Source organism: Dreissena polymorpha, chromosome 8 (assembly GCF_020536995.1).
Source record: "Dreissena polymorpha isolate Duluth1 chromosome 8, UMN_Dpol_1.0, whole genome shotgun sequence".
NCBI classification, from domain to species: Eukaryota; Metazoa; Mollusca; class Bivalvia; order Myida; family Dreissenidae; genus Dreissena; species Dreissena polymorpha.
Genome location: NC_068362.1, coordinates 22,556,763 through 22,700,941, shown reverse-complemented (window position 1 = coordinate 22,700,941; position 144,179 = coordinate 22,556,763). Strand labels below are relative to the sequence as shown.

Below are 144,179 nucleotides of genomic sequence, written 5' to 3'. Positions count from 1 at the left end.
TTTTACTGTAACCACGGCTATATGTGTACTACATCATTCTATGTCATTTGTATCTGCGTTCCATATTGGTTCTCTGCTTTGTGCGTGAACTATATGGTTGAATAAGACTACGTAGAACCATCCAAACGTTCGCATCCGCTTTCGCTTTCTGAACTGTCAAAATGCCACCTAAACAAAAATTAAAGCCCTGTCAAGTTCAATTAACTTTGAAGGCAACATTTAAAATTGCCGAAAGTAATAACCATGTAGCATCATCCGAGAGCGTCAGCTTGGCAAGTACATCTACTATTTCGAACAAGTTTTTGCTTAAATGGCTCTATTAAAAGAATTGAACTCGGAACTCAGTGTTAATGTTATGTGTTTTTAGTTATATCAAACTCGAAACTCAGTGTTAATGTTATGTGTTTTTAGTTATAACAAGTTACTTTTAGAAATTAAAATGTTTATGAATCATTAAAAATTCGTTGATGTTTAAAGTTTTTGATTAATAATTTGAAAACGAAAAAAGTTCATTGTTGTTGGAAAAAGCTCATTATTTCAGCACATGTGCTCTTTAAAAACTCATTGGTCAAAATGAAAAATTATCACTGCTACCCACAACTCCTTTCGCGTTAGTACACATGTCAGTAGGACCGGTGTGTACACAATGCACAAATACCATGACAAGTATGGATCATGCGATCCTGATATTCTGCTGGAAGCAGTAGAGGAGGTAAAGACGGAAAAACTGTTCGTCGAGTGGCGCTACAATGTTGCATCCCCTATCAAACCTTAACAGATAGAATCAGTTGACGTGTTGATCATAACAAGTTCCTAAAGAAGACCAATTATACAAATGACGAGGAGTTAGGGCTTGTGGAACATGCGGAAAACAACGCAAGGCTTGGCTACGGTTTAAGAAATACAGACATGCCGAAGTTGGGTGGTGAATTGGCGCACCTTAAAGGAAAGCGCTATTCGGTCAAACCCCTCACAACTGCTGGCTGAAAAGATTCCTTATACGATGGGAATCAAAGATATCCACCCTCACACCATCAGCCAAACAATATCATCAACGTGAGTTCAATTTAAACTTAATAAAACTTCATAAAATCGTAATAGAACAGTACCAAGTCAGTAGTTAGCCCAAGTAGTGAAGACATCAAATACATGGGGATGCTTTCATTACTTCAGTGTTACAATCAATAAATATGATCAGATTTAACCAGTTCAATAAGAACCGATACTTATGATAAATATCTTCATATGTTGGTATCTTTCATAACTGCAGTGTAGAGAACCAATACAAACCTTGCGAAAGACCTGACGCGAGGTGCAAAATTCAGAATGTCTGAAACAGGGTGGTTAACGACCTCGACATTAAAGGATTATCTTGAAAACCATTTCTTAGAGAACATCAACAGGGGTGATGGCAATCAACCCGAAATCGTATTACTTGACGGACACATGACGCACACGTCAACCGAAATGATGAAATGGGCCCGAGAGAAAAATTTAATCTGTTCTGATTGCCAGCTCATACTTCTCATATCCTTCAACCACTTGACGTAGGTGTGGTTGGCCCATTAAAACGATTCCACGACAGTAAATATGCTTCGTTCATGCGGTGCCTCCAGAAAAGCCCATGCCATGCGAGTCATTCCGAGACTCGACACATCTTCAGAAGATACAAGCAGTACGGGCTGGCAGGCATGTAGTTGAAGAATCTCCCGGCAAAAACAGAGGCGCAAACCCCTATCACGGCGTCCAGATGCCAAAGGAAGATGTTAGAAAAAACAAAACCAAAACCTGGCTAAAAATTAATAACAAGCGCTGCATACATAGAAGAGGATGAGATATATGACGCGCAGAAAAAAAGCCAATGCAGTTAAATCTTAAAGCCAAATGTGATGTTTAAGCCCGAGACTGCAAGTGGCATTCAAGAATCGTACGCCCAAGGTATAAGTGGAGACGCCCGTGAGACCGAATGCGAAGCGGACGATTCCGAGAAATGTTGTGTGTGTGGAAAATATAGTCCAACAAATCTTGAAATGAGACCGCACATAATTATCGATAATTGGGGGCAGCGCGAAGAGTGTGGGCATTGCCTTATTCCATACAAAATTGGTTCTGAGAAGAGGAGACAGTTTCCTTTTCTCACACCGTTGTTAAAAGTAAAATGTTTTGCGCCGTTTATAAGTTGTGTATTCGTTAATTAATTGTTAAATCGTTGTTGCATTACGGAGCAGTAGTTGCTGGCAGTAGTGTATTTTGTGCAGTAATATCGTCAATATTATCGTCAATACCTCCTAGGTCATCATTTTGTGCTGTGTTCCGACCTCCAAGTGCTCGTCTGTTTATTCAGCACGAAAGAGCCCAGTGGGAAGAGTTCCCGGTTGTTAGAGATCCTATTTGAGACATCCATTGCGATTCTCTTTCACGACGTCCGAAACCAAAAGACTGCGAGTGTGAGGACGTCAATATGACTGAATCACTTAAGTGCGGGCCATGTCGAACATGCCGACGTAGGGCTGAGTTGATGGTGCCGGCTCAGAGCTGAAAGTCATGGATGGCCCACAAAACAACGCTTTTTCGCGAAGATAAGGCAATTAACAGGTTGTTAAAGCTGTATCGAGAGGCATGGCATCTCGGACTAAACGTTATAATTATATTTTCAGAGCAGGAAATATTCGAAAGGGACCAAGCCTTACCGATGATCTCATTGCCCGAGTATGAGTAGGAAGGGTAGTCTCATAGGACATGTTATGAAGCAACACATTCCGATAGACAGGGTACTTTGTGTGCATTTAGGTGCCAAGATAGGGCGACTCTCGACAAGCACGTGACGAGGTACGAGAGGCACGTTGCGGAAGAGCCAGTTGGGCCCTGTCAACTACGGAGCGATTCTTAGGAAGTCGGAAAACCCGATTTGTTTTTACCGAGGTTAACATTATACATTGCACAAACAACTCCGACCTGTTTGATGATCAGGGGGCCAAGATTCAAGAGGCTAAAGGGCTTCCGAGATGATCACTTGTGGGAAACAGAGACAGTGGGCAATATAGTGGTGCAACTACTTTCCCATTAGTGACGGCTCTTCGAGGTCACCAGCTGTCGTATGCGGTACTGACAAGTCCGGCTAATGCACCCTTACAGTCTACCCTCCAGCCGGTGCAAGTGCTTTCGCAAAATGCCCCGTTTGTCGAGCCACAGCTCGTCAGTGAGTACGCCCATTTTTGATGAGACGCCGTTCATAGGGCTGACAGACGAATTTGAGAGGTTCTTGGAAGATCCGTTCCGAGGAACGAAGCGTAGGACTCCGTCAAGCGAGTTCACAGGGCCATATCCGCTAAACAACTGTAAAATTACATGCTTTAAATTAACCCGAACGGAGCAAAAGGACGAGTTATGAAGTAGCTTGTTAAAATAACAATGTATTATGTATGGCCATGAATAAGATACTTTTGTATAATAAGTTTTTTTCAAAAAGAAACAAAACGCTTTGGCGATAAGTGTGACAAATGATTGAATAAAACAAAAGTGTAAAATTGTATTAATTGTACAAAGGCAAAATCATTTAAAATGCCTTATTTTCGTCTAGTTTTTTAACTCCTACCTAGATTCACATCTCACCTAGCATAAAAATCTTACTTCATCAATCTGGATGAGAAATGAACAAGTTTTTCAAAAAAGCATTTAAGGGCATTTAAATTTTTCAAAACTTACCCAAAATGACCAAATCCAGTTTCACTTTTAATTTCCAATAAATTTCATCTCGTAAAAAGTATACTTTTTACAAAAAAAATCCCAATCGGCAATCGTGAAAAAAAGGTTTTGTCATCGGCTGTTTTGCTTAAATCTTTTTAACAAAGCGTAGTTCGACCCGGTCTTGAACGGGTTTTAGATATTACCTCGATTTGGATGACGTCGACATTATTCGTGTGCCCGATATTCTCCGTGCTGTTCATCAACCGTGCTTTCGTTTGACAACTGATCACCTTTGTCACCTTACTACGATTATAAATAGGGCCAAACTGTCGTTTGGCTTCAGTTCCGTTTTGGCACTCATAGTGGAAAGGAATGAATAACGAGGTTAGATGACTAGATTTATCTTTTAGGATTAGATAATGAATAACATCAGATATGAAACTTGAGAAATGATTTTTATGTAAATAAAAACGATATTTAATTTATGCAGTATTTTATTTACTTTACTCAGTAGGATAATTTGTGATGTTGGCACCGTCTGACGGCCACCAGATGGACCGGCATTACATTGGCGTCAGCGTATTGGGATTAAGTTTATAGATAAATGACCCACAGAAACAAAATTTTAAAATTGATAAAATGTTGAAATGTGTAATTTCTGACGATGTCTAGTTTTTTTAAAACAAGCTACAGAATACTGAACAGTAGAATCTCCAAATAGAAATGAACTCAAAGCATTTTGTTGTTTATTTATTATGACAATGAAAATCAAAATCTTCTTCTATTGTGTCCGGTCATGCATGGTTGGATCGTTCCCGTCACGCATCATTGAATCGCTCTGAAATTAGATACAGAATTTATAGATATATTGCATCCATTTATCACGTTTTGCTCGAAGATTACACAAATTTGTTTGTTTTCCCTTTAAATTAATATTACAAGATGGAAACGAGATCACATAGAATAATACATAGTATTACATTGTGTGAAATTAGTGACAATAGAAATGTTGATAGTATTTAAAACATGTATCAGTCAGATGGTAATACAACTTTTCATAATATTGCTACAGCAGGAGTTAGTCAGAATCAGGGGGTGGATCGTACGCAAGTAACTGGCGTGGCGTAAGTGAGAAAAATAGTAACTGGTGTTCAAAATGGCGGTTAATGGGTGAATTGTGAATGTTTTCGTCGGAATTTTTGAAAGGTTTGTACATTTACCATATTTTTTCGACATTGTCCTTACGCGCAAGATGATCTACTGATATTCATTTAACCTCGGTATAAATCCTGAAGTTGCATTATTAATATTAAAAAAGTAATTGAATACTTTATACGCAAATGCCTCATTGTTTACGATTAACACTGTTAATTTTATGTGCATTTTGAAACCATATATAAGGATTTCTCAGCAGTTTTCATGGAAAGGTGGACTCAATAACCATTATAGTTTACCTTGTATAAGCACTAGGATGCTTCCAATAGGCAATCGCAATATATGCATCAAAATTTGAAAATTATACCCCATTTCAATAACTGGTGAGCACCGTACCCCCACTTTCAGTAACCGGTGTTTATTCAATAGTCAGAGTACACAGAAAAAAGAAAACCTAATAATATTTATTGTATGTGTTATTACAGATGGAATTGTCTAACGGAGATCAAATTCAATGGGAAGTGTGCGGTGTTGCATTATCATGTGCATACTCTTTAAAGCGGCGCATGCAGATTCATAGTGATTCCACATACGAGTGCGATTTTCCAGAGTGCGGAAAAACATTAAAATGTAAAAAAATCTCTGCAGCGTCACACCCGTTCCCACACCGATGGTCCAAAAGTCTTTAGTCAGTGTGGGAAGGAGTTCACAACAACGTATTGGCTTAACAAGCATGCAAATGAAATTCACCGAGGCAAAGCATCGAAGTATTCATGGACAGTGTGTGCGAAGCCATGTCAGTCAGGATACGCACTTCAACAACATTTGAGTTGACATTCGGATGAAAAAATACACCCGTGAAGTATGTTCGAAGTCATACAAAACCTCATCAATTCTGCGAATACACAAATGCAGCCCTCCGGACGATGGAAAAGGAAAGCATGCCTGTGTAACATGCACCAAAACATTTAAGACAATGAGGCTGTTGATACAGCACACGAGTAAGCACGATGCTCCCAAATTTTCTTGCCACATCTGTGGAAAAATGTTCAAATGGAAGCATTGCATGAAAAATCATATTAAGCAATGTTGTGTGGAAATTAATCAAGAGTAATTCTAACACCCTTTCTTGTAAAACTACAACGTTTGCCACTATTTCCCTGTTTTTTATTTCATTGTTTGAATTGCTTGTTTTTAAGTACAGTGCCATTTTTTGCTTAATTAAAAAAATTCTTATTCAAACCAAAAATCACAATATTTCCTTTAATTTAAGCTTTATCGTCGTTTTAATGTTAGTAATCAGGAAATCAACACTGACAGTCTTTTTGAAGTTATTTTTCTCGAATGTTTTGAAACTTATAGGCTTGCATCCGTACTTTTATAAATAGGGTAGGAAAAATAGATTTTAATAATTAAGTTATCACAGTTGATTTTTTAAAAGTTTTTTGTTTATAAGCTGTATGTTCTATATTACGAGTAGACATTCTGGAACTGAGTGTTTGTTTTTGTATACACTTAGTTGTTTTTGGTATTATTTCCCAATATGTACATTCCAATAATAAGCGATTTTGTAAATTTTTCACAATGACACATAGATAATCAAAAATATGTATACATTGTGTTCGGATTTCGGCATTTTCATTGTTAATATATTTAAAAATATTTTGTGGTGGAATTCACGGAAAGATTTTATATAGTATGGGTTTTGGTGCTAGTTAAGTTTCGTATAAGTGACATAAACCATACATTAATAACGTCATATACTTTTCTAGTCGTTTAAAGTTGGCATGGAGTCTGAGTGTGTTCACATTTTATTCCGAACCGCTGTGATTTTCATTACAAATAGTAATGTGATTTTATGTTTCATTATTATTACATTCGTAAATAGTAACACAGTATGTGTTAATACCGTGAGTCGTGTTCTGAGAAAACTGGGCATAATGCATGTGCGTAAAGTGTCCCAGATTAGCCTGTGCAGTCCGCACTGCTAATCTGGAACGACACTTTCCGCCTAAATTGAATTCTTCCTAAGAAGAGACTTTATTTAAAAGAAAAATGTCATAAAAGCGGAAAGTGTCGTCCCTGATAAGCCTGTGCGGACTGGATAGGCTAATCTGTGACGACACTTTACGCACAAGTATTATGTCGAGTTTTCTCAGAACGCGGCTCCCGTGTTTCTAGCCAATTTACATTTATTTGAATTTATTATGAATCATTATTTAATTGTTAATAAACGTAACAATAAAGTGCATTCTAGTATGTCTTATTTGTATGGAACACATCATGCGTATTATATGATACAGATTCGAGCATTCATGTAAAACGCAAACGTGAACAGTTTTACAAGCAATGCAATTTATTCGGGAAAAAACGTAAATATTTATAGTTCGCTGTACTTGTCCCGCCACAAAACGGGTAAAACAACTTTTACCGTGTCACACAAGTATTAGTTACTATAAATCTCATTCTGATCAAAATTCCGCGAACACTTTAAATAAGAAAACACGACCTCGTTGAATCTTGTTATTTGTCTAGTATGCACATTATCTGACAAAGCTTTTGCATGATTTCCGGGAGACAAATATTGTTCCCACATATCCGTTGCATAACTTATTCTTTGCTTATACAAAATCATTTAGTTATGATTAAAACAACATTGTTAATACGAATCCCTTTTTAATGTCAAAGTCACTTTAAATCAGCTATTATAAAAAAGAGCATTATTTGTTCTATTTAGAGTTCTTTTAAATCATTAGATGGAATGCCATGTCTTAAAGAAGGTAGTATTTTTGATTCATTAACGTTGAAGTGTTCCCGAATCGACTGAACGCCTTTCGGAATTCCACCGACGTTGCTTATCGTTCTCTTCTTTCCTTTGTGCGGAGCCCTTATGTCATGGTTGCTGAAACAGAAAGCTAAGTTGTGAGGAATGGGATTGTAACTGCACAAAGGCCCGTATTAACAAATGTTGAAAGGCTAAAATATAGACTCAGACTGAGATTTTCAATCAATTAATAAGCGATTTTAAATCATGCTTTAATAATGAATGAAAAGTGGTCTTTGTGTAAATCTCTTTATAGTAAATGTGATTTTTGTATGACACGAATTGTAGATAAAATGATAGTTCGATTCCTTTTTTAAGTCTGAGTCTATAATTCAGACGAAAACGTTCATGAATTCAAGCTTTGTTTTTATGTACATATACCAAGTGTGCTTTTTTTAAGAAACACCAGTTACTGAAAGTGGGGGTACTGTGCTCACCAGTTATTGAAATGGGGTTTAATTTTCAAATTTTGATGCATATATTGCGATTGCCTGTTGGAAGCATCCTGGTGGTCATACAAGGTAAACTATAATGGTTTTTGAGTCCACCTTTCCATAAAAACTGCTGAGAAACCCTTATATATGGCATAAAAATGCATATACAATGAACCGTGTCAATCGTTAACAATGAGAATCTTGTGCATAAAGTCTTCAATAACTTTTGTAATATTAATAATTCATCAATAGGATTTATACCGAGGTTAAATGGATATCAGTAGATCATCCTGCGCCAAAAACATTCACAATTCACCCATTAACCGCCATTTTGAACACCAGTTACTATTTTTCTCACTTACGCCACGCCAGTTACTTGCGTACGATCCACCCCTGCAGAATGATAGACAAATTTTGGATAGTTCGATAAATGAGCAAATTTTATCGAAATTGACAATGTTAGATACTTTGTGTAGTAGCATTGCACATATGGTTTCAAAACTTCTAAATTTGCAATCAAGAATACAACAAATTGAACAACCTGACAGAGAGATCTCATTTAAATTTGCTAGAAATGCATGCAACTCTGATGTTAGACACACACAGCCTGATCTACTATTTCGATGGGATCCACTTAATAATCAACATGAGCAATAATGTTTCTTCTCAGTGTGGCTCATATAACTTGGTTCAAGTACACAATACTGTCATGTCATCTTTCACCAACAGTAATACAAGTCATTTGAAATTGAAACCTCAAAAATACAGTGGTGATGACGATTTACGAGACTTCTTGACTCAGTTTCAATAAACAAGTGACATTAACAAAGGGTCATACACAGAGCAATCTTTGTATTTGGCTACTGTTTTAACAGGCAACGCAAGGTCACTGCTTTGTAAAATAACTGAATTGGAAAGGCGAGATTATCAAAGTATAGTTGGAAAGTTAAAAGCACGTTTTGGTAATATACACAAATCTTAAGTGTTTCGCACCCAGTTAAAATTAAGGGTTAGGAACAGCAAAGAAACCATTCCTGAATTAGTTCAATCAATAAGAAAAATTACAAGACAAGCTTGCCCAACGGCAAACATTGAAGTCATTGAAGCTTTAGCACACGACAGTTTTATTGACACTTTAGATAATACAGATATCAGACTAAGGCTAAGAGAAGTTAGCCTTAAAAGATATTTGAGGCTGAACAAATTGCTGTGAAAATGGAAGCTCATAGATTAGCGGACCGACAAAGAAACAGACCAGTCTTGAATGTACAAACAAGCCAAAATTCCGATCACACTAGGAAAAAAATAACACAAACCTCACCCCTAAGGCATAAACATCACAATCACAAACAGTATGACAGAAATTCAATTTCATGGGGAACCAAATCGATTCATGACAGGAATAGAAAATATGATCGTAATTCCAGAGACAATAGACCTCAGATTCAGCTTAGGAACAGTAACAGAATCCCAAATAAAAATCAGGGAAACGAAAAGTGGTCGAATTGGCGGAAAAACAGTTCGACAGCAAAACAAAACGATCCCAAAATTGCATTAAATAACTTGGGATCTGAACATGGCTACTTTCTTAGTACAAAGTTAGGTGACAATTGGATAGCCATGTTGGTAGATAGCGGTGCAAATGTTAGCATTCTTAGTCAACAGACAGAGAATTTATCATACTTTATTAAACCTAAGTTAGAACCAGTAAACATTTCTTTAAGAACTGTTACAGGAGAGTCAACTCCATTTTTAGGCAAAACTGAAGTTGAAATTTGCATTGGTAACCAAAAGGTTAAACACACATTTTTAATTGCTGATATCAAACAAGATGGAATCTTGGGTTTAGATTTCTTGACTAAAAATAAATGTGATTTGATGTTCAGTAAAGGTTACATTTTTTTTCATGTTGAAAGAATACCTTGTATTTGGAATAGTAACCAAGTTGAGGCAAATTGTTGTCGTATTGCTGTTTCTGAAACTGTTGTAGTTCAACCAGAGAGTGAAATTATTGTCTTTGGGAAACCATTATATAAGATTGATAGAAATAGTGTTGGGATGTTGGAAGTCGCTCAGAAATTTGCTGCGAATAGTTGATTAATGGTAGCACACGTCTTAGTTGATCCAACAGTTGGAAATATATATGCCACAACAAGAAGGAAGACTATATCCGGTTCGTCCAGACTACAGGCGCACGAGAAGCAGAAGCTGAAAAGATCGTCAATGACTTTATACTCAAGGTGCCTTCGCTAATTAGGGGAACCGAAGACGTAAGCCAGAAGAGGTCAGAAGATCCGCGAATTCAAAAATCCGTGAAAACAGTGAAAAGGCAGATCATGTAGGATCATTATCCAACGCGTTGGGTGGCTACGAGACCCACACATGCGTTTTCCGGCAAACGTTTACCGGAAGATCACCAAGTAGAAAACCAGGATAACTGGAAACGAGCAAAGAAGAGCAGCTTATCGCTTTCATCCAGTTCTTCAAGTGCTGCTTCCGTCTCTTCCTCCTCCTCAGACGATTTATCCATTTCTCTAAAAAGGAAAGAACCCTGTGTTGAGATTCAGGAACCGGAAAAGGTAAAGGATCAACCAAAATCAACTACACAAGAAATTGAAGTCGGCAGGCAAGGAAAAATTGAATTGATCGAAATAAATGTGGGAGGACAATTGTTGATTGCAACAAAACCAACAGTTGAAAACTTTAACATCAAGTATTCGAGCTTTATTGATCGTGACCCAACTTACTTTGCCATTATTCTCAACCATCTTCGTTTCCAAAAGCAAAAATGCCACATCTCGTTGGATGTTCTCCCCAACACAAGGCGAAAATTGGCCTGCATCAGCCTAGAAGCAAGATCTCAACCATTTTCGTTTCCAAAAGCAAAAATGCCACATCTCGTTGGATGTTCTCCCCAACACAAGGCGAGAATTGGCCTGCATCAGCCTAGAAGCAAGATTTTATGGGTTGAATTCCCTCGTAAAAATGTGCGAGGAAAAAAGGTCAAATTGGAAATTGAAATTAGTGTCAGTGGATGTTGAAAATGAAATTGACTTGATGGTCTTGAATTTAAAGGACATGTTTCCTTTTTTTAAAGTTAATGTTGAAGAATATTTATAATATTATTAATGTATCTATATAGTTATAATTCATCTGACACAGTCGCCGACAGTACTTCTTAAAATGTTATTCGCCTTAATGGTCACTTGTGTTTATGTTCACATGTTATGCATTTATTCATTATTATATTCATATCTAGTGAACTGTTTATGAAATTATTGCTTGCATACGGATAAAAATTCGTTGTAGGAATAAGTGAAAACGCTAGAAATGAATTACCTTTTAATTTATTTGATAATTGTGAATGAATGATGAGTTTAAATGTGTGATTGTGTTTGATTATGAATTTATGATAACGGTTCTTTCAAACAAAGAAATGTGTCCATTATTGGTTACATTGCATACAAAAAGCAGTCATATAATATATTGTTTACTTACTATTCGTAGTTGATGGTGATTGATAAAAAAACATCTTCAAATAGCCGGATTTCAATGGATAAGTTGCAGCTGAAAATGCTGTCGCCATTTTCTTTAAATTTGTAAAACGGAAATGCCGGAAACGGAAGTGAAAGTAGAGTTATTAACTCAAAGATGGAAAATTAAAGAAAAGTTTCGGTTACATACTACCATACAAATAGTACTTTCAACCTCCTAATTTGCGACCAATTCCTATAGAAGAGGGCAATGCTATGACTTATGTCAAAGCCTATTATTACTTTTAAATAGTCGGTTACGATGTACACTGAGTACGAATGTCAATGTCATGAATAAATCATTGTTTATTCATTAATTATTAAATGTCATACTATCATAATCAATATAATAATATATTGATAACTTATATGCACATTATTTATTAACTCATCATATTATAATGATAACCTTTGTCATAAATAATATTTTAGGTCCAAAGTATTTCGCGGTATTTCCTCTTTTCCGCCATCTTGTATGTTTATTATTATATGACGTCATTCATAGATTCGTTGAAGATTTGCTTAGTCATGTGACGTCATTCATTGAAACATGCGTATGACGTTACCTTACTACGCTTTTTTTAATAGGGCCAAACTGTCGTTTGGCTTCAGTTCCGTGTTGGCACTCATAGTGGAAAGAAATGGATAACGAAGTTAGATGACTAGATTTATCTTTTAGGATTAGATAATGAATGACATCAGATATGAAATTTAAGATGATTTTTATGTAAATAAAAACGATATTTAATTTATGCAGTCTTTTATTTACTTTACTCAGTAGGATAATTTGTGATGTTGGCATCGTCTGACGGCCACCAGACGGACCGGCATTACAGTACCTTTTACGGATACATTTGTACTTTTATATAAAGAAGGGAAAAATCGCTGCATACATAGAGAAAACAGAACAACGGAATCCCCTAAATTATATTTTGAAAGCAAAATATATCCATTTTGTGAAGCTTATTAAGTAAGTTTAATTGGGTTGAAGAGTTTGACAAAGAAAAAATACAAGACATGGCAAAAGAAAGACGTGCCACTGGTGGGTGACCAGCACCATCCAAACTAAATTCTTGTGAAGAAAAGGTTAAATCAAAAGTAAATTAATAGTCATATGCATATTTGGTTGCATGAGTATTAAACTGTTTTCATGAGAGGTTATATGTACAAATTATTTAAAAAATAATATATTATATGCGTGTATTTGTTTTTATATTGATCAATATATACACAATCGTACACTTTAGTCAGAAGATATACCATAGTATAGCAGATTGCATTTAAATAGAAAAACAGGCCATTGTTTTTCTAAATGAGATCTGTAGTGAACAAGGGAAGTATTGGCAGAGTAAGAACATTGTTTCAGCGTGAATAATATGATTATATCATGTATATTCATAGACTTCCTTTTGTTTAATTCAAATTCAGACACTGACAGTATTCCAAGCTGTTCGATGTCTGGTGTGAATGACCATGGAGACGTATTTCTTATGAACTCAATTGGTATGAAGTTATTGCTTTTCTGCCATAAGCCATTTATTTACAAATCACATAACAGTAACTTATTCAATATTTACAAGATCATGTTATGTACAAGTTTAAACAATAAGTAACTGAAATTGCAGTACTTGGACATAAAAGATATAAAGCACAGTTTATACTCGTGGTTTACATGTGTGTATGGTATTAATTTGCAAGTACATATGTTTTGAACAAACTAACATGATAATATAGCATGCGTTCACTTGAAAAAATACCTTTTATTTGCAACCTTTTTTCTTTTTATGCGAGATTATCATACATTTACTTTTCCAGCTTTGCCATTTGAAGAGTCAAATTCAAACGATGCAACAGAGGATGCTGAACAATGTTTGAATGTTTACATAAACAATCAATTATTTCAATCTTAATTCAATATAATATAAAATGTACTTTGCAATATGTATATTTGTATTAAAAAAATTTTAAGGACATCAACAAAAACATACCTTCATATAAAACAATTGCGGTTTTCTTATCAATTAAACTAGTAAGACAAATACTGTATTGATACTTTTTACAAGGCACCAAAGAGAATCAAAGCGCCGTAGGCGCTGAAGGCCTGGGGCTAGATTTAGGGTGCTTGGAAAGAAGTGTAGTGACTAAATTGAAGTAAATGTAAACGGATCCACGCTATTTTGCTGCCAGATACAGTGTACATGTATGCTGATGGTATGAAGTTGAAGGTTTAATTTGTTACTCGTGCTTAATATGTCTATCTAGTTTTAAACACTTCGACCTTTAAGCTAAGGTCATTCAATGGTCAAGGTCATCATAAAATTGGTCAGTGGGAAGGTCTTGTCCAAACGGGAGTAATGGACAAAAATAAAGTAAATCCAATCATGAACCACAAAGTTATGGTGAATGTTAAGTTATTGGGTGCTTTGACTTTTGAGTTCAAGGGCCAAGGTCATCAAGAAATATGTCCGTGGGAAGGTGTTGATCAAAGAAGAGTTGTGTACAGATATCAAGTGAAAAAATTATTCTGTAGTATGGAAGTTATGGCAAAAGTATAATTTTTCGGACAGACAGTTCAGAAACCATATGCCTGCCTTCGGGGCATAGAAACAATGTATGTATGAACAAGTTTAAATTAAATATTAGATTTATGGTTGTATTTTACAGACGAACATTTTCAAGAGATGAAGATGAAGATTCATAAGTAAGGCTAGGTTTCTTTAACTGAAGTGTTAATCGGATGTCAAGCTTCTCATTTATACTCTTGACAAGCAGTATCAAGTGTTGACAAGAGCACTGCCAACGGGTGCAGGACGCTGGAATACAAGTGCTTGACACAGACTAAATTTCAAATCCAAAAAGAGGAATAGTTTCCTCATGTCAATGGAAGTAGGTCATCACATAATCATTCTACAAGAGTGTTGAATTTCAAGTTGAAAACTTTTAATGATTGAGAAATTGAAGTCGGAAAAGGGGAATAACTTTTACAAAATGGTGAATAGTTGTCTTCTGTTGTCAGTAGATGAAGGTGTTGATATTCTACAAGTGCATAGACTTCGAAGATGAAAGCTTCGATAGTGTTTGAGAAATTGTAAGTCGGTAATAACAAGTAAAATATGAAGGATAAAGTTATGTGCTTTTGTCAGAAGTTGCATGTCATCATATAATATAAGTGTGCAGACTGTCGAGTTGAAAGGTTAGACAATGCTTGAGAAAATTAAGTCTTTTGTTGAGAATTTGTCAATATTTCTATGTAGTAAGTCAAAACAAGGGCAGATAATTCCATAAATATAGGTCACATGGTAACCAGCCTTGTCAGTATGGACTTAACAGGCGAAATTGAGCAAGTATTGTAAGTTTGAAGAGGATATCTTTGATAGTCTTTGCGGAAATTGACCTTTACAGACAACTAAACAAAAGCGGACGCCGACTACCTGGCTATGACAATAGCTCTTGTTTTGTTCTAAAAGTCGAGCTAAAAAGGGAGATATTTATTAAGTTATGTGTGATTGGTAGAGTATTTTCAGTCAATATAATGACAATGATGGCATTTTGAAAGGAAACTGCTAATGATAATGAAATGTTTGAAAATGGTTTTGAGATCAATCTGAAGGCAGGGCAAAGTTGCCAATACCATCGTAATAAATGAACAAGTACTGAATGCTGAGATCAATTTAATGAACACAATGTATCAACAACCGGTAGAACATGGAAGGTAATTGTTTTTAACATCAAAGCTTAATATAACTTGACAAAATGAACTATTTACTAATAATCTAGCTCTACAAAATGATTTCAAAATGTTTGAAACAAGAATGGTATCATGCAATTCTCGTCCTTTTGTGTGAGTATTAACATATGTACTGTAAATGTACAAGGGCTAAATAACAAAGACAAATGCACTAGAAGTTTCAAATGGTTAGACAAAAAAAGTAATATATGTCTTTTCTATACAGGAAAGTCACCTAAAACATACCTTAGCAAAACCATTGAAAAGTGGTTGGAACGGAGATATTTATCTTAGCGAACAACATACAAATAAACAAGGCATCGCTTGTCTGAGTAAAAGTCATACAAGAATAACAGTGGATTACTTGAACGAAATAATGACTGGCAGACAAGCAAGTATAGATATAAAAATACACGAAACACAATTAACATTAATGAACGTTTACGGTCCGAACATAGATGAATCCAAATTTTATAATAAATAACCAAGATAAGAACATTATAGTCGGAGAGGATTTCAATATTGTTCTTAACCCATTATTAGAGATAAAAGAAATGGAAATCTTTATACTCACTCCAAAAAAAGGAACATTTTGAATAACATAATTGAAAACTACAATTTGATAGACATATGGCATACAGTTAATCATAATGAAAGAAAATTCACCTGGCACTCAAACACAAAACCAGCAATATTTTGGAGATAAGATTTTTTTAATATGCGAGTCTATTTGCAACATTATCGACACATGCAACATAAAACCAGGATTTATGACTGATCACTCGATAGTTGAACTTTAACTGCATGAAATACAACCTGAAAGAGGCCCAAGGTACTTTAAAAGTAAATAACAGCTTCTGAAAAGATACACAATATCAAACACAAATATAACAGGTAATAACCAATACAGTTTAAGATAACAAAGATGCAAATCCAAACACCTTATGGGAAATAATTAAAGGCAAGATACTTAACACAACAATAAGATACACGTCATTTAAAACAAGAGGGCCGTTAGGCCCTAAGGCGCTCACCTGAGAGCAAAAGGAACTAGACTATTCTGGACAAATGCAAGCCGATTCATGAAGATTAGACCAAAAAGTGACTTTCAACATGTTTTTTTTATATTTGACCTAGTGACCTAGTTTTTAAGCTCATATGACCAAGTTTCAATCTTCGCTAAGATTTCATTGGGACAAAATAATGTTTTGACCAAGTTTCATGTAGATTGGCCAATAAATGAGGCTTATATAGCGTCAACAAGTTTTCACTAAAGCCATATAAGGACAACTGCCCCCCCCGGGCGGTAATATTTTTTAACGAATCATAACCATTTTCAAACTCAGCTGAGCTATTGTAAGAACAAATGTTCTGATCAAGTTTCATAAAGATTGTATAATTATTGTGACTTCTAGTGTTAACATTACTAAATAGCCATATAAAGAAGAATGCCACGCCTCCTTGCAGCCATGTTTTTAAACGGACCTGAACCATTTTCGATCTGAGCCCAGATATCATTAGTACAAATATTCTGACCAAGTTTCATAGGCATTGGACCACAAATGTGACTTCTAGCGTTATAACAAAGTTTTACTATAGCCATTTAAGGAAAACTGGCCTGCCCCCTGGCAGCCATGTTTTTCAACAGACCAGAACCATTTTCAAACTCATCCGAGATATGGTCTGAAGAAATGTTCTGACTAAGTTTCATGAAAATTGGACAATAAATGTGACTTCTAGAGTGTTAAAAAGGTTTACTATACACTAAAGCTTTATAAGGAACTGCCACGACCACTGGCGGCCATGTTTTTCATTCAACTGGAACCATTTTTGAACTCGTTTAAGATTTTATTGGGAAACATGTTCTGACGGACTAAAAATGTGACTTCTAGAGTGTTAACAAGGTTTTACTTAGCCATTTAAGGAAAAACTGCCACGCCACCTGGCAGCCATGTTTTTCAACCAACGGGAACCATATTCGAACTTGTCCAACATATCATTAGAACAAATGTTCTGACTAAGTTTCATGAAAATGGGACAATAAATTTGACTTCTACAGTGTGAACAAGTTTTACTATAGCCATAATAGGAAAACTGCCCCGCCCCCTGGTGGCCATGTTTTTCTTCCAACCGGAATCATTTTTGAACTTGTCAAAGATTTTATTGGGACACATGTTCCGACCAAGTTTCATGATGATTGGACAAACAATGTAACTTCTAGAGTCTTAACAAGGTTTTACAATAGCCATATTAGGAAAACTACCACGCCCCCTGGCACCCAGGTTTGTCAACAACAAGAAGCATTTTTGAACTCGTCCAAGATATTAATGGGACACATGTTCTGACCAAGTTTCATGAAGATTGGACAATAAATGTGAACTCTAAAGTGTTAACAAGGTAAATGTTGATGCTGCACGACAGACGACGCACAAAAGGCGATCACAAAAGCTCACCATGAGCACGTTGTGCTCAGGTAAGCTAAAAAAAAGAAACACACAAACTTGAAAATGAAGCCATAAAAGTCATTGAAGCACTTGAAAAACAGATGCATAAAAGAAACACAAATTATACCACCTCCATTGAAGAAGGAAATTCTTACAAAAAACATTATAATAGAAGGAATTTATCACACACACCTCAATGGCATAATACTTCGAGCACGGGCACAGCATGTTGAACACAATGAAAACAATACAAAATACTGTGCAAACATTTTTAAACGTAGAAGCAAACACAAAACTATACACAGACTAGTAGTTAATGGCAAAGACATAACAAATAAAAGTCGAATAATAGAAGAAGCCTATTTTTCGAAACACTATAAACGAAAGAATGTCGAAAATAACAACCTCTGTAAAATAACACATCATGCTTTAAAGGAAGAGGAATAACAAGTATGTGAAGGATTACAAACTGAATATGAATATTGTGCAAATAATAGAACAAGCCTATTCTTTGAAACACTCTATAAACGAAAGAATGTCGAAAATAACACCCTCTGTAAAAAACACATCATGCTTTAAATGAGGAGGAAAACGAAGTATGTGACGGATTACTAACTGAATATAAATGTGGACTAGCTCTTAAAGAAATGCAAAATAACAAAAGTTCGGGATCTGATAGCATCACTAACAAGTATTATAAAATATTTTGGAACGATATTTAAACACATTTAACTAATTAACTAAATTATTCATTTATTTAACAATGGAGGTCTTACCACGCGGAAAGCAAAGTGTTAATGATAATGAAATGTTTAAACAAGATGCGTTTTTGAAACACAAAGTCCCCCTATATGACGTTTGACCTTGAAGGATGACCTTGACCTTGACCCTTCACCACTCAAAATGTGCAGCTCCATGAGATACACATGCATTTCAAATATAAAATTGCTAGCTTCAATATTGCAGAAGTGACATTACATGAGCAATTTTGACCCATATATTTGACCTTGAAGGATGACCTTGACCTTGACCTTTCACCACTCAAAATGTGCAGCTCCATGAGATACACATGCATGCCAATTATCAAGTTGCTATCTTCAGTATTGCAAAAGTATTCATTAAATAAGCGATTTGGGCCACATATATTTGACCTCTGACCTTGAAGAATGACCTTGACCTTAACCTTTCACCACTCAAAATGTGCAGCTCCATGAGATACACATGCATGCCAAATATCAAGTTGCTATCTTCAATATTGCAAAAGTACTCATAAAATGAGCGATTTTGGCCACATATATTTGACCTCTGACCTTGAAGGATGACTTTGACCTTGACCTTTTACCACTCAAAATGTGCAGCTCCATGAGATACACATGCATGTCACATATCAAGTTGCTATCTTGAATATTGAAATACTGTAAAAGTGTACATTAAATTAGCGATTTTGACCCATATATTTGACCTTTGACCTTAAAGGATGACCTTGACCTTGAGTTTTCACCACTCAAAATGTACAGCTCCATGAGATACATATGCATGCCAAATATCAAGTTGCTATCTTCAATATTGCAAAAGTTATTGCAAATGTTAAAGTTGGCGCAAACAGACCAACATACCAACCAACCAACCAACAGACAGGGCAAAAACAATATGTCCCCCACTACTATAGTGGGGGACATAAAAATGGTATCGAGATCAATTTAAATGAAGGCAGGGCATAGTTACCAATACCATTGTAATAAATGAACAAGTACGTAGATCAATTTAATGAACAGAATGTATCAACAACCTGTAGGACATGGAAGGTTATTGTTTTTAACGTCAAAGCGTAATATAATTTTGCATAATTTAGTATTAACAAATAATCTAGCTCTACAAAATGATTTTAAAATGTTAGAAACAAGAAAAGTGGCATGTATTTCTCCTCCTTTGGTATGAATATTAACATATGTACTCTAAATGTAAAAGGGCTAAATAACAAAGACAAACACATTTAAATTTTCAAATGGTTAGACGAAAAAAAGTCTTTTACAGGAAAATCACATCACACGTACCTTCGCACAAACATTGAAAAGTGCATGGGACGGAGATATTTATCTTAGCGGACAACATACAAATAAACAAGGCATCACTTTACTGATCAAAAGTAATACAGGAATAACAGTGGATAACTTGAAAGAAATAATGATTTGCAGACAAGCAAGTATAGATATAACAAGCAAATTCGTTGAATTGATATCCCCCGCCAATATGCTGCTGGACACAAAAGTTTTATATTTGACACTCAAAAAAGCTTTTTTTCAAGATAAAAAGGGCCATAACTCCATTATTAACAGATAATGTACAATGCCATTTGGCGTGCATTCTTATCTTATCAATATATATACTCATTCTAAGTTTCGATGAAATCCGCCAAAGCACTTCCAAGATATGGCTGCCGACACGCTAACAAATGCATTTTTCAAGATACAAAGGGCCATAACTCCGTTATTAACAGATGGTGTACAATGCCATTTGGCGTGCATCATCCTCTTATCCATATATATACTCATACCAAGTTTCAATGAAAACCGCAAAAGCACTTCCAAGATATGGCTCCGGACACAAAAGTACCTATAGTAAAAAGCATTTTTTCAAGATACAAAGGGGCCATAACTCTGTTTTTAACAGATAGATGGTATACAATGCCATTTGGCGTGCATCATCCTCTTATGCATATATATACTCATACCAAGTTTCAATGAAAACCGCAAAAGCACTTCCAAGATATGGCTCCGGACACAAAAGTACCTATAGTAAAAAGCATTTTTTCAAGATACAAAGGGCCATAACTCTGTATTTAACAGATAGATGGTATACAATGCCATTTGGCGTGCATCATCCTCTTATGCATATATAGTTTCAATGAAATCCGCCGAAGCACTTCCAAGATATGGCTCCGGACACAAAAGTGCCTATAGTAAAAAGCATTTTTTCAAGATACAAAGGGCCATAACTCTGTTTTTAACAGATGGTGTACGATGCCATTTGGCGAACATCATCCTGTTATGCATATATATACACATACCAAGTTTCAATGAATCCGCCAAGGCACTTCCAAGATATGGCTCCAGACACAAAAGTGCCTATAGTAAAAAGCATTTTTTCAAGATACAAAGGGCCATAACTCTGTTTTTAACAGATGGTGTACAATGCCATTTGGCGTGCATCATCCTCTTATGCATATATATACTCATACGAAGTTTCAATGAAATCCGCCGAAGCACTTCCAAGATATGGCTCCGGACACAAAAGTACCGGACGGACGGACAGCTGGACGGACGGACAACGCCAAAACAATATCCCTCTGCCTCTGGCGGGGGATAAAAATACACGAAACACAATTAACATTAATAAACGTTTACGGCCTGAATATAGATGAATCCACATTTTATGAAACATTACATTCCAATAAAATAAATAACAAAGATAAAAACATTTTAGTTGGAGGTGATTTCAATATTGTTCTTAACGCATAATAAGAGATAAAATAATTGAAATCTTTATACTCACTCCAAAAATAGGAACATTTTGAATAACATAGTTGAAAACTACAATTCGATGGCATAATACTTTGTGCACGGGCACAGCATGTTTAACACAATGAAAACAAAACAAAATACTTTGCAAACAATGAAAAACTTACAAACGAACAAAAAACTATACAGAAACTAGTAGTTGATGGCAAAGACATTACAAATAGAAGTCAAATACTAGAAGAACGCATATTTTTTAAACGATCTATAAACAAAAATGTTGAAAATATTACCCTCTTAAGAAATACACATCATGCTTTAATTGAAGAGGAACACACAATAATTTGATGTGCCTGCACTTCCAGCTTGTTAAGTGAACAATCAATCGTGTTATCTCACATGATGACTCGAATAAACAGCCTCAGACAATGAAGAGGAGCAAAATTTAAGTGTACAATTTCGAGTATTGAAAGTCTCATTCTTTAATCAACCATAATCTAATCTAGAAGTAAAAGTGCACTTTTGCCTTTCATAGATAAACTTTCAAAATGACTTTTCGGCACTACAACAATGGATCATGTCAATTTTCTTGCTGATCACATGAATAAACTAACCATTTACAAGAATGGACAACTGTATGTCAGGTATTAAATATAACATGCTACCAAACAAATTTATTGACTGTGGATTGCAATCAACATCCTCAAATATGCACCAAGGCATTGATTATGTTACAAGTATTCTTATGGATCAAATAAGAGAAACCAGTAGCATACATGATGAATTAGAAGAATTTAAGTTAGGAGTTCCAGATTTAATCAATGGAAAGACATGTACTCAATGAATGATTTTCTGTTTGCAAGAAATGAATCAAGCTTGTTTGTAACTTTAAAACTTCTAATTTTATAACTGAAAGATCCTTTGCATTTATACAACGTCGAGTCTTTTCCTGTACCTATAAATGCTACATCTCATGCTCTGTAGATGAAACTCAAATATTAAATCTCCTTGCTTTCTTATTGATAACTAATGAGTGGCTAGACCCAATTAAACTGAATGTGTAGGGTTCAGCCTCAAGTATTGTAAAAATAATTTTGCCTAATTACTTCTTCATGTTGTATATTGGCAATCTCTGCAAATGACAAAATCAAGCAATTATATGCGTAATTTCAGGTATGTTAAAAATGCCATTATACCTAAGGCAAACACAACTATATTTGAAACACTATGAATACATGTATACATATCCAGGTGACATCAATTTAACAAAACCAACTTATTTCTTTGCCCATTAAAAGTTTTTAAGACTTGTTACTTGAAAAAGACTGTTTGTAAAACATGCATGTCACCCATATGGGCTGTCAGTTGTAGTGGCAGCCATTGTGTAAATACGTTTTTTGTCACTGTGATGGTGGTGGAGGTGGTGATGGTTTCATGATACAAGGCGTAAGCCTTCTTGAGTTATCATCCGGAAACCATGTTCATATTTCCAGTCAACCATTTTACTGCCTAATTTCACTGTGACCTTTGACCGAGTGACCTGAAAATCAATAAGAGTCATCTGCCAGTCATGATCAATGCCCCTGTGAAGTTTCATGATCCCAGGCGTAAGCGGTCTTGAGTTATCATCCGGAAACCATTTTCCTATTTCCAGTCAACCATTTTACTGTTTCAGGTCACTTTGACTTTTGACCTGAAAATCAGTAGGGGTCATCTGCTGGTCATGACCAATGTCCCTATTAAGTTTCATGATCCTAGGCGTAAGCATTCTGGAGTTATCATCCGGAAACCATTTTCCTATTTCCAGTCACTATGACCTTTACCTGTTACCATTGACCTCAAAATCAATAGGGGTCATCTGCCAGTCATGATCAATGTACCTATGAAGTTTCATGATCCTAGGCCTAGGCGTTCTTGAGTTATCATCAGACAATCATGTGGTGGACGGACCGACAGACCAACACACCAACATGTACGAAGCAATATCCCCCTTCTTCGAAGGGAGGCATAACTAGGAGAAGTAGGAGCTTGTTGTAAAAAGTATGAAAAAGTAGGAGATAAAAAAAAACACTAGGAAAAACAAGGAAAACTGGGAATGCTGAATAATGTCATGTATATGTATAACAGTTTACTGAAGTTTCACTGAAAGTACTTCCGATCCTTTTAATTGCAGCCTTAAGTTTGTTTTTCGCTCTGCAAAGAAAGATTCTGGATCCAAGTCTTCTTCAAGTTCTTGTGGAAGGGCAGCCATTTATAATTGTGAAGGAATTGCCCTCACAGAGTCATCATCGAGGAGAAGTTCTGTAACGTCATCTTGTACAGAAGCACCAATTACTGTAACCGTCACATGTACAGTTGGTTGTTCGACTTTCTGGAAAAATAAGGAAATACTTCATATGGCAATACAAACATAACCTTTCAAGGATAAGGCAGCATCAGACATTAACAAAACAATAGAAGATGTTTGTTTGTTTTAACGTCGCACCGACACGTTTAATGGCTATTTGGCGCCTTTTCCCGCTTGTCATGGTGGAGAAAGACCCAAGGTTCCCCTTCGAGCCTTTTTAATCATGAGCGGGAACCTGGGTGGAACCATCGACCTTCTGTAAGCCAGCTGAATGGCTTTGCCAATTGAAAAATTCAACTCCCAGAGCGAGGATGGAACCTACATCTGTGAGAGGCAAGTGATCTAAAGTCAGCCAAACAGTGGCGAACGCTTCTTAAATTGAATTAAATTAAATCGTGATAATCTTGCGAAGAATCAGATTAATTTTTCATTAAGAATATTAATTAATTTTTATGTCTTGACAGAGCAACTCGTGGATTTCTAAAAATTTTGGGGAAGGTACTGGATGAATCCTTTCAAATGGGAAGGAATGTGTTGTGAAATCTAGAATTTGGGGAAAACCTAAATAGAACATACTTTTACTCAGGAACAAGATACCTTTAGTAGGCCTTCAACATTGGCTTTTAAGGCAATTTGTCTGTCACTGGCATTAAACATATCAATGATCGAGTCTCTTACCTGGATTAGGGGAATTTCAGTAATTTAAATTGGGGGAAAAATATGTTTGAATTTGGGGAAAGCCTCCTTTTACGTGGCACTTACAAAATTCCTTGAATAAACTTGATAAAGGATCATTATAATGGTGCTACATACCAAGTTTGATGAACATCCATCGATAAAGGACGTTATAAAGATGCTACAGAAGTTCATGAGAGGAAGATTTTTAAAGCTTTTCTATTTTTAGCTCTAGCGGTCCCTAATAGGGGCCAAAGACTTTCATTTGAAAAGAGACAAACAAGACAGGCTTATGTGATTTATATGTTTAAGTCATATTCAGCTTATATTTAAGGCCTTTCTCCATAGATGTTAGTCTTAAATAATGAAGATAAACCATGTTTATCAAAGTTATAGTCAATAACAACAGGTGACTCTTAGCATTGACTTGACATAGACTAGAAAAGTCTCCATTGACACGGGAGCCCCCTTCACAGCTTATTACTTACATGATTAGCAAAAATCTTACAAGTCTTAAGTATCTCAAATTAAAAGCAACATAAATTAACCAAGGGCCATAAATGTTACATGGTGCGAATCTTCCAGTGTTTTTTTCTTCAATTTTGGGGGACGGGGGTCGGGTCCCCTGCGGGGGGGGGGGGGGAAATTCGCGCGAAAAGGGGAAAAGGAAGAAATTTCTATGCTTAGCTAGTAACAGTACAAAATTAAGTTTTAACACTATTATTCACCATACAGAGGGAGAAAAACATAATTTAAACTCTTTTATTCATAAACATGTTATGTTCATGTTCAAAGTTCAACATTTCTGGGCTTTTCAGCGAATTTATCAATTATTCTGGTGACCTCCTTTTCACCAAGTCTCTCCGTGTGCAGACAAAGTCTGATCAGGGACTCCAGTGTAGCTTCTCCAAGCCTGTTTCTCTGTGGCGTGCAAAGCAGGTTGAGCAAACTAAACAGTCTTTCAACACTCTGTTGACCGGACGTTTCTGGCGTTTCACTGCCGGTATTTGAAGAAGACTGACTTTTAAGTTGTACTTGTTTGAAAAGAATATCAATTTAAAACAGATTTGTCAATTTTTTCAGATGTCGTAAAGCGAAAGCCGTGATAGTGAACTACGTACGGCTTGCGGTAAAGGCTAAAATAAAGTAAACACGCGGATGCAGTTCAGGAAAATTGTAGTAAATTCGTAACGAAAGACGTATTTAAATGAGGTATTGATTAAAATTGAATAACACTTCCGAGAGGGGAATTTAAAAAATATTTAGAGGGAAAATATATACTCTAAAGACGGGAGAATGGGGCCGAATAACGCCGAATATTTCATCCAAAAAAAAACACTGTCTTTACATGATGAGCAACAAGCCTATTAAGTTTCGGGACTGTAGGAACAAACTCCTTTAAGCATAATTTTACTAAGTCAGGGGTTACAACTCTGATTTACCAATTGAAACAAAACTAAAAAAAACTCAGATGCACAACTTCACATAGTGAGCAATAATGCTAAGAAGTTTCAAGACAGTGACTGTAGGTCTTTTCTTTCTTGAAGTCTCAAGACTGTAGGTCTTATACTTTTATAGATAAGCGCACACTTTTTTTAAGTATAATTTTACTAAGTCGAGAGCCATAACTCTGCTTTAAGAAATTGAAATCAAATGGAAAACCGCGGGTGCACAAATTAACATGTTAAGCGATAATCTTATGAAGTTTCAAGGGTGAAGGTCTTATACTTGTGTAGATATGCATAACACAAACTTTTTTCAGACGCACGGAAGGACAGCAAACAGATGGACAAGGGCTTTTTTGTGGGGGAAGGGGCACAAAAATAGGCAACTTGTCATGGTGTTCTGCCCACCATTAGTGCATCTTAGCTAAATAATTTGAAAAATCCTTAAAGTATGCAGTCAAAATGTTTACTTACAGTAACTAACGTTGTGTAGGTAGAATTGAAGCTGGTTTCAGTTGTGTACTTTGTTTGGTAAGTGTGTATTGTCAAATCAGTGATTTTGACGTGATCCCCAGTTCTGACATCTTTGTTAGTGTTTCTCCACAAAGCCACTTTTACTATGTCCACCGTTTCATCCTGTATGTAAATTGATCTTATCTTTGTCGGAGTTTTCGACTTTCCTACCAGGATGTTGCGCTCTTCTTCATCCTGTATAACATGATTACATACATATTGAGTTATAGGCAAAATTACAACAGCTGTCAGTAATGGTGTGCATGACTTGAAGGAAATACAACATGCTGACCAATATTCCTGTTAAGTTGCATGTCTTTAGCTTAAGCATTTTGGAGGTTCACGCGACGCAGCATTTTGGGACAGACACACCTACAGACAAGTTTCATTAAGAATGGACAATAAATGTAGCCTCTAGAGTGTAAGCAAGGTAAATGTTGACGCTGCATGACACGACGGACAAATGGCGATCACAATAGCTCACCATGAGTATGTTGTGCTCAGATGAGCTAAAAATGGAGTGAAAAAGCGTAAGATTAGTCATTACGAGCTGTTTTTATGGCGAGTTAATCGTATAAGACCTAACGAAAAATTATGTTTATTTCCGGTTACCCGATCGATTGTCAGAGTTTACCCCTGACTGTAATTCTTTTATTAAAAAAATCGCGAGTAGACAACAACGATATTGTTTGACACAATTTGGTCCCTTTGTAGATCTCAAAAGGACTAAAGTTTAAAACACGCCGCTATCTTTGAAAATGGCCGTCTGCTCAAGCGTAGTGGCTTGACAAGAAGGCAGAGCTGCCATTATCTTACACCATTTTGGAATTCAGGGAAGGGAAAAAATTCAATGACGAGGCAGAGTCATGTTTATATCTAATACAACCTGACTTGTTTTAAAATGTTAATACATTTTAAAAATTATTTCAAATTATTGTAATTTAATTTTCGGTAGTTTTTTTATTATTTAATTATAAAAACCAATCGTTCCCTCGATGCGAAGTTTGACAGCTCTGCATTCATTTAAATGTAAATGTTTCCGTGTTTTATTAAATGCAATCGTAACCTCCAGTGTGAAACAGTACTTGATTATCACAAGAAGGTCAGTATCTGTAGTATCTTGATTTGTTTTGTGCGGTAACCTCCAGTGTGAAACAGTACTTGATTATCACAAGAAGGTCAGTATCTGTAATATCTGGATTTGTTTTGTGCGTAACTTTCATTTAAATTATTTGAAACATGTTGGTACAATACGAGTACAAACATCTAATAATTCCGAACATTTTCGAACCAAATATAAAAAAAATCCCAACCTACTGACCCTCATTGTTTTGAGCGTGTAACCGGAAACATACATGTTTTTTTTGTGTGTTAGGGATAAGGTAAATGTGCTAGTCACAAATGCATAAAATCACCATACAAAATATGGCAGATGACTATTTTGTAACCAAGTTTGACCAGGTTTAACATGTTGGTGCAAATTAATACAGTAAGCTACTATGTAATTTTTATGGAACACATTAGGGGACTTTAATGAAATGAGCGCCATCGCAATAATTAGACATGTTTTGCAACCAATTCCAAAGGTATTATAAGTACACTGTATTATGTGAATTTGGAATAAGACATCAAACTGGGAATGGACATTGTTTTGTTGATTTTCTAAAACAAAACTGTTCTTTTCATGAATTGAACTTATGTTTGTAATGATTTATTTAAACTTCAAGCTTAATAAGTAATAGGAAATTGCTTATTAAGCTTTTTGTTCATTTTAATTGTAGTTTTCAACTGTGTGTGGCATGGACTTAAAACATTGGTTCTACATTAACAATCACATAAATCAGTGAATTATCTACTTCGTTTCCATCTTATAAGTCTGTCTGCTATACAGGAGATAGTTAAAACTTGATGAATGAACGTCCTTACCGCATGTATTTCCATTTTCTTTAAGTTTAATTGATCATTGGAACATACAGTGTTGACAAAAAGTAATTAACCGTTCCTGGACCACCAATGTTGTTGATCATTGCTGAAAAGATAATAAATATGAAGCATTTTAATTTGAATAACCATAATACATAATTTATGTGATCACACAAAAAGTATATTATTTTCAGAATAGTAATTTTTGTATTTTGGACATAATATACTTTTTTGTTGTTTGTTTGAGGAAAACATCAATACTCGGTCATAAAATTCAAATATGCTGTCCTTGATTTCCATGCATTTACAACACAACTTTTTCCTTACATGGCACATTTTCTTTTTCAAAATGAAAGCAAATATGAGCCTGATTATGTGGTAAAAATCACTGACAGGGTGCACTTTTCCTACAAAATCTACTTTACTCCAATTATGAATAATGAAACTGTTATACTTGAAAAAAAAAGCAAAATCTATGTACCTTCCTGTTCCGAGCTTTGTGTTGATAGCAAAACAAGGCACTCCTTTCTTGAAAAGTTGAAGACTCACTCTTCTTTACGTGATGGGTTTTGCCGTACGATAACCCGTTCACATCACAGGCAGCAGTATCATAAATTCCCCCCCCCCCGGACCCTACCCCCCCCCCCCCCCGAGCTTACCCCAGGGGTTCCAAATTGTTAAATGTACACCTTTTGTGTATGGTTTGACTTTTCAACAACGAATATTGACAAAAATTCATAGTTTGAAAAAATAACCCTCGAATAGGTATTATATATACACAAGGTATGAAACGCACTATATGCCTATTGCTGAAAGATTGTGGAACATTGGACGTGACCTTTTTCATCGAAAACACACATGTTCCCATGCAGTTCCCGACAAAATGCAACTGGATTCGTTAAAAGACAGTTAAAGCAACGTGATTACACAACTAACCGATCTCCTGCTCGGCTAATAACTTTAATATTCAATTAAATTCGACTTTCTCGCTACATGTCTGTGTTTTGCTGTCCTATTTTGTCGATCGAATGCTCGGTTCTAAAACGCCATATCATTGGCCAACACAATGGGAACAACCAACCAGATGACGCGTTATAAAATTAAAATGGTGTACATGTGTAGATGAAACACCGAATGACATATATATAATACCTATACGAGGGTTATTTTTTCAAACTATGAATTTTTGTCAATATTAGTTGTTGAAAAGTCAAACCATACACAATAGGTGTACATTTAACAATCTGGAACCCCTGGGGTAAGCTCGGGGGGGGGGGTAAGGGTCCGGGGGGAGGGGCAAATTTATGATACTGCTGCCTGTGGTTAGTTTAAACCTATTTATTTTAGCTCGATTGCATCGAAAGCCTAAGGCTTATATAAACGCTCTCGAGTCCGTTTCCTGGGCCTAGAACCAGTAATTGGTGTCTTTGGGGATATCTAAAGAACGCTCTCACGGTGGGGATTGAACCGTGACCTCCCGGTCACTAGGCGGACACCATATCCATTACACCACGGCCTGTGGTTCACATGGCTACAGTCATCACACAAGCATAAATCCATTTTATCCCCTTTTACTTCTCACCAAAAATATAAAATGTTGTAAGTGACTAGGGTTCAAAACGTTATTCTTCACAGTGGTCAAAATTTTCAAGCGTTTGACATCGTATTTCCAGGAATCTTTTTTTTTCATAAATATCAACACTGCCATGCATTAGTTGACGTTTATCATTAACTCCAGTCTCATTAATATGAACAATAATAACACTTTTATTAATCTTTCTCTTTCAATATAACAAATTGCTTTTTCTTTAAACGACCAATCTGTCAGGTACAATGTCGGCCATATTTGTTGCCTTTGTATTAGGCGGATCCTACATTTAGTATTTCATAGCGTATTTATAGAATATTCGTAGTTATCTGCACATTCCCGGATAACGTTCGGATTGACGGATATGTACGAAAGAAGGAGATATTGCACGAAGGTTATTAGAGTGCTAATACCTTAAAAAAATGTACCAGAACAAATTCTTCTTACTGTCTCCGTAGACACTCGTATATTTTCGGCCTAGACCGTCAAGTGAGGAACTTATTCTCGCATGAATATGCAAACAATAATAAAAACTATGCCGTACCCAATGCTTAGGAATTTTGCTTTAATAATATTTTTTTACACGTTTTATGACACTGTCATGTTATATAGTGATGTTCTGTATTCAGAATAAGGGTTATTGAGAACTTCTTTGCAGGGACCTATTTGATTGTATAGGTCCCTCTTCTTTGATTGCGCATGAATGCCCGCCAAGTGGTAAATCGGACTTTTCCAAATTTATTCAATCGTGGTTGTTTTGGCAGCCAGCCAAGTCAGCTCACCTCAAAAATCGGTATGAGTATTATGGCCTAGGGGCTTCGCCCCAGGCCAAAAAGCGGTAGAAGTCTCGAGTGGACATAGTCCTGTTGAAAAGCCCGTTACTGGTAATCAGGGACACAAAAGGAAATATGAAAGCAAGTGTTTTGTACATTTACTTAAAAATAAAAATTAATTATTCAATTTCGAAATCAAAGATAAAATAAATTGGTAACATGTAAATGAATTTATTAAAAAATACATGTCAGCATTCATTTATGTCAACACAAAATATAAAACAATCTTGACATACCACAAATATTTCGAGATTTAATATTTATACTGTGAACCATATGTAACAAATATAAAAGAAATCATTGCTTATTTATTTGCAAGTAACAAAACACGTGTACTATTTACAGGTTCTGATGAATCATACAAGATGGAACTACTCATTATTGAGAAAAAACGCTAGAGGTGGAGAAGGCTAGAAATACAATTCTCTTGGACATTAGCAATAAATTAGAATCACTGGTTACACTGAAAAAACTTGAAATGTTGAGCGAAAACAAATTTTTAACAGAGCAGTAAATTCCCTGAATTTGTTTGAATGGGGAAAGAATATGAAGTTGAAGCTGGTGATCATGACATGCGGAAAAAAGAAAATAAATTTAAATTTTAATTTAGATTTTTTTTGAAAATATGCGTAAAATTAAGCAAATAATTGTGTGAGCAGTTGCTTTTAATGTCATCAAATTTGTTGCACAATGACACACATGATTTCTAATATATTCAAGTTTGCAATTATTTAAACAGTCTTATTAATTCTCGACTTCTGTTTTGAACATCTCTTTTTTCGGCTATGTGTACTGTCATGATCACCCGCCTAAACTTCTATGGCCTCTTGCAGTGGAAAATTTCGTGTGACACACAAATTGTGCAGCTGCATGCACGCCATGACCACTTCAGCAGACTTTTCTGGGGTGAATGGTAGACAACCAGCTGATTTATGGAGGCATCTGGAAAGAACAATTAATGTTGATTTACATTGTTTGCTTTCTGTTGTTTTATAGAGAAATATCAGTGAATTAAAACGATAATTTTCATTGTTTCACCAAAACTATTTTTGGCCCCCTTGTTACCCTAATTTAACCATGGCAACTTCTATACCATAAATGTTTATCACACGTGGATAAGCTTTACTTGAACATACATGTAAATTACTGAAATGTTCGGCTGCATTATATAGCCTTTAATCTGAATCTTAACAAGAGCTGTCAGAAGACGGCGCACTCGACTATTCGAGTGCTTGACAGTATAACGTCAGCCATCGTGGGAAAATTGTTCATATTCAATAAGTTCAAGGTAAAAAATCATATTCTAAGTGGAAGAGGACCATAATGGAAACATACTGATCGCTTATGTTTTAAAGAAGTTGTACTTAATAAACGATTCTGAGTTCAGGTATATTTTCTATTGAACATTTGAAAGAAAGTATTTGAAGTTTGAAACATTAGCCTTGATACTTTAGTAGTAAGGCCACTCCAAATTGATATGTTAGTCGTCGGATTTGCAACACCGATTTTTTCAAAATGGAAAAAAAAAAAAAAAAACGCTCGCACTATTTTTTGTGTCCTTCTGTAACCATAGCAAATGTTTTTGTTGTTTTAATTTGTGGAAAACAAACGCGATCTAGCAGAAACGATTTTGACGCTGAACACGAATGCCAAATATAGTGTTTCGTAGCCCTTTGAATCGATAAATGCAGACGCTTAACAATTCGATCGAGACGACAAGTACATGTTTCGTTGTCGTGACCGTTTTAACAAATTGCGGTGAAAAGTTGCTGCAGTCAACCCTTTAAAAAATAAACACATCTACGTTATGTGACTTATTTTAATGGGTTTGTTTACGTTCGAGCATGCAACTATCAGCAGATACCGTTGAAGCATGTTCAATTTTAAACAAGATCGGGAGACATGAAGTAAGATTTTTATGCCCCCTTTCGAAGAAAAGGGGGTATATTGCTTTGCACATGTCGGTCTGTCGGTCCGTCCACCAGGTGGTTTCCGGATGATAACTCAAGAACGCTTGGGCCTAGGATCATGAAACTTCATAGGTACTTTGATCATGACTCGCAGATGACCCCTATTGATTTTGAAGTCACTAGGTCAAGGTCACGGTGACCCGAAATAGTAAAACGGTTTCCGGATGAAAACTCAAGAACGCATACGCCTAGGATCATGAAACTTCATAGGTAGTGTGATCATGACTCGCAGATGACCCCTTTTGATTTTGAGGTCACTAGGTCAAAGGTCAAGGTCACGGTGACCCGAAATAGTAAAATGGTTTCCGGATAACTCAAAAACGCATACGCCTAGGATCATGAAACTTCATCGTGACATAGATCATGACTCGCAGATGGCCCCTTTTGATTTTGAGGTCACTAGGTCAAAGGTCAAGGTCACGGTGACCCTAAATAGTAAATGGTCTTCGGATGATAACTCAAGAACGCATATGCCTAGGATCATGAAACTCAATGGGTAGATTGATCATAAATCGCAGATGACCCCTATTGATTTTGGGGTCACTAGGTCAAAGGTCAAGGTGACCCGAAATAGTAAAATGGTTTTCGGATGATAACTCAAGAACGCATATGCCTAGGATCATGAAACTTCATGGGTAACCCTAACCCTAACCCTCTCCGTGGTTGATGCCTGGTGTAGCCACATAGCTTCCAGGTGCGGTGGCGATATGACAGAAGCCAAGGTCTCCGAGGAATTGATGAGGCTGAACCGCTTCATCGCCCTAGCAGGATTCAAGAAGGGCGGCTCCCTGGATAACGCTGTTCAATCGAAGGACCACCTGAGAATAGCCGACAGCTATTTTCAGAAGATGCACGCGCCTGGCACCGTTCGGAGCAACCTGGGATGAGCCACTAAATTCATCTTGTGGGCCAAGGACGAGCGGCTCGTGGATTCCGGCATCGCGGAGGAGGTAAACTCATATGTATACAGTACAGCATGGACCATAACTATGAAGTTTTGGGTGTAGCTTATATGCATTGCTTTATAACACAAACTATTTGATATGTACTTTTACAGGCCGTTCGCAAGCTGAAGGGCTGCAACACTTCGACAAAGAGAGCAGCTATTAGACGGGCGGTGGCGATAAGGGTCCAAGAGACGGCGGACATTCCGACCGAAATTGACCTCGATGGGCAACTGAGGTCTTCTCTGTACTTTTTAGAGGGATTCGCACGCAAGCCTGAAATGTTTTTCTCGCAAGTGAGAGGCTTGTTTATCATGGCCATGGCCATACCAAACGAGTCCCGCGCCGGGCAGTTCGTTGAACTCAGGGTATATATACTTCCTCGTCACACTTTTAACACATTCATACATTCATTCATTGATCACATTATGTGCATAGAAAAGTGGGCTTTGCATTGCTTTGCAGTTCAAGAACGTGGAACAGGCACAGCCCTTTCGTGGCGGCCTCCACTTCACTGTGACGAACGACTCTCACAAGACATTGAAGTATGGACACTACGCATTGGTCAAAGGTCAAGGTCACGCGACCCGTATTAGTTAAATGGTTTCCGGATGATAACTCAAGAACGCATACGCCTAGGATCATGAAACTGCATAGGTACATTGATCATGACTCGCAGATGACCCATATTGATTTTCAGGTCACTAGGTCAAAGGTCAAAAACAGTAAAATTGTTTCCGGATGAAAACTCAAGAACGCTTTTGCCTAGGATCATGACATTTATAGGTACATTTATCATGACTCGCAGATGACCCCTATTGATTTTCAGGTCACTAGGTCAAAGGTCAAGTTCACGGTGACAAAAAACGTATTCACACAATGGCTGCCACTACAACGGACAGCCCATATGGGGGGGGGGGGCATGCATGTTTTACAAACAGCCCTTGTTTAAATACTTTTTCTTCATTAAATGGGCATATGGACGGTATTCCCTATATGTAGGCAAATTTTTTATAGAACACAATTTTAAGCGATCAAAAAAATAAACATAAAAACATTAAATGCTGGTTCTTAAAGTTTCACAGGGACAATGTTTTATAATTTTTAAAATACATGGTTGACGGAAAATGTTTAACAGCTAGGTCCGTGTATTTCAGAAACATAAAATAAGTTATTTCAGAAAAATACAATACCGTACTAGCCATCAATATGCCCCTTTTAAAATAAGGTAGTGACAATGGATTATATGCATGGACTTTGTACGACTGTCTGTCATTATCATTTTGATGATTGTCCCTCTTCAAGTGCTATTGCAACATGGCATATCTTATCAAAGCATGCGACATGGTATACCTTTTCACAGCTTTCACAATTTAAAACTTCAAACAAATATAAGCCTCAGTAGGTAGACATGTGTCCCTCACTTCAATGATATGGTAACCCGTATATTTCGTGGTCAAAGGTAATAGGCAACTAACTCCTATAAATATGAGGTCGATATATATTTTTATATAAGAATTGATTTGAATGTAAAATACAGCTGTTTAAACCTGTATCTCTTGATAATGCAATTTTTTTCTTTCGAAATGTGATTTGTTAATGCTTTTTTTATTTTTCGCTCTTCGCTCGCTTGAGAATTGTCGTGTTTCAAAAAAAAAAGTATTTTGTTTCGCTCGCCTCTTCAACTTTTAAAAAAAAAATCCGTAGACCAATAGATCAATTTGGAGTGGCCTCAAGTGGATCTAAACACACAATTTAACAAAATATTCAAAGTTACTATGACAAAAAAGGAACATAATTCCGTTAAAAGGCCAACCAGTGATATGCAACTTGCCATGTACAGTCATCGTACGATAGTTAGCGAGTTTTCCAAGTCTGAAAGCAATAACTATGATTCTTAAGGGGTAAAATGGGCCAAAACACAAAACTTGAAGTGATATTATGGGCATCTATCAGTAGATAAGTGTCTATCGCAACCGTTGTTTATTTTTGGTGTTTTCACTTCATATACACTTATATTTGTTAATGCGGCATCGACATATCAAAACAATATCCCGAAAAGAGAAAAATAATGCATTTAAATATCAAGCGTACTTTCGTTTTGACAACTGACGACAGAAATAATTCGATTTACGATGTGAATCTAAATGTGGTTTTAGTGCAGATTCGTTCATACGACACAAGGACACTATTTTGTTTTACGGATCATTTCGGCTTAGAGGACTCACCAGTCACGAACAATATCGAATATAATTTATTTATTATAAACAACTGGAAGCAAGATGAGTTGCAGATAAATGGTCGGTTACCACATTTTAAATAACTCTTTTGATATTGAAATTATTTTAAGCTCAATTCAACAGTGAAAAATGACCATAATATCACTTTAAGCAAATGTTCAATTATCTCAGAATAAAAGGGACCATAATTCTGTCAAAATGCCAGTCAGAGTTACTTAACTTTGCATGCACAGTCCCCTTATGATAAAATGAACCTAAACAAAAAACTTAACAAATTTTCTAAGAATAAAAGGGGAACATAATTCTTTTAAAATGCGTGATACAACTGTCTGCTCTTGTTTATAGATTGGGGTCTTGTTGATAAAGAAGTATGCCAAAAATGAAAGCAATATGTCAAGAGACATCGACAATATTTGAGGTGGTACGCAAACTGTTTCACAGATTTATCGATACTATGCATATTATAAGTGGAAAAGAGCCATAACTATTACAAAATGCTTGTTACAGTTTTCTGCTTTTGTGTATAGATTTTGGGTCATGTTGGTAAAGAATTATGCAAAATATAAAAGCAACATGTCAAGGGACATTGAAAATATTTGAGGTGGAACGCAAACTTTTACATTGCAACGCTCACGCCCACACCGACGCCGGGGTGAGTAGGATAGCTCTCCTTTATATTTCATATATAATAGTCGAGCTAAAAATGGATGACATGGAACATTGGTAAATTCAATGTTATGTTGTCAGATATATTTGCAAATTGACAAATTATTTTAATGAAAATACACTCAATAATTCAAAAACATACCGACAAACTAAATAAATCAGACCGAATGAAAAATGAATTCCCGGATGTACCAATAGTTGCATACAGACGAGACAGAAATATTGGTGACATTTTAGTACGTACATGGAAAAACAAACAAAGAAACAAGAAACAGTCGGAGACGGGTGATGCTCCCGAAAGTTTTTTTTTGTCACAATATTGCCCTATATATTCAGATAAAAGGAAATGTCTTGAAGGCACAGTAGTTGGGGGGAGAAGAATTTTTTAATATATAAAATTTCAAAGGGCCATAACTCTGTCATCGGATGATCCGACCAGAACCCGCGGATTATATGCACATCTCCTTTTGGTAGTGAAGCTTCTCATGAAGTTTCATTGAGTTCCGGTCATTAGTTGCTGAGAAATAGCCCGGACAAGAATTGCACTATATGTACAGTTAATGGAAAATTTCAAAGGGCAATAACTCTGTGAAAAATCATCCGACCAGAACCCGCTGATAATATGCAAATCTCCTCTTGGTAGTGAAGCTTCCCATAAAGTTTAATTGAATTCCGGTCATTAGTTGCTGAGAAATAGCCCGGACAAGAATTGCACTATATGTACAGTTAATGGAAAATTTCAAAGGGAAATAACTCTGTAAAAAATCATCCGACCAGAACCCGCTGATAATATGAACATCTCCTCTTGGTAGTGAAGCTTCCCATAAAGTTTCATTAAATTCCGGTCATTAGTTGCTGAGAAATAGCCCGGACAAGTTTTGCACTATATGAACAGTTAATGGAAAATTTCAAAGGGCCATAACTCTGTGAAAAATCATCCGACCAGAACCCGCTGATAATATGCACATCTCCTCTTGGTAGTGAAGATTCCCATAAAGTTTCATTGAATTCCTGTCATTAGTTGCTGCGAAATAGAAATAGAGAAAACATTGTGCACGGACGGACACACGAACGGACGGACAGACGAAGCGGCGACTATATGCTCCACCATTTTTTATAGGGGAGCATAATAAACAAGCGATTTCAACAAATACCAAAATCATGCAAGACAAATTGAATAATCTGTAAAATGTTAAAAAGAGGTTTCCATAACAACCCAAATAAGTGAAATTCAAAATGAAGAAATAAAACAGAATTGGTATACGGTATATTTTGTACAAAATGCCAGAAGATGATATACATAGGAGAGACAAGCATTTAAGGAACGTGCCAAAGTACACGAGGCTGACATGCGGCTACGGAGAGATAACCCAATCTCAGAACATGTTAATGGTTCTGGCCTCGGGGGGCAGGACATGGGTATATCAGTGCTAACACAAATACGAGACAGTTCCCGTTATTTCAGAATTATTAAGGAATTGGAATTGGAAAGCGTATGTTCTACCAAAATATAAAGGCTCAGACAGAGAGGACTGTAATAACTATCATCCGATTCAATTTTTTTCATTTATATCCAAAATATTCGAAAGACATCTATCAAATGAATTAAAAACAATATTTCGTACAACAAATGTGTTGAACAAACATCAGTCAGGGTTTGAGAAAATCACTCTTGCCAAACAGCACTAATTTGACTCATTGATGAGTGGCTAAAATATGTAGATAATAGTAACCGTATTGGTTCTGTTTTTATTGACATGAAAAAAGCTTTTGATTTAGTTGATCATGAAATTCTGTTATACAAACTTAAACTTCATCACTTTTCGGATGGTACCTTGTCCCTTTTTCATTTTTATCTTAGTCAAAGACAACAATGCGTTACACTAGGGACTAGTTTTTCTACCCCTCTAACTATTAAGAGCGGTGTACCTCAAGGTTCTATTTTGGGTTAAAGTTGTAACTGTTTCTTTAAAGTGATATTATGGGCATTTTTCACAGTTGAATTGAGCTAAAATGAATTAACAGGTAAAGAGAGTTAGTTAAAATGTGGTAACTGACCAATTATCTGCAACTCATCTTGCTACCAGTTGTTTATAAAAATATATTTTATATTATATATTTTACCTAACCCACCCAGTCCTGGAAGCCGACATGATCCGTAAAACAAAATGGTGTCTTTGTGTCGTATATACGAATCTGCACTAAAATTAAATTTAGGTTCACATTGTACATGCGTGATCAGTTGTCAAACGAAAGTAAGGTTGATATTCAAATGCATTTCTTTTCTCTTTCCGGGATAGTGTTTAGTATGTTGATGCTGCATTAACAAATATAGGTGTATTTGAAGTGAAAACACCAAACATAAACAACGGTTGCGATGGACACCTATAAACTGTAAGATGCCCATAATATCACTTTAACAATAAATTATCATTTAAAATAAGTTTTATGATTTAGGTTTTAGCTTTTCGTATACATTTCCTGTTTAATTACTCAGGTTTTTGCTTCATTTTCACCAGTTAGGAACATTTTTATCTGTTATATATGGTTCAGTGTTAAAAAATGTCACTAACTATTAGTGGTAAAAGAATTGGTAATCAATAATAAAACTTAAGATATTTATTACAATTTCTTTTCAAATACGTATTTTTTACAGGAAACGAAATCCTCAGCTTGATATGCATCAGGACTTCCAAGAGGATCAGGTTCTTAGGCAGAGGATTCCTGCGATGAACTACATGGTTGGATTAGGCCGCATTCCAAGTAGTGCTGCCAGTGTGGAGAGGATCTCTAGCACCATGAATTCACTGTGCACATCATCTCGCAGCAGTATATATCAGTCGCTGTTGGGCTCACTCATGAGAATCTGCACCCATGAGACGGATTCTCTGTATCATGAACAATTGAACTCTATGGTTGATAAATGCAGCCATGAAAACAAAGGAAATAAGTTTGTGTCTGGAAAACTGTTGATCATGATGGTGTTTGAGTTGTAAGTTATTAAAGATGTTGAACTCTTTCATGTAGTTTTAAATCCCAATTTATTTTCCGAATTTCTTGAAAATGCCGATAAAATTCCCAATTCAAAATCATTGGCTATCTTCCCAAAAAGCTGAAAATAAGCCCTGCTCAACTCCCCCCCCCCCCGACTAGCTACTAATTGCAAACAAATTATTTGATCAGCGTTATGAAAGCATAACGTACGAAACAAAAAGTATCATCAAAGTGATCAAACAGTCTCAAAAAAAGGATTTCTGTCACTAGCGCAAAAAGTATATAAAGGGCTTTAACGGAAAGATGTCCTCCTTATTCAACTTGAATTTGATGAAAACGGACGCTGAATGGATAATGCCGCAAAATAATAGAGCTGTACTATATCGGGGATTTTATTATAACTGGCTTCACGGCACGTGTGATTGAAGCGATTCGTTGTACTGATAACACGGTTTTCGCCATAAAAGTCGTCCAGACAGTCATAAAAATGACGTCGTTTCCAGAAAAAATACTATCAAACCAAACTTTGAAAGCATCTGCTTTCAACGGTTTTATTAAAATGCATGAGTGCGCTATTGAAAAATGCAGATTCGTGATGATCATGGACTACATGCCAATAGACTTACCCACGTATGTGTCAAGCCGTAAAATACCGATGTCTAACAATGACCGCTGCAACATTTTTAGCCAAGTTGTCAACATTCTACTTAGCATGCAAAATGGTGTTGGGGTGCAACATATAGACGTATAAACGGAGATCGTGTTGATCGATCCTGAAACGAAAGAGGTTAAACTCTGTGATTCTGGACACTTAAGGCAAATAACACATTTGTGGACAATGTTGTGGACAATATCAACATAAATTGGAACACAAGTTTACTGGGCGCCAGAAACTGTTAAGGAAAGGAGGTTCTACAAAAAGAGCAGCATAGTATGGCAAGTTGGCATTCTCGCTTACGGCCTTTCGAAAGAAATTCCATGGGTGTTACGAAGACGGAAAACTATACGACTTTTGAACGTTAGTTGTGTGGCGATGCCTTGGAGTTAATTTATGTTTGCTTCGATTCAGACGTGCGCATTCATGTGGAAATCGATCAGCTAGTGTCTATTCGGTAGATTTAAAAAAAAGGAGCAACAACTCAATGATTTGAATGTGAGTTTGTGTTTGCAAATAAAAACATGTCACACAAACAATGCTCGTATTTGTTGGTTTACATTTATTTTTGTACAGTAATTGAACCAGGTATACAAACAACTAACACAAACGTCCATGCGCGATGAATTTTGATAGCCAAGAAGAGACCCTTTGAGTTGGAAGTTGTGAAGGCTTACTGCACATGCCCTGCAGGCTAAGTTTATAATTATTCAGGACTTTCATACATGTGAACAATGTTTCGGGAGTAGGTCAACCATATAAAGCGTCCACAGATCCATTTGCGTGTATAAGCATATTTGTCATAAACTTTGAGTGCGCAGACCAAGGATAATTGATTAGTAAAGTATTGTATTATAAACATTAAGCTATTTACCAGGCTCTGAATAAAAAACAACAATTCGAAAAACATTTCAAACATGTTTTATTTAAATTATTGTCAACTCATGCACTTTAGATTTCAATCAACTTTTATACAAATGACATAATTTATGTTTAACAAAATGTGTATCTCAATGTATTTAGAATATAATTTGCATCATAACAATAATATAATTACATAAAATACATAAAGCAATATTACTGAAAAAGACCAAATATTCCAAAATTTATAGAGTTAATGCAATCTGATGTATGTATGGAACATAATATAGTTTGTATAAGATCAATCATGTTATGAACTTGTATTTATTGATGACCACTTGCATGCATTTTGTTTGTATATATATTCATCATACATGTGTACTCATGGACTGTAATGTCTAATGTATCTTGAATAAACCATAATTACAATGATCCATCATCCCCAAATTTAATTTACCACAAATGCTTATTTTAACAGGTAAGACGCAATTAAACATATTAAATCAAATTACAATTTATGTTGGTTTGTTGGTAAAAACAACTGTTTTCTGAAATTGCCATCTACAATAATGTTTTTTGATTATATCATTTCTTGTACTGGAGATAAAACAAAATATTCTCCCTAACAGATTATTTTATAATCTCGCAGCGAACGAAAACAAATTCTCAAATAGTTTGCAATTTATTTGACAAGATCTTAATCCTTAATTTCAGATGTGGAGAAGGATGCACCCAGATTGCTGGCCTGCTGTTTGCGCTTGAAGGAGACCACATTCGGATAATCTTTACGATTAAGCCTGTACATCAAAACCTTTCCAAGGGAATCAGCTAAGCGAAAAAAAAAAAAAACAAGGCCAGACACTAATATAAAATTCAAACGTGTGAGGTATGAAGATTCTTTGACCTTAAAAAAAAAGAAAAAGGCTAAATACAATGTAGATAGCATCTCATTTAGAGACACTTTGTGTGAAAAGCTTGGAAATAACTCCATACCTACATTATTTGATATTTTGCTAACAGCTGAAGACCATTATTGTGATGTAGAAAGTAACTCAACATATCAAATTTTGAAGAGGTTAAAACAATGAATTCTTTACAAATCGTACTGATATATTGATTTATTAAGTACTTTGAAAAGTTAAAATTTGTCCTTTTGCACCAATATGATAGATGAAATCGAATCTACGACAAAAGGTCAACAGGAAAACATATAATGGACTTAATTTTGCCAGGAAAATGAAATTTCCTGCTCCTTGTTTCATGATGAAGGCATTAAAAAGGACACAACTAAATCAGAAACTATAGTTAAAAAATTATTTGGTGAGAACAAATCTTTTAAAAACAATGCTGTTGCATGGGGAAGGAAACATGAAATAATTGCAAACATGATACATAAAGAAAATACTAATATTGTAATCGCTTACATTGGCTTAGTTCTTTGAACTGACAACGTCTGCCTTGGTGCTAGTCCAGATGGTTTAGTAAGCTCTGGGTCTGACAAATACTTAATTGAGATCAAATCCATATACATGGAGAAAAAGTAAAATAAGTGAAGCTTGTCAACGTAAAGCGTTTTGTTGTTATTTAGATGAAAAAGGTGATTATACCCAAATTCAGGGGCAAATGGGTGCAGTGTTGGACGTAACCCACTCGACCTAGTTGAGTGATTTTTTCGTCGGTCGAGTGAAAATTTAACGCCGGTAGCCCGATCATTGAGTGCTTTTTTTTCGTTCCCGAACGAAGCAACATGTCCGAAATAGCAACAACTAGACGCTTATTAATTACTGTATAGATTGAGCTCGCTTGAGCACTCTTTGATTAACGCTTATAGAATAGTGTTGTAGATCAATCTCGCCAGATGCTTTAACACAGTTGTCTAGCAACCGTAATAACTGGGTGGAGAACTTGTCAGTAGTCTCTTTTGCGTTATTTTTCTGTCGCAACGCCAAAATCAATTAAAAAAGGAAGATGATAAAACAAGAGATTGCCAATCAATATGGTCCCCTACCGGTGAAACTCCACCTTGTCAGATTTTTTAAAATATATTTGTTGCCATATCAACCAGAATTCTTGACGAAGCAACACAATGAAATGACGTGTACAATCTCCATATTGCCATCTATCCATGTTGCAAGTTGACATTTTAAAGTCATCGCAGGATCCAGAAAAAAGGGACAAAGTGACAAACTGACTGACTGACGGACAGAGCGCAAACCATTAGTCCTCTGTTCGAGGAGTGCAACCGTGCGTTTGAACGATTAAAAAAATGTCGGATCAGTGTGAGGACTTCATATTACAAACGCGCGGGTTGCACTTTTCTGAAAACATACTTATTTGTTTAAAAAGATCATGATACCTATAGAAACTGTGACGAATGAGCGGGCTCTCCACGTTATTCCATTAAAAATGGTAAACATATTTAAAAGGACATCAGTAAAAAAGTTAAAGTGATATTATGAGCATTTTTCACTGCTGAATTGAGCTGAAAAGAATGAACATGTCAAAAGAGTTAAACTTAATTTAGGTTCACATCGTACATGCATGATCAGTTGTCAAACGAAAGGACGGTTGATATTCAAATGCATTACTTTTCTCTTTCCGGGATATTGTTTTAGTATGTGGATGCTGCATAAGCAAATATATTTGTATATGCAGTGAGCAAAATAAAAACACCTATAAACTGTTAGATGCTCATAATATCACTTTAACTGGGTCGCGCTTTATTCTCTCAACACAGATCTTAAAAAGTCACGAGGTTTAGGCCCCGTGGTAGACGAGTCTGTGAGAAACAAACTAGTTGGAATTTGTGCTGATGGTGCATCAAATATGCAAATAAGTTTGACAATTATCAAAATCATTTCCATATAAACTGTCAATTACCAATTCAGTCCGGACGGTTTGGACCGATTCCGTCTCGAAAGTGGTCGGAACAGACGCGTGTATACGACGTTGGAAACCAATTCTTCCGGCTAATTGCTATCATCAAAGCTTTTTTTGTACATCGGTTCTTTGGCAATTAATGTAATGTTCCTTTTTTCGAAAATGTGCCGACTCTACCGCTGAAACGATGACATTTAATGATTGAGCAGTAGTATCATCCCATTGTTTTCATTGACAACGAAAGTAGGTATACCGTCCCGCACGAACGAGAACTCTTGTCAAAACGGAATTACGAAACAAACATTAAACGAGATACAAAATGTTCGTTTTTATGTTTTGTGGCACAATAAATTCAAATTTAATTTCCCACAACGATAGCTATTCATACGACACACGAACACTAAGTTGGTATATTTGTTGAATATATTCGTTCAAGACAAAAGAAAAAGATTGTGTATCTTGTTAAATTTATGTTATCACACCAAATCTAGGGTTGCAAAAAGAGCATTTTCTGCAAAATAAAAATTATACATTGAAGACGAATTTCATAAAATGCAGAAAAGACAAATTAGCGCCCCGAGCCGATTGTGACGAAGATATTTCGTACAAATTTTCCTGCAATAACCGAAGCATTCGTCTTTTGAGTAAGTGTTCGTGTGTCGTATGAATAGATATCGTTGCAGGAATATAAAATGAACCGTCAAACTAAGTTTAGATTTACATCGTACATGCATGATTTACATGCTGACGAATTCGACTGTACATACATTTTCGATTTTAGAATTAATACCTGTCTTTTTTCGCATTTTAGATTCATGTTCTTCTTAAAGTAATAATATAGGCATTATATAATAAAACAAGGAATGTTCAATACAGTTCAAAATAATAAAGACGCGATCCCAAACACATTATGGGAAATAACTAAAGGAAATATACGTAACACAGCAATTAGATACACATAACTTAAACAAAAAGAAACTCACAGACTTGAAACTGAAACAATCAAAACCATTGAAACACTCGAACAACAATTACATGAAACAAACACAAACGATACCAAAGCCATTGAAAATGAAATAAGGCCACTCCAAATTGATTTGTTGGTCGTCGGATTTGCCGCACCTATTTTTTCAAAATGGAAAAAAAAATTACCGCTCGCACTCATTTTTGTGTAACCATAGCGCATGTGTGTTTTTTTAATTTTTATGAAAAAATTAAAAAAGCCATCTCGCAGAAACGATTTTAAAGCTGAATATGAATGCCAAATATAGTGCTTATATATGCGTAACCTTTTTAATCGATAACTGTAGTCGCTCGAAAATTCGATCGAGACGAACAGAAAAATGGCTTCCTCCGTGACCGATTTAACAAATTTCGGTGAAAAGTTGCTGCAGTCAACCCTTATAAATATAAACACATGTGCTCCGTACTGTGACTTATTTGAATGTGTTTGTTCACGTTCGCACATGCAACTATCAGCAGATACCGTTAAAGCATGCGTCGAAGCATGTTCAATTTAACAATATCGGGAAACATGCCGTAAGTTTTTATGCATTTTCTTCATTAAATGGGCATATGGACGGTTTTTCCCTATATGTAGGCAACTTTTTCCTATAACACAATTTTAAGTGAACAAAAAAAACCATAAAATCATTAAAGGCTGGTTCTAAAAGAGTCACAGGGACAATATATTAGAATAATTGAAATACATGGTTGACGGAACATGTTTTACAGCTAGGTCCGTGTATTTTAGAAACATCAAAAAAGGTTCTTTGTAATGTATACATTTATTTCAGAAAAATACAATACCGTATTAGCCATCGATATGGCCCTTTTTAAATAAGGTATCGACAATGGATTATATGCATGGCCTTTGTCCGACTGTCTGTCATTATCATTTTGATGATTGTCCTTCTTCAAGTGCTATTGCAACATGGTATACTTTTCACAGCTTGCAACATGGTATACCTTTTCACAGCTTTAACTATTGAAAACTTCGAACAAATATAAGCAGCAGTATGTAGACATGTGTCCCTCAATTCAATGATATGGTTACATTTCGTGGTCAAAGGTCATATACAACTTACTCCTATAAATATGAGGTCGATATACATCGATCTCATATCGTTTAACGTCAATTTACTGTAGCATCGTTCCGACATGAAATCATATCGGAAGCTTTAACGGCTGCAAATTCATATAACAGCGCAGAATCTTCACGGAAGGGTTATTCAATATAAAAAATATAAACATTACTTTACTAATTGGATTAGAAGATGTTTAATATGAAGACAATAGCTTTAGACTTGATTTCTACATTTTAAAGTTTAAGTGCTGAAACCTAATTTTAGTGCATTTCTATTTGAAAAGTATGTAACTCATAGATATATTATTGCTTGTTTGTACAAATATTCTTTTCTAAAGAATTGATTTGAATGTCAAATGTAAACTATAGCTGTTTAAACCTGTATCTTTTATAATGCAATATATTTTTTTTCGAAATGTGATTTTGTTTTATTCTTCGCTCTTCGCTCGCTCGAAAATTTTTCTGTTTTCAAAAAAAATAATTTTTTTTCGCTCGCCTCTTCATTTTTTTTTCAAAAAAATCCGTAGACCAACAAATCAATTAGGAGTGGCCTAACGTAAACAAAAACAAGTATTAGAAGGAATTTACCATACATATCTCAATGGAATAATACTACGAGCACGTGCACAGCATGTTGATCATAATGAAAACAATACAAAATCAAAAACGTAGAAGTGAACAAAAACCTGTACACAAATTAGAAGTCAATGGCGAAGATATAACAAACAGAACTGAAATACTAGAAGAACAACGTTTATTTTTCGAAACCCTCTATTAACGAAAACATGTTGAAAATAACACCCTTGTAAGAAATACACATCATGCTTTACATCAAGAGGAAAAACTACTGTGCGACGGATTACTTAATGAATATGAATGTGGATTAGCACTAAAAGAAATGCAAAATAACAAAAGTCCAGGATCTGATGGCATCATAATATAATTTAAAAAAATATTCTGGAATGATATTAAGACAAATTTAATTCATTCACTTAACTATTCATTTAACAACGAAAACTTCACTACGCTACAAAAACAATAATATATGGTAAAATATCACTCATTCCAAAACCTGGAAAGAAAACTTAGAATCCTTATCAAACTGGCGCCCGATTACTTTACTAAACAATGATTATAAAATTGCAACTAAAAGTATATCAAACAAAATTTGAAAAATATTACCATCAATCATTTCAAGATCTCAATCTGGTTTCATTAAAGGACGTAACATTGGTGAAAACGTACGTCTGCTACAAGAATGTATAAATTATTTCAACCAACCAAACAATTCTGGCCTCATTTTATGTGCAGACTTCGAAAAGGCTTTCGATTCACTAGACCATTCGTTTATGTTCTCTTGCTTAGAAAATATGAATTTCGGTGAAAGTCTAATTAAATGGGTTAAACTATTTTATACCGATATTAACAGCATAATTATTATCACTTGCTTTCTCTCAAACAGTTTTAACATCCAACTAGGGGTAATACAAGGATGTCCACTTTCATCCTAGCTATTTATTATTTGTACGAGTATCTATTACACTATATCCAATCAAATAAACATATAAAGGGAATATCGCTAGAACCTGCCGAGGAAATTAAACAGTCCCTATTTGCTGACGGTGCAACTTATTTTTTAAATGAAAGTAGTGACTCATTCAATAATCTTATAGAATCGTTAACCCTTTTTGGGATGGCATCGGTTCTTAAACTTAACAAAAGTAAATGCACTGTGCACGAGTAAGTAAATTTAAACAAAGTTATATTCATCTTAAAAAAGAAATGAAATTCAACTGGACATCAGATGAAGCAACATTTTTAGGAATAATCTTTACAAACAATGAAAATGAAACAATTCTAAAACACATATTGCCTAAACTACAAAAATTGAAAAATTGTTTAAAATCACCGCAGCATCGTAAACTTACACAAATCGGAAAAAAATACCGTGTTGAAAACGTTTGCACTCCCTATATTAATGTATACACTAACAGTTCTTCCAAACCCACCAAATGATATTATTGAAGTTATAAAATCAGAAATATTTAATTTCATATGGGACGGTAAACCTGATAAAATTAAGCGAACTCAATTAATTCAATCAGTAGAATATTGAGGTATCAGACTAACGGCCATAGATTCATTATTGAATGCAATAAAATGCAGTTGGGTTAAAATATATTTAGATAATACAAATACGAATAAATGCAAATTATTCTACCAGAAAATTCTAAAAACATATAGTGACTCCTTACTGTTTGAATGTAATATCGAGAATACTATCTTAGATGAAATTTCAACCAAAAACATATTTCTATCGAATGTTCTATCGGTATGGTGTAAAGTTACTCGTAATTTAGAAACCAAAATAAACAGTTAAATCATTTTATGGAACAATAAAGACATAACTACTAACAATCAAACGTTTTTCTATAAACATTGGTTTGAACGAAACATAAAATATGTAGATCAATTATACGACTTCAGAATAAACGATTTATATTATTTTGATAACTTATGCTACCTACAAGTAATTTCCTGATGTACTACACATTGATCAAAAGTATACCCATACATATTAAAACTGCTACCAATACAAATAACATACCATGTTCTCAAAACAAGTTCATAGAAAACATTATTGCAAATAAAACAAAACGAACAAAATATTTTACAACCTTCAAATTAAAAACCCTACTGAAATCTCGAAAGCTCAAACTAATTGGAAAAACCTTTTCGGAGAAAAGCACACTGATAAATTGTCAATACAAAAACAATCATTGCTACAAATACATATCTTTTTAAATGCAACCTATCCAATACAAATCTATGTGATATTTGTAGTGAACGTATTGAAACATTAGAACATCTTTTCTGGGAGTGTAAACATATTCAATCTCTACGGAATCAATTGACAACCGTTCTAGAGAAACAACAATTACAAGTTAAAATATCTCTCTATGACATCAGTTTAGTGGTAAATACTTTCAAAATACAAGAGGTTAATAACGCTGTGAATTTCATAATTATATTAATGAAATATTTTATATTCAGCATGAAATACAGAAAACAAATACCAACACTGAACTGTTTCATCAATTATTTAAAACTGAAAATTCAAATTGAATAAGAAATAGCCCTAAACAATGATACACTTCATATGTTTGAACAAAAATGGAAACACATTAAACTTTCATAACAAGTCCAGTATGCTTTCTACCCACTTTATACAACTGACCCTTATTCATTATTATTCTGTTGTTTTTCTTTCTTTAAAAGCACCTATCACAAACAACCATACCTATTAACCTCTTTTTTAATCAAAAGGAAACCGTAAGATCAAACAAGTGTATATTAGCATATCGTGTATAACATGTTCGAACATTATTGCAGCTACATGATATCACTTTGTTTTATGATCAAATACATTGTATGTTTTATATTGAATAATTTTTTTTATAGGCATTGCTCACTGTTGAATTGAGCTGAAAAGAATTAACAGGTCAAGAATTAGTTATATAATATATATATATACTGGCATTTCCCCAGGAATTTGGTCAGGCACTGCGGCAGGCGGTTGGTGTCGAATTCTATATACTTTCTAAATGTTATAAATAAAAATCCTCACTACTTTGGAGCTACCAAATCACAACATTTCTTTTACTATTTTTGTATTTGTCCTCAGTTCATTTCATTCAAGTCATATATTTTAATATTAAATAACAACCAAAATAAACAGAAAGCCAAAAAAATATTGAAAAACATTCTGTGACCCATGAAAAATCTTGCTTCCAACTACTGGTCATTTATCAGATTGTATTCTGTCATGCACAAAGACTTAAGAAAAATGTGTTGCAGGTATAAAGCGAATTTCGTAAATATGTAAGAAACTATATATCTATTGGATCTGAATATATTAAATATTGGCACTGTTAAGTTATAGTCGCCGTTAAGAAATAATGTGAACAAATTTTAAAGTCTCTATAACGCTCAAAATCAACGAAAATTTCGTTAAGTATTTCGTAAAATAAAGTTAACACCTTAACAATCAGTGTTCCTAAATATCCAAAATTTCAACGCTAGATGTGGTATGATTAAATAGATTTTTGTAGATACAAAATGCTCGTGTTTATTTATTTGTGGCCACAATTAATTCCCGCGAATATATCTATTCATACGACACACGAACACCATTTTAGTGTCCATGTGTCGTATCAATAGATATGCAAAACAACAATGAAAACGAGCATTTTGTATCTACAATAATCAATTTTACCAGTCCACATCTGGCGTTGAAATTTCGGCAATTGCCATAGGGAACACTGATTTTTAATTGGTTAAGTTTATTTTACGAACAATTGTATGAAATGTTCTATGATTTTGAGTAGTAATGTTACTGTAAATGGTCGAGAGCAATCAAATAAGACGTTTGATTCCAATTAATTGTATTTATAACTTAAATTACGCACAACCGCAACACTCATCAGTTACGGTTTATTTTTGAAGCAAGTTGTTTATACTTTTGTATTTTCTGCAATAGTCGTAAACAATTAAAATATTTAAAAGATCTCTGTGGCGTAGTGGATATTGTCTCCGCCTAGAGATCGGGAGGTCACGGGTTCGAACCCACTGGGAGCGTTCCTTTGATCTCCCCCAAAAGACACCAAGTACTGGTTCTAGTCCCAGGAAACGGACTCGAGAGCGTTTATATAAGCCTTCGGCTTTCGATGCAATCGAGCTACAATAAATAGGTTTAAACTAATTAAAATAAAACAAACAAAAAAATTGACCATATTTTTAATTGCTGTTACTCCACATGTACCTGAAATAATATATAATTTTCGGCCATTATTAGGGGACAAACACCATAATTGATCCCCATGAACGACCCGTAAATCGTTCATACATGTTATCTAAGCCACTTATGCACACACCGCTGATAAGAGCGAGCATGTTTTGATTGAAAATTGGCCAATGCAGACAGCAAGCGCTTGTGAGAATTTCAAGTGCAGGTATTTTAGCCCGCTGGGCTAAAATCGCCTGGGGAAATCATTATTCTTATAATCCATGCATTACAGTTTTGTTATTTACTATTTTGCATATGGCTAAAAGCAATTGTATGCTTAAGAGCTAATACATGTTGCTGCTGTAGATGTTGTATGGTATTAAAATTCCCTTACGGCAGATCTAAGGGTCGTCGTTCCTTTTGTTTCTCCCAATTGTATGATGTCTGACCGCTATTCATATACAATTAACATAACTATTAATTAAAATTTAAACAAATATATATAAAATTTCTGTCAAATTGAAACAAATATCTAATAAATATCTAATATCTAAAAAAACTGCTAACCATGCATTTTGACTGCAGAGTTCAAAGATTAAAATCCCGTACAATATGAATATGTAATGAATTAATCAAAATATTCCATCTATAACATTGTTGTTTGTTCTTCAACTAAAGTCTTTAGCACCTTCAAATGAAATGCTGAAAGTCATGACACAAATTGACATACCGTTATTCTCTTTATCCTGGGACTGCACATAACCAGTACCAATTGTTTATGGCTATTTACCCAACATCAGTTCACTGAAATTATGACTGTCATACAGTTGTTAAGTCCGTACAAGATAAGTTCGAACACACGCACACACTCGATCATGGCGACTGCTTAAGCTAGCCTTCCTCAATCTCTGACAAAGACAATTCAAAGGACATTCCAGTGAAAAATTATCAAAATCTACCAATAAATTGTAGTTGAGAACAAGAGCTGCCTTTGTGACACAAAATGCCCCCTACTGCACCGTGAAGCCACACAGTAGCTATATTCCAATTGAAAACATCAGAAAACCGTCCAAGGCCCTTAACTTTGCCAAAAATCAATGGACCAGAGTGAAACTAACACTTCATCATTCTGTAAGTCATGTCGGTAGAATCACATAACCCAAGATCAGCTAAATATTTTAGAGCATATTCTTTTTAAATCCGAAAAATGGATATTAATTTATGAAGTCCAATGCCCATAACTTACATCATAACCAAAAAGCAATTGACTGTAGCAAAACTCACACTTCATCTGTAAGCCATGTGGGTAGACTCCCATACTTTAAATCAGCTAAATACCCGAAAGCATTTTTTGGTAAAAAAACTCTCCAGAAAACGGAAAATTTTGAAGTCTGCTGCCCATAAGTTAACTTCACCAAAAATCAATGGACCAGAACGAAACTAACGCTTAATCTGTAAGTCATGTAGGTAGACTCACATACCAAAAAGCAGCTAAATATCTGAAAGCATTTTGTGAAAGAAACCTCAGAGATCAGAAAATTGAGAAAACCAAACTCAGACTTTATCTGTTAGCCATGTAAGTTAACTCACATACCAAATATCTGAAAGCCTTTCGAAAAAAAACCCTCCCGAAAACGGTTATCATAAACACAAATTCAAAGCTTCATAACTTCGCCAAAAATTAATTTACTAAAACAAAACTCTCACTTCATCTGTAAGTCATGTAGGTAGACTCACATACCAAAACTCAGCTCAATATCTGAAAGCGTTGCGTAAAAAACCTCCAGAAAACATTTACTTTTATAGAGAAAATTTCTCAGTTCAACACCCATAACATCCCAAAATTCAATGGACCTGAATGTAACTCACACTTCAGCTGTAGGTCATGTAGGTAGACTTACATACCAAAAATCAGCTCAATATCTGGAAGCGTTGTGTAAAAAACTCTGGAGAATGGAATGAGACAGACTGATGGACAATGCTAATAATTTATCATTGAATATGTTAAATTGTCAAAGAAACTCTTCCAGCTAATTTGATTGATTTCCTTAATAGTGTTCTTCCAACACAAAAATTATGTAGTATTATGACTCCATGCACTACAAAAGGCACTCATACAACAAAAGATTGCCAAGCAATATGGTCCCCTACTGGTGAAACTACACCATTGTCAGATTTTTTTTATATATTTGTTGCCATTGCAACCAGAATTATTGACGAAGGAACAAAATGAAACTAGAGCTTTGTCACAGACTAGACGTATACCCCCACATGCCGAATTGACACAGACTATTTTGCATGCTGTCTTCACAAAACAAGAGAATCAAATTTATGGCGATTTTTAAGAATTATAATGCCATTATCATATATGGCCATTTCCACCTTTGAACTCTTTAGTTCTTTCGCATGACATGCCGTCCAAATTTATGGCCATTTTTTTACTTTTGAACTCCAAGTGTGACCTAGACCTTGGAGTTATCGACATAATTCTTTCGCATGACACATCGTCCAATGTTTGTGAACAAATGTACCAGGTATTTTTAAAACCTCACAATAAATGACATAGTTATGGCCCGGACAAGATCATTTATTGCCATTTTTGACCTTTGAACTCACAGTGTGACCTTGACGTTGCAGATATCTACGTAATTCTTTCGCGCGACACACCGTCCAATAATGGTGAACACATGTGCCAAATGATTAAAAAATCTCACAATGAACGACATAGTTATTGCCCAGACAAGCCCATTTATGGCCAAGTTTAACATTTGAACTCAAAATGTGACCTTGACCTTCGAGATATTGACATAATTCTTTCGCGCGACACACCGTCCAATGATGGTGAACAAATTTGCCAAATGATTTTAAAATCTCACAATAAATGATAAAGTTATGGCCCGGACAAGCATTTGACCCTTGAACTCCAAGTGTGACCTCGACCTTGGAGATATCGACATACTTTTTTCACGCAACACACCGTCCCATGATGGTGAACAAATTTACCAAGTTACTTTAAAATCTAACTATAAATGACATAGTTATGGTCCGGACAACTTTCGGTTTAAAACACACTAAGTGACCCCGTGACCTAGTTTTTGACCCGGCATGACCCATATTCAAACTTGACCTATACATCATCAAGATACAACTTGTGACCAAGTTTGGTGAAGTTCGGATGAAATTTCGGGACAGACTGACAGACCGACCGACCGACAAAGTGACTCCAATATTATATATGATATATATATGGTATAATGATGTGCATAATCTCCATATTGCCATCTATCCATGTCTTTTGTTTCATTAAAAAATATGAAAAACTTTTAAAGTTATCGCAGGATCCAAAACAGACCGGTAGGTGAAAAAAATGGCACAAATACCAAATATCATAAGTTGCAATTTTTAATGATTAATAACAGACACATTTTTACATGTATATGCCATAAACAACAACTGGATTATGAAGCATCTTTTTATCAGAACATATAAAATCAATATATAATCAAATATTCATGCATCAAAATAATTACTAAACATAATACATGTACCTTTATTCCAGCATATTTATGTTAAATATGCTATCATTTGTTTGGTAAAAAAAACTTTTGTTTTTTAACATAACAACTGAGGCAACATTTAAAAGATAGCAATTGCTAAATCTTTTTTCTTGCAAACAAAACTTCATGTTCAATTTTGCAAACTTTGAAAGGATAGTCTATGACACACAAGGCAGTCTCATTTCTATATAACAAATGTCCATCAATACAGATAATTAAACTAGAGCTTTGTCACAGACGTGATGTATACCCCCACATGCTGCATTAACACAGACTATTTTGCATGCTGTCTTCACAAAACAAGAGAAGCTAATTTATGGCGATTTTTAAGAATTATTATGCCATTATCATTTATGGACATTTTGACGTTTGCACTCTTGAGTTCGTTCGCATGACACTTCATCCAATGACTGTGAAAAAATTAATGTACAGAGTCATTTTAAAATCTCACAATGAATGACATTGTTATGGCCCGGACAAGATCATTTATTGTCACTTTTGACCTTTGAACTCAAAGTATGACCTTGACCTTCAAAATATTGACATAATTCTTTCGTGTGACACACTGTCCAATAATGTTGAACATGATTTTTAGATCTCACAATCACTACATAGTTATGGCCCGGACAAGCTAATGTATGGCCATTTTTTACCTTTAAACTCAGTGTGACCTTGAGCTTGGACATATCAACGTAATTCTTTCACGCAACACACCGTCCAATCATAGTGAACACATGTGCCATATGATTTTAAAAAATCTCACAATGAACGACATAGTTATTGCCATGACAAGCTCATTTATGGTCATTTTTTACCTTTAAACTCAAAGTGTGACATTGACCTTGGAGGAATTGACGTAATACTTTCGCGCGACACACCGTCCTATGATGGTTAACAAATGTGACAAATGATTTTAAAATCTCACAATGAATGACATAGTTATGGCCAGGACAAGCTCATTTATGGCCTTTTTTTACCTTTGAAATCAAAGTGTGACCTTGACCTTGGAGATATCAATGTAATTCTTTAGCGAGACACACCGTCCAAGGATGGTCAACAAATGTGCGAATTGATTTTAAAATCTCACAATGAACGACATAGTTATGGCCAAGATAAGCCCATTTATGGCCATTTTTTACCTTTGAACTCAAAGTGTGGCCTTGACCTTGGAGATATCCACGTAATTCTTTCACGACGCTCATTTATGGCCATTTTTTACCCTTTGGGCTCAAAGTGTGACCTTGACCTTGGAGATATAAACATAACTCTTTTTCCGCAACACACCGTGAACAAATGTGCCAAATTATTTTAAAATCTCACAATGAATGACATAGTTATGGCCAGGACAATCTAATTTATGGCCATTTTTACCTTTGAACTCAAAGTGTGACCTTGACCTTGGAGATATCGACGTAATTCTTTCGCGGGACACACCGTCCAATGATGGTGAACAAATGTGTCAAATGATTTCAAAATCTCACTATAAACGACAAAGTTATGGCCCGGACAATTATTTTACCTTTGAACTCCAAGTGCGACATTGACCTTGGAGATCTCAACGTTATTCTTTCACGCGACACACCGCCCCATGTTAATGAGCAAATGTACCAAGTCATTTTAAAATCTAACGATAAATGACATAGTTATGGGCTGGACAAACTTTGGGTTTAAAACACACTAAATGACCCTGTGACCTAGTTTTTTACCCGGCATGACCCATATTAAAACTTGACCTTGACATCATCTAGATAGAACTTCTGACCAAGTTTGGTGAAGATCAGATGAAATTTGCGGGACAGACAGACAGACCGACAAAGTGACTCCTATATAGCCCCCATTACCAGTAATGGGGGTATAATAACTCTAAGGTAAATGAAACAAGAGGGTCATGATGGCCCTGTATCGCGCCACTGTTTTTTATGCAAAACAAACGCGCAATGCGCATGGGTTGAAATGTACTCAAGCATGTGACTTTCTCTGTCTATCCCTCGTCCCACTGGGCGCTTAAAGTTGGAAGGGTGAGCATTTTTATACATGGAAAAAGTTACTACCGTGTTTACTAAACAGAATTAAAAGCCCGGGAATTGTTCCTTTGAAGCACAGTCCCATTGCTTATAACGTAGGTACATTTATCGCTCCAAAAGATATTGTCGTTCTTTCTATTTCACATATTTTTAGATGCTGAAGATCAAATATACGCATTTGATTTGAAACAGATTCACAAGACCCGTAGGAATCAAAATGCCTTAACCCTTTACCAAACGACACATTTTGGACTTTCCCAATTTGAAAAAAGGTTGCAAATGACAATTAAATTGTAATGGAATATTAAGGAAATAATCAGGTAGGGTAGAAATAATTGTGATTAAAGGATAAATTGCTTATCTTGAGCAATTTCTCATTTTATCATAATTATTTTATCATAATTATTTATAAAGTCGTCAGCTATAAACCCGTAGAATCCTGTTGGTGTTTGGTTAAGGGTTAATAATCTCTAGTTCCTTCTTAGAGCCTTTCACACATTTATAACAAATACAATAGTAGCATCTTTCTATATGTAAGGAATCATCTCAAAAAAGGGTTGTTTGTAAAACATGCATGCCCCCCATATGGGCTGTCAGTTGTAGTGGCAGCCATTGAGTGAATACGTTTTTTGGCACTGTGACCTTGACCTTTGACCTAGTGACCTGAAAATCAATAGGGGTCAATCTGTGAGCCATGATTAATGTACCTATGAAGTTTCATGATCCTAGGCATAAGCTTTCTTTATTTATCATCCGGAAACCATTTTACTGTGTGAAGTCACCATGACCTTGACCTTTGACCTAGTGACCTGAAAGTCAATAGGGGTCATCTGCGAGTCATGATAAATGTACCTATGAAGTTTCATGATCCTAGGCGTAAGCGTTCTTGAGTTATAATCCGGAAACCATTTTTCTTAGTTGAGTCACCGTGACCTTTGACCTAGTGATCTGAAAATCAATAGGGGTAATCTGCTAGTCATGATCCATGTACCTTTGAAGTTTCATGATCCTAGGAATGAGCGTTCATCCAGAAAACATTTTACTATTTCGGGTCACAGTGACCTTGACCTTTCACCTGAGAATCAATAGGGGTCATCTGCGAATCATGATCAATGTACCTATGAAGTTTAATGATCATAGGAATAAGCGTTCTTGAGTTATCATCCGGAAATAATTTTACTATTTCGGGTCACCGTGACCTTGACCTTTGACCTAGTGACCTCAAAATCAACAGAGGTCATCTGCGTGTCATGATCAATGTACCTTTGAAGTGTCATGATCCTAGGCCTAAGCGTTCTTGAGTTATCATCCAGAAACCATCTGGTGGACGGACAAACGGACAACGGACGACCGACATGTGGAAAACAATAAACACCCTCTTCTCCGAAGAGGGGCATAAATATATTTAACAACCCACACATCCCTTAGACCAACAGGCCTGAGAATATTATGATAATCTAAAGATTATTTCTTACATTTATAAATGTATTTAATTAAGTAATACATTTGACTTCTAAGATCAATTCATAACTTTTATTAAGAAAATCATAAAATGATCAGAAATTTATATGGATCATTGAGCAATTGACAATCATATCGCCACAATTCATGAGTAACAATTCACAAATGGAACAATGAATCATTAGTTATTAAAAAGCAGCATATACGATAGTAAAGAACATTGCACTTCATTAATTCCAACACCTCTTGGATACAAAGTTTGAGTTTACAATACAGTATCATATATTGAATTTTCTGGAAACAATTATGTTCATGGAAGTTGTGTTTTAAAATCAATAAGATATTATTAAACTTGTTTAAACACTACAAAAAAGACATTATATACACATGTCATCCGAATTTTTTTTATCCGGATATATGGTCACTTTCGACATATTAAAATAAATCCCGACTTTTTTCAGTTTATAAGAAAAACATTCAGAACATATGTTCTTACTTCAATTCCTTTGTAAGCAGTCACCATCTGATCTAAAATGGCACTAAATGACAGGGTTTAATCTCATGTTTACAAGATGTTGTTGTTGGTCACAGCCAAACGGCCGCAGTAATCTCCCCTGGTAAACGTCATATGTTCAGTTTTGTGACCTCCCGGGACAGAGTCAAATTTGAGCCCTGGAGAATAATTTGATCAAATTTGGTAGAGAACTTTTAGATATCACAGCATACCAAATTTAGTAGCCTTAAGCTCTATAATTAAGAACAAGAAGATTGTTGAAGTTTGCACAAAATAGGCCTTATTTAAGCATATGTTCATTTTTGTGACCCCTGGGGCAAGGTCAAATTTGTTCCCAGGGGCATAATTTGAAAAATCTAAGTAGAGCACTATTAGATGTCACTACCTACCAAATTTGATAGAAATAGGCCCAATGGTTATGGACAAGAAGATTTTTATAGTTTGCACAAAATGGGCCCAATATAAGCATATGTTCAATTTTGTGACCCCTGGGGAACGGTCAAATTTGATCCCAGGGGCTTAATTTCAGCAAACTTGGTAGAAGACTATAAGATGTCATTACATACCAAATTTGGTAGCCCTATGCCATACGGTAATGGACTAGAAGATTTTTAAAGTTTGCACAAAATAGCAAATTTTCGATTTTTTGACCCCCCAGGGCGGGGTCAAATTTGACAAAAGGGGTATAATTTGAACAAACTTGGTAGAGGACTATTAGATGTAACAGCATACCAAATTTGGTAGCCCTAGGCCCAATGGTTATGGACAAGAAGATTTTTAAAGTTTTCACAAACAATGGCCTTATATAAGCAAATTTTCAATTTTTTGACCCCCTGGGGCAGGGTCAAATTTGACCCCATGGGTTTAATTTGAACAAACTTGGTAGACGACAATAAGATGTCACTACATACCAAATTTGGTAGCCCTTGGCCCAATGGTTATGGACAAGAAGATATTTAAAGTTTTCACAAAATAGGCCTTATATAAGCAAATGTTCAATTTTTTGACCCCCCGGGGCAGGGTCAAATGTGACCTCAGGGGCATAATTTGAACAAACTTGGTAGAAGACTATAAGATATCACTACATAGCAAATTTGGTAGCCCTAGGCACAATGGTTATGGTTAAAAAGATTTTTAAAGTTTGCACAAAGTAGGCCTTATATTAGCAAATCTTCTATTTTTTAACCCCCCCCCCCCGGAGCAGGGTCAAATTTGACCCCAGAGGCATAATTTGAACAAACTTGGTAGAGGACTATAAGATGTCACTACATAGAAAATTTGGTAGCCCTTAGCCCAATGGTTATGGACAAGAAGATTTTTAAAGTTTGCACAAAATAGGCCTTATAAAAGCAAATTTTCAATTGTTTAACCCCCCGGGACAGGTTCAAATTTGACCCCAGGCGCATAGTTTGAACAAACTTGGTAGAAAACTTTAAGATGTCACTACATAGCAAATTTGGTGACCCTAGGCCCAATCGTTATGGACAATAAGATTTTTAAATTTTGCACAAAGTAGGCCTTATATAGCAAATTTTCAATTTTTACCCCCCCCCGGGGCAGGGTCAAATTTGACCCCAGGGATATAATATGAACAAACTTGGTATAAGACTATAAGATGTCACTACATACCAAATTTGGTAGCCCTACGTCATACGGTTATGGACAAGAAGATTTTTAACGTTTGCACAAAATAGGCCTTATATAAGCAATTTTTTTACCCCCGGGGCAGGGTAAAATTTGACCCCAGGGGCATAATTTGAAAAAACTTAGTAGAGGACTATACGATGTCACTACAAACCAAGTTTGGTAGCCCTAGGCCAAATGGTTCTTGACAAGAAGATTTATAAAGTTTGCACAAAACAAACATTATATAAGTAAATTTTCAATTTTCGACCCCCAGGGGCAAAGTCAAATTTGACCCCAGGGGCATAATTTGAACAAATTTGAAAGAGGTTCACCAAAGGGAACATTCCTGAGAAATTTCATCAGAATTGGACCAGTAATTTAGGAGAAGAAGATGTTTAAAGAAAAAGTTAACGCACGGACGCACGCACGCACACACACACGACGGACACAGGACCATGACATAAGCCCCGCTGGCCTTTGGCCAGTGGAGCTAAAAAATTAATCCTGAACATACAACAATTTCGTTTTTACATCAAATAAATATATATTTAGAGTAGGAACAATGTCATTGGTAAGGTAGGCATATCAATAAAAATATTTTTTTTTTTGGGGGGGGGGGCACAATATGAAGCAAGACTAAAGAACTGATCAGCATCAACATTTAGGATAGTTATAAATGCTCGTTTTGTACAATCTTTAGAGAGTTACAGCAACTCATTGAAAAAAAGTTTCATTACATGTTAATCACAAGAGATAAACTGTATTAACAAGCATTTTCTTTCCTACACATAAACATGAATTAAGAACACATGTGCGATTAAAAAAACAAAATAACATTTATAGGCATTTAAATATCAATATGTTGTTTAATGTCAAGAGCTATTGTAATTCCAAAACATTAATTTTTCATCTCTTTATAGCCCAACAAGGATCTGGAAATTGTTGGTGTTGTAGCAGACAGATATTGGACTTCTCACTCCATCTTCGTTTGATATCAGAGTTGCCAGTCTCTTACTTCCCTCACGATCCACCTGCATGACGGTCAAGGAGCTGAGTCCACACACCAGTACTTGTCCAGAAGGCGTAACATGAACACCCCATGGCTGTATTAGTTCAGGGTCCATGAAGGTGGATATCAGGGTGCCATCTGTAGCCAGAGTGATGAGTTTGTGTTGCGAGTGGTTGGTGACATAGATCCTGTCCCCAGCAGGACTCACTGCACATCTGTACACTGCATAGCATGGAACAAGTAGATCAGGATTATAATATATGCATTAACTCTTTTCTTCCTTTCTTAAATTGTTCTACTTGATTTTAATTACAATGATGTTCACTAGTGTTTAAAAATATCAAATATCAACAAAATAGATTATACTTTAATTTTTATTTTTCAATCTATTTACCTGTATGAGAGCCACTTGAATCCTCGTACAGCTTTTTCACAAGTGCTCCAGTATGGGTGTAGTGGTACAGGGCAGTGCAAGAGGTGATAAACAATGCTCCCTGATGGTGGCTAATACCTGAAGCTGCATGCTGTAACTGAAACTTCCTCCCAGTCACCAGTTGCCCATTGCTCACAGAGATAAACTGCACAGCTCTAGTAACAGCAACAGCCACCTCACTTGAAGTGATTTGGCAAATACTTTTTGGGTTACCAGTAACATCACAGTGGCTGGTCACATTGTAATGCTGATCCAACAGTTTCACTTTGTAAATATAATTATCTATAACAATAACCTGACCACAAGGCAGGCAGCAAATACCATTGATCTGGTAAGGCTTATTTGTGTCACTTGACATTCTCACACTATACTCAGATTTGCTATTCACATTCAAGATCTGGTGGGGACTTATCTTGAGCGTAAGAGACTGCTTGCTCTCAAAAAACTTCCCAAGACTTGTCTGTTGAAACAGATATTTCTCAATATCGATGTTTGACGTAAACATTATTGAACTCTGCATCTTCACTGGGTTCTCCTTCAGATATGACTCAGACTCTTGTATTTTGTCCAGACATTTTCTGCTGGCTAGGAACTCTAGTTCATTCTTGCTCTTATCACAAAGGCCCTGTACAGCTTTACTGAGTTGTTTAAGTTCATCCTTCAGTCTGATGCAGTTGTCAACATCTTGTTTAAGAGCGGATTGCAATGTGGTCCTAAGTTCATCAAGTTTTTTCAAGGTTTTATTTTCTAGTGCATCCAAAGCAGCATTCAATTTATTTCGCAGATCTCGGATTTCTTGCAGTTTTTCACTATATGATACCTCAACGGACTTAATGCTGACCTCGTGTGCAGTCTTAAACTTATTTAGTTCATCAAGAATAGTTTGAAGATTGCTTGACAACTGTTGCATATCCACCGACACCTTGTTGACTGAGTCTCAGAAATTAGAGTGACATTGGTACACTGTCTGAAACAGCAATGTAAATCATAATTACCACATGTATCATTCCAATGCATTTAATAAACATGAAATAACTTAATGAAACAAGAGCACCGCCTTGCGGGTGTAGACCGCTCATCTATTTTTCTTTTTAAAGGTGTAGGGACCTATCTCAATTTTAATCACAAAGGAGGGGTGGGTGGAGTGGAGAGGGGTGTATAGTGTGGGGTGGTGGTCATTCATTACATTATCATCCAAAAATGCAAAAAAATGCAAAAAAAAAATATATTTTTTTTTTGGGGGGGGATTCTTGGGTGGGATGGTTGGACCGTATTTCAAAAATAAAATAATAAAAATAAATATTTGTGTTTTTTAACCATGTTTGAAAAAAACAAGAGATGTGTTTGTCAGAAACACAATGCCCCCTATTGCGCCGCTTTGATTTTTTTATTGCTTTTTGGGTTTTTTACCTTTGACCTTGAAGGATGACCTTGACCTTGAACTTCCACCACTCAAAATGAGCAGCTTTATGAGAAGGCCGCTTTGAAATAATTTTTTTTTGACCTTTGACCTTGAAGAATGACCTTGACCTTGAAGGATGACCTTGACCTTGAAAGATGACCTTGACCTTGAACTTCCACCACTAAAAATGTGCAGCTTCATGATAACGCCGATTTGAAATTATTATTTTTTTACCTTTGACCTTGAAGGATGACCTTGACCTTGAAGGATGACCTTGACCTTGAAGGATGACCTTGACCTTGAACTTCCACCACTCAAAATGTGCAGCTTCATGAGAACGCCGCTTTGAATTTTAATTTTATTTTTTTGACCTTTGACCTTGAAGGATGACCTTGACCTTAAAGGATAACCTTGACCTTGAACTTCCACCACTCAAAATGTGCAGCTTCACGAGAATGCCGCTTTGAAATAAATAAAAAAATGACCATAAATGATGACCTTGACCTTGAACTCCCACCACTCAAAATGTGCAGCTTCATGATAACGCTGCTCTGAATTTTTTAAATTTTGTTTGACCTTTGACCTTGAAGGATGACCTTGACCTTGAAGAAAGACCTTGACCTTGAACTTCCACTTCTCAAAATGTGCAGCTTCATGATAATGCCGCTTTGAAATTTTGTTTTTGTTTTTTTACCTTTGACCTTGAAGGATGGCCTTGACCTTGAAGGATGACCTTGAACTTCCACCACTCAAAATGTGCAGCTTCATGAGAATCCCGCTTTGAATTAAATTATGTGTTTTTGACATTGAAGGATGACCTTGAAGGATGACCTTGACCTTGAACTCCCACCACTCAAAATGTTCAGCTTCATGAGATACACATGCATGCCAAATATCAAGTTGCTATCTTCAATATTGAAAAAGTTATGGCCAATGTTAAAGTTTTCGGACAAACAGACACCATAAATTTGACATTTGACCTTGAAGAATGACCTTAACCTTTCACCACTCAAAATGTGCAACTCTATGAGATACACATGCATGCCAAATATCAAGTTGCTATCTTAAAAAGTGAAAAAGTTATGGCCAATGTTAAAGTTTTTTCGGACAGACAGACAGACTGACTGACACTGACGGACAGTTCAACTGCTATATGCCACCCTACCGGGGGCATAAAAATTATTTTGTTGGGGTGGGGGTGGGGGTTTAGTGTGAGGGTGTGGTGGTCATTTATTAGATGATCTTTTATTTAAAAAAAATAATGGGTGGGGGGTTGAGGGGGGATTCGGGGGGGGTGGGGGGGTAGGTTTGGACAGAGTCAATTGTGGTATGTCAGGTAAGAGTTGTTTTGTCAAAGAATCAATCAAATCTCATCATAAATAAAAAAAGTTATGGCAATTATAGCAAAATTTAATAATTTGACCTTGAGAGTCAAGGTCATTCAAAGGTCAAGGTAAAATTCAACTTGCCAGGTACAGTACCCTCATGATAGCATGAAAGTATTTAAAGTTTAAAAGCAATAGCCTTGATACTTTAGAAGTAAAGTGGATCCATACACAAAATGTAACCATATATTCAAAAGCACTAAGTCAAACAAGAGCACCGCCTTGCGGGTGCAGACCGCTCATCTATTTTCTTTTTAAAGGTGAAGGGACTCTCAATTTCAATCACAAAGGAGGGAGGGGTGGAGTGAAGAGGGGTGTATAGTGTGGGTGTGTGGACATTTATTACATTATCTTCCAAAAATGCGGGAAAACAAATGCAAAAAGAAATAAAAATCGGGGGGGCGGGGTGAGGGGATTTTTGGGTGCAATGGTTGGACGGTATTTCAAAAATAAAATAATAAAAATAAATAATTTAGTTTTTTAACCATTTAAAAAAAATTGGGGGTGGGGGTGGGGGGGTATATTATGAGGGTGTAGTGGTCATTTGTGAGATGATCTTAAATATAAAAAAAAAATAAAAAAAGGGGGGGGATTCGGGGGGGGGGGAGGGGGGAGGACACGGGGGATGGTTTGGGTGGAGTCTATTGTGGTATTTCAGGTAAGAGTATTTTTGTCAAAGTATCAATCAAATCTAATCATAAATAAAGAAGACGTCTTTTCAGTTTGTTTGAACTCGTTTCGATGTGAATTTTGCAAACACAGACTGTGTAGGCATTAAATATCATTATGCAATAAAAGAGCAACTGGATTTTAAGAAAACCTTGTTTTTATTAGGTGGGCGAATAATTGGTACAGTTCCCATCTTTTTTGTAGGTAAATATAGGGGTGTTTTAAAGTGACAGTTCTCAATTACATTTGTAAGATTTTCATAAAAAAAGTTATACTAGAATTGATGTTAGTTGTTAAACATTATTTCTGCCAAGTTTCAGTAAAATCGATAGCATAAAACACTTGTAAGGCGGTAAAAAGCTCCATTTCCGGGCGAAAATGGGTCTCTAACCAGTAACTTGACTTTCATAGGTACACACAAGAGAGTATAATCTTGCCAAAAAGCTGGACTGAGTTAAACCAGATGGGCAAAGAACGTAATAAAGGCCCTGAAAACTTTTATTCCAAGATCAGCAGTAGATATATCGATACTTGTATGGAGTAGTTGCACGTAAACATTAATCAGAATTTTATAAGTACTTTAATTCTGCAAAATTTCAGATAAGAGTAATGGAACTTGGTCAGTGACTACATATTTAAAACTTTTGATATTGACATTGATGGTGACCAGTAAAGTAATCTACCCATGAAAAACTTTATTAATTAAAGATTCGGTATAACAATGCAATCTGATTTATAATCTTCAAACATTAAAACCATCAATAACTTAAGAGTGTTAAGAATAACTTTTAAAATGTATAAAACAACTGTGAAGTGCAGCTGAAGAATGAAAATTGAGACATGTACTTGATTGATTCAAATGAAAGCAAAACTTTCTATAACCTCATTAACTTACAATAAATAGGCACATCACAGATTGTACTTCACTTTTGAATTACCCACTAATACAAACAAGGCTGACAAATGCATTTTATGCACTAATAGTCGATTCACATCAAATTATTTTGAAAGGATTTTAAATGGACCAGCTTTGTTTGTGGGGTTTGAGATTGGTGGGGTTTTCCCCATGATCTATTCCATGACTGAGTTACTTACCTGTGATTCAGTAAAACACAATCCGTGCAACACAGCTTATTGTGGTCTTGGCAAAACATCTTAAGTTTCTCGTCCTTGTGGACATCACATTTTAGTAGCAAATCCTCCAATGCCTTTGTAAGAGGCCATTTATTTGCCTCTCCTCTTCCATATTTGGAATGATTTGTATAAAATTGGTCATGATAATTAAATGCATTTTCCGCAGAAAAAACTTCACACACGTTTCACAAAAGTAATCAGCACTTTGTTCAATATTTTTACCTTCGCAGGCGAAACAAACATAGTCCTTCACTAAATCTGAACTGCTATGAACAGAGCCCACAGAAGTTGCCATCTTGCTATAGCTATTGTGATGTGGTCTTTGATCGATAAGTTACTTATTTAATACAATTATAATCCCATCCCTATGAGCAGAATGAGTAATTATAAGGAAAGACAAAGCTTTCAGTTAGTTTATTAAAAACTATCCTTAGCTTCAACCTAGCAAAAGCCGAATCATATTGGATGTTTACGCCCACATCCTATTTAAATTCACACTGAAGTACAAAGTCAAAAGCCAAGTAAAAAAAAACACATGTATATAATAGTTGGCGAAACGTTTCACTGATAAACTGATAACACAGGGACAAACCATTTTCTGAAAATAGGGTGAAACGTGATACCGATATTCAGATATTAAGCATGATTATATAATTGGTAGATTACAACTGTCTCAATCAGGAAGAAAATTCACACCATGGAGTTTTATCAAGGCCTTTCTTAAACACATTGAATACTCACCTACATTTCAGATTTTGAAGGCAATATAAATAATCATGGGATCTACATTAAATTTAAATTCAATATTTTGAAGAACATAAATGAAACAAAGTTGTTATTAAGTAATTAAACTTTGGTTTACAAACTTCAGCATTCAGTACTTACCCACCATAAGTCTATCATCAAGAGCTGCGACTGTGACAGCGAAATTTCACTCACAGGCTGGTAAGATCATGCATTGCACAGCACCAGTGTTTGAAGACATTACAATCATGGCCATTGTGTTCACTGAAATAAACAAATGAACCTCGCTCTGTGAAAACAGGGTTTAATGCACGTGCGTAATGCGTCGTCCAAGATAACCCTCTGCAGTCTGCACAGGCTAGTAAATTACCACATTTTCCGCTTTTATGATATTTTTTGTTTTTAAAAGGATAGTCTCTTCTTAAAAAATCCAGATATGGGGTAAAATGTCATCCCTGATTGGCCTGTGCAGACTTCACAGGCTGATCTGGGACAACACTTTACGCACATGTATTAAACTGCCTTTCACAGGGCAAGGCTTAAATGAGCACATAACAAAAGCAAACTACTGTAAATGTTCATACAGTGAAACTTCTTTAATTCTAGATTGCATCGAGAGGACGATAATGCTTAAGTAACAATAGTACACGGTCGGAGACATATCCCCCTCCAAACAGGGCTTTGAACAAGTGACCCTAGTGACCCCAATTTCAATAGGTGTCATCTACTGTCCAAGGCCAATGCGCATGTTAAGTATCAAGCCAATCGGTCAATTCCTTGAAGAATTATTGATTGAAAACAATGTATACACTTATTGTGACAGTGACCTTTGACCTAGTGACCCCAATTTTGATAGGGGTCATCTACTGTCCAAGGCCAATGCGTATGGGAATTATCCAGAAAATCAGTCGATTTGTTGATGAGTTATTGATCAGAAATGCTTTTCCCACTTATTGTGCCAGTGACAATGACCTTTAACCCAGTGACCCCAATTTTAATAGGGGTTATCTACTGTCCAAGGCCAATGCACATGAGAAATATCAAGCCGATCGGTGAATCAGTTGACGAGTTATTGATTGGAAACGATCTAACACTTTGTGTCTAACAGTGACCTTGACCTTTGACCTAGTGACCCCAATTTTAATCGGGATCATCTACAGTCCAAGGCAAATGCACATGTGAAGTATCGGTGAATCAGTTGACCAGTTATTTATGGGAAACTATTTCGTGTTACAGTTAGCTTGACCTTTGACCTAGAGACCCCAATTTCAATAGGGTCATCTACTGTCCAAGGGAAGTATCAAGCAATTCAGAGAATCAGTTGACGAGTTATTGATTGGAAAGGAATGTATTCTTAATGCATAACAGTGACCTTGACCTAGTGACCCCAATTTCAATATGGGTAATCTACAATCCAAGGCATGTAAAGTATCAAGCCAATCGGTCTATTGGTTTACAAGTTATTGATCAGAAATGATTTTCACACTTAGTGTGATAATGACCTTGACATTTGACCAAGTGACCCAAATTTCAATAGGGGTCATCTACTGTACAAGGCAAATGCACATGCGAAGTGTTATGCCAACCGGTAAATTCGTTGACGAGTTATTGATAGAAAACATTTTCCCCACTGTGTGATAGTGACCTTTACCTTTGACCTATGACCCCAATTTCAATATAGGTCATCAACTGTCCAAGGCCAATGCACATGTTAAGTATCGAGCCAATCGGTCAATTCATTGACGAGTTATTGATCTAAAACAATTTTTACTCTTAATGTGATCGTGACCTTGACCTTTAACCTAGTGACCCCAATATATATAGGGGTCATCTACTGCCCAAGGTAAATGCACATATGAAGTTTCAAGACAATTGGTTAATTTGTTGATGAGTTATTGATCAGAAACAAACTGGTCTATGGACATTCAGACTGGTCTACGGAAATTGCATTTTCACACTTAGTGAGAAAGTGACCTTGACCTTTGACTTAGTGACCCCAATTTCATTAGGGGTTATCTACTGTCCCATGCCAATTAACATTTGAAGTTTCAAGATGATTGGCCAATTAGTTGACGAGTTATTGATCGCAAACGAACTGGTCTTCGGACATTCAGAATGGTCTATGGACAGACAGCCAGTAAAAGATATATACCCCATCTTCTTCGAAGAGTGGCATAATTAAAGGTACTTTTTGAGGTTTCCAAACTCTTTCCCTAAGTTAGAATGTTTAACTTACAGGTCAGAGACTAGAATAACTAAATTGTCGGTAATTCTCCAAGAAATTATTAAGTCATGAACATGAATATTTGTTAAAAAATTGTTATACTTTGTTTATGAACAATTATGCAATAATACCTATTATTATATGTTTAATATATAAACAATTATTTCATTAACTGACCAGGAGTTAAAACAAGGGCTGTTTGTAAAACATGCATGCCCCCCATATGGGCTGTCAGTTGCAGTGGCAGCCATTGTGTGAATACGTTTTTTGTCACTGTGACCTTGACCTTTGACCTAGTCACCTGAAAATAAATAGGGGTCATCTGCCAATCATGATCAACGTACCTATGAAGTTTCATGATCCTAGGCGTAAGCATTCTTGAGTTATCATCCGGAAACCATTTTACTGTTTCGAGTCACTGTGACCTTGAAGTTTGACCTAGTGACCTGAAAATCAATAGGGGTCATCTGCCAGCCATGATCAATGTACCTATGAAGTTTCATGATCCTAGGCTTAAGCATTCTTGAGTTTAAATCCGGAAACCGTTTTACTGTTTCGAGTCACTGTGACCTTGACCTTTGATCTAGTGACCTGAAAATCAATAGGGGTCATCTGCCAGTCATGATCGATGTACCTATGAAGTTTCATGATCCTAAGCCTAAACGTTCTTGAGTTATCATCCGGAAACCATCTGGTGGACGGACCGACGGACGGACCGACCGACATGTGCAAAACGATATACCCCCTTTTCTTCGAAGGGGGCATAAAAACACCAAATGTTCAGACATGGCAAAAGTCAGTCCAACATTGCTGACGAACAATTAAAAAGGCTTACAGTGAAATGCAAAATCGTCACACTTACTGTCCTGTTATTTTTCCAATCAAAACTTGTAACCCACTTACAGTTTTCACAACAACATTATTTCCAGGTTACCGGATGATGATATTTCCGAATATGAAAAGTTCATTTTCGCCAAATTTCGTAAGTCAGTAGTACATTGCTGAATCAATAAATTCCGAGAATCATTCCAAACGTGAATGGACCGTCTTGCATAGTTGAGAAAGTAGTCGGATATTTAACATTTTTCGTTGCGTTGCACGCATGTTGCAAATATTCCAAGATGGCAGATAATAAAAAGAAATTATGATGCTCAGCAAAAATGACAATTAAAAATCAAATTAACAATGGACATCACATCATAAGCATGGATTTATTTAAGAGTTTGTCATTGAACAATGAAGAATAGATTTTAGATACAATTAACACATTGTCATTAGAAATTTATGAATGTCACAGAATTAGTGTTCATAATTTGGAGTTCATTCTACTCATGAAAATAAATCTATCAAGATTATCTTTCGAAAATGGAAACAGACAAACATGCTTCGATTTATATGTTCGTGGATCTGTGTATAATCCGATTCATGTGCATATTCTGCTTTATTATGCGTGTCACACTATACAGTTTACTGTTATGGCATGTTAGTGAAATGGAAGATAATAAAAGGTAAATGAATATCATATATAAATAAATCTGTGTTAAATACATCAATAAAACTCACGTATGTTTATACCATATTTTGTCATGTATAGCTCCCAGTTTTTTTACCTCCAAATTTCAAATAAACAAGATGTGTTTGTGAAACACTATGTCCCCTTATATGACGTTTGACCTAGAAGGATGACCTTGACCTTGACCCTTCACCACTCAAAATGTGCAGCTCCATGAGATACACATGCATATCAAATATAAAATTGCTAGCTTCAATATTACAGAAGTGACATAACATGAGCAATTTTGACCCATATATTTGACCTTGAAGGATGACCTTGACCTTTCACCACTCGAAATGTGCAGTTCCATTAGATACACATGCATGACACATATCAAGTTGCTATCTTGAATATTGTAATATTGCAAAAGTGTACATTAAATGAGCGAGTTTGACCCATATATTTGACCTTTGACCTTGAAGGATGACCTTGACCTTGACCTTTCACCACTCAAAATGTGCAGCTCTATGAGATACATATGCATGCCAAATATTAAGTTGCTATCTTCAATATTGCAAAAGTTATTTCAAATGTTAAAGTTGGCGCAAACCAACCAACAGACCAACAGACCAACCAACCAACCAACAGACAGGGCAAAAACAATATGTCCCCCACTACTATAGTGGGGGACATTAAAAGTTTGTGCGCGTTATACATTGATACACCGCTATCCTGGCTGCTAAATTGCGAAAAATTCATTTTGTAATTGTAAATATTCATAATAGCCGCCATTTTTTTTATTCCAGAAAATTACATCCTATAATCTTACAGACTGATGGGCTATTGTCGAAACAACAGACGGTAACAGATGATATAAACAGTGTGGCAACAGTTTTTTACAACAAATTCAATGTTTGAATAAAATATGCAAACATGTTTTGTCTGTTTTTTTTTGTTTGCGCACTTCTACAGCTACGTTGGGCTGGTAAAGGTAGGTGTCAATAAGGTCTTTTTTGCAGGTAACGGTAGGTGTAAACAGAGACTTTAAAGTGTTTTCCAGTCTGGTCTAGGTTTTTGGCGCCTTCATTGTTCACCACATTCACTTCTGTGTAGTTCAACAAACAATAACCCCACTTGTCCAACATAATAGATGAACAGTTTTACGTGAATACTGATAAATCTCAACAACTCTAGCCCTGTCTCCCATGCGCCACGAAGGTTTTATTCAACATTCAAATTTAAAGCCTATGTTTCCCCACGGAAGAATGACAGGATGTATATGAATTCTTATTTTCGCATGCTTTACACGAAATGTATGTGGACTGTTAATCTGTTGCTAGAAAATTACAAAATTGTGGCACTTAACCGAGATTAAAACTTTGTGTAGGTATTGCCAAGATAAACATTCTTACCACGTTTCATCAAAATTGAGTCAACTTTGACCTGTCAGAATGGAAACAAGGTTTTCCAAAGATTAGTCCTGTTGACCTAGTTTATTGATGCACATGACCCAGTTTCAAACTCATTCTAGATATAGTTCAAAAAAAGGTACATAGTTTTATCTAGACGATAAATGTGGCCTCTGTTGAGTGGTTTTAAGTTGATAACCAACATCACAGGACAAGACACAGAATATAGGGCGATCAAATATCAAACTTTGAGCACTTCATGCAATGGTGATCTAAAAATATACTCGGTTTGAGTAAACTATTTACCAATTGCTGTTTGTCCTGAAATTGCAGCATTTTTCATAATGAATCAAAGATTTGAAGTCAAATGGTATTGTCCTATCAAAATTCTCTTGACTAAAATTGTATACAACTAATCGTTCAATCAATATTTAACAAGGCAATCCAAAATACAGCTTCATGTACACATTTGCTCAAAATTATTAACAACAAGAGATGTGTTCCTCAGAAACACAATGCTCCATACTGCGCTGCTTTGAAATATTTATTTTTTTACCTTTGACCTTGAAGGATGACCTTGACCTTGATCTTCCACCACATAAAATGTGCAGCTTCATGAGATATACATGCATGACAAATATCAAGTTGCTATCTTCGATATTGCAAAAGTTATGGGCAACTTTAAAGTTTTTTTTCGGACGGACGGACAGACTTACATACTGACTGACGGACAGTTCAACTGCTATATGCCACCCTACCAGGGGCATAAAAACTTATGGAGCAATGACTTCTTGCCATGAGACCACATACCACTATACCATAAACATCAAACATGACTGAATTGACTGTATGACCACATCATGTTTATTGAGGTGATCTAAAGCAATGTGTACTGTAACTATTAATAAAGTCGAAATCCGATGGCTCAAACACGCCGCGACCCACAACAAAAGTTCGAGTCACCCGGAAATCAAGCCATCCAATTTCTACACTTATGTTTACTAACATGATTCTATAATAGATTTACATCTCCAGGTGAAGGGTATTTATACTGCCTAATCTCGGTACTACGTTCTGCTTTCGAATTAATAAAAAACTAAATATATAATTAATATGTTTATTAATCAATATTTTAAAACAAGTACACATACAATCAAACAAATATCATATAATGAATGTATATTATATCAGTCGTTTTTACGAAGCACATTTAAGGTTACATGTAAGGAGCAGCACTAAGAAACAATACATGCATTGGCATTATATGCACATCTATGATCTACAAAAAACGCCAGATTGTATTAAAAACGCCATCTTTTACTCAAATCAATTAAAGATTGAGTAGATGACATGTTAGCAATCATTGTGAGCCTTTAATCAAGCGCTCTTAATCAATAAACAGCTTTATGCGACCCGAGACGAGTTCGAGCTAAGCGAAAAAATAACGTGTGAAAATTGAGACCAGGGTTGTGAAAACAATTTGAGTCATCCAATAATTCAACCCGAAATTTATATGAATATATAGAAATTAAAAATCGATGCCTCGAGGAGAGTTCGAGCCAACCGGAAATTCCAGCCAAGCTAGTTCGAGCCATCGGGTTTTGACTGTAGTTTAAGTAGTTTAAATAATGTGTTTTTGTTGATTACAGTCTGCACATTTATATGATGATGCCCTTTACATTTTACAAAATGTGTTGCTGTCAATAGAGAAATACTGAATAACTGATATGTTTTTATATTTTGATTAATACAATTGATAATGAAACAATAATACATATAATTGTACACTGTTTTTCTTTTCCTTTCTTTCTCTTTTTGTATTTGGTATTCAATGTACAAAGTTTTCATTGAATACCTTCAATACTAACAGAATTATGCTGGGCACAAGGATATAACTCTGCAAATAGTGAAGCCAGTTAGTGTTCTTGTACTCTGTATGTAAAATTTCATACGAGTCCCTTCAATACTTCCTGCATTATGCAATGAGCCAGAATTCACACAGACTGGCAGATGGAAAGATGAATGAGTATATTACTAAATGCCTCTTTTGGGGCAGTCTTAAGAAATGTGTTGCCTTGATCACTCAATAAACGTGTCTGTGAAATTATTGTGGAATCTAGCCAACCATGCCCGACTTCAAGAAACAGTTTTCATGGCAACGCTCGTTTTCCATATATTCCGATGATTCAAATGAACTTTTATAAAACTGCATGTCTGTCGCAACCCATGGTCCATAAAGCATACAATTGTTTCACCTTTGACCCTTTGACCTTTAGTTTGACCTTGACTATTGCCCAAGGAGCACAGGACTGGCACATGACACACCTCTAAATGGTGAGCATTGATGGTATATTATTTTTTCAAAACGTGAAGAATGATTACCTTACAACACACAGAAAAATATACAGACGTATGCTTTACGCCATGTGCCAAATTGTACTGATTAATGATTGTTAAATACCACACTGTTTATAAAATTTAATGTTTAAATATATATTTTAGCATATTTAATGAAAGCTTTGTTAGCAATGAATTTTTAAATATTTCATAGGTTTAAATTTGTTTTACATTAAATGATGCCAATCATGCATTTTGTCCGCAAAATTCAAACAAAATCTTGTACAATATAAATATGTTATTAATTAAACAAAATATTAAAACTATAATTTTATTGTTTGTTTTCAACCGATGGCTATAACACCTTCAAATGTTGCAACTAGTGACACATTTTTTCACAAGACTTTCACTTATAAACATATTACTGTTATCCTCTACATGATGTCACTGCATGCAGTCAGGTGTAACAAGTGTCTTGTGAACATGGCTATATATCCACCAACGCGAATGTAATGGTCCACTGAATTTATGACTGTCACCCTGTTGTAAAAACGAATGTTCTAAGTGTCACTAAATCAAAAAGGTTGTATTGATGCAATAAATCAAAAAGTGTCATACAAAATGCCAGAAAATTTAGAGTAATTCATTATGGGTGAAAACGCGGATGTCCCAAAAAAAAGCCACCAAAAATAATTATTTTGGCTATAAATAAGGGTGTACAAAAATCTAGAGTCTAGAAACATCAGGTAATTACTGTATTTTGACTGAATTATCAAGATTTTTGCAAGCTCTGACAATGACAATTCAAGGGACATTCCTACGATAAGTTGTCAAATTGTCAAAAATACACTTCCAACTATTTGTAACATTTTATTCCAAAGCTTTGTCTTTCAAAACAAAAGTTATGTAGTATAAAGACCCCATTGCGTGACCTTTTAAAGGCAAATACAAAAATGGCACACACCAAATACCATTAGTTTCGTTAAAAAAACTTCAATTAATTAACAAAAACATACTTGTTTGTCATGAGTTAAAGATGGATTATGAAACATATTTTAATCAGAACATATCAAATCAATATACAATCAAATATTAATACATCAAAATAATAAATAAACAGAATACACAAGTACATGTATTACAGTATAATAAGTTCATTGTTTGTTTTGTAACAAACATTTGTTTCGTAACAAACAAAACCTCAGTCATCGCTTCAACAAATATTGTTTGATTGCCATTGCCTACCAGATAATTTTTGCAAAAATAAATGCATGTTCAATTGCGCAAATTTTCACAACGGACAGTCTATGACACACAATGCAGTCTAACTTCAATATAACCAATTAAAAAAAGGTGTCCAATTGAAACAATTTATTTAATAACTCAAATATCAATAATAAATAAAAGGTTTATCCTGATTTTTTTATCCCAAAAACCATTTGAGTAAGGACAATGTCATGGGTAAGTTAGGCGATGGCAAATATTTGTGTTGTTGCCCTAATATTATGCCAGATTAAAAGAACAAATAAGCATCATAATTATAGATAGTTATGATTCATGCTTGTTTTGTACAATCTTAAGAGAATGAAAAAGTCATTTTCAAAAAAAAGTGTGATTAACTGTTAATCAAAAGAGATTTTGTTTTACCTAGACATAAACATCAATGAACAAATGTGCCATTAAAATAGGAAAAAAAAATGTATACGCAAATCAATATCAATGTTGTTTGTTTAATGGAAGAGCTATTGTTATTCCAAAACTTTTATTTTATCAAGTCTATATAGTCCCACAATTATCTGGTGTGTGTTGGTGTTGTAGCAGACAGATATTGGACGACTCACTCCATCTGATTTTGATATCAGAGTTGCCAGTTTCTTACTTCCCTCACGATCCACCTGCATGACAGTATGGGAGATATGTCCACACACTAGCACTTGTCCATAAGGTGTAACATGAACACCCCATGGGTATTGCAGTTCAGGGTCCATGAAGGTGGATATCAGGGCGCCATCTGTAGCCAGAGTGATGAGTTTGTGTTGCGGATTATTGGTGACATAGATCCGTTCCCAGCAATACTCACTGCACATCTGTACGCTGCATAACATGGAACATGTTATATATAAGTTTATATATAAGTAGATCAGGATTATAATATATGCATTAACTCTATTGTTCCTTTCTCAAATTTTTCTACTTGATTTTAATTACAATGATGTTCATTAGTGTTTAAAAATATCAATAATCAACTAAATAGATTATCCTTTATTTTTATTTTTCAATCTTTTTACCTGTAATATAGCAACTTGCATCCTCGTACAGCTTTTTCACAAGTGATCCAGTCAGGGTGTAGTGGTACAGAGCAGTGCCAGAGAGTACATACAACGCTCCCTGATGGTGGGCAATACCAGCATCAGCATGCATTAACTGAAACCTTCTCCCATTCACCAGTTGCCCATTGCTCACAGAGATAAACTGCACATCACTATCAACAGCTACAGCCACCTCACTGGAAGTGATTTGGCAAATACTATATGGGTTATTAGTAACATCACAGTGGCTGGCCACATTGTAATGCTGGTCCAACAGTTTCACTTTTTGATTATAATGATCTATAACAATGACCTGGCTTCTAGGCAGGCAGCAAATGCCATCGATCCTGTAAATCTGAATTGTGTCACTTGATATATTCACACTATACTCAGATTTGCTCTTTACATTCAAGACCTGGTCTGGGTTCATATTGAGTGTGAGGGACTGCATACTCTCTACAATTCTCCCTAGATTTGCCTGTTGGGACAGGTACTTCTCAATATCAATGTTTGCCATAAATATAATTGAACTCTGCATCTTCAAAGAGTTCTCCTTCAGATATGACTCAGACTCTTGTAGTTTGTCCAAGCATTTCCTGCTGGCTATGAACTCCATTTCTTTCTTGCTCTTTTCACAAAGGCCCTGTACAGCTTCACTGGGTTGTTTCAGTTCATCCTTCAGTCTGCTGCTGTTTTCAACATCTTTCTTGAGAGCTGCTTGCAATGTGGCCCTAAGTTTATCCATTTCTTTCAATGTTGTGTTTTCTAGTGCATCCAAAGTTGCATTCAATTTCTTTCGCAGGTCTCGGATTTCTTGCAGTTTTTCACTGTATGATACCTCAACGGACTGATTGCTGACCTCTTGTGAACTCTTAAACTTATTTAGTTTATCGAGAATAGTTTGAAGATTACTTAAAAACTGTTGCATATCCACTGACATCTTGGTGACTGACTCAGAAATTAGAGTGACATTGGTACACTGTCTGAAAGAGCAATATAAATCATAATTACCACATGTATGATGTATCATTCCAATGCATTTAATAAACATGAAATATCTTAATGAAATAAAACATATGAAACAAGATGTGTTTGTGAAACACTAAGTCCCCTCCCCCCATATATTTGACCTTTGACCTTAAAGGATGACTTTGAACTTTTACCACTCAAAATATGCAGCTCCGTGAGATACACATGCATGCCAAATATCAAGTTGCTAACTTCAATATTGCAAAAGTTATGGCCAATGTTAATGCTAATGGGTGACATAACAATTATAATCAAAACAGGACATGTATTTACAAACTTATAGTTTAAATTTTAAAAAATCTGCTTTGAAAGTATCATGCACGGTTTCAGTCACCTGATATAATACCTGTGGAGACAAATTTCAGCACCATTTTATTCCATTTAAGTAACAGTAACTTTCAACCAACTAGCCCGTAATACAATATCCTGCTATGTTTGCATGTAAATACCTTAACACAAACTTACAGCAAATATATCAATCCAAACTGAAGTCATTACATGATTTATTTTTTCTATTTGAAGTTACAGTGACTGATTCTAATTGCAATCCAACACTAGATAAGTATGTACACTATATATGCACACAAATATTTCCATAAGTAAGTTATTGAAAAGAAATTAACAATCGATTTATAGAAACTGTGACCCAACTGGCCTCAAATGCAGGGTCTTATCAAGGTTGGTCAATTTAAACTTAAGTTATAATTTAAAATCTAAAACTTTTAACTAACTTTTATAAGTACAAAAGGGGCATTAGTCTACTAAATTGCAGGTCAGAGTGGTGGCACCTGGTACCACTGAGACATATATTGATATTTAATTAAATATCTATAATAGATATAAAGATATTTGTATGGAGTAGTTGAACTTGAACATTAATCTGAATTTTATAAGTACAAAAAAGGGAATAATTCTGCTAAATTTCACGTCCGATTTATGGAACTGGGTGAATGATTTCACACGATGCACATGTGGAAAGTTTCAATAGAATACCTCTTATAGAAATGGTGTTATGAAGAGGTTGCACAATTACCTCAACCAGAGCATTATGCAGACGCCGAAAATGCTAATATTGAGTGAGTGGGATAGCTCAGACTATTCATTGTATAGAAAAGCTAAATATTAACATGAACAACACTTTTCAAACTTCTATAAACAAGATTTTAACAGTAATGGTGACCAGCAAAGTAATCTACCCATAAAAAACTTTATTGATTCAAGATTGGGCATAACAATCCGATTTCTAATCTAGACTGCCTCTAAAATTACAACCATCAACAATTTTAGATTGTTAAGAATAACTGTTCAAATACATGAATAAACTGTGAAGTGAAGCTGGAGAATGAACATTACACAGATATTTGATTGATTCTAGTGTTTTTCCCATGCCCTTTTTGTGTGGCGCTGCGCCACGTCGCTGCAGATCTGAAGTGCCACCTGTCCTTTTCAAAGACAAAAGCAGCCACGTGGCCTTATTGATAACATCTTAATTGCCCCTTGACCAAATGTTTAAACGTTTAAGCCGAGTAGTGACAGAGTATAGCCTCAAGGCAGAGAAATGCACCCTGTTGTTAATAAGTCATGGGCAAATAGCCCCGTGTCAATATCAATAAAAAAATTCAGTCGCTTTGGGGCTTTGTTATACCAAGCACACTAATGTGTACTCCTCCACACTTAAGTCTTGGAAAGTTGCTTAGATGACTAATGATAACAAGGGCTGTTTGTAAAACATGCATTCCCCCCATATGGGCTCTCCTTTGTAGTGACAGCCATTGTGTGAGTATGTTTTTGTCACTATGACCTTGACCTTTGACCTTGTAACCTGAAAATCAAAAGGGGTCATCTGCCAGTCATGATCAATGTACCTATGAAGTTTCATGATCCTAGTCATAAGCGTTCTTGAGTAATCATCCGGAAACCATTTTACTATTTCGGGTCACCGTGACCTTGACCTTTGACCTAGTGACCTGAAAATCTATAGGGGTCATCTGCGAGTCATGATCAATTTTCCTATCAAGTTTCATGATCCTAGGAATAAGCGTTCTTTAGTTATCATCCGGAAAACATTTTACTATTTCGGTACACCGTGAACTTGACCCTTGATCTAGTGACCTGAAAATCAATAGGGGTCATCTGCGAGTCATGATCAATCTACCTATCAAGTTTCATGATCCTAGGAATAAGCGTTCTTTAGTTATCATCCGGAAACCATTTTACTATTTCGGGTCACCATGACCTTGACCTTTGACCTAGTGACCTCAAAATCAATAGGGGTCATCTGCAAGTCATGATCAATGTACCTATGAAGTTTCATGATCCTAGGCATAAGCGTTCTTGAGTTATCATCCGGAAATCATATTACTATTTCGGGTCACCGTGACCTTGACGTTTGATATAGTGACCTGAAAATCAATAGGGATCAACTGCGACTAATGATCAATGTACCTATGAAGTTTCATGATCCTAGGCATAAGCGTTCTTGAGTTATCATCCGGAAACCATTTTACTTTTTTGGGTCACCGTGACCTTGACCTTTGACCTAGTGACCTGACAATCAATAAGGGTCATCTGCCAGCCATTATCAATCTACCGACAAAGTTTCATGATCCTAGGCATAAGCGTTCTTGAGTTATCATCCGGAAACCATTTTACTATTTCGGGTCACTGTGACCTTGACCTTTGACCTAGTGACCTGAAAATCAATAGGGGTCATCTGCGAGTCATGATAATCTACCTATCAAGTTTCATGATCCTAGGCCTAAGCGTTCTTGAGTTATCATCCGGAAACCATTTTTTACTATTTCGGATCACTGTGGCCTTGACCTTTGATCTAGTGACCTGAAAATCAATAGGAGTCATCTGCGAGTCATGATCAATCTTCCTATCAAGTTTCATGATCCTAGGAATAAGCGTTCTTGAGTTATCATCCGGAAAACATTTTACTATTTCGGTACACCGTGAACTTGACCCTTGATCTAGTGACCTGAAAATCAATAGGGGTCATTTGCGAGTCATGATCAATCTACCTATCAAGTTTCATGATCCTAGGAATAAGCGTTCTTTAGTTATCATCCGAAAACCATTTTACTATTTCGGGTCACCATGACTTTGACCTTTGACCTAGTGACCTTAAAATCAATAGGGGTCATCTGCAAGTCATGATCAATGTACCTATGAAGTTTCATGATCCTAGACATAAGCGTTCTTGAGTTATCATCCGGAAACCATTTTATTATTTCGGGTCACTGTGGCCTTGACGTTTGATAAAGTGACCTGAAAATCAATAGGGATCAACTGCGAGTAATGATCAATGTACCTATGAAGTTTCATGATCCTAGGAATAAGCGTTCTTTAGTTATCATCCGGAAACCATTTTACTATTTCGGGTCACCATGACCTTGACCTTTGAGCTAGTGACCTTAAAATCAATAGGGGTCATCTGCAAGTCATGATCAATGTACCTATGAAGTTTCATGATCCTAGGCATAAGCGTTCTTGAGTTATCATCCGGAAACCATTTTACTATTTCGGGTCACCGTGACCTTGACGTTTGATATAGTGACCTGAAAATCAATAGGGATCAACTGCGAGTAATGATCAATGTACCTATGAAGTTTCATGATCCTAGGCATAAGCGTTGTTGAGTTATCATCCGGAGACCATTTTACTTTTTCGGGTCACCATGACCTTGACCTTTGACCTAGTGATCTGACAATCAATAAGGAACATCTGCCAGCCATTATCAATCTACCGACAAAGTTTCATGATCCTAGGCATAAGCGTTCTTGAGTTATCATCCGGAAACCATTTTACTATTTCGGGTCACTGTGACCTTGACCTTTGACCTAGTGATCTGAAAATCAATAGGGGTCATCTGCGAGTCATGGTCAATCTACCTTTCAAGTTTCATGATCCAAGGCCTAAGCGTTCTTGAGTTATCATCCGGAAACCATTTTTTTACTATTTCGGGTCACTGTTGCCTTGACCTTTGATCTAGTGACCTGAAAATCAATAGGGGTCATCTGCGAGTCATGATCAATCTTCCTATCAAGTTTCATGATCCTAGGAATAAGTGTTCTTTAGTTATCATCTGGAAAACATTTTACTATTTCGGTACACCGTGAACTTGACCCTTGATCTAGTGACCTGAAAATCAATAGGGGTCATCTGCGAGTCATGATCAATCTACCTATCAAGTTTCATGATCCTAGGAATAAGCGTTCTTTAGTTATCATCCGGAAACCATTTTACTATTTCGGGTCACCATGACCTTGACCTTTGACCTAGTGACCTTAAAATCAATAGGGGTCATCTGCAAGTCATGATCAATGTACCTATGAAGTTTCATGATCCTAGGCATAAGCGTTCTTGAGTTATCATCCGGAAACCATTTTACTATATCGGGTCCCCGTGACCTTGACGTTTGATATAGTGACCTGAAAATCAATAGGGATTAACTGCGAGTAATGATCAATGTACCTATGAAGTTTCATGATCCTAGGCATAAGCGTTCTTGAGTTATCATCCGGAGACCATTTTATTTTTCGGGTCACCATGACCTTGACCTTTGACCTAGTGACCTTACAATCAATAAGGGACATCTGCCAGCCATTATCAATCTACCGACAAAGTTTCATGATCCTAGGCATAAGCGTTCTTGAGTTATCATCCGGAAACCATTTTACTATTTCGGGTCACTGTGACCTTGACCTTTGACCTAGTGATCTGAAAATCAATAGGGGTCATGTGCGAGTCATGGTCAATCTACCTATCAAGTTTCATGATCCTAGGCCTAAGCGTTCTTGAGTTATCATCCGGAAACCATTTTTTTACTATTTCGGGTCACTGTGGCCTTGACCTTTGATCTAGTGACCTGAAAATCAATAGGGGTCATCTGCGAGTCAAGATCAATCTGCCTATCAAGTTTCATGATCCTAGGCCTAAGCGTTCTTGAGTTATCATCCGGTAACCATTTTAATATTTCGGGTCACCGTGACCTTGACCTTTGACCTAGTGACCTCAAAATCAATAAGGGTCATCTGCGAGTCATGATCAATGTACCTATGAAGTTTCATGATCTTAGGCCCAAGCGTTCTTGAGTTATCATCCGGAAACCATTTTACTATTTCGGGTCACCGTGACCTTGACCTTTGACCTAGTGACCTCAAAATTAATAAGGGTCATCTATGAATCATGATCAATGTACCTAAGAAGTTTCATGATCCTAGGCCCAAGCGTTCTTGAGTTATCATCCGGAAACCACCTGGTGGACGGAGCGACCGACCGACAGACCGACCGACAGACCGACATGTGCAAAGCAATATACCCCCATTTCTTCGAAGGAGGGCATAAAAACGGAGTGTAATCCTTTTGAAATTGTGCATTTCATGCATAATACAGTAATATCAAAACATTTTTTTTTCTACACGTAATTTAATTTAAAACAAGGGCTGTTTGTAAAACATGCATGCCCCCCATATGGGCTGTCCGTTGTAGTGGCAGCCATTGTGTGAATACGTTTTTTGTCACTCTGACCTTCACCTTTGACCTTGTGACCTCAAAATCAATAGGGGTCATCTGCGAGTCATGATCAATCTACCCATGAAGTTTCATGATCCTAGTCATAAGCCGTCATGAGTTATCATCCAAAAACCATTTTAATATTTCGGGTCAACGTGACCTTGACCTTTGACCTAGTGACCTCAAAATCAATAGGGGTCATCTGCGAGTCATGATCAATCTACCTATGAAGTTTCATGATCCTAGGCGTATGCGTTCTTGAGTTATCATCCAAAAACCATTTTACTATTTCAGGTCACCGTGACCTTGACCTTTGACCTAGTGACCTCAAAATATATAGGGGTCATCTGCAAGTCATGATCTATCTAACGATGGAGTTTCATGATCCTAGGCGTATGCGTTCTTGAGTTATCATCCGGAAACCATTTTACTTTTTCGGGTCACCGTGACCTTGACCTTTGACCTAGTGACCTCAAAATCAACAGGGGTTATCTGCGAGTCATAATCAATCTACCTATGAAGTTTCATGATCCTAGGCCCAAGCGTTCTTGTGTTATCATCCGGAAACCACCTGGTGGACGGACCGACCGACCGACAGACCGACAGACCGACATGTGCAAAGCAATATACCCCCTCTTCTTCGAAGGGGGGCATAATAAAACAAGCTGTTTCTTATTGTCATGGTACTTCAGATAAGTTATTATTGTAACAGTATACCATATGCTAATTAAACAAAAAGTGAATGCGAATTTGTTCGGACTAGTTCTATTTTACGTAGCTATGCGCACCTGTCGCTTACATCATTTAAACAAGATGGCAGACAATATAGAAAATAAATTGGGGTACCAAGTAAATTGTGACTCTCGGCAGAAATGACAAATAACAATCAAATTAACGATGGACATCTTACAGTAATAAGGGATCTATGAAATGCCTGTGATAATTAACGATGCATAAAACATGTTTGATACAAACAACATATATTTATATGAAGTCTACATAGTGGATGTATATAACGTAATCTAGTGTAAGCAAATTTGCGTTCAGTGAACTTGTACAATTAAAACATCTGACAAGTTTATCGTTAGAAAATTGGATAAGACAAACATGGTTGCATTTATATGTTAGCGGATCTGTGTATAAGAAGATTAACAAGCAAATTCGTTGAATTGATATCCCCCGCCTATATACTTCTGGACACAAAAGTGTTATAATTGACACTAAAAAAAGTTTTTTTTTAAAGATACAAAGGGCCATAACTCTGTTATTATCAGATGGTGTACAATGCCATTTGGCGTGCATCATCCTATTGTCCATATATATATACTCATACCAAGTTTCAATGAAATCCGCAAATGCACTTCCAAGATATGGCTCCGGACACAAAAATGACGGACGGACGGACAGCCAGACGGACAGCCGGACAACGCCAAAAAAATATCCCTCCGCCTCTGGTGGGGGATATATACTCATACCAAGTCTCAATGAAATCCGCCAAAGCACTTCCAAGATATGGCTCCGGACACAAAAGTGCCTATAGTAAAAAGCATTTTTTCAAGATACAAAGGGCCATAGCTCTATTTTTAACAGATGGTATGTAATGCCATTTTGCGTGCATCATCCTCTTATGCATACATATACTCATACCAAGTTTCAATGAAATCCGCCAAAGCACTTCCAAGATATGGCTCCGGACACAAAATTGCCTATAGTAAAAAGCATTTTTTCAAGATACAAAGGGCCATAACTCTGTTTTTAACAGATGGTGTACAATGCCATTTGGCGTGCATCATCCTCTTATGCATATATATACTCATACGAAGTTTCAATGAAATCCGCCAGAGCACTTCCAAGATATGGCTCCGGACACAAAAGTGCCGGACGGACGGACGGACAGCCCGACGGACGGATTACGCCAAAACAATATCCCTCCGCCTCTGGCGGGGCATAATATGCATATATTGTTTTTTATGTTTGTCATGCTGTATTACTGATCGAAACAGCATGCAACGGAAATGGAAGACATGGTCAGGTATTTATTTTAATATTAATTGAAGTGTGTTAAATACATCAATTACACTTAAGTGTGTTTGTTTATATTTTAATGTTTTTCCCACAATTAATTGCCACTGATGTGATAGAATGTTCCTCCCAAAACCAGGTTTTCACGGCACGTTTAGCCCTTTTTTGCCAATAAACTTCGTGTTAAAATGGTTTTTTTAAATGTACTTTTCCATGCTCTTTTTCCCTCCTGGGAAAACCACTAGATTCAAGTGAAAGCAACAAACTTTCTATAACCTCATTAACTTAAAATAAATACACACATCACAATTGCACTACTTTTTGGGAATACCCATGAATACAAACATACAAACAAGGCTGACCGACCCATCTTATGCACTAATAGCCTATTCAATGAAATTATTTTGAAAGGATTTGAAATGGAAAAGCTTTGTTTGTAAGGTTTGAGGTTCAAATTTCCCCATCTATTCCATAACTGTGTGTAACTCACCTGTGATTCAGTAAAACACAATCTGTGCAACACAGCTTACAGTGGTCTTCGCAAAACATCTTCAGTTTCTTTTCCTTGTGGACATCACATTTCAGTAGCAAATCCTCGATTTTCTTAGGAAGAGGCCATTTATTTGTTTCTTTTCTTCCATATTTGGAATGATTTGTATAAAATGGGTCATGCTGATAACTGCATTTTCCGCAGAAAAACTTCATACACGTTTCACAAAAGTAATCAGCACTTTCTTCTAAATTGTTACCTTCGCATGCGAAACAAACATAATCCTTGACTAAATCTGAACTGCTATGAACAGAGCCTACAGAAGTTGCCATCTTGCAAGAGATATTGTGAAGCGGTATTTGATGGATACGATTATGGCTATTTATTTACTACAATTATAATCTAATAAACTAACACCATGGAGTTTTATCTATGGCCCTTTCTAAACACATTGAATACTCACCTGTATTTTAGATTTTGAAGTCAATATAAATAATTATGTGATCTACATTAAATTTCATTCAATATTTTGAAGAAAAAAATGAAATAAAGTAGTTACTTAGTAATTAAACTTTGGTGGTTTGCACACTTGGCCATCATAAATCAAAATGCTTTAGATAGAACTGGATATAGTTTACCGTAATTACTCTAAGTTTTCGGACACCCTCTTTTTTAGCCAAAATTAATATTTTTCGTGACATACGGATTTTCGTCCATAATAAATTACTCCAAATTTTCGGACAGGATATGTTACATCGCTAGTTTACTAGATTTCTGCCCTGTTTTCACTTATCTGGGACCCTTCGATCATGGAGTTTTACAACTGGATTAACGTAATAAAACCTGGCATAGAATGCCCTGAGAGCAATGGACCATTACAATTGCGTTATTGGGTATACCATGTATACATGTTAAATAAACAATGGTTTCTCCCAATAGCGTTTGAAATGTTATAGTATTCAGGAAGCAGTATGGTTGTTTTTTATGACGTTTTTTATGGACCATTTCAGGTAAGAGATTGCAAATAAGTAAAGTTGTACTTTATTTGAAGCAGGGAAAGGAGAGTACAACACAATAAAATTATTGCACATTTTGAATTGGTTTAATTTCATTATAATAATTGACAAACTACCATAACATGTATGTCTCTAAATTTCGGACACTCGTAATTTTTGAATATTTTTCGTATCTAAATTTTCGGACACGAAATTAATTAATTAGTTTTAAGTGTCCGAAAACTTAGAGTAATTACGGTACTTAGATACACTGTAGGTGCACATGCAAATAAGCCCGATGCTAGCATTCAAAAGAAAAAGGGATCACTTTAAATAAAACAAAGTCAAGCAATTTTGACATCTTATGCTCCAAAATTTATTAAGTCATTCCCTTTTGAAATAACCTTAATATGGACAAGTTTAAATGTGAACAAGAGAGGTGTTTGTCAGAAACACAATGCCCCCTATTGAGCCGCTTTGAAATAAAATTTCAATATATCATTTGGCTGGTTTAGAAATTATCTCCCTTTTAAAGCTTATAACTTCCCTTGGATTGTGTTTTTTGACTTTTGACCTTGAAGGATGACCTTGACCTTTCACCACTCAAAATGTGCAGCTCCATGAGATACACGTGCATGCCCAATATCAAGTTGCTATCTTCAATATTGCAAAAGTTATGGCCAATGTTTTTGGACAAACTGACGGACAAACAGTTCAAATACTATATGCCACCCTACCGGGGCATACACATTGCTTACAAATTCAATATCGTTCTCAGCATCATCCAAAATATCAACGACTTTCTAATATTGTCTCAGCTGATTATTTTGACAGTTGTTGGATTATTTAGTTTTTATTTTACTGTTCATTAACAAAACATCATGTTTGATGTTGTATACAAAGTCTTTATATTTTCATAATACGTCCTGCATTTAGTCCAAAGTCCTAAAGGGCATTGTATAACAAGAGGGCCTGAAATGCCCAAAGTCGCTCACCTGAGATACCAAGGAACTGACCTGTTCTGTGAAGCCAAAGTTGTCATTAGAACAAATGTTCTGACCAACATTCATGAAGAGTAAACAATAAATGTAACTTAAATAGTTAAAACGCGGTTGATCTAGTCCAAGACATAATTGGGACAAATCTTCTGACCAAGTTTCATGAAGGTCAGACAATAAATGTGGCCTATAGAGTGTTAACAAGGTTTTATTATAGCCATATACGGAAAAATGCCCTGCCCCCTGGCGGCCACGTTTTTCAACAGACCAGAGCCATTTTCAAACTAACCCAAAATATCATGGTAACAAATGTTCGGACCAAGTTTCATGAAGATTGGACTATAAATGAGAGTTTTAGTGTTAACAAGGTTTTACTATAGCCATATAGGTAAAAATGCCCCGCTCCCTGGCGGCCATGTTTTTCAACCAACCGGAACCATTTTCATTGTCCAAGATATCATTTTGACTAATCTTCTGACCAAGTGTCATGATGATCGGAAAATAAATGTGGCTTCTAGAGTGTTAACAAGGTTTCACTATGGCCATATAACGAAAAATGCCCCGCCCTCTGGCACCATGTTTTTCAACCAACTAGAACCATTTTCGATCACATCCAAGATATTATAAACACAAATATTCTGACTATGTTTCATGAAGATCGGACCATAAATTTGGATTCTAGAGTTTTAACAAGGTTTTACTATAGTCATATAAGAAAAAAAGCCTTGCCCCTGGTGCCCATGTTTTTCAACCAACCGGAACCATATTTGAACTCGTCCAAGATATCATTGAGAACAATTTTCTAAATAAGTTTCATGATAATCGGACAATAAATGTGGCCTCTAGAGTGTTAACAAGGTTTTACTATAGCCATATAAGGAAAAATGCCCCGCCCCCTGGCGGCCATGTTTTTCAATCAACCGGAACTATTTTCGAACTCATCCAAGATAATAATGTGACAAATCTTCTGACCAAGTTTCATGACGACTGGACAATAGATGCAGCCTCTACAGTGTTAACAAGGTTTTACTATAGCAAAACATAGCCATATAAGGAACAAGGATATCAGTAAAACTGATGGATGCTCCCCAATGATGCTTTGTCAATATATGGGTTAATTGTGTGGAAAAAAACTGAGACCTTGAGAAAAAAATTATATAAGCCTCAATGATAAGCTAGCCTAGGCTGAAAGTGTCGTCCCTAATAAAACTGCACAGGCTTATCTGGAATGACACTTAACTCACATGCATTAAACTTCGGTTTCTCGAAGCAAAACTCATAAATTTCAGCATTCAGTTCTTACCCAGACATGATAGTGTCACATGGAGAGCGGCAACTGTGACAGAGAAGTCCCACACACAGGCTGGTAGGATCATGCCAAGCACGGCACCAGTGTTTGGATACTTTTAATACCATCATGGTCACTGTGTTCAATGAAAGAAAGAAATGAGCCTGGTTCTGTGAAAACATGGTTTAATGCATGTGCATAATGTGTCATCCCAGATAAGCCTCTGCAGTCCACACAGGCTAATCAGGGACAACACTTTCTGCTTTTATGATATTTTTTGTTTGAAAAAGTCTCTTCTTAGCAAAAATCCAGTTAATGCCGAAAATACTGCACATGCTTATCTAGGATGACACTTAACGCACATGCATATAACCACCTTTTCAAAAAAGCAAGGCTCAAATGAACACAAAATAAAAGAAAACTACTGTAGATGTTCCTACAGTAAAACTTCTTTAACTCTAGATTGCAACAGGATGACGAAAATGCTTAAGTAATTAAAAGTACATATTGAGGTTTCCCTATCTTGTTGCCTTATCCTATCCCAAAGTTAGAAAGATAAGCTAACACGTCAGACACTAGAATAACTAAACTGTCAGCAACTGTACTGCAGAAATTATTAAGTAATGGACATGAATATATGTTTAAAACAAGAGCACCGCCTTGCGGGTGCAGACCGCTCATCTGTATTCTTTTTAAAGGCGAAGGGACTTTCATTTTCAATCACAAAGGAGGGTGGGGTGAAGTGAAGAGGGGTGTATAGTGTGGGGTGTGGACATTTATTACATTATCTTCCAAAAATGCGGGAAAAAATGCAAAAAAAAATCGGGGGGTGGGTGGGTGGGTGGCTGGTCGATTCTTGGGTGCGATGGTTGGACGGTATTTCAAACATAAAATAGTAAAAATAAATATTTGTGTTTTTTAACCGTTTCAAAAAAAATTGGGGGTGGGGTGAGGGGGGGGTAGGGTGGGGTATAGTGTGAGGGTGTGGTGGTCATTTGTGAGATGATCTTAAAAAAAAAATATATAAAAATAAATTAAGGGGGGGATTCGGGGGGAGGAAGGGAGGGAGGGGTGGGGAGGGGGGATTCTTGGGTGCGATGGTTGGACGGTATTTCAAACATAAAATAATAAAAATAAATATTTGTTTTTGAACCGTTTCAAAAAAAAATTGGGGGGGGGGTGCGGTGGGGGGGTAGGGGGGTATAGTGTGAGGGTGTGGTGGTCATTTGTGAGATGATCTTAAAAAAATAAAAAAATAAATTAATTAATTAAAGGGGGGGGATTCGGGGGGAGAGGGGAGGGGGGATGGAGGGGTGGGGTGGGGGGGATTGTTGGGTGCGATGGTTGGACGGTATTTCAAACATAAAATAATAAAAATAAATATATGTTTTTGAACCGTTTCAATAAAAAAATGGGGGGGGGGTGGGGTCGGGGGGGGGGTATAGTGTGAGGGTGTGGTGGTCATTTGTGAGATGATCTTAAAAAAAAATAGGGGGGGATTCGGAGGGGGGGAGGGTACGGGGGATGGTTTGGATGGAGTCTATTGTGGTATGTCAGATAAGAGTAGTTTTGTCAAAGTATCAATCAAATCTAATCATAAATAAAGAAGTTATGGCAATTTTAGAAAAATTTAATAATTTGACCTTGAGAGTCAAGGTCATTCAAAGGTCTAGGTAAAATTCAACTTGCCAGGTACAGTAACCTCATGATAGCATGAAAGTATTTGAAGTTTGAAAGCAATAGCCTTGATACTTTAGAAGTAAAGTGGATCGAAACACACAATTTAACCATATATTCAAAGTTACTAAGTCAAAAAAGGGCCATAATTCTGTAAAAATGACAACCAGAGTTATGCAACTTGTCCTTTTACTGTACCCTTATGATAGTTTGCGAGTGTTCCAAGTATTAAAGCAATATCTATGATACTTTAGGGGTAAAGTGGACCAAAACACAAAACTTAACCAAATTTTCTAATTTTCTAAGTATAAAGGGCCCATAATTCCGTCCAAATGCCAGTCAGAGTTACATAACTTTGCCTGCACAGTCCCCTTATGATAGTTAATAAGTGTTGCAAGTATGAAAGCAACAGCTTTGATACTGTAGGAATAAAGTGGACCTAAACACAAAACTTAACCAAATTTTCAATTTTCTAAGTATAAAAAGGGCACATAATTCTGTCAAAATGCCAGTCAGAGTTACATTACTTTGCCTGCACAGTCTCCTTATGATAGTAAGTGTTGCAAGTATGAAAGCAATAGCTTTGATACTTAAGGAATAAAATGGACCTAAACACAAAACTTAACCAAAATTTTCAATTTTCTAAGTATAAAAAGGGCACATAATTCTGTCAAAATGCACGCCAGAGTTATCTTGATTTGCCTGCCCAGTCCCCTCATGATAGTAAGTAAGTGTACCAAGTTTGAAAGCAATAGCATTGATACTTTCTGACAAAAGTGGACCTTAACGCAAAACTTAACCGGACGCCGACGCTGACGCCAAGGTGATGACAATTGCTCATAATTTTTTTTCCAAAAATAGATGAGCTAAAAATTTTACTGTGTTTATGAACGATTATGCAATAATACCTATTATTATATGTTTTAATATGTAAACAGATATTTAATTAATTTAACACAAGTTCAAACACATCAGTTATTAAAGACCTGACCAGGTTATCTAGATTTTGACCCCACTTAACCCAGAAACAAACATGGCCCTTATATTGTCTCGATGAATGCCGGACAAAACCCCTCCCGGATTAAAACCCTCCTGTCAGTTTTATAGGGGCCGAACGAAAACCCTCCCATGAATAAACGGGGACGGACAAAAACCCTTCCATGAAAAAAACGGGGGAGGACAAAAACCCTCCCATAAAAAAACGGGACCGGACAAAAACCCTCCCCTAAAAGAAACGCTTAGTGTTGCATTCATTAATCCGATAAAATTACCCAGTGTGTGTATTGTGTATTGTGTTTTAAGGGGTGTGAAATTGAAAGAAAATGTGTATCCATTAACTGTAAACATACCGCTTTCTTATTTGCATATATATCCGATAATCCAATAAAATAACAACATCAATTAAAACATAAAATGAGGCCATTTATAGACAAGTGAATTTAAACTTAGATTGAATGCAATACGATACAGTGCAGCGTTTAATCGCGTTATACGCTTATTGATGCAAAAACCGTGCTTTCCGGGAAGTTTCTGAAAACTTTGCGAACATGAAAGTAAAATTCTGTTAACAACTAACAATTCGTTAGCATGTAACTAATTTGTCTTAATTACTTATTTACTTTAGCTTTGACTGTTACGTTTTAAATTGCATTTTTGCAGACAATATATAAAGCATACTGTAGTGTCAAATATGTCAATGATTCAGTTATTTAGGCCCACTAATCAGCTAATCATAACAATTAACTAGTTAATGGCATACAATAATATTTATCAAAATAGCAAACTGTGAATCTGCAACTGCTGACAAAAACCCTCCCGTGAAAGCAATTAAACACCGACAAATGTAATTGCTTCACACATTGTTGCATTCATTAATCCCCAAGATTCACTCAAAATAGCAAACTGTGAATCTGCAACTACTTTTAGTTTTTAAGTAGTTTAATCACAGAATCAATTAAAATCAATTAAACGCCGACAAATGTATTTGCTTCACACAATGTTTTTTCATGGGAGGGTTTTTGTCTGTCCCCGTTTATTCATGGGAGGGTTTTCGTCCGGTCTCTATAAAACTGACGGGAGGGTTTTTATCCAGGAGGGGTTTTGTCCGGCATTCATTATTATGAAGTCTAGACAGTATAATGTTACATACATTGACAAATAAGCAAAATCAATTGATAAACAAAAACAAACATTGTGGACACTTGTGTGCCTTTACACAAACAAATTGCTTTTTATATTTGCAGATTCACAGTATGATATTTTGAACAAATGTTGTCAGCATTGAGTGATTTTTTCGAATTAATGAATGCAACATTATGTGAAGCAAATACATTTGTCGGCGTTTAATTGCTTTTAATTGATTCTGTGATTAAACTACTTAAAAACTAAAAGTAGTTGCAGATTCACAGTTTCTTTCAATTTCACACCCCTGAAAACACAATACACAATACACACAATGGGTAATTTTATCGGATTAATGAATGCAACACTTAGTGTTTCTATTACGGGAGGCGTTTTGTCCGGTCCCGTTTTTTCATGGGATGATTTTTGTCCTCCCCCGTTTTTTTTCATGGGAGGGTTTTTGTCCGCCCATGTTTATTCATAGGAGGGTTTCGTCCGCCCCCTATGAAAATGACGGGAGGGTTTTTATCCGGGAGAGGTTTTGTCCGTATTCCTGTCAAGATAACATTTCTGACCAAGAATCAACAAGACTGAGCACCATGTTGTTTCAAGATTTGACCTCGTGACCAGTTTATGGAGGAACATGACCTATTCAAACTTTGTGTAGATATTGTCAAGACAAACATTCTTACCACATTTTATCAAAATTGTGTTATAGATGCATCTGACCCGGATTTGAACTCCCCTTGAATATGTCAAGATAAACATTCTGACCAAGTTTTTTCAAGATTGAGACAAATATGACCTGTAAACATGGAAAGAAGGTTTTTCTAAGATTCTAAGTCCTGTTGACCAAGGTTGGTCATGCACATGACCCAGCTTCAAACTCAGCCTAGATATTGTCCAAATACACATACCAAGTTTTATCTAGATTGAATGATAAATGTTGCTTCTTGAGTGGTTAAAGTTGACAACAAACATCACATGACAAGACACAGGACATAGGGCGATCAAAATATCTAACTTTGAGCACTTTGCTATGGAGAGCTAAAAATATACTTGAGTTGAGTACACTATTTACCCATTGCATTTGTCCTTGAATTGCAGCATTTTTCATAAGTAATCCAAGATCTGAGTTCCAATTGTATCGTCCCATCAAAGATGTCTGACTTAAATAACAAAAACTATTTATTCAATCAACATTTTACTAGACGCTATACAAGACAGCTAGATGTATACATATGCTCAAAATTATTCACACACAATTTTTGAGAATTCATACCATGGTAACTTCCTGTCAGGAGACTTCACACCACTATATTGGAGACATTATACCACATATGACTGCATTCACTGTATGACCAGATCATGTATATTGGTGGTGCTCTTAAGCAATGTGTACAGTAACTGTTAAAAATTTAAATAATATGTTTTTGTTTATAACGATCTGCACATCATGATGCCCTTTTTCAATTAACAAAATGTCGTCCTTAGAAAATTTCTTGATGGCTGACATGTTGGCGGAAATACTGTTTTTATTCTTTGATCAGAACAATTGATAATGAAACAATTTTGATAGCTAGTGTTTTTTCTGCGCATCTCTTTCCCTTTTTTGTATTCCTAATTCAATATACGAAGTTTTAATTGAATAACATCAAAACTTACAGAATTATGCATGGCTCAAGGCAATAATTCTGCAAACCCTGAAGCAGGTGAGTGTTCTTGTATGTAAATTTTCATATGAATCCTTTCAATACTTCCTCTTTTATACTTTGCACAAGACATCAGACAGGTGGAAAGATGGACAATTAGATTACTAAATGCCACTTTTCAGGTTATCTTTTAAATTTGGTCCACTTTGATCTAACAATGAACTTGTCTGTGAAATAATTGTGGAATCTAGCCAATGGCAGCTGACTTCAAGAAACAAACAATCCAGCTATTTTTTTAACACTGTTGACATGGCAATGCCAGTTTCCCATGTATTAACATGAATCAAACAAACTATTATAAAACTGCATGTCTGTCGGCAAATTGTCAAACTCTTTGTCAATCAAGCATTGAATTTTTTTTTTTTTTTTGATTTTTATTTTATATCACTAAAAAACAAACATTATACATGTACATACATTGTAAACATTTTTTCCTTCAAGAAGATAACAATGCAATTTATTGGCGCATATGCACGTACGATGGAATGTTTTTTTTTAAATATTTTTTTCTTTCAAATATACCTAATCTGCATAGAAATTAGTGATAATTGTGGTTAAAAAATGGGTAATTATTTATGTTTTTTGCAATACAAAAACAAAACAAAAAGAAAACAAGGGCTGTTTGTAAAACATGCATGCCCCCCATATGGGCTGTCAGTTGTAGTGGCAGCCATTGTGTGAATACGTTTTTTGCCACTGTGACCTTGACCTTTGACCTAATGTAAGTTATCATCCGGAAACCATTGTACTATTTCGAGTCACTGTGACCTTGACCTTTGACCTAATGACCTGAAAATCAATAGGGGTCATCTGCCAGTCATGATCAAGGGGGGGAGTGAGAGGGGGTATAATGTGGGGTGTGGTAATTCATAAGATGTTTAAACAAAAATTGGGGGGTGGGGGTAGGGGGGTGGGGGTGAGAGGGGGTAATAATGTGGGGTGTGGTTATTTATTAGATGTTTAAAAAAATTGAGGGGGGGTGGGGGCTAGGGGGTGAGAGGGGGATATAATGTGGGGGTGTGGTAATTAAAGAGATGTATAAAAAATGGGGGGGGGTGGGGGGCGGGGGGGTGGTGGGGGGGTAGGGGGGTGAGAGGGGGTAATAATGTGGGGTGGGGTAATTTATTAGATGTTTAAAAAAGAATTGGGGGTGGGGGTGAGTCGGGGGGGTAGGGGTGAGAGGGAGGTATAAGGTGGGGTGTGGTAATTTATTAGATGTTTTAAAAAATTGGGGGGGTGGGGGGTAGGGGGGCAGGGGGGACTGATAGGGGGGTATAATGTGGGGTGGGGTTATTTATTAGATGTTTAAAAAAATGGGGGGGGGTGGGGGGGTAGGGGGTGTGGGGGGATAGAGGGGTGGGGGTAGGGGGTGGGATGAGATAGGGGTTTAATGTGGGGTGTGGTAATTTATTACATGATGTTTAAAAAAAATGATCTCGCACTGACATGAACAAATATCCTCTATTTATAAAACATGAAAATTAAACTTATTGCATTTGTTTCCCCTGTATATAAGAAAGATATAATAGTGTATTACCTCCCCTGTCCTGCTTATATTTACATTAATCAACAAAATTAAACATTAACACAATATTTAATATACAAAATATACAAAAAATCTCATATTCTGATAATATTTTTACTGATCCACTGTATTTTACTAAAAGGATGATGTTTCATTGGACTGATTATATAGATTTAGGATTACAGACCAGTTGCTTCAGTAATATTGTTCAGAGTTTGCCCTGTTGGCCGCGTATGCATTCTTGAGTTATCATTCAAAAACCATTTTACTATTTCGAGTCACCGTTACCTTGACCTTTGACCTAGTGACCTCAGAATCAATAGGGGTCATTTGCCAGTCATGATCAATGTACCTATGAAGTTTCATGATCCTAGGCCCAAGCGTTCTTGAGTTATCATCTGACAACCACCTGGTGGACGGACCAACAGACCGACCGACAGACCGACATGAACAAAGCAATATACCCCCTCTTCTTCGAAGGGGAGCATAACAAAAGTAAAAGTAAGAAAGAAATATATAAACAAGAGATTGCGAAGCAATATTGTCCCCTACCGGTGAAACTCCACCATTGTCATTATTTTTTTTATATATTTGTTGCCATAGCAACCACAATTTTCGCCGTAGGAACAAAATGAATTGACGTGCATTATCTCCATATTGCCATCTGTCCATGTTTCAAGTTTCATGAAAAAATAAAAAGAACTTTTAAAGTTATCGCATGATCCAGAAAAGTGTGACGGACTGACAGACAGAGTGACAGACGGAGCGCAAACACAAGTCCCCTCTGGTTTCACCGGTAGGGGACAAAAAAAAGAGCTGGAAGCTCAAAACTGACCGTCAAGTAATGTCTGATAAATTGTATTAAATTGTTCGAGATTATCGCTTTTCAGGGCTATTTCTTGTTCTATATTAAAGTGCAATTTTAGGAATGTACGGAAATTTTTGAAATCAGGAGGTTGGTGCATTCTATTCAATTTAAATATATAATATTTCATTAAATAAATGAGGAAATTAATAGTTTGCATGTTTTTATTATATTCCATCTGTCAAAAACAAACTAGAGCTTTGTCACAGACGTGCCGAATACCCCACATGCCGCATTGACACATAATATTTTGCATGTCGTCTTTACAAAAAACAGCGGACACCATGCTCAATTTTTAAAACGCACTAAGTGACCCCTTGACCTAATTTTTGACCCAGAAAGGCCCATGTTCTAACTTAGCCTTAAGATCATCCCCATAAAACTTCTGACCAAGTTTGGTGAAGATCGGATGAAAACTACTTGAATTAGAGAGCGGACACCATGCTGAATGTTAAAAAACGCACTAAGTGACCCCGTGACCTAGTTTTAGGCCCGGAATGGCCCATGTTCTAACTTGTCCTAGATATCATTTAGATAAAACTTGTGATCAAGTTTGGTGAGGATTGGATGAAAACAACTTGAATTCGAGAGCGGACAACATGGTGAGGTTTAAAACGCACTAAGATACCCTTTGACCTAGTTTTTGACCCGGCATGACCCATATTCAAACTTGACCTAGACATCATCTAGGTACAACTTCTGACCAAGTTTGGTGAAGATTGGATGAAAACTACTTGAATTAGAGATCGAACAACATTGTGATGTTTAAAACGCACTATGTGACCCTGTGACCTTGTTTTTGACCCGGCATGACCCATATTCATACTTGCCCTAGACATTATTAAGGTACAACTTCTGACCAATTTTGGTGAAGATTGGATTAAAACTACTTGAATCAGAGAGCGGACAACATGGTGAGGTTTAAAACACACTAAGTGACCCCGTGACCTAGTTTTTGACCCGGCATGGTCCATGTTCGAACTTGACCTACACATCATCTAGTTACAACTTCTGACCAAGTTTGGTGAAGATCGGATGAATACTATTTGAATTAGAGAGCGGACACTTAATTAATACAGACCGACAGACAGACCGACCGACCGACAGACAAGTTCACTTCTATATACCCCCTAAACTTCGTTTGTGGGGGTATAATTAGTTCGTAGTTAAAATATAAAAAGAGGGCCATCAGGCCCAAGGCGCTCACCTGACAACCAAAGGAACTAGACTCTTCTGAAAAAAATGTAAGCTGATTCATGAAGATTATTTTGGACCAAAAAAGTGACTTTTAACTTGTTTTTTTTTATATTTGAACTTGTGACCTAGTTTTTGAGCTCATATGACCAAGCTTCAATCTCTGGCAAAATTTCATTGGGACAAATGTTCTGACCAAGTTTCATGAAGATTGGCCAATAAATGTGGCTAATATAGTGTCAACAAGTTTTCACTAAAGCCATATAAGGACAACTGCCCCCCCCCCCCTGGCGGTCATGTTTTTCAATGAACCATAACCATTTTCAAACTCACTAAAGCTATTGTTAGAACAAATGTTCTGATCAAGTTTCATCAAGATTGGATAATAAATGTGACTTCTAGAGTGTTAACAAGCTGGGCCCTCAATCTATCAAATCTGCCGCCGATTTTCGGCTGCGCTCCCTCACCTGAAAAGTATATTTTTTTTCCACTTAAAACTGATTTTTTTCGCCCTCAGAAAAAGTATTTAAAAAAATCAACAACAAAAAAACGCTTATTTATAGTTGAAAATTGACTCCAATATATCACGGTCCGTTATATCGCTTTGTCCAATATAGTCCTAACGAAAAAGAAGTATTGTTTCCGGTTACCCGACGACCCTGTTTTTTAACCGCCGACTCAAAAGTTTTTTCTGTTATAAAATCCGCATCCAAATTTAATGTACGAATTTAACGCAACTGCGGAAAGCGTCTGGATTGTTCAAAACTGTTATTTTTGTTAATGTTTTGTTTCAATGACATTTATTATAATCAATACATGCTTTATTCAAAATGCAGTCTTCAGTTTTCAAAGAATATTTATTTGTACAGTAATTACAGATAAAGACAAAAGCTTTTTCTGTTACAAATTCCGCGTCCGAATTTTATGTCCGAAATTTACGCAACTGCGGAAAGCGTCTAAATCGTTCAGAACTGCTATTTTTGTTAATGTTTTGTTTCATTGACATTTATTCTAGTCAATAAATGCTTTATTCAAATTGCAGTCTTTAGTTTTAAAATAATATTAATTTGTACAATAATTTACAGAGAAAGACAATCTGCCCGGGGGGGGGGGTAACTTCCCAAATATTAGGGTAGGGGTGTCCTGCTGAGACTTCCGAAATGTGACCCATTTTTATACCGGAACACTGATAAGGTAGACCCATTTTGATTCAAGATTTTTTTTAAAGCATACCCATTTGTATACAATACCATTGAGAAAGTGGACCCATTTCAATACAAGAATTTTGATAAACTGGACCCATTTAAATACTTGAATTTGATAAAATGGACACAGTCAAGTTTCTGCATCTTTCCTGTTACTGAAATTTACTGTTTGATACCAATTTATATACATGAATGACATTTATCACACCCATTTTGATACTGATACTTTCAAATCTTTGCATTTATATACAAGCATATTCCTGATTTCAATACCCATATATCTATACTTAGATGCTCAAAACCATAGCCATATCTATAATTTCAGTCGAAAAACACACCCCATAAAATTGGCACACCCCTATATACCCGTATATAGGAAGTTACCCCCCCCTCCCGGGACAATCTGGATCAAACATAGTGTGGTAAGAAAAAAAGGCCTACCTACCGACACGCATTTAAATTAGATTACTGTTAAATAGTCAATAGATTGATTAAAAGTCCACCTTTCTGTCCTATAGACAGTCACATATAGAAATATATGTATATAACAGTTAAACACAGTTGTTGTTTTTTTTTTATAAAAAATCCCCCATTTACAACAAAATCCCCCTCTCTAGGGCTGCAGACCCCTTCCCCCAAAGTAGTGTGAGGGCCCTGACAAGGTTTTGTAGTAAATAGCCATTTAAGGAAAAATGCCACGCCCCCTTGCGTCCATGTTTTTTAACGGATCTCAACCATTTTTTACTTAGCCCAGATATTATTAGTTCAAATATTCTAACCAAGTTTCATGAGCATTTGTCCACAAATGTGACTTCTAGAGTGTTAACAAGGTTTTACCATACAGTAAAGCCATATAAGGAAATCTGCCCCGCCCCATGGCCGCCATGTTTTTTCTTCAACTGGAACCATTTTCGAACTTCTCCAATATATTATTGGGACACATGTTTTGACCAAGTTTCATGAAGATTGGACTAAAAATGTAACTTCTAGAGTGTTAACAAGGTTTTACAATAGCCATATAAGGAAATCTGCCATGACCCCTGGCGGCCATGTTTTTCAACCAACCGGAACCATTTTCAAACTTGTCCAAGATATTATTGGGACACATGTTCTGAAAAGTTTCATGAAGATTGGACAAAAAATGTGACTTCTAGAGTGTTAACAAGGTTTTACTATAGCCATAAAAGGAAAACTGCCACGCCCCCTGGTGGCCATGTTTTTCAACCAACCGGAACCATTTTCAAACTGGTCCAAGATATTATTGGGACACATGTTTTGACAAAGTTTCATGAAGATTGGACTAAAAATGTGACTTCTAGAGTATAAACAAGGTTTTACTATAGCCATATAAGGAAAACTGCCACGCCCTCTGGCAGCCATGTTTTTCAACCAACCGGAACAATTTTCAAACTCGTCCAAGATATTATTGAAACACATGTTCTAACCAAGTTTCATGAAGATTGGACAATAAATGTGACCTTTAGAGTGTTAACAAGGTAAATGTTGACGACGCACGACGGACAAAAGGCGATCACAATAGCTAACCATGAGCACGTTGTGCTCAGGTGAGCTAATAAAATGCCTTTATCATACATGTAGTCCGCTTATCTGTTCCATAAATGTTGCGCTACCCGGCATTTCAAAAACAAGTGTTCAATATCTTCATTGTATACATTGCACAGATCACATAAGTTTGAGCTCCTCAGTTTGCACCGAAAGAGATATGTAGCAGTGAGACGCATAATAAATTATAATGGAAGCATCTTAAATTTGTATCCGTACAAGTTTTGAACACTATCTTTGTCCAATTAAACTCTTTATTATCCCCACGCTTTTTGAAAAGATTTTTGAAAAGCGTGGGGATATTGTGGTTATCTCCGCAATCTGTCTGTCCGTCTGTCTGTCAATCCTGGCCATTGATTGGTATTGATTAATGATTGTTATCTACCACACTGTTTAAGTTGAATGTTTAATAATATATTTTAGCATATTTAATGTAAACTTTGTTGGCAATAAATTTTTATTTTTTGTATAGGTTTTAATTTGTTTTACATTAAATGATGCCAATCAAACATTTTGTCCGCCAAATTCAAACATGAAAATCACGTACACTATGAATTTGTAATTAATTTAACAAAATATTCAAACTATAATTCTGTTGTTTGTTTTCAACCAATGGCAATAAAACCATTAAATGTTGCAACTCGTGACACAATTTTTCACAAGACTAGCACTTATTAACATAAAACTGTTATTCTCTACATGATGTCACTGCATGCAGTCAGGTGTAACAAGTGTCTTATGAACATTGCTATATACCCAACAAGGCGTATGTAATGGTCCACTGAATTTATGACTGTCATCCTGTTTGTCACGTAATCGTTCATAGTTCATAGACGACGCATAGTTACTAATAATGTTCATTACTCTTAAATTACCGGTATGTAGCCTATCATTCGATATCTCGTCATGCGCGAATTGCCAAGATGACGAGTTTTGCATTAACTCCCATTTTCTCGTGCCGCGCATGGGACAAGTCGGTCCCTCTCTATTTATGTTAATTTCTCTGCATAATACAGGATAAAATATTCAACAACACCATGTATCAGTTTCTAGTCCAATTTAATGTCTAACATACTTAATATTTTCGGTTATACAAATTCAGTCTGATAGCTACATGATCGTATCTTTCTCGATCCGTAAATCTCCAAGTCTCAACGATAACTGTCCTGTTTCCCTCTAACATCTGGCCCGTGAAACTCAGTTATGAATCCCATTGGTCAGTGTTCTATGTGTGTTTATTTCTAATTGGCTGAATTACAATCTGGAGAAGTCACTATTCAAGTATGCACACGTTAATGGGCGTTGTGGTACAAATAATAAATAATGCAAATACAGCCTAAGGCTTGTGTCAACAGCATTGTAACCCCTTTGTTGTTAATGCATACTCGCTACTGATATACTTGTCAATATTTCGTACATAAAGAAAACCCAAATATTTCACCCAATTTCTCATCATTATTTGACACAACTTATCCTCTCAATTTGATTTTTATGTATTTTAGGATACAGAAAAATCTTTAAGAATGTAAGTATGGAAGTAAACGAAAACATATTAATACATACGATGTAGAAAATCAAACACGCAAACATGAAAACATCAGTGACTAAAACATATATATGATGAAAATCTGCATATTATTAATGAAATTTTTATCGAATGTTTCTGCTGAAATAATAAAACGTCGGAATATTTAAATAGTCAATGTCAATCACAATGAAGTGGAATGTGTCACTAGTTTGGGAAATCCAATACGAATAGTGTCCATTTTTGACATCTTTGCTGGAGGCGATGTGGCGTCAAGGTGAAGAGATGAGACGTCCGGTTGGAGAGTATTTGACATCTGGTTGTAGATGGTAACATGCAGTCGATTGAAACGACGGCTTCCGAATGAAGACGATTATGGTCGGTCGGAGAAGCTGTTGGTCCTCGGCTGTTGCACGATTTAGAATACTTCAAACGTTTATTATAAAGAGTTCTGCAGAATGACTGCGCTCATGACTTTAGTATTATACTAATTGTTTATGTACACGTAATTAAGGTAACACACATATATATATATAAGTTCAGAGACGATAAAATGTTCACCTAATATATGTACAACGTACGCGCGATTTTCATCATCAAGTCCTTTCATATCATCGTATCTTTAAAAATCATTTACGACGACGCGTGAAATGTCCATTATCAGTCCACTCGTTGTATGGTACTGATGCTGGTTCACAATTTGGATCAATGTCGACAATGTTGATCCTAATTGAAGTCGTCTGTTACGTCATCTGATTCTCGACGGATACATCGTCGTCGAAGATATCGGCATGTCGATGACATATTCTTCTTTGTCGGGGTGTTTAGATCTGATCACGATCTCAAATGCGTTATGAACGCATGTTGCTGCAGGCAAACCACGCCAACGATGTCAGGAGCGCTGCTTTTCTCCTTAACTTGTATCGCATTGGCAAATCTTAAAGGGTCAATTACATGAAATGATAAACGGGCCTTTTATTTACATATTAATGGAATTTGCTATATAAGGACTCAGATTACTATGCACACCTATGATAAGATATACCCAAATAAAATTAATGTGCTAAAGGAACGCGATTCTCATAACGCAAATTTATGATGTTTTATTTAAACTGTACGCGTTTGTCTATTCAATGAAATGCATTGTGCTTTATTATGTTTTATTTACTTGAGAACAAAAATTTACAAACAAAATCCCTTGTCTTAATGTAGGTATTCTTATATAGAAACGAAAAAGAATAAACTACATATTCGATAAGTATCAACTTTGTTATGAATCATAGCAATATAGTTGTATCTTTTACATTATACTAATAAAAGGTACACTGCTTTGCTTTTAAGGATATTTACAAACTGTATTAAAATGTTATTTATGCCCAAAATGTTGTTTACCTGAGCGCTGTAGGGCATAAGCTAGCGTTGGTTAATGTCGTTGTCAAGTGCGTTGTCATTAGCTTGTCAAGGTAAATAATACAAAATGATTATTTCCTGAGAGAAGGCGAGGCCCTGTCTGCCTATTTTGAGAGTTATTTATACCAATTTCGTAACGTACTCGCCTAATTCGTGACCCACGCCTGTCATCAAGTAATGGGCGTCAAACGTGTGTATCTTGGCGTTCATAGACAGATGACAGACCATCCCTACGTTTGTACGCCTTCTGTATTCGCGGGTCTCCATTTAATTTGACAAGCCAATTTGTATTCACACCTGGGAAACGTATCGGAATGTCGCTCTTTCTTACTTAATGTACTTACTAATTGTTTGTATGCATTTTGCGAGTCACGATTCTTATATGTTACGCATCGGAATGTCGCATTTCTTCCCTCTTAATGTACCTACTTATTGTTTATGTGCATTTTGCGAGTCACGATTCTTATATTTTCTGTTTGTTACATATTACTGAAATATATCTATTATATCACCCGTAGACTTAAATATGACATTTTCATTTCATTCTAAACCCGTAAATCAATGCTAATGACGATACATTATCAAAATCGGGCAATACCGTCCTCTATAATACTGTTTTACATATATACTACATATACATTCAAAACATATTTCATTTTATACAAAATTTTTGGGGTCTTTAAGTCTCGACATCTATCTCGCCTTATTTTGTAGTCCATTCATTTACATGTGTTCAGCCATTGTCTGAAGGCACGTGAAAATTGCTTTCTTAATTGCGTTATTTGAACGTGAAGTCTTTTTTGTCAATTTTCGTTTTTTGTGTTTTAACGCTACCGCGTCAATTTGCATCTGATCGTCTGAAGAATCATTTTCAAACCTACGTACAGGTGAGTTTTGTGAATTACCGTTATTGTAATGCATCGTATCTGATTCACTGGAGCTTGACTGTATATCCGCGAATTGTTTGTTTCTCAAATGTTTTTGCCGTTCCGCAAGCGGAATATTTTCCTCGTCGTCCGTATTATCTCTAATCTGTCGGGTCTGTTGCGTAATTACAGGTAACCTATGTACTGACGTATTTGAATCGCTATCAGAAGATAATGTGTCGTCCGCAAAGGCTAAATTTGCTTTTCTAATCGGGCGCGTTAACGGTTGATTTTTCACTGGCCATTCATCGATATTTGCGTGCCTTATTTGATCAGCGTGAACTTTAATAGTTGAGTTGTCTAACTGATTCTTTATTACGTATGTTAACGGCGACTTTTGTTCGATTATACGATAATAGGGCCTCCATTTACTGTCTAATTTATTTGTACGTTGAAAGTTTTTGTAGTAAACGGGGTCATTGATTTCGAATTTAATATCTTTCGTATTTTTATTCGCATAATCAGCTTGTCTACGTTTCGATTTTTGAATTTAGGCACATACCATTTTAAATGATTTTTGTTGTTCTTCTAATATTATTTTATGATAATCTTCACCGTGATATTTAAGTCTAGGCTTTAACAAGTTGTCTATTGGAAGAATAGGGTCTCTATTAAAAAGTAAGTAGAACGGTGTGTGCTTCGAAGTCTCGGATGTACAAAATCTCATTGCCGCTAAAGACATGTTTAAATGTACGTCCCATTGTTGTACATTTTCTTGAACCCGTTTTGATAGTATATTGTTCATAGTCCCATGTGAACGCTCGTTCATGCCATTAGACGCGGGATGATATATTGTCGTCTTTACGTGGTCAATGTTCATTGATTTTAATGTTTCAGTGAAAGCTGTGCTTGTGAATTCTTTTCCGTTATCAGTTATAATTCTTATAGGACAACTATGACGGCAATAAATCTCGTTCATTAACAGGTGTATTACGCTATCAGAAGATTTATCCGGCGACGGAAATGCCTCTATATATCCTGATAATTGATCCACGAAACATATTATATATCTATTTCCGGAAAGCGTTGTTGGGTATGGACCGCATATATCTATGGAAACAACTGAAAACGGAAACGGCGGTATTGAGGTATCTGACGATATGGGAGCTTTAATTGCTTTTAAATTTCTACTTTGACATATAATGCACTTAGATACATAATCATTCAATTCTTTGAACATTTTAGGCCAGTAATATTTCTCTTTTAGTGTCTGGAAAAGCCTTTGAGACCCAGGATGTCCGTTTTCATCATGGTATTGCTTGACAACTGAATCAGTCAGGTGTTTAGGTACAAACAGCCTGAGAGTAGGTTCCTAATCGACGCTCGATATATAGTATAATATCCCATCAACCATAATAAATTTATCATCTTCGTGTTTGTTTGGTTTCCCTAATTTTAATCTCGTTTTAATCTCAGATATGTGTGGGTCTTTTCCTTGTTCAGTGTCCATGTTACAATCGTTTATTTTATCGGGTTCGATTGTCTCGTTATTTATAACCGTTTGTGGGATCGTGCTATTATCAATTATTTGTCTGTGATCGATATGCGTAGAGTCAATTACATTAATTTCGCGCGTCTGGTTTTGTCTATTTATTTCCGAACTAATCGTATAATGTTTATCGTTAATATCTAATTCTATTTCCGTTTGTTCGTCTCGGTCATTCGTTATTTTGGTGTTTGGGGGTCGGCTTAGAAAGTCGGAAATTATATTCTTTTTTCCCGATATATACTCAATTTTGCAATTGTAACCTGCTATACTTAAGGCCCATAATTGTATTTTCTTGTTTTGCGTCGGAGATTCAAGAAGGAATTTTAACGGGCGATGATCCGTTTTGATAACAAATTCGGCGTTGTGTAAATAATGGTGTAATTTATTTAGACTGTAAAATATGCTGTAATATTCTTTCTCAATAGTACTATATTTACATTGTGTTGGGTTTAATCGGTGTGATAGAAAGAATATCGGTTTTTCCCCTACATAATATCCGGTTTCGTTATTCCCGCATTTTTGCGTTAAGCAAGATCCAATGCATTTATCAGATGCATCAGTATACAGTATATAACCTTTTTTCGGATCAGGGTATGAAAGATAAGGGATTTGCGTAAATGAGTCTTTTAATTGTATGAAACTATCTTCGCATTGTTTTTACCATTTAAATGGGACATTCTTTCTCGTGAGATTACTGAGTGGCTCGACTACTTCTGAATACGACGGACAGAATCTCCTATAAAATCCTGCAGCGCCTAAGATGGATCGTACATCGCGCACGCACTTTGGCCTAGGGAATTGTCGGATCGCTTCTACCTTTAACGGATCCGGCCTTATACCATTTTGATCTATGATGAAGCCTAGGTATCTAGTCTCTCTTTGTAAGAATTGACATTTTGATAGTTTTAGCTTTAGGTTATGTTTACTGAGACTCTGTAGTACTGTATCTACGTGTGATAAATGAGATTGCAAGTCAGGTGAAAATATTAGAATATCGTCTAGATACGCCACAGCGAAGCTCTCACAACCTTTGAGTACTTTATTAGCCAATTCTTGAAATATAGCACCGGCGGAAGAGGCACCGAAGGGCATAACATTAAATTGAAATAGACCCCTGAATCCCGAAGCGAAAGCCGTTTTTTCTCTGTCCTCTTCCTTTATAGGTATTTGCCAATATCCCGATATCAAATCTAAACTGGTGAAATATTTACTTTTACCTAATAACGCCAATATATCATCTATTAATGGTAATGGATTGGCAATTGGTTTTGTAATTTTGTTTAATTGTCTAAAATCAACACAAAACCTTTTCTCGTCTTTATTATCTTTGTTTGAGTCATGGTTATTTTTCTTTTTATCTACTAAAACAATAGGGAAGCTCCACGGACTTCTTGCTGGACTTATTATGTTTGCGTCTAGCATTTCGTCGATGGCTTTATCTATGAATACCTTATTGTTTAATGGTGTTCGATACGGCCTTAATTTAATGGGCGGATGATCCCCTGTATCTATGGTAAATTCTATCGCTGAAGTTTGTGTTAATTCTAAATTATTTCTTGCGAAGAGAGTTCTGTGTTTTAAGAGTATCGGTAGAATATTTTCTTTTTGATTTTCATCTACACGTAAATCTGATAAGATGTCATCTTTAGATAAACCTGATTTCGGCTGATTATTTTTAATAACTTCTTGTACTGAGCATATTTCATTATCATTTACCGAATTTATTCGCCCTATGGCACAGTGTCGTCTAAGCCTTATTGTTTTGTGCGTATTGTTTATAATAAAAATGGGAAATTGTCTATCACGCGTTGTCTTGACGACTGAATTAACAATTGTTAAACCGGGTTCATTATCAAAGACAGAATTGCTTATTCCATTGAATTCATAATTCGTATTTAAACGTATGCAGTTTCTTTTAGCTTGAGCAAAGAGTCTATATGCAGTTTGTGGTTTTAACACAGTATGTCTAGTTAATCTCGCTATCGTTGAAAGATGTACATCTTCTTCTAGAGGTACATAACAGTTATCAATCCTCAAACATCCTAAATCAAAGTATAAACGGACACCATTATTTTGTAAAAAGTCTCTTCCTAAAATAACATTTCTATTTATGTTACTTACTACAAAAAACATGTGCTCTTTATATATGCTCCCTATTTTGAATCTCAATTTTACACTTCCGTGGACATGTAATGAATTTCCATTTACCGACTTTAGATTTACTTTTTTCATTATCAGTGCTGGTTTGTGTTTTAACATATCATAAGTACGTTTACTCACGATGCTAACTTCAGCACCCGAGTCTATCAGGCTTCTAAATTGAAACCCACCTGTTGAAATAACACAAGAATTTGGACTACCACACAAAGCGATATTATATGTCTCGACTTTTTCATTCTTACCATAGACCCCTTTTTGGTAAGAATTTCCTAGTTTTTTCGATTAATGTACGTTTTTCTTTGAGAACATTCTCTACTAAAGTGTCCTAATTTACCACAATTCCAACAATCAATTTTATCTTTCCAATTTTTGTCATTTTCGTTCTTGCGCCTGTTATTGTTTTGATTTATTGTATGACCGTTCCGCCCTACCGTATATGCACTTATCTCGCGTTGCCTACGGCGACAGATTTCAATAGAATGACCGTGTTTCTTGCAATATGTGCAAACAATAGATGACCTAATATAATCGATATCTGTCTGAATATTATCGGTCGTAATGTTATAAAGTCCATTTATTTGTGATCGTAACTCAAACCTTGCTCTGACACTTTGCTCATGTATAGCGCTTTTTAAAGCATTTGATAACGTTGCATGATTTTCGCGCATTAATTTAAGTCTCAAATAATCGTGCGATAATCCGTCGATAAAAATTTCTACTAACTGTTTTTCTTTATAGTCTAAATTTCCTTCAATATTTTCGTATGCGTCAGTCGCAAGAGATAAAAGTCGCTCAGCGTATATTTGAACATTTTCGTCGGTCCTTTGTTTAGTCGTCTTTAATAATGAGAAAGCGTATTGTGGGTCTTGAATTTCCGCGAATCTTAATTTAAGCTGTTCCTTTAAATCTGTCCACGTCCCTGTCGAATCATCAGTCAAAAAACGATGTATGTAATCACTAACAAGCCCTTTACTAGATTGGTAAGCAACAAATTTTAATTTATTCTCATCTAAATTGGTAAGCATTCCATATTTTTCTACATTTTTAATCCAATTTTTAAATTCTTTTGAATTTCCATCAAATGATTGTACAACCTGTGAAATAGTCTGAGTGCTTATGGCCGTTTTAACATCTTTAATTTGTTCATTTAAATTTTGAAATAATTCAGGGAGTATTTGATTTGCCATTTTGATACAAGCGTTAGGAAATAAAACAGTCACTCACCGGAAGTTGCAGAATGTGTGCGGTCTGATGTCGTTGATCCCGGCTCACGGTCGTTGTTACTGGTTACAGAAGTTGCCGAAACGGAGTTTCTTCGCGTTGTTTTTCATGGCTTCGTAATCGTAAGTGGTAGTATTTCTTTGTTCGAATCCTTGGTTCACGAGCACCATTTAACGTCCTGTGTCACGTAATCGTTCATAGTTCATAGACGACGCATAGTTACTAACAATGTTCATTACTCTTAAATTACCGGTATGTAGCCTATCATTCGATATCTCGTCATGCGCGAGTTGCCAAGATGACGAGTTTTGCATTAACTCCCATTTTCTCGTGCCGCGCATGGGACAAGTCGGTCCCTCTCTATTTATGTTAATTTCTCTGCATAATACAGGATAAAATATTCAACAACACCATGTATCAGTTTCTAGTCCAATTTAATGTCTAACATACTTATTATTTTCGGTAATACAAATACAGTCTGATAGCTACATGATCGTATCTTTCTCGATCCGTACACCTCCAAGTCTAAACGCTAACTGTCCTGTTTCCCTCTAACATCTGGCCCGTGAAACTCAGTTATGAATCCCATTGGTCAGTGTTCTATGTGTGTTTATTTCTAATTGGCTGAATTACAATCTGGAGAAGTCACTATTCAAGTATGCACACGTTAATGAGCGTTGTGGAACAAATAAAAAATAATGTAAATACAGCCTAAGGCTTGTGCCAACAGCATTGTAACCCCTTTGTTGTTAATGCATACTCGCTACTGATATACTTGTCAATATTTCGTACATAAAGAAAACCCAAATATTTCACCCAATTTCTCATCATTATTTGACACACATTTTCTCGTGCCGCGCATGGGACAAGTCGGTCCCTCTCTATTTATGTTAATTTCTCTGCATAATACAGGATAAAATATTCAACAACACCATGTATCAGTTTCTAGTCCAATTTAATGTCTAACATACTTAATATTTTCGGTTATACAAATACAGTCTGATAGCTACATGATCGTATCTTTCTCGATCCGTACACCTCCAAGTCTAAACGCTAACTGTCCTGTTTCCCTCTAACATCTGGCCCGTGAAACTCAGTTATGAATCCCATTGGTCAGTGTTCTATGTGTGTTTATTTCTAATTGGCTGAATTACAATCTGGAGAAGTCACTATTCAAGTATGCACACGTTAATGAGCGTTGTGGTACAAATAATAAATAATGCAAATACAGCCTAAGGCTTGTGTCAACAGCATTGTAACCCCTTTGTTGTTAATGCATACTCGCTACTGATATACTTGTCAATATTTCGTACATAAAGAAAACCCAAATATTTCACCCAATTTTTCATCATTATTTGACATGTTGTAAAAACGAATGTTCTATGTGTCACTAAATCAAAAAGGTTGTATTTATGCAATAGATAAAAAAATGTCATACAAAATGCCGGAAAATTAAGAGTAATTCAATATGGGTGAAAAAGTGGATGTCCCAATAAAAAACACCCAAAATAATTATTTTGGCTATAAATAAGGTTGTACGAAAATCTGGAGTCCGGAAACTTAAAGTAATTACCGTATTTTGAAATTGAACAATAAATGACTTTACATGCAAGACAAGCTAAGTTCGGACGCATGTACACACTCGACCATTGTGATTGCTATATCAAGCTTTCCGCAAGCTCTGACAATGACAATTCAAGGGGCATTCCTACGATAAGTTATCTCATTGTCAAAAATACACTTCCAACTATTTTATATCAGAGCTTTGTCTTTCAAAACAATAATAATGTAGTATAAAGACTCCAATTCGTTACTTTTAAAGGCAAATACACAAATGGCGCACACACCAAATACCATTAGTGTCATTAAAAAAAACTAGAATTGATTAACAAAAACATATTAATCTGTCGTAAGTTAAAAATGGGTTATGAAACATATTTAATCAGGACATATAAAATCAATATACAATCAAATATTAATACATCAAAATAATAAATAAACAAAATACACCAGTACATCTACTACAGTATATTAAGTTCAACATTTGTTCATAACAAACAAAACCTACATCATCGCTTCAAACAATTGTTTAATTGCCATTGCCTACCAGGATTGCTTATTTTTGCAAACATAACTGCATGTTTGATTGCGCATATTTTCACGAAGGATAGCCTATGACACACAATACAGTTTAATTTATATATAGCCAATTAAAAGGTTTATTTAATCACTCAAAGGTCAATGATAAATGAAAGATTTATCCTGATTTCTTTTATCCCAAAAACCGATCGAGTAGGGACAATGTCATGGGTAAGTTAGGCAATGGCAAATATTTTTGTTGTTGGCCTAATATTATGCCATATTTAAAGAACAAATCAGCATCAACATTATAGATAGTTATGATAAATGCTTGTTTTGTACAATGTTTAGAGAATTGAAAAAGTCAATTTCAAAAAAGTGTCATTAACTGTTAATCACACGAAACCGTCGGAGACGGGTGATGCTCCCCAAAGGTTTTGTTTGTCACAATATTGCACTATATATTCAGATTAAAGGAAACGTCTTGAGTGCACAGAAGTTGAGGGGACAAGAATTTTTTTATATAAAATTTCAAAGGGCCATAACTCTGTGAAAAATCATCCGACCAGAACCCGCTGATAATATGCACATCTGCTCTTGGTAGTGAAGCTTCCCATAAAGTTTCATTGAATTCCGGTTATTAGTTGCTGAGAAATAGCCCGGACAAGAATTGCACTATATGTACAGTTAATGTAAAATTTCAAAGGGCCATAACTCTGTGAAAAATCACCCGACCAGAACCCCCGATAATATGACCATCTCCTCTTGGTAGTAAAGCTTCCCATAAAGTTTCATTGAATTCCGGTCATTAGTTGCTGAGAAATAGCCCGAACAAGAATTGCACTATATGTACAGTTAATGGAAAATTTCAAAGGGCCCTAACTCTGTGAAAAACTATCCGACCAGAACCCGCTGATATTATGCACTTCATCTCTTGGTAGTGAAGCTTCCCATAAAATTTCATTGAATTCCGGTCATTAGTTGCTGAGAAATAGCCCGGACAAAAATTGTGCACGGACAGACACCCAGACGGACACACAGACAGACGGACTTACAGACGAAGCGGCGACTGTATGCTCCCCCTAAACAATTTCGGGGGAGCATAAAAAGAGATAAACTGTATTTACATTTTTTTGTCTTACCTAGACATAAACAGCAATGAACAAATGTGCCATTAAAATTGGAAATAACATTTATAAGCATATCAATATCAATGTTTTTTTTATGGAAGAGCTATTGTAATACCACAAGATTGATTTTATCATTTCTATATAGCCCAACAAGGATCTGGTGAGTGTTGGTGTTGTAGCAGACAGATATTGGACTGATCACTCCATCTTTGTTTGATATCAGAGTTGCCAGTCTCTTACTTCCCGCATGATCCACCTGCATGACAGTATGGGAGCTTTGTCCACACACCAGTACTTGTCCAGAAGGCGTAACATGAACACCCCATGGGTCTTTTAGTTCAGGGTCCGTGAAGGTGGATATCTGGGTGCCATCTGTAGCCAGAGTGATGAGTTTGTGTTGAGAGTGGTTGGTGACATAGATCCTGTCCCCAGCAGGACTCACTGCACATCTGTACACTGCATAGCATGGAACAAGTAGATCAGGATTATAATATATGCATTAACTCTTTTCTTCCTTTCTTAATTTTTTCTACTTGATTTTAATTACAATGATGTTCACTAGTGTTTAAAAATATCAAATATCAACAAAATAGATTATCCTTTAATTTTTATTTTTCAATCTATTTACCTGTATGAGAGCCACTTGCATCCTCGTACAGCTTTTTCACAAGTGATCCAGTAAGGGTGTAGTGGTACAGGGCAGTGGCAGAGGTGATATACAATGCTCCCTGATGGTGGCTAATACCTGAAGCTGCATGCTGTAACTGAAACTTCCTCCCATTCACCAGTTGCCCATTGCTCACAGAGATAAACTGCACATCACTGCCAACATTTACAGCCACCTCACTGGAAGTGATTTGGCAAATACTATATGGGTTATTAGTAACATCACAGTGGCTGGCCACATTGTAATGCTGATCCAACAGCCACACTTTTGTATTATAATGATCTATAACAATGACCTGGCCACTAGGCAGGCAGCAAATGCCACTGATGTGGTTAGAATTATTTGACATTCTCACACTATACTCAGATTTGCTCTTCACATTCAAGACCTGGTCTGGATTCATATTGAGTGTGAGGGACAGCATACTCTCTACAATTCTCCCTAGATTTGCCTGTTGGGACAGGTACTTCTCAATATCAATGTTTGCCTCGAATATAATTGAACTCTGCATCTTCACGGAGTTATGCTTCAGATATGACTCAGACTCTTGTATTTTGTCCAGACATTTTCTGCTGGCTATGAACTCAAGCTCTTTCTTGCTCTTATCAAAAAGGCCCTGTACAGCTTCCCTCAGTTGTTTCAGTTCATCCTTCAGTCTGTTGCAGTTGTCAACATCTTTCTTAAGAGCAGCTTGCAACGTGGTCCTAAGTTCATTGAGTTCTGCCAAGGTTGTATTTTCTAGTGCATCCAAAGCAGCATTCAATTTCTTTCGCTGGTTTCGGATTTCTTGCAGCTTTTCACTGTATGATACCTCAACGGACTTAATGCTGACATCTTGAGAACTCTTAAACTTATTAAGTTCATCAAGAATAGTTTGAAGATTGCTTGACAACTGTTGCATATCCACCGACATCTTGTTGACTGACTCAGAAATTAGCTTGACATTTGTACACTGTCTGAAACAGCAATATGAATCATAATTACCTGGGTCATCTATTTACATTTCAATGATAAATTAATTATATAGTGTTGGAATTATGATGTAGAGAATTAAATATATGGACATGAAAGAAAGTGAGGTAATTAAAAAAGAAAACTATAAGCAGTTACTGTTCTTGATACCTGTATTTTTCCTTAAACTCATCTTTTCATTTTACAATGAATACATTAGTGTTCAAATTAAAATATTATTGTAAAATTAGATAAAGGGAGATATTAAAATTGAAAAGCTAAAATATATACTATGAAATTAAATTAAAGATCATTTAAAATTATAAATAAATACAAAATTTAAAAAAATTAAATAAATAAATAAATAAATAAAGGGAAATAATTCTAAAAATCTACGGCCAAAAGAGTTATGGTTCTCAGTCACTGCACTTCTCCTTCTTGCCATCTGTTTATATTTAAAGTTTCAAGTAAGTCCCTTTAGTAGATTTAGAGTTATGCTCCGGACAAAAAATTACTTTGAAATTATATAAATGGGGAGATAATTAAAAAACTAAGGTAGACAGAGTTATGGTTCTTAGTCACTGCACTTCTCCTACTTGCCATCTGTTTATATTTAAAGTTTCAAGTTAATCCCTTCAGTAGATTTAGAGTTATGCTCAGGACAAAAAATTACTTTGAAATTATATAAAAGGGGAGATAATTAAAAAAAACAAAGGTAGATAGAGTTATGGTTCTTGGTCACTGCACTTCTTCTAGTTGCCATCTATTTATATTTTAAGTTTCCAGTAAATCCCTTCAGTAGATTTGGAGTTATGCTCCGGACAAAAAATTACTATGAAATTATATAAAAGCGGAGATAATTCAAAAACTAAGATAGATAGAGTTATGGTTCTTGGTCACTGCACTCCTCCTACTCGCCATCTGTTTTTATTTCAAGTTTCAAGTAAATCCCTTCAGTAGATTTGGAGTTATGCTCCGGACAAATTTTCGGACAGAAAGACGGACGCACAGACGCACAGAACCAATTACTATATCCCCTCCGATTTTTTTTTCCGGCGGGGATAATAAAACATATAACAAAAATTATAATCAAAACAAAACATGTATTTACAACTTACAGTTTAAATTAAAAATTATGCTTTGATAGTGTCATGGACTGTTTGAGTGAGTCACCTGATATAAAATTTTTTGGAGACAAATTTCAGCACAATACCCTACGCAAAAGCAAAAGTAATTTAGTGAACACACCATTTTTTTCATTTAAGTAACAGTAACTTTCATCCAACTAGCTAGAAATAAAATATCTAGCTCTTTTCGCATGTAAACTACCTTCACACAAACATACAGCAAAATACATCAATCAAAACTTAAGTCTTAAAGGATTTTCGTTTTTATATTTCAAGTAAAAGTGATCTTGACCCTACTAGTTTTAATTGCAATCCAACACTGGATCAGCATGTACGCTTCATACGCACACAAATATTTTCATAGTAACTTATTGAAAAGAAATTCATAATCGATTTATAGCAACTGTGACCCAACTGGTCCCAAACAGAGGGTCTCCATGCAGGCTTGATATATCCAAAGTTTCATCAAGGTTAGTCAATGCAAACTTAAGTTAATAATTAGATAATACTCTTTTAACTAACTCTTATAAGTCAAAAGGGGCATTAGTCAACTAAATTGCAGGTCAGAGTGTTGGCACCTGGTCAGTGACCACTAAGACACATATTGATATATAATTAACAAGGGCTGTTTGTAAAACATGCATGCCCCCCATATGGGCTGTCCGTTGTAGTGGCAGCCATTGTGTGAATACGATTTTTGTCACTGTGACCTTGACCTTTGACCTAGTGACCTGAAAATTAAAAGGGGTTATCTGCGAGTCACGATCAGTGTACCTATGAAGTGTCATGATCCTAGGCAAAAGCGTTCTTGAGTTATCATCCGAAAATCATTTTACTATTTCGGGTCACCGTGACCTTGACCTTGTGACCTCAAAATCAATAGGGGTCATCTGCGAGTCATGATCAATCTACCTATGAAGTCTCATGATCCTAGGCGTATGCGTTCTTGAGTTATCATTCGAAAACCATTTTACTATTTTGGGTCACCGTGACCTTGACCTTTGACCTAGTGACCTCAAAATCAATAGGGGTCATCTGCGAGTTATGATCAATCTACCCATAAAGTTTCATGATCCTAGGCGTATGCGTTCTTGAGTAATCATCCGGAAACCATTTTACTGCTTAAGGTCACCGTGACCTTGACCTTTGACCTAGTGACCTCAAAATCAATAGGGGTCATCTGCAAATTATGGTCAATCTATCCATGAAGTTTCATGATCCTAGACGTATGCGTTCTTGAGTTATCATCCGGAAACCATTTTACTATTTCGGGTCACCGTGACCTTGACCTTTGACCTAGTGATCTCAAAATCAATAGGGGTCATCTGCGCGTCATGATCAATGTACCTATCAAGTTTCATGATCCTAGGCCCAAGCGTTCTTGAGTTATCATCTGACAACCACCTGGTGGACAGACCGACAGACCGACCGACAGACCTACAGATCGACCGACATGAGCAAAGCATAATACCCCCTCTTCTTCGAAGGGGGACATAAATATCTATAGTGGAGCTTTTGCAAACAAACATTAACATGAATTGTCAAGCATAATAACAAGTAGTTTCATCTTACAAGTGAACCTTAACCTGACTTTTACAGGTACAAAAGAGGGTATCATCTAGCTTAAAAAGCTAGAATGAAGTTTAACTTGTTGGGCAAAGAACGTCATAAAGGCCCTGAAAATTAATGTTCATTTTTATTTATATATCTGCAGTAGATATACAGAGGAGTTGTTGCATGTAAATGATAATCTATATTGTATAAGTACAAAAGGGGCATAATTCTGCAAAACTGCAGGTTAGAGTTATAAAACTTGTTCAGCGACATCACATAATGACAATGAAGACATGTGTGAAGTTTCAATAGAATACTTGTAGTAGAAACACTAATATGCAGATGTTGCACGTTAATCTTAACCCATTTCCTAAGAAAAAAAATGGGCATAATTTTGCTAAATTTCACGTCAGAGTTATGGAACTGGGTGAGTGACCTCACGCAATGACCCCAAATATGCGCAAAGTTTCAATAAAACACCTCTTATAGAAACCAAGATATGAGGAAGTTGCACATTTACCTTAACAAGAGCATTATGCAGATGCTGACAACACTAACATTGTAGGAGTGGGATAGCTCAGAATATTCAGTGAATTGTCAAGCTAAAATTCCACATAAATTACACATTTAAAACTTTTATAAACAAGAATTTGACAGTAATGGTGACCAGTACGGTCATCTACCCATGAAAACCTTTATTGATTAAAGATTGGGCATAACAATCCGATTTGTAATCTAGACTGCCGTCAAACATTACAACCATTAACAATTTTAGATTGTTAACGGTAACTGTTAATATGCATAAATTGACTATGAAGTGCAGCTGAAGAATGAACATTAAGACAGTTATTTAAATGATAGAAATGAAAGCATCAAACTTTCTATAACCTCATTAACTTACAATAAATAGACACATCACAAATTGCACTACACTTTGGAAAAACCTACAAATACACAAGGCTGTCCAACCCATCTTATGGACCAATTGTCGATTCAATCAAATTATTTTGAAAGGATTTGAAATGGATCAGCTTTGTTTGTAACGTCTGATATTTGTTAATGACTGTGTGTAACTCACCTGTGATTCAGTAAAACACAATTCGTGCAACACAGCTGACTGTGGTCCTCGCAAAACATCCCCAGTTTCTTGTCCTTGTGGACATCACATTTCAGTAGCAAATCCTCGATTTTCTTTGTTAGAGGCCATTTATTTGTCTCTTCTCTTCCATATTTGGAATGATTTGTATAAAATTGGTCATGTTGATAAACGCATTTTCCGCAGAAAAACTTCACACACGTTTCACAAAAGTAATCAGCACTTTCTTCAATATTTTTACCTTCGCAGGCGAAACAAACATAGTCCTTAACTAAATCTGAACTTCTATGAACTGAGCCTACAGAAGTTGCCATCTTGCAATAGATATTGTGAAGTGGTTTTCGATCGATAAACTATTTATTCACTTTAATAATCACCCCATCCCCATACACAAAATGGGTAATTATGAAGACAGACACAGTTTTAAGTAGTTAAATTAAACACAGTACTAAACTTCAATCTTCAGCAACGGCTTAATTAAAATGGCTGTTTAAGCCCACAACCCCATATAAATTCAAACAGAAGTATGCAGTCCACAGTCAAGATACAAAAGAGCGTGTATATAATTTATAGCTATACGTTTTGCTGATATCACAGGGACAAACCATTTTCTGAAAATAGGGTGAAACCAGATATCAAGTTATCAAGCAAGCTCCTAAAATGGGTAGATAAAAATCGTCTGATTTACCTCAATGTTTATCTATTAGTCTGCTCCACAGTTAAACCGGTCTCAAGCAGGAAGTAAAATCACACCATGAAGTTTTACCAAGGCCTTCCTAAAACACATTGAATATTCATCTGCATTTCAGTTTTTGAATTCAATATGAATCATTTTGTAGACTACATTAAATTTCAATTCAATATTTTGAAGAACATAAATAAAATAAAGTAGTAACATAGTTATTAAATTTGGTTTGCAAACTTGGTCATTATAAATAAAAATACTTTAGATGAATACAAAAACTGGTTATACTTAGAATACTAAAGGTGGATAAGGCACAAGCAAATAAGCCAAATGGTAGCGGTCAAATGAAAAAGGGTTAACTTTAAATAGAACAAAGTCAAGCAATTTTGACACCTTATGCTCTAAAACTGATCAAGTCATTTCCTTTTAAATAACCTTAATATGGCAAGTGTAAATGTGAAAAATTGCTTACAAATTCAATATCGTTCACAGCAGCATCCAAAATATCAACGACTTTCTAATTGTCTCAGCTGATTATTTTAACAGTTGTTGATTAATTTCCTTTTTATTTTACTGTTATTGTTAACAAAACATCATGTTTGACGTTGTATACAGTGTCTTTATGTTTTTATAATACGTCCTGCACTTAGTCTCAAGTCCAAAGGGACATTGTATCGAAATCAATACGAATGACGTTTCTTGCACTTTTAACATTTGCCTTAAGCTGTATAATGCAATGATATGAGCCGCGCTCTGTGAAAGTTGAGGCTAATCAGACATGACACTGCCAGCTTGTATGGAATTTGTTCTTGAGCTGTATAATGCAATGATAAGAGCCGCGCTCTGTGAAAGTTGAGGCTTATCAGACATGACACTGCCAGCTTGTATGGAATTTGTTCTTAAGCTGTATAATGCAATGATATGAGCCGCACTCTGTGAAAGTTGAGGCTAATCAGACATGACACTGCCAGCTTGTATGGAATTTGTTCTTAAGCTGTATAATGCAATGATAAGAGCCGCGCTCTGTGAAAGTTGAGGCTAATCAGACATGACACTGCCAGCTTGTATGGAATTGGTTCTTAAGCTGTATAATGCAATAATAAGAGCCGCGCTCAGTGAAATATGAGGCTAATCAGACATGACACTGCCAGCTTGTATGGAATTTGTTCTTAAGCTGTATAATGCAATGATAAGAGCTGCGCTCTGTGAAAGTTGAGGCTAATCAGACATGACACTGCCAGCTTGTATGGAATTTGTTCTTAAGCTGTATAATGCAATGATAAGAGCCGCGCTCTGTGAAAGTTGAGGCTAATCAGACATGACACTGCGAGCTTGTATGGAATTGGTTCTTAAGCTGTATAAAGCGATGATAAGAGCCGCGCTCTGTGAAAGTTGAGGCTTATCAGACATGACACTGCCAGCTTCTATGGAATTTGGTCTTAAGCTGTATAATGCAATGATAAGAGATGTGCTCTGTCAAAGTTGAGGCTAATCAGACATGACACTGCCAGCTTGTATGGAATTTGTTCTTAAGCTGTATAATGCAATGATATGAGCCGCGCTCTGTGAAAGTTGAGGCTAATCAGACATGACACTGCCAGCTTGTACGGAATTTGTTCTTAAGCTGTATAATGCAATGATATGAGCCGCGCTCTGTAAAAGTTGAGGCTAATCAGACATGACACTACCAGCTTGTATGGAATTTGTTCTTAAGCTGTATAATGCAATGATATGAGCCGCGCTCTGTGAAAGTTGAGGCTAATCAGACATGACACTGCCAGCTTGTATGGAATTTGTTCTTAAGCTGTATAATGCAATGATAAGAGCCGCGCTCTGTGAAAGTTGAGGCTAATCAGACATGACACTGCCAGCTTGTATGGAATTTGTTCTTAAGCTGTATAATGCAATGATAAGAGCCGCGCTCTGTGAAAGTTGAGGCTAATCAGACATGACACTGCCAGCTTGTATGGAATTTGTTCTTAAGCTGTATAATGCAATGATAAGAGCCGCGCTCTGTGAAAGTTGAGGCTAATCAGACATGACACTGCCAGCTTGTATGGAATTGGTTCTTAAGCTGTATAAAGCGATGATAAGAGCCGTGCTCTGTGAAAGTTGTGGCTAATCAGACATGACACTGCCAGCTTGTATGGAATTGGTTCTTAAGCTGTATAAAGCGATGATAAGAGCCGCGCTCTGTGAAAGTTGAGGCTAATCAGACATGACACTGCCAGCTTGTATGGAATTTGTTCTTAAGCTGTATAATGCAATGATAAGAGCCGCGCTCTGTGAAAGTTGAGGCTAATCAGACATGACACTGCCAGCTTGTATGGAATTTGTTCTTAAGCTGTATAATGCAATGATAAGAGCCGCGCTCTGTGAAAGTTGAGGCTAATCAGACATGACACTGCCAGCTTGTATGGAATTGGTTCTTAAGCTGTATAATGCAATGATAAGAGATGTGCTCTGTCAAAGTTGAGGCTAATCAGACATGACACTGCCAGCTTGTACGGAATTTGTTCTTAAGCTGTATAATGCAATGATATGAGCCGCGCTCTGTGAAAGTTGAGGCTAATCAGACATGACACTGCCAGCTTGTATGGAATTTGTTCTTAAGCTGTATAATGCAATGATATGAGCCGCGCTCTGTGAAAGTTGAGGCTAATCAGACATGACACTGCCAGCTTGTATGGAATTTGTTCTTAAGCTGTATAATGCAATGATATGAGCCACGCTCTGTGAAAGTTGAGGCTAATCAGACATGACACTGCCAGCTTGTATGGAATTTGTTCTTAAGCTGCATAATGCAATGATTAGAGCCGCGCTCTGTGAAAGTTGAGGCTAATCAGACATGACACTGCCAGCTTGTATGGAATTTGTTCTTAAGCTGTATAATGCAATGATAAGAGTCGCGCTCTGTGAAAGTTGAGGCTAATCAGACATGACACTGCCAGCTTGTATGGAATTTGTTCTTAAGCTGTATAATGCAATGATAAGAGCCGCGCTCTGTGAAATGTGAGGCTAATCAGACATGACACTGCCAGCTTGTATGGAATTTGTTCTTAAGCTGTATAATGCAATGATAAGAGCCGCGCTCTGTGAAAGTTGAGGCTAATCAGACATGACACTGCCAGCTTGTATGGAATTTGTTCTTAAGCTGTATAATGCAATGATAAGAGCCGTGCTCTGTGAAAGTTGTGGCTAATCAGACATGACACTGCCAGCTTGTATGGAACTTGTTCATTTAAAGGAAGTCTCATTTAAAGGATAAGCTAGTCTAGGCTGAAAGTGTCTTCCCTAATAAAACTGCAAAGACTAATCTGGAATGACACTTAACTCACAGGCTAATCTGGAATGACACTGCCAGCTTGTATGGAATTTGTTATTAAGCTGTATAAAGCGATGATAAGAGCCGAGCTCTGTAAAAGTTGAGGCTAATCAGACATGACACTTCCAGCTTGTATGGAATTTGTTCTTAAGCTGTATAATGCAATGATAAGAGCCGAGCTCTGTGAAAATTGAGGCTAATCAGACATGACGCTGCCAGCTTGTATGGAATTTGTTCTTAAGCTGTATTATGCAATGATAAGAGCCGAGCCCTGTGAAAGTTGAGGCTAATCAGACATGACACTGCCAGCTTGTATCGAATTGTTCTTAAGCTGTATAAAGCGATGATAAGAGCCGCGCTCTGTAAAAGTTGAGGCTAATCAGAGATGACACTGCCAGCTTCTATGGAATTTGTTCTTGAGCTGTATAATGCAATGATAAGAGCCGAGCCCTTTGAAAGTTGAGGCTAATCAGACATGACACTGCCAGCTTGTATCGAATTGTTTTTAAGCTGTATAAAGCGATGATAAGAGCCGCGCTCTGTGAAAGTTGAGGCTAATCAGACATGACACTGCCAGCTTGTATGGAATTTGGTCTTAAGCTGCATAATGCAATGATATGAGCCGCGCTCTGTGAAAGTTGAGGCTAATCAGACATGACACTGCCAGTTTGTATGGAATTTGTTCTTAAGCTGCATAATGCAATGATAAGAGCCGCGCTCTGTGAAAGTTGGGGCTAATAAGACATGACACTGCCAACTTGTATGGAATTTGTTCTTAAGCTGCATAATGCAATGATAAGAGCCGCGCTCTGTGAAAGTTGAGACTAATCAGACATGACACTGCCAGCTTGTATCGAATTGTTCTTAAGCTGTATAATGCAATGATAAGAGCCGAGCTCTGTGAAAGTTGAGGCTAATCAGACATGACACTGCCAGCTTGTATGGAATTTGTTCTTAAGCTGTATAATGCAATGATATGAGCCGCACTCTGTGAAAGTTTAAAGGAAGTCTCGTTTAAAGGATAAGCTAGTCTAGGCTGAAAGTGTCGTCCCTACTAAAACTGCGCATGCTCATCTGGAATGACACTTAACTTACAGGCTAATCTGGAACGACACTTAACTCACAGGCTAATCTGGAATGACACTTAACTCACAGGCTAATCTGGAATGGCACTTAACTCACATGCATTAAACTTCGGTTTCTCAAAGCAAAACTCATAGATTTCAGCATTCAGTTCAGCATTCAGTTCTTACCCAGGCATGAGAGCGGCGACAGTGACAGAGAAGTCCCACACACAGGCTGGTAGGATCATGCCAAGCACGGCACCAGTGTTTGGATACTTTTAATACCATCATGGTCACTGTGTTCACCGAAAGAAAGAAATGAGCCTGGTTCTGTGAAACAGGGTTTAATGCATGTGCATAATGTGTCATCCCAGATAAGCCCCTCTGCAGTCTACACAGGCTAATCAGGGACAACACTTTCTGCTTTTATTATATTGTTTGTTTAAAAAAGTCTCTTCTTAGCAAAAATCCAGTTTATGCAGAAAATACTGCTTATGCTTATCTAGGATGACACTTAACGCACATGCATATAACCACCTTTTCACAAAGCAAGGCTCAAATGAACACATAACAAAAGAAAACTACTGTAGATGTTCCTACAGTAAAACTTCTTTAACTCTAGATTGCAACGGGATGGCGAAAAAGCTTAAGTAATCAAAAGTATTTATCGAGGTTTCCTAATCCTAACCAAAAATTAGAAAGATTAGCTAACACGTCAGAGACTAGAATAACTAAACTGTCAGCAACTATCTGAGAAATTATTAAGTAATGGACATGAATATATGTTAAAAAATATACTTTGTTTATGAAAAATAAGCAAAAATACCTATTATTATATGTTTTAATATGTAAACAGATATTTAATTAATTGAACAGAAGTTCAAACACATTAATTGTTAAAGACTTGACCTGGATATCTATTTTTTGACCCCACTTAACCCAGATATAAACATGTCCCTTATATTGTCAAGATAACATTTCTACCAAGAATCAACAAGACTGAGGCATCTAGAGTGTCACATGTACCAGGTTGTTTTAGGTTTGACCTCGTGACCAGTTTATGGAGGAACATAATCAAGATTCAAATATTGTCAAGATAAAAATGTTTACCAAGTTTTATCAAAATTGTGTTATAGATGCAGATTTGAACTCCCCTTGAACATGTCAAGATAAACATCCTTACCAAGTTTATCAAGATTGAGGCAAATGTGACCTGTAAGAATGGAAAAAAGGTTTTTCTAAGATTCTAAGTCCTGTTGACTTAGTTTTGGATGCACATGACCCAGATTTAAACTCAGCCTAGATATTGTCCAAATAAACATGCCAAGTTTTATCGAGATTGGACGATAAATGTGGCTTCATTAGTGGTTAAAGTTGACAAAAACATCACAGGACAAGACACAGGACATAGGGCAATCAAAATATCTAACTTTAAGCACTTTGCTATGGAGAGTTAAAAGTATACTTGAGTTGAGTACACTTTTTACCCATTGCTTTTGTCCTGAAATTGTAGCATTTTTCAAATTGAATCCAAGATCTGAAGTCCAATGGTATCGTCCCATCAAAGCTGTCTAACTAAAATTGCAAAAACTATGTACAGTATTCAATCAACATTTGATTAGACAATCTACAAGACAGCTACATGTACACATATGCTCAACATTATTCACAAACAAGTATGGAGACTTCATACCATGATGACTTCCTGCCAGGAGACTACATACCATTATACTGGAGACATCGTACCACATGTGACTGCATTCACTGAATGACCATATCATGTATATTGGTGGTGCTCTTAGGCAATTAGTACTGTTACTGTCAAGAATTTAACTCATATGCTTTTGATTATAAAGATCTGCACATTTATATCATGATGCCCTTTTTCAATTAACAAAATTTCTTTTCCTTAGAAAATTTCTTGATAGCTGACATGATGGTGGAAATACTGTTTTTATTCTTTGATCAATACAATGAATAATGAAACAATTATGATTGCACGTGTTTTTTTTTGTATTCGTTATTCAATGAACAAAGTTTTAATTGAATACCATCACAACTAGAGCTTTGTCACAGACGTGACGAATACCCCCACATGCCGCATTGACAAAGAATAATTTGCATGTTGTCTTTACAAAAAACAGCGGACACCATGCTCAATGTTTAAAACGCACTAAGTGACCCCGTGACCTGGTTTTTGACCCTGCATGGCCCATGTTCGAACTTGACATACACATCATCTAGATACAACTTCTGACCAAGTGTGGTGGAGATCGGATGAAAATTACTTGAATTAGAAGGCAGACACCATGCTGAGTGTGCAAAACGTACTAAGTAACCCAGTGACCTAGTTTTTTACCCGGCATGACCCATATTCGAACTTGACCTAGACATCATCTAGATACAACTTCTGACCAAGTTTGGTGAAGATCGGATAAAAACTACTTGAATTAGAGAGCGGACACCATGCTCAATGTTTAAAACACACTAAGTGACCCTGTGACCTAGTTTTTGACCTGCCATGACGCATGTTCAAACTTGTCCTAGACATCATCAAGATACAACTTCTGACCAAGTTTGGTGATTCTCCGATGAAAACTACTTGAATTAGATACAGACAACATGCTCAGTTTAAAACGCACTAACTGACCCAGTGACCTAGTTTTTGACCAAGCAAAACCCATGTTCAAACTTGACCTAGACATCATCTAGATACAACTTATGACCAAGTTTGGTGAAGATCGGATGAAAACTACTTGAATTAGAGAGCGGACATGGTCCGACAGACCGACCGACAGACAGACAAGCTCACTCCTAGTCTCCTACAAACCCCACTAAACTTCGGTATAACTAACAGAATTATGCTTGGCTCAAGGAAATAATTCTGCAAATCTTGAAACAAGTCAGTGTTCTTGTATGTAAATTTTCATGTAAATCCCTTCAATACTTTCTTTGTTATACTTTGCATAAGATGTAAGACAGGTGGAAAGATGGACCATTAGATTACTAAATGCCACTTTATTCAGGGAATCTTTAAAATTTGGTCCACTTTGATCTAACAATGAACATGTCTGTGAAATAATTGTGTGATCTAGCCAATGGAAGCTGACTTAAAGAAAAAAATACTGCTTTTTTTAACACTGTCTTTTGACATGTCAACGCCATTTTCCCATATATTCACATGATATAAACAAACTTTTATAAAACTGCTTGTCTGTCGTCAAAATGTCAAACCCATAGTCAATCAAGCAATTAATTGTTTTAACTAGCTGCATCATATATGTTTGGCCTTTTTAACCTTTAGTATGCCCTTGATGGCACATGATTAACCTATGAAACACCTACTCTAAATGGTGAACATTTGCGGTAATTCATTTCTTTAAACATGATGAATGATAATTACCAACACTACAACACATATGCAGACTTCAGCTGTTACATATAATGTCATGTGCCAAATCATACTCATTAATGGTTGTTAAACACCACAAGTGTATTAACTTAAATGTTGATTTATATATTTAAAAAGATTTTATGTTTCTAAGCCTTGTTAGCAATGAATTTTTTAAACATTTCATAGGTTTGAATTAGTTTTACATAAAATTATGCAAATAATGCATTTTATATGACGAGTTCAAAGATTAAAATCTTGTATAATATGAATATGTTATTAATTCAACAAAATATTCACACTATAATTTGTTGTTTTTCAATTGATGTCTTTAACAACTTATGGTGTCACTGCATGCAGTCCCCTGAAACCATTGTCTGTTGTACATGCCAATTTACAGAACAGCCCTTCTGTAATGGTTGGCTTTATTTATGATAGTAACCAAGTTGTTAAAATAGCTGTTGAATGTGTCACTAGTTGAATGCATATACATTGCAATTATGATAAAGTAATACAGTGTCCTAAAAAATGTCAGAAAATTTACATTTATTATGGATTAAAAATTGGATGTCGGAAAAAAATAAGCGTCACCAAAAATAATTACTTAAGCTTAAAATAAGGGTGTCTGAAAATTAAGCGTGTCCCATTACTTAAGAAAAATTAAGGTATTTTTGAATTGCAAGATAAATGACAAATGTACAATCTGTACAAGCTAAGTTTATAGTTTTAGTTTAAAATTTTCAATCTGGTCTGATTCGAAGTTCTTAACCTATTTCAGGATGATGGCAATCAGTAGCAATACGTGTATATTTCTGCAAAAAGTCAGCTCCACCTTATACCAATTTATTAATCGTGTCTTGTTCTGAGAAAACTGGGCTTAATTCATGTGCGTAAAGTGTCGTTCCAGATTAGCCTGTGTAGTCCGCACAGGCTAATCAGGGACGACACTTTCCGCTTTTATGGTATTTGTAGTTTCAAGGAAGTCCCTCCTTACCGAAAATTAAGATAAGGTCGAAAGTGTCATACCTGATTAGCCTGTGCGGACTGCACAGGCTAATCTGGGACCACACTTTACGCACATGCATTATGCCAAGTTTTCTCAGAACACAACTCAATTGTTAATATTGACGTCAATGGTCTATATTTTGACCACATTAAAAATGTATCACTGAAGTTCTTTAATTGTCCAAGAAACACTTCCAAATAATTGTAACGTTTTATTGAATTCCAGAGTATTGTTCTTTTAAAATAAACTCTTTTTGTCCATTGGCTTTCCAATGGACTTAATAACCACAAATCAAAGACTGTCCGTTCGTTAAGTGTAAAAATGCGGTAAAAATGCTCGGATGTAGTAGGGTCTTCGCAGACGAAATAGATAAGATAATTAACATTGAATTTTCTTATTCTTACAATTTTTCACTTAGAAACTTTTTTCAGAGATTTTCTTTTGAGAATTTTTCTAGCACCATTTTAAGTAATTTTTCTAAGACCATTTTTAGCAAAAATATGTTCTTAGAAAATAAAACAAATATTGTTCATAAAACAATTCTATTATTGGCAGCTTTTAACATTCACTATACAGAGGGTCTAATCATGTGATAGTCAAGATGGTGACGTCTATGCCAAGGTAGGTTTTTCGCAGTTTTATACCGTTTATTACATGTATTAATTAGTCAAATGCCGCTCACTTTCCAGTTCCACTTGTTTCATAAATGCCATCATTACAATAAATATGTTCCTAACATTTTTTCATTTTTTTTTGCATACTCAGTTATGTGCGTTTTTTTACAAAGTGAATCTCATTGTATTAGATTTTGAGATAACATACTTTTTCAATGAAATTTATTAATAGGGTACGTTACTTTAAATAGATTTAACAGAAAATAATTGTCTTGTTTCTTGCAGAAGACTGTCGAGTTTTCTTCAAGGCTGTAATATTGCAAAACTGTGTGACCGAAAAAATTTACCTTGCCATATAGGGCGTTAAGAGAGGGGTTCAAATTACAAACTATTGTACATTCCAGTATTATTTGAAATTATTTAAATAATTTGAATAAGGATTAAAAACTGAAGAACATGTGCTCAAAATATAGTGTGCATGTAATAGTTTGCGTTTGTAATGAAGTCGGTAAATATAACACCAACACAACAATGAATTGTTCCTTTCTTATTAAATGAAAATGAAGCAATCATAACAGTATCATGAATAGTTACAAAACAAGGGCTGTTTGTAAAACATGATTGCCCCCCATATGGGCTGTCAGTTGTAGGGTCATCTGCCAGTCATTATCAATGTACCTATGAAATTTCATTATCCTAGGCCTAATTATTCTAAAGTTATCATCAGGAAACCATTTAACTGTTTCGAGTCACTGTGACCTTGACCTTTGACCTAGTGACCTGAAAATCAATAGGGGTCATCTGCAAGTCATGATCAATGAACCTATGAATTGTCATGATCCTAGGCTGAAGCATTCTTGAGTTATTATCTAGAAATCAATTTACTATTTCGAGTCACTGTGACCTTGACCTTTGACCTAGTGACCTGAAAATCAATAGGGGTCATCTAAGAGTCATGATCAATGTACCTATGAAGTTTCATGATCCTAGGAGTAAGCGTTCTTGAGTTATCATCCGAATACCATTTTACTGGTTTGAGTCACCGTGACCTTGACCTTTGACCTAGTGACCTGAAAATCAATAGGGGTCATCTGCGAGTCATGATCAATGTACCTATGAAGTTTCATGATCCTAGAAGTAAGCTTTCTTGAGTTATCAACCGGAAACAATTTTAGTGGTTCGAATCACCGTGACCTTTGACCTAGTGACCTGAAAATCAATAGGGGTCATCTGCGATTCATGATCAATGTACCTATGAAGTTTCATGATCCTAGGCGTAAGCGTTCTTGAGTTTTCATCCAGAAACCATTTTACTAGTTCGAGTCACCGTGACCTTGACCTTTGACCTAGTGACCTCAAAATCAATAGGGGTCATATGCGAGTCATGATCACTGTACCTATCAAGTTTCATGATCCTAGGCGTAAGCGTTCTTGAGTTATCATCTGGAAACCATCTGGTGGACGAACCGACCAACGGACCGACGGACATGAGCAAAACAATTTACCCCCTCTTTTTCGAAGGGAGGCATAATAAATAATTGACCATAGCTTCACAATAAAAAGTTTGTTAAGTCTCATAAATTGTAATGATGTAATGATAACATTAATTTAAACAAGAGCATAAATAAACGTCTAGCAAATCAGAAATTACATTAATATCCGGGCATTTACTTGCTTGCAAAATACCAACCTTCCTTGATACATATTTCTGATTTTCCGATGATATAGAATGGATTGAAATATTTCACCACTTCTTGTTTGATTTATGTGTACTTATTCTATAAAACAAGAGGGACATGATGGCCCTGAATCGCTCACCTGACTAGCCTTGCTACATCAACTTAAATTCTATCAGACCCATATACAATCCCAAGCCAGATTTCATTAATTAATACATTCTGACAAAATTTCATTAAGACATGATGAAAACTGTTACCTCTTTCATCTACACAAGGTTTTACTAGAATTTGCCCGGTGACCTAATTTTTGACCCCAGATGACCCATATACGATCCAAAATCAGATATTATGAGAATAAACATTCTGACCAAATTTCATTAACAACTGATGAAAAGTGTGACCTCTATTGTCTACACAAGGTTTTTCTATTATTTGACCTAGTGATCTAGATTTTGACCCCAGATGACCCAAATACAATCCCAACCCAGATTTCATCAAGATATCATTCTGACCAAATTTCATAAAGATTGGATGAAAACTGTGACCTCTATTGCCTACACAAGGTCTTTCTATTATTTGACCTAGTGATCTAGATTTTTTTATTTTTATTTTTATTTTTTTTTTTTTAACATCCCTCCGCCTATGGCGGGGGATAATAAACTTTATTCACCTCCATACATTACACAGTGTATCATTAGTTTTCATGTTATTCTGTTAGTATATAATATAGTTGTTTAACAATTCAAATGAATAATATAATAGAGGTAAATAAAATCCATGCATTCCATTATATAGACACAATCCTACAGTTCACACATACACAGACACATACATGCGATGTTATGAAACAAAAAAGACAATTGTTTGGACTTCAGAAAAACATAAGCTTTAATCAAACGTTTTGACTTCAGACAATTAAAAACATTAATCAAACGACCATGGTATTAAATATTTTAAGTAAACAACACAATTTACAATAACACTGTTCTATTGATCTACAAAAAGTTTTACAATTGACCAGTTAAGTAGTTTCTTTTCTTTACATTTAGTATTAGATTGAATCTCCCATGCTACGCAAAGATAATTATTCAGCCCCCTTATTGAAGGTAATAGACCCTTTCTCTGGCATACAAATATATACTTTTTAATTTCAAGAATAAGAATATTAATATCAGTCATGTTAATACTTGTACAACCAAATAACATTGTTTGACATGAAATATCAGTACATTTTTGCACATTATGGGATCTTAAAAAATCTACAACATAATTAACAATTCTCTTTGTGAAAATGCAGTCCCAGAATATATGTAATAGGGTTTCTTCATTTTCTTTACAGAAAGAACATAAATTGTCATGAACAATGTTCATTTTAAATAACAAAGATTTGGTTCCTAGGATTCTGTGAACAATTCTTGTCTGGAACCACTGAGAGTAAGTGTCTTTAGATATAATAAAAACAAGTGCATGCACTTTTGTCCATTCAACGTTATTAAAAAGTGTATTCCATTTTAAATGGCAAGTGGGTATATCTGTATTATAGCTAAAACATTTATAGACAAGTTTGTTTTGATTATATCCAAATACAATGTTATTCAAGTAAAATGATATAAATGCACATTGTATATTTGGCTTTTTAATAGATGGAAGTCCTGATAGCCTGATAAATGCATTCACAGTTCTAATTAAACCTTCATAAAAAAGAAAGTTAACTTTAACGCCAATGAGAGTTTCTAATACAGATTGTTTTAAAAATTCTCCAGAAGTGCACATTATATCTCTTACATATCTAATTCCCCTATCATACATTTTTTTGTTATATATAATATTCCCACCTATCTTAAAATTGTGGTTATAAAATAACGGCATATCTAGGATATCTTCACACTTACTGACATTTTGTTTATTAATATACTCAATGTAACATGTAAGGACATCTCTCCAAAAACAATTTTTTAAACTTATCATAATTTTTTCTATGTATTTTTTTCCTAAATTAAACATTTTCTTCACATCAAACATAGAATATACAAGTTGGAAACATTTTCCATTACTTGATACAATTTTCCTTAACCATGTCATTTTCATAGTTTTTTCAAAAGCATATATATCAGTCATGGCAACTCCTCCATCATCATATGATTTAATAGCAATAGTTTGTTTGATTTTTGCTGGTCCATCCCATATAAAATTGGAAAAAAGGCTATTTATTTGTTTTAAAACTTTTTCTCCTGGGCTAGGAAGAGCTACAAACAGGTGTGTAAAAAGGGGAAGTAGTAGTGATTTAACAACTGTTATCTTTCCTAGGGGTGTTAAATTTCTTCTTTTCCAAAAATTTATGATATTGTGCAGCTTTTCCAGTTTACTCGTGAAGTTTATTTCTATTATTTTCTTTAAATCAACATCAAATAATATTCCTAAAACTTTAAAGTTTGTTGTGCCCCAGACTAGTTTATATTTAGTTTTTATTGATTGTATGCTAAACTTTTTGGAGCCAATCCATATAAGGTTTGTTTTGTCATAATTGATTTTCAATCCAGAACATAAGGCAAAGTTATTTAAAAGATCGAGGGTAGCATTAAGGGAAACATCTGTGCCATCCAGAAAGAGAGATGTATCATCAGCAAACTGAGAAATTTTATATTCAATATTTTCTATCACTATTCCTTTAATTTCATTACAATTTCTTATTTTAATTGCCAAAATTTCAGCACACAGAATGAAGATATAGGAACTTATTGGATCTCCTTGTCTGCAACCTCTTTGAATTGTTATAAATTCTGACAAAAACCCATTGATTTGAATTGCCGTCAAGGTATTATGTAGGAAAAGTGAAATCCATTTTTTCAATGTTGTACCAAAATTAAAATAATCTAATGTTTTTTCTATAAAATCAAATTCAAGGGTATCGAACGCCTTTTCAAAGTCGATGGTCATCAAGAGTCCAGGGATATTGTTATCTTCTGTATATTGCATAATGTCATATAAAAGTCTGGTATTCTCACCAATATATCTGCCTTTAATAAATCCTGTGTGATCTAGATTTTGACCCCAGATGACCCAAATACAGTCTAAACCCAGTTTGCATCAAGATAAACATTCTGACCAAATTTCATAAAGATCTGATGAAAACTGTGGTCTCTAGAAGACTGATGTCGCAGGAATTCGCGGCACCGACACAGATGATATTTCAGTGTAAATTATTATATAAAAATTATTTATTGAGATATCTTCATAAAACTTGGTATGCATATGTTAAATGACATGTTCTTTTCATTTTTAAGGTCCATTTTTCTCTATCTGCAAGTGCAAACATTTTTTTCCTATAAAAACCATGATGTCATTATTCGTTTTTTTAAAGTTAATAACTGTATGTCGCATTACTTTGATGGCATTCCCAAACTGCTTTTGTCTATTTAAATTTTTACATAAAATTTAACATATAAAACATGTCAATATAAGTAAAATCATTAAAAAAACAAACATGTGGTTGAACAGAATACATTTATTGCCAATACACACAAATAGACACAATACTTTGAGTACAAAATTGTAAAAATGTCCCTTAATAGTTTACATACAGGATGATTATCTATTATAATGAAAATAATGCGTTTTCCTTATATAACAGAATAAATTCACAAACAAATATATATAAACATTAATAAAACTAAAATATAATTATATACAATTATTGAATATAAAAATCCTTTCACTTTCATCTTTCTTCACCAGCATTTTTCACCCTGTATTTCAGTGTACTGTCATTTGCATCAGATGTATTCCATCAGTACTGTTATTGGAAGAATGTCTTTGTTAACATAAGCTTTTAACTCAATAACAAGTCTGTTGGTCAGTTTTTCTGCCTTTATGGGCTGAATAGTCATTCAATACTTGCAAAGTTAAGCCAATTTGTTGGCAGTAAGGGCCTGGGAAGTTTCCGGAGTCCATCTTCATATCCTCACTTCAGACCAGACCATGGAAGTTTTGTGGGATTACAATACACCTGAAACATAATTAAGACACACATTGCAATAAAATAACATGAACAGCCTGCCATAAAAAAAATTGTGCACAATTGAGAAATAATGAGAACCAAATGTCTAAAGTAGTAAAGACCTAAATACTGTCCTCTGCACATTTAATACTGTACATATATATTGAAACAACTTAATCATTAAAATCCTTAATACTTATATAACATGTATATTATTATTTGTTTCGTGCAAAATCAATCAGTTTACTAAAACTAATTGGTACATTATGGTTTAAAATCGCTGGTCGAAATGATGCGAATCCGAAATTATATACAGTACTGTTTACATAATTTGTTAAGAATTTTAATGTCCTTACACACAGAAAATAACTTATAAGTGTCAGAAAACACAGAAATATATTAGATGAATTGATTAACACCCACTGTAGTGTTTTTCTTTTGCTTAATACGGCTTTATTCTGTGAATATTTCGTTAATTTTTCGCTAATTGAAGGAAATTCAAAATGGCGGCTTTGTCGCCGAAGTTTTTGGGATTTTCCGAACCACTGAACTTAAAACAAAAATGTGTTGGGGTAAACGTGAACCGATTTGGTCATGAAATATATCAAATTAAAGCTTAGAGTATGTACTATTAAACGATATAACTTCTATTGATACATACCGATTAAGTTTCCGACAAATTCACGCAGACTTTGGTCCATTCTAACACAATTGTTTACAAGCCGATTTTAATGGAAGTTGCATCATCATGAAGGGGAATACCTCCTCTGATTGGTTAATTTCACTTCATAAATATTCATAAGGATTTACCTCACCGCAAAATATGTGGAAATTACCCACCGTCACCGAACCGTGTCCGCCATACTGCACTCTACCGCGGACGTGTGAAAATACCGATAATCCGTATTGTTCAATAATTAAGCAACGATTAATAACACTTATTCTTTATGGATTTTCATGAAATAAAAACCATAATAAAGAAAATTTTATTCTCTTTTATCTGATATATAAATATATTATTAAACACTTAGTGAAAACAATTATTTATGCTGTTAAAGGTTTTTCTATTATTTGACCTAGTGACCTAGTTTTTGACACCAGATAACCCAATTACAATTCCAACCCAGATTTCATCAAGACATACATTCTGACCAAATTTCATAAAGATTGGATGAAAACTGTGACCTCTATTGTCTACACAAGGTTTTTATGTGATTTGATCTAGTGACCTAGTTTTTGACCCCAGATGACCCAAATACAATCCCAACCCAGATTTTATCAAGATAAACATTCTGACCAAATTTCATAAAGATTGGATGAAAACTGTGACCTCTACTGTCTACACAAACAAATTGTTGAGGGACACACGCACAACGGACGCCGGACATCACACGGTCACATAGGCTCACAATGTCACTTTGTGACAGGTGAGCTAAAAAATAACTCTTTTTGATAGCCTTTTAGATTTTCATTCAGTCAACTGTTCCTTTAACATTTACTTCAGTAGAAACTTCCCTGTAACTTACCAATTGACTTTCAATGCCATCTGCACTCTCGTTATTATAATGACTCCAATGTACTACAAAAGGTTCTCATATAAAAATGGCACAACTACCAAATACCTGCACTTCAAAAGCACTCACACACAAATGTCACACATATCAAATACCATTACTTTAATTATTTTTAAAGGATTAATAACAAAAATATTCTCATACAAAAAATGTCAAAATTAAATACCATATATCTGCTCTTCAAAAGCACTCACACAAAAATGTCACACATATCACATACCATTACTTTCAATTTCTAAAGGATTAATGACAAAACAAATTATCTGCCAAAAAATTAAAAAAATAATGGACAAAGAAGATTTTTGGTCAGATCATTTTACAATCGAATATATATAAATCAAAATAATTACTAAACATGCATTACCACATATTAATTTTACAGCGTTTTTCTTCTGAATAAAGTTGGTAAAGTTGCAAATCTTTTTTTTGCAAACATAACTTCATGTTTAATTTTGCAAACTGAAAGGATAGTCTATGACACACAAGGCAGTTTAATTTCTATATAACCAATCATAAGCAGGTATCAAATGGATACATACAATTAATTAAATTAAAGGTCAATGACAATTAAAGATTAATCCTGAGAATAAAAAGATTAAATTTTACACCAACCATCTTTTCAGAGGGGGCTATGCCACTGGTAAGGTACAGCTGTAGGCAAAGGCAAATATTTATATGTTTGGCTTTATATAAAGCAAGACTAAAGTACTGATCAGCATCAACCTTGTAGATATTTACCATACATGCTTGATTTGTACAATCTGTAGAGAATGGAAACAACTCACTTGCAAAGTTTCATTAATTGTTTATAACAATAGATAAACTGAATGTACATGTTTTACCTACATAGATATAAACATCTATGAAAAAAAATTGCCACTCAAAAAAAATGAAATAACATTTATAAACATGTCAATATCAATGTGTTTTTTACTGGAAGAGCTATTGCAATTCAAACACATTTATTTTATCGTATTCATATTGCCCCACAATGATCTGGTGAGTGTTGGTGTTTTAGCAGACAGATACTGGACTGCTCACTCCATCGTTGTTTGATATTAGAGTTGCCAGTCTCTTACTCCCCTCACGATGCACTTGTATGACAGTATTGGAGCTGCATCCACACACCAGTTCTTGTCCAGAAGGCGTAACATAAACACCCCATGGGTGTTTTAGTTCAGGGTCCGTGAAGGTGGATATCTGGGTGCCATCTGTAGCAAGAGTGATGAGTTTGCGTTGCGGATTATTGGTGACATAGATCCTGTCCCCAGAAGGACTCATTGCACATCTGTACGCTGCATAGCATGGAACAAGTAGATCAGGATTATAATATATGCATTAACTCTTTTCTTCCTTTCTTAATTTTTTCTACTTGATTTTAATTACAATGATGTTCATTAGTGTTTAAAAATATCAAATATCAACAAAAAAGATTATCCTTTAATTTTTATTTTTCAATCTGTTTACCTGTAAAAGAGCCACTTGCATCCTCGTACAGCTTTTTCACAAGTGATCCAGTAAGGGTGTAGTGGTACAGGGCAGTGCCAGAGGTAATAAACAATGCTCCCTGGTGGTGGCCAATACATAAAGCTGCATGCTGTAACTGAAATTTCCTCCCATTCACCAGTTGCCCATTGCTCACAGAGATAAACTGCACAGCACCAGCAACAATTACAGCCACCTCACTGGATGTGATTTGGCAAATACTAATTGGGTTGCCAGTAACATCACAGTGGCTGGCCACATTGTAATGCTGGTCCAACAACTTCACTTTGTAATTAAAATGATCGATAACAATGACCTGGTCACTAGGCAGGCAGCAAATACCATTGATCTGGTAAGTCTGCTTTGTGTCACTTGACATTCTCACACTATACTCAGATTTGCTCTTCACAGTCAAGATCTGGTTGGGACTTATCTTGAGCGTTAGAGACTGCTTGCTCTCTACAAACTTCCCAAGACTTGTCTGTTGAGACAGATATTTCTCAATATCGATGTTTGACCTAAACATTATTGAACTCTGCATCTTCACTGGGTTCTCCTTCAGATATGAGTCAGACTCTTGTATTTTGTATAGACATTTTCTGCTGGCTAGGAACTCAAGTTCATTCTTGCTCTTATCACAAAGGCCCTCTACAGCTTCACTGAGTTGTTTAAGTTCATCCTTCAGTCTGTTGCAGTTGTCAACATCTTTCTTGAGAGCAGCTTGCAGTGTGGTCCTAAGTTCATTGAGTTCTGCCAAGGTTGTATTTTCTAGTGCATCCAAAGCAGCATTCAATTTCTTTCGCTGGTTTCGGATTTCTTGCAGCTTTTCACTATATGATACCTCAATTGACTTAATGCTGACATCTGGAGAACTCTTAAACTTATTAAGTTCATCAAGAATAGTTTGAAGATTGCTTGACAACTGTTGCATATCCACCGACATCTTGTTGACTGACTCAGAAAATAGCTTGACATTTGTACACTGTCTGAAACAGCAATATAAATCATAATTACCACATGTATCATTCCAATACATTTAATAAACATGAAATATCTTCATGAAACAAGAGCTTGTCACAGTAGTGCCAAATTCCCGCCGAAATGTGTTTGCTTGTATGGCAACATTTGTTACAGAGAGTAGAATAATATTTGTAAAACATGGCACCTGGGTCATCTATTTATATTTCAAGAATCAATTAATTATATAGTGTTGGAATTATGATGTTGAGAATTAAATATATGAACATGAAAGAAAGGGAGGTAATTAAAAAAGAAAACTATAAAAAGTTACTGTTCTTGATCACTGTATTTTTCCTTAAACTCATCTATTCATTTTACAGTAATACTTCAGTGTATAAATTAAAATATTATTGTAAAATTAGATAAAGGGAGATATTAAAATTGAAAAGCTAAAATATATGCTATGAAATTAAATTAAAGATTATTATAAATTATAAATAAATACAAATTTTAAAAAAATGAATAAAGGGAGATAATTCAAAACCTACGGCAAAAAGAGTTATGGTTCTCAGTCACTGCACTTCTCCTTCTTGCCATCTGTTTATATTTAAAGTTTCAAGTAAGTCCCTTCAGTAAATTTAGAGTTATGCTCCGGACAAAAATTTACTTCGAAATTATATAAAAGGGGAGATAATTAAAAAAACTAAGGTAGACAGAGTTATGGTTCTTAGTCAATGCACTTCTCCTACTTGCCATCTGTTTATATTTAAAGTTTCAAGTAAATCCCTTCAGTAGATTTAGAGTTATGCTCAGGACAAAAAATTACTTAGAAATTATATAAAAAGGGAGATAATTAAAAAACTAAGGTAGATAGAGATATGGTTCTTATGGTCACTGCACTTCTTCTAGTTTCCATCTATTTATATTTTAAGTTTCAAGTAAATCCCTTCAGTAGATTTGGAGCTATGCTATGGACAAAAATTTACTATGAAATTATATAAAAGGGTTGATAATTCAAAAACTAAGGAAGATAGAGTTATGGTTCTTGGTCACTGCACTTCTCCTACTCGCCATCTGTTTATATTTCAAGTTTCAAGTTAATCCCTTCAGTAGATTTGGAGTAATGCTCCGGACAAATTTTCGGACAGAAAGACGGACGCACAGATGCACAGGGCCAATTACTATATCCCCTCCGAATTTTTTTTCGGCGGAATAATAAAACATATAACAACAATTATAATCAAAACAAAACATGTATTTACAACTTATAGTTTAAATTAAAAACTTTGCTTTGATAGTGTCATGGACGGTTTGAGTCAGTCACCTGATATAAAACCTGTGGAGACAAATTTCAGCACACTACCCCAAAGCAAAAGTAATTTAGTGAACACACTATTTTTTTCATTTAAGTAACAGTAACTTTCATCCAACTAGCTAGAAATAAAATACCCAGCTCTTTCCGCATGTAAACTACCTTCACACAAACTCACAGCAAAATACATCAATCAAAACTTAAGTCTTAAAGGATTTTCGTTTTTATATTTCAAGTAACAGTGACCTTGACCCTACTAGTTCTAATTGCAATCTAACACTGGATCAGCATGTACGCTTCATACGCACACAAATTTTTTCATAGTAACTTAATTATTGAAAAGAAATTTATAATTGATTCATAGCAACTGTGACCCAACTGGCCCCAAACACATGGTCTCCATTAGAGCTGCAACAATTCACCAAAAGCTCGATTCGATTCGATTTCGATTTCAGACACTCCGATACCGATTTTTTCGATTCGATTCATCTTCAAACCTAGTTTTATCATATATCACTATTATGCCTCAAAATTAACAATTTTGTTCAAATGTGATTTCAATAAAACACATAAAAAATAATAGCAAATTAGGACTCAATTTTAATATAAAAACTTCTGACTAGAAGATAGTGTTGATTAGACAATAATATAAAAAATAAATAAATAATCATAAGAACGTATCTGGAATCAGTTGAATGGTAGTATTTTCTCTATTATACTTTTACCCAAAACCGCATAAGCATGTCTACCATTGTGCCATGACAGCATCACCTGTTACCTGTAGGACAAATCACATTCTCTAATAAACTTAACAAAACACCAACAGAAATAGTACTACTTTTCTGGCTGGCGACTTGAGTAGTTGCACTTGTGCGACCTCTAAGACTTGCTCAATCAACGTTATGTTTGCGTTTGACATATTGCATTAGATAAGTGGTTGAGCCGGACATAGCGTGCGCCACATCCGTAAAGCACAGTTTACACTTTTCTTTATCGGTAGGGCTACCATCCCAAAACCCAAAATACTGCCACACTTTTGATTTTTAGCTTTTAAGGCGCATCTGATAATTTCAATATGTCGGCAACAACTTGTTCAGCCATTTTAACGCTTTTTCCGAAAGTAGACCGTAACGGGCTTATTGATTGAATGACTAAAGTAATAAGCAACCAATCGCGCGCGTCGTAATTACAAGTAAAGATTAAACCTACACCTTCCTGTATCAATAGTCAGAATACAGCGCGCTTTACGTATATATGTATACATATATGTATTTATGTTAAAGAATCGAATCGAATTTGGTAGGTTTAGTATCGTAATCGAATCGAAGCATTTCGAATCGATTTTCGATGAATTGGTTGAATTGTTGCAGCTCTAGTCTCCATGCAGGCTTGATATATCCAAAGTTTCATCAAGGTTAGTCAATGCAAACTTAAGTTATTAATTAGAGAATACACTTTTAACTAACTTTTAAAAGTACAAAAGGGGCATTAGTCTACTACATTGCAGGTCAGAGTGTTGGCACCTGGTCAGTGACCACTAAGACACATATTGATATTTAATTGAATATCTTTAGTGAAGCTTTTGCAAACAAACATTAACATTAATTGTCAAGCATAATAACAAGTAGTTTTATCTTACAAGTGAACCTTAACCTGACTTTTACAGGTACAACAGATGGTATCATCTAGCTTAAAAAGCTAGAATGAAGTTTAACTTGTTGGGCAAAGAACGTCATAAAGGCCCTGAAAATTTATGTTCATTTTTATTTATATATCTGCAGTAGATATACAGATATGGAGTTGTTGCATGTAAATGTTAATCTGAATTGTATAAGTACAAAAGGGGCATAATTCTGCAAAACTGCAGGTTAGAGTTATAAAACTTGTTCAGCAACATCACATAATGACCATGAAGACATGTGTGAAGTTTCAATAGAATACTACTTGTAGTAGAAACAATAATATGCAGATGTTGCACGTTTATCTTAACCCATTTCCTAAGAACAAAAATGGGCATAATTTTGCTAAATTTCACGTTATGGAACTGGTTGAGTGACCTCACGCAATGACCCCAAATATGCGCAAAGTTTCAATAAAATACCTCTTATAGAAACCATGATATGAGGAAGTTGCACATTTACCTTAACAAGAGCATTATGCAGATGCTGACAACACTAACATTGTAGGAGTGGGATAGCTCAGAATATTCAGTGAATTGTCAAGCTAAAATTCCACATAAATTACACATTTAAAACTTTTATAAACAAGATTTTGACAGTAATGGTGACCAGTACGGTCATCTACCTATGAAAACCTTTATTGATTAACGATTGGGCATAACAATTCGATTTGTAATCTAGACTGCCGTTAAACATTACAACCATTAACAATTTTAGATTGTTTAGAGTAACTGTTAAAATGCATAAATTGACTATGAAGTGCAGCTGAAGAATGAACATTAAGACAGTTATTTAAATGATTGAAATGAAAGCAGAAACTTTCTATGACCTCATTTACGTACAATAAATAGACACATCACAAATTGCACTACACTTTGGAAAAACCCACAAATACAAACATACAAACAAGGCTGTCCAACCCATCTTATGCACCAATAGTCGATTCAATCTAATTATTTTGAAAGGATTTGAAATGGACCAGCTTTTTTTGTAACGTCTGAGATTTGTAAATGACTGTGAGTAACTCACCTGTGAATCAGTAAAACACAATTCGTGCAACACAGCTGACTGTGGTCCTCGCAAAACATCTCCAGTTTCTTGTCCTTGTAAACATCACATTTCAGTAGCAAATCCTCGATATTCTTTGTTAGAGGCCATTTATTTGTCTCTTCTCTTCCATATTTGGAATGATTTGTATAAAATGGGTCATGTTGACAAAAGCATTTTCGGCAGAAAAACTTCATACACGTTTCACAAAAGTAATCAGCACTTTCTTCAATATTTTTACCTTCGCAGGCGAAACAAACATAGTCCTTAACTAAATCTGAACTGCTATGAACTGAGCCCACAGAAGTTGCCATCTTGCTATAGATATTGTGATGTGGTCTTTGATCGATAAGCTACTTATTTAATACAATTATAATCTGAATATGAGTAATTATAAGAAAAGACAAAGCTTTCAGTTAGTAAATTAAAAACTATCCTAAACTTCATCCTTGCAAAAGCTGAATTATTATGGCTGTTTACGCCCACAATCCTATTTAAATTACACTAAAGTACAAAGTATTTAGTCAAGTAAAATACCCACATGTATATACTAGTTGGCTAAATGTTTCACTGATAAACTGATAACACAGGGACAAACCATTTTCTGAAAATAGGGTGAAACGTAATATTCAGATATCAAGCATGCTTCTAAAATTGGTCGATAAAACCTGTCTCAATAATTAAGTAAATTCACACCATGGAGTTTTGTCTATGCTTTTCTAAAACACATTGAATACTCATCTGTACTTCAGATTTTAAAAACAATATAAGTAATTATGGGTTCTACATTAAATTTCAATTCAATATTTTGAAGAACATAAATAAAACAAGAGATTGCCAAGCAATGTGGTCCCCTACCGGTGTAAATCCACCATTGTCAGTATTTTTATAAAAAAAAATTATTTGTTGCCATAGCAACCAGAATTTTTGACGTAGGAACAAAATGAAATGACATGCATAATCTCCAAATTGCCATCTATCCATGTTTCAAGTTTCATGAAACAAGAGGGCCATGATGGCCCTGTATCGCTCCACTGCTGAAAAAAGGCTGAAACAAATATTCTCTGCATGTGCAAATACTTTAATATAGGCCCTATTTAAGCACATGCACACTTTTGTGACCCCCTGGGCTTGGTCAAATTTAACCCCAGGGGCATAATTTAAGCAAACTTTGTAGAGGACTACTATACCTCACTACATGTACATACAAAATATGATAGCCCTTGGTACTAGAGTTAAGGACAAGAATATTTTAAAAGTTTTCACAAAATAAGCAAGATATAAGCGTATATAATGTTCAATTTTGTGACCCGCGGGTAAGGGTCAAATTTGACCCAATGGCATAATTTGAAAAAACTTGGTAGAGGACTATAAGATGTAACTGAATACCAAATTTGGTAGCCATAGTCTGAATGGTTTTCGACAAGAAGATTTTTAAAGATTTCACAAAATAGGCACTTTATAAGCGTTTATTCAATTTTGTGACCCCCCAGGGCATTATTTGAACAAATTTGGTAGAGGTTTATTAGATGTCACTACATATCAAATTTGGTAGCCCTAGGCCCAGTGGTTATGGACAGGAAGATTTTTAAAGTTTTCACAAAATAGGCTCCATAAAGGGCGTATGTTCAGTTTTGTGACCCCCCGGGAAGGGTCAAATTTGACCAAAGGGGCATCATTTGTACAAACTTGGTAGAGAACTAAATGATGTCACTTCATACCAAATTTGGTAGCCCTATGCCGAATGGTTAAGGACAAGAGATTTTTTAAGTTTTCATAAAATAGGTACAATATAAGCATATAATCGATTTTGTGGCCCCCAGGGCAGGGTCAAATTTGACTACTGGGGAATAATTTGAACAAACTAAGTGGAGGACTATACAATGTCACTACATACCAAATTGTGTAGCCCTAGGCCTAAAGGTTATGGACAAGATTTTTTTTAAGTTTTCACAAAATAGGCATTATATAAGCAAATGTTCAATTTTGTGACCCCCGGGGCAGGTTCAAATTTGACCCCGAGATAAAATTTGAACAAATTTGGTAGAGGACTATACGATGTCACTACATACCAAATTTGATAGCCCTAGGTCGGATGGTCATGGACAGAAAGATTTATGGACAAGAGATTTTTTAAAGTTTTCACAAAATAGGCCTATATAAGCATATGTTCAACTTTGTGATCCCCCGGGGCAGGGTCAAATCTGAACCCAGGGGCATAATTTGAACAAACTTGGTAGAGAACTATAAGATTTCACTACATACCAAATTTGGTAGCCCTAGGCCCAATGTTTATGGACAGGAAATTTTTAAAGTTTTCACAAAATAGACTCCATATAAGTGTATGTTCAATTGTGTGACCCCC

The 144,179-nt window shown here is 35.7% G+C and overlaps 1 protein-coding gene across 1 annotated transcript; it reads right to left on the bottom strand.

Annotated features, from left to right (window-relative positions):
* Positions 1-60,821: 60,821 nt before the first annotated feature.
* LOC127840376 (uncharacterized) lies at positions 60,822-142,527 on the bottom strand. Its single transcript, XM_052368788.1, has 8 exons — positions 142,056-142,527; positions 117,979-118,237; positions 113,230-114,224; positions 113,025-113,057; positions 75,990-76,210; positions 62,312-62,316; positions 61,311-62,014; positions 60,822-61,138 (listed from the first exon to the last, which is right to left on the bottom strand). Exons 1-8 carry the CDS (start codon positions 142,126-142,128, stop codon positions 60,822-60,824), a joined length of 2,607 nt encoding a protein of 868 aa, XP_052224748.1. The 5' UTR covers positions 142,129-142,527.
* Positions 142,528-144,179: the final 1,652 nt, after the last annotated feature.

Bases quoted from the DNA above. Each gene is read 5' to 3' on its own strand.
- LOC127840376 (XM_052368788.1), bottom strand. From the start codon at position 142,128: ATGGCAACTTCTGTGGGCTCAGTTCATAGCAGTTCAGATTTAGTTAAG. The intron at 118,238-142,055 runs GTAAAAATATTG...TCGCCTGCGAAG, and splicing joins TGTTTGTTTCGCCTGCGAAG to GTAAAAATATTGAAGAAAGT. The intron at 114,225-117,978 runs GTGAGTTACACA...TTGCTGTTTCAG, and splicing joins TGTGTTTTACTGAATCACAG to ACAGTGTACAAATGTCAAGC.